At 48.8% G+C, this 112,405-nt stretch overlaps 5 protein-coding genes across 7 annotated transcripts; 2 read left to right on the top strand and 3 right to left on the bottom strand.

The window, feature by feature from the left end:
• Positions 1–14,835: 14,835 nt before the first annotated feature.
• On the bottom strand, positions 14,836–20,800 carry C25H12orf57 (chromosome 25 C12orf57 homolog). Its single transcript, XM_032960488.2, has 3 exons — positions 20,505–20,800; positions 17,209–17,385; positions 14,836–16,115 (listed from the first exon to the last, which is right to left on the bottom strand). Exons 1-3 carry the CDS (start codon positions 20,554–20,556, stop codon positions 15,976–15,978), a joined length of 369 nt encoding a protein of 122 aa, XP_032816379.1. The 5' UTR covers positions 20,557–20,800; the 3' UTR covers positions 14,836–15,975.
• Positions 20,801–30,950: 10,150 nt separating this feature from the next.
• Positions 30,951–39,143, bottom strand: LOC116945795 (paired mesoderm homeobox protein 2A-like). The gene is made up of 3 exons (XM_032960328.2): positions 38,086–39,143; positions 34,687–34,874; positions 30,951–32,015 (listed from the first exon to the last, which is right to left on the bottom strand). The coding sequence occupies exons 1-3, from the start codon at positions 38,294–38,296 to the stop codon at positions 31,617–31,619; spliced, it is 798 nt and encodes a 265-aa protein (XP_032816219.2). The 5' UTR covers positions 38,297–39,143; the 3' UTR covers positions 30,951–31,616.
• A 2,212-nt stretch (positions 39,144–41,355) lies between these two features.
• Positions 41,356–92,629, bottom strand: CLPB (ClpB family mitochondrial disaggregase). The gene is made up of 16 exons (XM_032960489.2): positions 92,077–92,629; positions 80,232–80,283; positions 78,287–78,373; positions 77,209–77,312; positions 75,000–75,128; positions 64,433–64,530; positions 61,851–61,965; positions 60,544–60,621; positions 58,899–58,954; positions 57,048–57,092; positions 54,648–54,809; positions 46,785–46,944; positions 46,420–46,493; positions 45,367–45,486; positions 44,786–44,890; positions 41,356–42,395 (listed from the first exon to the last, which is right to left on the bottom strand). Exons 1-16 carry the CDS (start codon positions 92,312–92,314, stop codon positions 42,162–42,164), a joined length of 1,857 nt encoding a protein of 618 aa, XP_032816380.2. The 5' UTR covers positions 92,315–92,629; the 3' UTR covers positions 41,356–42,161.
• A 3,237-nt stretch (positions 92,630–95,866) lies between these two features.
• On the top strand, positions 95,867–104,354 carry LOC116945871 (neuronal acetylcholine receptor subunit alpha-10-like). Of its 2 annotated transcripts, XM_032960490.2 has the most exons (7): positions 95,867–95,990; positions 98,519–98,664; positions 99,442–99,596; positions 101,115–101,295; positions 101,514–101,669; positions 101,779–101,974; positions 102,142–104,354. In XM_032960490.2, the coding sequence occupies exons 1-7, from the start codon at positions 95,921–95,923 to the stop codon at positions 102,654–102,656; spliced, it is 1,419 nt and encodes a 472-aa protein (XP_032816381.1). In that variant the 5' UTR covers positions 95,867–95,920; the 3' UTR covers positions 102,657–104,354. The 2 variants fall into 2 exon arrangements, with proteins under 2 accessions (XP_032816381.1, XP_032816382.1); XM_032960491.2 differs by lacking the exon at positions 98,519–98,664 and having other exon boundaries at positions 95,916–95,990; positions 102,142–104,353.
• Positions 104,355–105,729: 1,375 nt separating this feature from the next.
• LOC116945872 (biogenesis of lysosome-related organelles complex 1 subunit 4-like) lies at positions 105,730–111,475 on the top strand. Of its 2 annotated transcripts, none has more exons than XM_032960494.1 (5): positions 105,730–105,869; positions 108,100–108,171; positions 108,694–108,795; positions 109,341–109,475; positions 110,607–111,475. In XM_032960494.1, exons 1-5 carry the CDS (start codon positions 105,810–105,812, stop codon positions 110,751–110,753), a joined length of 516 nt encoding a protein of 171 aa, XP_032816385.1. In that variant the 5' UTR covers positions 105,730–105,809; the 3' UTR covers positions 110,754–111,475. The 2 variants fall into 2 exon arrangements, with proteins under 2 accessions (XP_032816385.1, XP_032816383.1); XM_032960492.1 differs by having other exon boundaries at positions 110,604–111,475.
• The last annotated feature ends 930 nt before the right edge of the window (positions 111,476–112,405 follow it).

Raw genomic sequence — 112,405 nt, 5'->3', positions numbered from 1 at the left:
GCCAAAAGGCGTACAACTCAAAAACAGCGCACTATCAGAGTATTGAGGGCTCGGGGTGAGCATTCACATTATGAGACCTCCTTTGCCAGTAACAAGATATAGGAATAGGTTTTACCCTTTTAACTGGCACAAAAACTGACACCTTTATTCAAGGCATCATGTTTGCAATAACCACAACACAAGCAGTCAAAATGCAAACAAAAAAGACGTGTCTTTTTTGTTTGCGGGGGTCACAAAAAAGATCTCCAAAATCCTGAACAAACACAAGATCCAGGTCTGATTCAACACAGTACATAAAATCCGTGATCTGGTTCCATCTGTAAAAGATGCTGTTCCAGACATACAGTACCCGGGCATTTACAAACTAAAGTGCCTCTGTGGTAGCAGCTACATTGGAGAAACCAAACGACATATCTCGGACCGCATCCACGAACATAAAGCAGACTTGAAACACGGTAGGACGAACTCCTCTGCCGTGGCAGATCACTGTTACAATTCAGTTGGCTCACATGACATTGACTTCTCCAAGACGGAGGTTTTTTGCAAGCCAACCGGCTGCCATGAGAGATTCGTTCATGAGGCCATCCACATATACAAGCACAGAGACAATTTCAACCGAGAAGATGGATTCTGGCTTAGTAACCATTGGAAAGATGTTTTAAACCATTTTGGTTCTTAATTAATTGTATTTTACGATGACCTTCAGACCGCAGCCCTTTCGCTGGCATTGCCTCTTAATACCTCTCACACCACGGTTAATGGTATAGTTTATAACATGGAGTATAATAGCACATCGTGGCTGTTTCTCCCCCCTCCTCCGTTCCGAGCATAGATGGAATCGTCCGTCTGAACAAAGCTCGTCGCTGTCTGTGGTGCTAACGTTGAAAAGAAAAAACCGCCACCCATTTTTTCGCCAAATGGAATTGTAATGTATAACGACTTATTGTTAGTAGCTCAGCTGATTGGAGAGTATATAGAGTTTATTGATAACATTGATGTAGTTTATATTTTAGTTTTGTATTAGTTTACTATATGGTATTCATTATATAGTGTAGTGTATACCCAGTTAGTTTATGTTTATAGCTCAACTTATTGAAGAATATATTGAGTATATTATATTGATGTAGTTTATACTTAGTTTTTTCACATCGGTTTATTGTATGATAGTTGGGTAGTTGCAGTCCTTTAGCGTCCATATACTAAATACCTCTGTTGAGATGTAAACTTTGACTTTAACATAGCTATTTCCGTGACCAGTCACATGCTAATCCCTCACATTAACATCATGCTAATCACCCAGTTACATGCTAATTTCTGACTTTAACACCCTGCTGATCCAACACTTTAACACAGCTATTTCAATGCTAAATTCTCCTGTTTGATATGTAAACTCATTTTTCAAGGCGCTTTACCTCTCCCACCTAGCCTAAAAGACGCTGCGAATCTCAGCAGCGTTCATTGAAGCGCTCAGCTAATTGGAGAGTATATAGAGTCTATTGATAACATTGATGTAGTTTATATTTTAGCTTTTTATTAGTTTACTATATGGTATTCATTATATAGTGTAGTGTATACCCAGTTAGTTTATGTTTATAGCTCAACTTATTGAAGAATATATTGAGTATATTTATTATATTGATGTAGTTTATGCTTAGTTTTTTCACATCGGTTTATTGTATGATAGTTGGGTAGTTGCAGTCCTTTAGCGTCCATATCCTAAATGCCTCTGTTGATATGTAAACTTTGACTTTAACAAAGCTATTTCCGTGACCAGTCACATGCTAATCCCTCACACTAACATCATGCTAATCTCCCAGTTATATGCTAATTTCTGACTTTAGCACCCTGCTGATCCAACACTTTAACACAGCTATTTCAATGCAAAATTTTCCTGTTTGATATGTAAACTCCTTTGTCAAGGCGCTTTACTTCTCCCACCTAGCTTAAAAGACGCTGCACATCTTAGCAGCGTTCATTAAAGCGTTGTCATCCCGACAGTTCTGTTCCTTCACCTGAAGAAGGCTACTTGTGTTGTGGCCAAAACGTCGTGAGAATTTTATTGTCTTATATTGTTTTATTCTCATTCTACGTGACTTTACCGAAAGAACCAAGAAGATGAATCCTTGCAGTCACGAAAGCTTTAAATCGAAAAAAAATTATGTTATAGTTTTAGGTTTAATTTGGAACATTCCAGGAATAAAATGTAATATAACATTTACTTATTTCCAAATATTTAAAATAAATTCCCTAAACCCATTGCTGAGTCCATCACCACACGGGTCTATCCAGCTCTCTCTGGGTTGGCGGCTATGAAAACAAAAGTAAAAGGTGCAGCCCTGCAGTTGCTTGCTCAAGGCACTGCTGACAGAAGGGGCCTCCACGAGAGGAAGCTCTGAAGAACCCTTGCCATACTCTTCAACGCTGGCCAGACACCTTGGAGGAAATAACCCCACCACACGCGATCTGATTGAATGTGGTATACCCATTTATGTAGACTGCTGAGTGAACAGGCAGGGGGATTTATTAAATTTGCCCATTGTTTCAACTGCTGAGCCAGGGATCAAACCAGCCGCCTCTCTTTTTGTAAGTCTATAATAAAACAATATAAGTCACTGAGCCGGTCTGGCCTGTCTGTGTTGTGCCGAGATCATCAGGCTGGCTAACTGCATCACAAAATAGACATGACGTTGATCACGGCGAGGTTAACTTTATTCACCTGAATTGGCATTGTGGACTGTGGTATGTGGATGGAGATGGTGCACATTTTCCCGCACATATTCTGTCAGAACATACTGGTCGTCATCGGCATGTCTAAATCCTGCATCGACGGTCGATTAATTTACATATCAATGAGAAAATGACATCACTGCTGTTCTTGAAGAACCCGTACCCATCGAAAAAGCACAGAGAAAACGGGCTAAGCACACGGTAACTGGCTGTCACCAGAGGCGATCGCTGTGAAGCAGACGTGGAGGAGGCTGGAGTATCTTTGAAAGAAAACTGGTTTGTCCAACTCGCTTACAGGGCCACCTGCAGATCTGCCAACCGGTTCATTATTGAGTGTCACATCATGCTATGCTCTGCGTGTCAATGAGTTGGCTCGTGACCCCTGTGTCTCTGCAGTGCATCGTGAAGGGTCTAAAACAGTGACGATCAGGACAGCCATTTATAAGTTGAAGGCAATGCATTCTCCCGGTCTGTCACCTGAGTTTGATAAACCTAGAACCAATGCAAAACTCGGGACCCTGGCACCAACGTCGGTGGGAGAGGTGTCAATGTTCATCGCAGGGCTGACAAATAAAACATCGCCGCTGGACTACATCCACATGTCGATTCTCAAATCATACCCAGACGTAATTGCGCCGCTGATTGTCCACCTTGCAAATCGTTCAGCGAGGACTGTCTCCCAGACTGGTTCAAAATGGCGCAGGTAACACTACTCCTGAAAAAAGTTGGCTTGAGCCTTAGTGAGCAAGCAAATGATCATCCGATCTCAAACCTGAGTACAATTTCAAATCTCATGGAGCGCCTTTGTCTGCAGTGGTTACTTCCCCACGTTGCTGCGATGGGCAGATTCAACCCGTCGCAGTTAGCATACCGGAAGTTCCACAGCACTGAGATGGCACTAATAAAGATAACTGATGACCTCAACAAGATCATGGATGACCGGTGCACCACAGTGTTGGTTGGCCCTCGATCTCACAGCTGCCTTCGACACCATCGACCATGAGATTCTCATCGGGTGGCTAAGGTCAAGGTTCGGTGTATCGGGTATGGCACTGGGGTGGATTGAGTCGTACCTACGTGCTAATCACAGTTTCTCAAGCTGGGTGACGAACAGTCATCGCCTATGCCATGTTTAGTTGGCGTACCAAAGGGGTCCATCCTTTTGCCTTTCCTATTTTCAATAGTCTCCGATCGCCAATGTCATTTCACCGCATGACATAAAGTTCCATAAATATGCTGATAATACACAATTGTACACCGCATCGAAGTTAAAATTAGATATGTAGAGCCTCGGGAACCTCGAATATTGCTCTCGAGCAGTGCACGTGTGATTTTCATAAAACGAAATGTGGCTTAATCGAGAAAAATCAGAGGTTCTGCTGCTTGGCATTCAGGCGAAAACATGTGGTGGGAGGTATCAGGTGTGGCAGTCGCAGACTCCAGGATTAAGTTTTCTACTCATCTAAAGAGCCTCCGCACCATACTCGGCCAGATTACGTCGTTTTAGCATTATGCAAAATATAGTCAGGTTGTGAAATCTTCATATTAGGGCTCTACGACACATTCGACCTCTATTGAGTCGTGACATAACAAACACGTTGACATGTAGCATAGTATCAACAAGGCTGAAATTATTGCAACTCACTACTCTATGTGATGTCTGGTATAAACATTCCCAAGCTGCAGCGTCTATAAAATTATTTGTCACGTGTTATGATGGGTACTGCAAGATTTGACGATGCCCGTCCAGTGCTCGCCGAGCTGCATTGGCTTCTGGTTGCTGAACGAATACAATATAAGGTCGCACTCATTTCACAAAGTGCTTGACACAAATGAACCACAATACCTTGCTGATCTCAAGAAGCATAAACTTTCACGCAAACTCCAGTCATCCTCGCAGTGGCTTTTGGTGAACCACCGAACAAAGATATTCAATGCATCTCGGATGTGCTTTTCGACCGTGTGGAAGGCTCTTCCTTCATATATAAGGAAGCCACTGGTGCTAAGCACTTTTAAATCTATATTGGAAACTAATTTATTTAGAACAACTTTTTTGTGTTTAGTTTTTTGTCTTTCCAGCACCTACGATTAGCGTGGTTGGTTACGTATGGTGCGAAAGAAGTCCAACATACATTCTGTTTGACCTCCTGGGGCAAGGTGCACACAATGGCAAGTTTGTTTTATTGAACAAAGTTAATATTTTAAATCTTTTAATAAAAATGTTAACATAACAGCAATAATATGTACAGGGATGAATGTCACGACCGCGGAGCAGCTCCGCAAGCGCCACGATTGTCCACTACCCCCCACCCTCAGCACACGCACACACACAGCACTTGCACCCACATAGTGTCCTGGCGGGGAATTGCCAGGCACATCGGGTTTTAATCCGAAAGGCCCCTAGAGGGAGAGTCCCGTGGAGGGCAGTGGCGAGCGGATTCCGTTCTTGGGATAGGAGTCGGGTCGCCCCCGCTTGGAGCCCGTGGCCACTATCGTGGCGTCAGCCGTCACCGTTGGTCCCCTCACGGAGATGCTGTTACCGGTAGCAATGACCCCCCACCGACCGCTCTCACTGACCATCGAGTGAGGTAATGTTGACTCCTCACGTGGAGTTGGCGGCACGGTACGGGGTTGTAGGGTCGGCCATGTTGGTAAATGCTGATGGGGGCCGGCTATTTCTGCGAGTTTTTAACCTCCACAGTACCCCAGCAACGCTGCGACGGCGCACCACAGTAGCCACAGTGTACCCCCTGCACACACGTCACTCTAGCAGCCCGGTGTTTTCCCTCTGGGCTGAGGACCCCTGCCACCCCGAGGACAACCAGGACCTGGCATGGCGAGTCGGTCCGACTCCCAGCGCAGAGGTCGTCCCCCTGCTTGATGCGCTACATGTACCCTGGGCAGATTTACCCAAGGGGGAGGCTGATCAGCTGCGAGGATTACCGCGGGAGTACGCCGATGTGTTTAGTGAGCACGAATCGGATGTGGGCCGGACAGACCTCGTTAAGTACCAAATTGACACAGGTGCCGCCTGACCCATTAAACTCCCCACGCACCTGAACGGGCCCAGATTAAAGAGGCGGTCGCGGATATGCTCTGCGATAACATACCATATTTTCCCGCATATAACCCGCGGGGTATACCACTTTTTACAAACAAAACAAGACCCTGCGGGGTTTATGGAGGTGTGGGCTATCCAAAAAATATTTTACACGTGTGACATGTCATAACTCGTTTATTTTTTTCATGGTAGGACTATCCACTATGCAACACTCACTTTTGACTAAAGCACTGCTGAATAAACCACTCACACTGAAATGTCACGTGTAATCACGTTAAATATTATTCAAATTGTTTGTACAATTAAACGACAATGTTTGAAGTAGGCGCACTTTGTTTACCGTAATACTTTCAGTGGCTGTAGGGGGGTGTGAAAGTTTCAGCTGAGGCTATGGATTGCACAATGGGAAGGGCCTTAACAAGCGTCAACTAGACGTGGAATCATAATTGCTCAGTCCCTTAGGCCGCTGCTAATGGCTGAGCACTATACAATCGCGACCATGAGCTTTTTGTCAAACTTCCAATGGCTTTGTAACCAGGAGGCAATGGCGTTACCGTAGTGCCGCTATTGGCTGCGCAGTGCGCAATCTACTAGTGCTAAAACTGTACAGGAATAACTACCGGTCCAGTAGTTGTAATATGATGAGGTCGAATGCTGGTAAGCCTAACAGTACGATTACTTACTTATCTACCAGTTATGTGTTACTTATTTATTGAATTTTGACTTTTGTCACTTATTTACTGTTTTAAATTCACTCGTTTCCGGTTAGTTTGTTTTCTTTGTGTACGTTATGATTTTAATGTTAACAATTGAAAGTGGAATGTATTACAAATGTAAACTTTGTATTAATAGGATGGAATTAAGCTGCGTGTTCTGCCTCACGGCAGGTGTTTTGCTCCACGGCAGGAGTGGAGGTGTGTGTATACAGGAATTTCCTGTATTGAGGTTGAGTTTGGTCATGTGACCAGGAAGTTACGATTTGAAAGTCTTTCAGCCACGAGGCTGGAGTCAGCCATTACACAGAGTTCAAAATGGTGGCACGAATCGCTTCCCAGTGAAGACAGCTGTAACTGTACATTGTGGGACTTTAAGAAGCATTGTAAGTTCGTTTATGTTCTTATAATACTGGGAATGCTGTTATAATGTTAGAATGACCGTTATAATGCTGTCAGCTGTAACTGTACATTGTGGGACTTTAAGAAGCATTGTAAGTTCGTTTATGTTCTTATAATACTGGGAATGCTGTTATAATATTAGAATGACCGTTATAATGCTGTAAATGTCTTTATAATGCTGTTAAATTGTTATGATAAATATGAGGCCTAGTTAACAACGAAGCCTGCAACTTGCCTTATTGTGAATGTTACTTGTCGAGTCAAACTTGTACCCAAGTAACTATTGCGATCTTGAGAGCAATGATGACGAAATATCTCATCTACAATTCAGTGTTATGTGTAGTGCTGTACTTCTGGGTTGCAGTGTATAGCTATTCAGTGCTAATGTAGGTGCCTGGTCGATCCATGATTATTGTTGAGTTCATGTTATCTAAGACAATGTTATGATGCTGTAGCGTTCATTCATTGTATTGATATTTCCAAGTATTAACAGATGCTGTATTTGTGCTGTGTTTTTCCATCGGTTTTACCTCGTTCAGTTCATTAAATACGTTTGTGGAGTCGGATGTTCACCCTGGCTCTGAAGGTTTATTGGATGCGAGGTTATCTACTCGGATAGTGGTGCAACGCAGCGCACAGCAAGGCCGAGACACTGCGATAAAGACGTTAAAGATATTCATGCATGCGGGGTATATGGAGGTGCGGGCTATCTGAAATTTGTTTTACACAAAGCGCATTTTTTGCGGGGTATATGCATCTGCGAGTTATATGCGTATGCGGGCTATATGCGGGGAAATACGGTAATCCAGCCCTCAGCGAGCCCCTGGTCTGCCCCGGTTGTGCTGGTGACGAAGAAGGATGGGTCGACTCGATTGTCGATTATCGAAAACTGAACGCGGTTACCCTCGGCGATGCTTTCCCCATCCTCTGCATCGATGACACCTTAGACAGCCTCACGGTGGCACGGTATTTTTCCACCCTGGATCTAGCGTCCGGGTATTGGCGGGTGGAGATGGCAGAGGAGGACCGCATTTACCACCCCAATGGGACTGTTCGAGTTCTGAGTACTTCCGTTCGGACTCGCTAACGCGCCTGCAACGTTCCAGCGGTTGATGGAGTTGGTGATGCGGGGCTTGCAATGGGAACAGTGCCTAATTTACCTGGATGACGTGATAGTGTTCAGTAGGTCCCTGTCTGAGCACTGGTCCAGGTTACGGGAGGTGTTCCAATGACTGCGAGCAGCCCATCTCAAGCTCAAGCTGCATAAGTGTCATATTGCGCAGCGGGAGGTTGGGGACCTCGGACACCGCGTCAGCGAGGCTGGGGTGCGCACCGACCCGGAAAAGGTACGCGCCGTAGTGGAATGTCCACGGCTGAGAAACCTGACGGAGATCGGGTCATTCTTGGGGCTAGCCTGTTATTATCGTCGCTTTGTGAAGGGATTCAGCGAGATTCCATGCCCCCCCACCCAACTCACTTCCCCTAAGAACCCCTACCATTGGATGCAGGCCTGCCAGACAGCCTTCACCACCCTCAAGTACCACCTCACCCATACCCCCACCCTGGCTTTCCTTGACTTTTCCACAGATTTTTATCCTGGACACCGATGCCTGCAGCAGTGGGCTGGGCTCTGTGTTGTCGCAGGTGCAGGCTGGGATGGAGCGGGTCATCACATACGCCAGCCGGACCCTGAGCGGGGCCGAACTTAATTATTGCATGACCTGTCAGGAACCATATGCCGTGATTTTCGCGTGTAAGCAGTTCTGGCCGTATCTGTACAGCAAGAAATATCGCATGCACACTGACCATTATGCTCTGCAGTTCCTCCTCACATTCAAGGAACCACGGGGGCAGATGGCCCGGTGGCTGACGCAGCTGCAGGAGTATAACCTGCAGATCGAATACAGGGCTGGACGGACGCATGCAAACGCGGACGCATTGTCGAGGTGACCAGGAGTGTGCGCCGAGACGTGGGCGGAGGAGGCCTGCCCGTGCTTCACGGGGGGATGCTGCCGACAGGCAACGCCCCCACTGGAACGCCCTGAGACTAACCCCCCTCTGTTGAAAGAGAGTGCCGTGTGTGCCACAGAGGTCCCTACAGAAGGAGCCGGGGACCAGGTGGGCTGCCCGGCAGGCATGGAACTCACCCAGGAGCCCAACGGGCCGCACGGCCCCACCCGGTCGGATCCAAGAGGACGTCGGCTGTGCGTTCCCGGGCCTTGACGACGAGCAGCTGCGACAGGCCCAGCAGCGGGACCCAGATCTAGCGGCGGTGGAGGCGGCCCTGCGGGAGGAGAAGGTCGCCATGCAGGGACCCTGGAGTAGTTTGTACGCCCGGTTGTGTGTAAAGAATGGGGTGGTGCGGGAACTAACTGAAGCCGGGCAGCCGGGGTGCATCTGTGTTCCTGCCCAGGTGCGGCCCCAGCTGCTACGGATGGTACACGACCACCCTCTCGGGGGCCATGATGGGGAACGGCGCACGTGGCCGCCTGGGTACAGGGCTGCAGCGCTTGTCAGCAGTGTGGGCAGAAACCGGCACGGTATCAGGTGCCCCTGAGGCCGTTCCGCGTCAGCTGGGCAAACCAGTTAGTTTTGGTCGACCTACAGGGGTCATTCCCGCGATCACACCGAGGCAACCGGTACATTTTCGTAGCGGTGCAGTATTTCACACGCTATCCAGTGGCAGTGACCGTCCCCAATAAGACGGCCGTTGTGGTCGTCCGGGCATTTGTGGGGCATTACTTGCTTAAACATGGGATCCCCGAACGAGTCATTACTGACCAAGGTAGTGAGTCCGAGGCAGAGCTATTTCAGACACTGCCGGGAGTTCGGAATCCAGAAGGACCGAACCACGGCATACCACCCCCAGGCAAATGGTATGGTGGAGCGGATGAACCAGACTCAAATGTATGGCGGCCACCAATCAGCAGGATTGGGACGAACACCTCCCCTACGCTCTACTCACACCACCACAGTGCACACCTCCACTGGGCAGACCCCCTTCCTATTGATGTTTGGTCGGGAGTCTCACCTACCAACAGATCTGTTGTTCGGTGTTCCCCCACCACAACCGGAGGAAGGGAGCCAACCCATAGAACACCTGATGGGGACCCTGCAAGGGGCCCGTGGCCGGGCCTACCAACAGGAGGAGGCTGCACATCAGCGGCAAGAGCAGGGCGCCTGCCCCCGTGTGGAGCCCTCTTTCTACTCGGCATGCTCTAAGGTATGGCTGCATACCCCGCACGTAGGGGCCGGACAGGTGGGGAAGCTGACCACCTACTGGCACAGATTCTGGACCGTGGTGTGGCAGATCTCTCCCTGGACGGAGCCACCACCCACGAAACTGGCAACAAGGGCCGGGCGAGTCCCACATACTCCGTGGCGCTACCTGATTAGAGCGGACCAGGCGAAGTGCTCCAGTCAGCCCGGGACGGGGACGGGCACCTTGGGGAGCTATGTGGTGCCACGACCGCGGAGCAGCTCCGCAAGCGCTGCGATTGTCCACTACCCCCCACCCTTAGCACACGCACACACGCAGCAGTTGCACCCACGTAGTGTCCTGGCGGGGGATTGCCTGGCACATTGGGTTTTAATCCAAAGGGCCCTGAGAGGGAGAGTCCCACGGTTTCCCCCTGCCAGGAGATTGGCCAACCCTCACAGGACAGGTTACATTGCGGTGCCCCTAAATTTGCTTAAAATTGTATGGGCGCAGAAGGAAAAAGGTTCACTGGGCCAACCGCAACAAGTTTTTCATGACATTGGGAGAGGCTGAGGGTGGAATATTAGGCAAGAAGGGCAGACCAGTAGGTTAGAATTAATGAGCATGGGAGAACAATGGGTGAACGGAGCAGCAGCACACTCCGTGGCACTCCATGTAGAGAAGCTCGAAAGGCACGACGGCGCAGGTAAGCGCACAATTGGCCGCGCAGTACAATGCCACCCTGGGCCTTTGAAGTGAGGGGATTAGGCCATGGTAGAGACGGTGGAGAGGGACGACGGCGCAGGTAAGCACATGATTGGCTGCGCGGTACAACGTCACCCTGGGCCTTTGAAGTTTATAGAATAAAAAGAGTTGCCCAGAACAATTTGAGCGCAGTTGTCTTCAACCTCCGGGCCGTCAAGACCCACTCCCTGCCACCCTGCCTCCTCGAGCCGCTCGCAGCATCTGTGTGATGCCAGCGAGTGCTGCTACGAGGCAGTGATAGGTGAAGTTTTCTCTCGTCCTCCTGCTGACTCTCACAGCGTCCGTGCGACGCCGTGAGTACAGCTACGAAGTACGTGGTAGGACGTTTGAGTGACTGGGTTCATAGGCAGAGTTAGGTTAAGCTCTTCTCGCAAAATATTCCCCCTCCAGGTAGTGTGTATTTGCGCCGTTAATAAACTTTAGTACAGAGTATCGGTGCAGTGTGATTTTTGTGTGTGGGTGGAACCTCGGCGTGGTGTTGGTAATTTGAGTGTGTGTGCGAGGCGCGCGCGTGTATTAAAACATAGACGGCCAAAGACGCGCCCACGTCCGAGCAGCCGTGCCGCGCGTGTAGTTCTGGGCTGATTCCTCACCGTTCTCATGATCATTGCAACTCCACGAGGTGAGATCTTGCATGGAGCCGCAGGCCGAGGGAGATTGACAGTTCTTTTGTGTTTCTTACATTTGCGAATAATCGCACCAACTGTTGTCACCTTCTCACTAAGCTGCTTGGCAATGGTCCTTGGAGAGCTCTTTGGTCTTGGCCATGGTGGAGAGTTTGGAATCTGATTGATTGCTTCTGTGGAGCACTCCCTTTAAGAGTGTGCTCCTAATCTCAGCTCGTTACCTGTATAAAAGACACCTGGGAGCCAGAAATCTTTCTGATTGAGAGGGGGTCAAATACTTATTTCCCTCATTAAAATGCAAATCAATTTATAACATTTTTGACATGCGTTTTTCTGAATTTTGCTATTGTTATTCTGTCTCTCACTGTTCAAATAAACCTACCATTAAAATTATAGACTGATCATTTCTTTGTCAGTGGGCAAACGTACAAAATCACCATGGGATCAAATACTTTTTCCCTCACTGTAGTTGTCCACAATATGGCTGAAACGTGACTGGTGGAGAATATAGAGTGCACGTATTGCCAGCTCAGCCCGATAGCCCTAACTTTAAACCAATTCTATTTCAGGAGTCCCAATTTCACAACGTTTATTTAATTTATTTTAACACTGACATTAAAAAATAAATTTCTTCAAGATATTTTATCTATTTTCATTCATTTCTATTTTCTACCTTTTTAGATGACATTTTAAAAAAGGAAATCATTTTGTACAAAAGATGCACGAGTTCATTTATTTTTTATGTACGCTCAAGAAAACTATCTTTAAAAAAACGTCCTCAATTTATTCTAGATTTGAAGCTTTCGTGACTGCAAGGATTCATACTCTTTGTTTTTTTCGGTAAAGTCACGTAGGTAAAATAAAAGAACTACATTAAATCACGACGTTTCGGAGGCAACACAAGCTTCCGTCTTCAGGTGGAACAGTCACAGCAGAATATCTCTTGTGTTGCCTCCGAAACGTCGTGATTTAATTTAGTTTTATTTTATTTTACCTACGTAACTTTACCGAAAAAACCAAAGAGTATGAATCCTCAATTTATTTCAAAGACAATTCATGGATGCATAAATGTTCATGGCAGTCAGTTTGAATATTTGTTAAAATAAATATCATCACAGAAAGATAAAGTTGCGTGCTTACCAACGTAATGGAACGTCTGTCCCTGCGACTTGTTGATTGCGACAGCGTATGCGGGTAGAATGAGAAATTATCGTCGTCGCAATACAAATGGCAAAGTTGTGTCGGTGGGGGCCAAGTCGATTCTGGGAATGAACACCGAATTGCCTCGTTCTCTCTCTCTCAAGTGGTCATCATATTCATCATCGACAGATAAAGTTGCTTATAAATATCATTTTACCATCTGGAAGACTCCATTGAAAACGACATTTCGTGTGAATTTTCTCTCGTCGTTAAGTAGATGATGGCCTTGCTGTGGGGGGGGGGGTTCGGTTCGATGCGGACTTTCACCCGTTTGGGATTGCGGGATCGAGAGAAGGCGACGCGGAGCTGTTGGCCGTGCGACAAGACCGCCGTCTGCTGATCCATTCCAACGTGATCGAACGTCTGTCCCTGCGCCTCCGTCGTTCATGCACGAGGCGCGTAGGTTTGCAGCGCCCCCTGCAGGAAAATAACGTGAAGTGCAGCGTTCATCATGTTCATCTGTGATAAAGTTGGGCGTTTCTATTAATATAGACCAGCTTTACTACCCGGCTTAGCCCGGGACTTGGATTCACCACGCCCGGCCGCCTTTGTCTCCCCAGTGGCGATGTTCACACACCACACCAACTACTCGTTTGAGGCTGAGTCGACCTAGGGGGGTGGCCCAGGAGCCGTTGAAGTAATCGTCACCGGTGGTGGCCGTGAGCGGGAATCGAACTCGGGTGGGCGGGTTCGTAGCGCAGCGAAGCGCTGACCACTACGCATGCGCGGGTCACATGACAGATGTGACGTCACAGCTAACGTGCCGTACACAAACTATGCATTATTGCGCCCCCCCCCCCAAAAATAAATAAATTCCAAAGTGTATTTTTTATAATTTTTGCATGGTGTACAGTCTGCAAAGTACCCACATGGAAAATTTCAAGTTTGTTGCATGTCGGGAAGTTCGCTAAACATTTTGAACACAACCACAAATTTCCCTTTTATATAGAGATTAATGAATGCATCTTAACTTTTGTGCCAATCTGTATATTTATTATAATCAGGATGGCTTGGTAGCATAGTTATTATCATATATTACACTTCTTTCGCACCATACGTAGCCAACCTTAGTTTAACTATGAAAATGGCGATCTTAGTTTAATTCCCAGCCTTAGCTCACGAGTGGTGACATCTGAACTGGTCCTAAATGCCCCTCCTCCCTTCACCAACCCACACGTACTCGTGTGAAGTATAGTAAAACACTCATGACCATACTCTTTGGTTCTTTCGGTAAAGTCACGTAGGTATAAAATAAAATAAATCACGTTTCGATCGTCTTCAGGCGGAAAAAATATAATCCAGCAGTGGAACTGCTGAACCAGCTAGAGAGCAGCTACAACAAGGAGGTTATATATGTGGCGATGGGCAAGCAAGCGTGGTCGGAGCTAGAAAGGAATTCCATTCACGGACGTAAGCACGTCAGTTGTGTTAATGGGGGAGATTAAGGAGAGAGGGATTAGGGAGATTAGCATGAGCTTACGTCACCACATAAGAGTATCATGCCTGCATATGCACACAACCGCAGTGTTAGCGGTTAATGAGATATTAGCACCATGAGAGTGCAATCCAAAGGTCATGTGAGCATGAGAGTGTAATCCAAAGGACATGTGAGAGATCTAAGAGAGAGGCATAGAGACACACAAAGTCGGAAATAACAGCTGACATAGGCAGGTAGGATGGAAACATCACAGTCAGTTAAGACTTTACCTGGTTAATAACGTCCTTCCAATGATTGCTCAGTTTGTACCCATCTTCTCGGTTTAAGTTGTCTGTGTTTATATATCTGGATGGCTTCATGAACAAATCTCTGAAGGTAGCCGGTAGGTTTGCAGAGTACCTCCGTCTTGGAAAAATCCATTTCAATGAAGGCCTTCCCAACAGTGTGGAAGGCTTTCATCAAGAAGTGCTGCCAAATACTGCATAGTAACCTCCTAAAATACATTTTACTCTGTGACAATATTATTGGAGCAATGAAAGATTGTGTGAAGGTGCTCAGTGGATTATAACATGAACCCAAACATTATCTCAAACGCTGACTATAGCTGTTCAAAAACACGTCGCCACGTAGCAAATCAGAAACCAATGAACGTTGCACAAAGCAGTGAATTTTTTTTTTAAAAAGCAGCACACAAGCACACCAGACCTGGGGTCAATTTTAATTACCATCATTACAGAAGCAACGTGTACTGAAGTTACATTGTGACTGTAATTAAGCATGGCCAATTACAATTGTACAGTTTGTCTCCTTGAAATCATGGAGGTGGGTATACTGTGGCCTGCATATAACAGGGGTTTTGTTAGGGGCAGGAGGTAAAAATGTAGGGAAAATTGGAAAGTTAAAATCGCAGTCCCAAAAATAAATAGAACACCATTCAAAGCAATGCCGAGTGGTTTTGAGTTGCAAACATACGCTATGTAGAAACATCAAGTGCTAGGCAGTCCCATTTTAGTACTGTAACAAATGATACCATAATTAGTTCCCGTATAGTAACAAAGTCTCTCACTACACTCCCACTTCTGCAGACCAAGTACTTTCTTATAATTGTTGTATTGTTTTAAGTTACTTTATACATGTATGCTGTATACTTTTTCATGTAATAGGAATTGTTTAGCACTCAAAAAATACAAGTTGTAAATGTGATCAATTTGACCTCAGAAATGTTAAAGAAAATGGAAATACTGGGCACCCCACCCAAGGGCAGTGTAAATTAAAGTTAACAAATATCTGAGGCTCAACCTGGACACATGATGGTGATCCGACTGCACATCCATCAGCCCTGCCCACTTTAACACAACCTTGCCCACACAGCCACTAGCCCCACCCACACAGCCACTTGCCCACCCACACAACCGCCATTACCCAGTAAATGGTGGTGATGTCACCGCAGCGCTTGTGCCAGGCTCGCCAGGCTCACTAGGCTCACCAAGCTCACCAGGCACAGAGCAAATAGCCCCACTTAGTGAGACCTCGACCACTCATTCATGGCGCCGCCTGCTGCTCATAGACCGTGCCCATTCCTCAGCCAATCTGACCCATGACTCAGGTATCCCTGTCCTTTGCCTGTATAAGATGAGCATGAGCCAGAACACTTTAAACCAGGACAAAATCTACATTTTCACAAAAGCTTTGGCAAAGAGGGAAGGGGGGGGGGGGCAACTTTTCTGTCACCAGCTCTGTGCCGGCCAAACCAGCATGTCTGGCAGCATTAATGTGAATGACCCCGGTCTGCTCAGCAGGCTACGGTGCACAATGGACGTAGGACCCAATCGGCGGCGTCGATGTCAGCTTGCAGTATGGTTCGTATGAGGCAGGGCCGCAGGCAGCGGGGGAATGAACATGGCCTTCAGCGAGGCAGCCATGCTGGCGATCTCGGGGTCCTGGGACTCGTAGCTGCGGATGAGGCGCGTGAACTTGAGCACACCTGCACACATTGCGTACAAGGGCGGCAGGGCGAGGTTCACAAAGTGAGATCGGAACACTCAGCGCTAAACTTCATAAACTATATTCTCTTGAATATGGATCATATGCATGGTAATTTACAACAAAATTAACTAAATATGTACAAAATATTTAGAAATGAAGGCTTAGAATTACGTTGAGAGAAAAATTAACACATGTAAGATAACATACAAAGGTGAAAGTCAATTAATACAGTTAAAAAGTGGATTTGGACAGGCCACATCACAAGGAATGATCGCCGATTTTCAAAATAGTGATAGTGGCAGCCAAGCAATGGAACGCGTCTGAGATTAGATCTATCGAGAAGATGGAGCCTTTAAATCATGTATGTGCAGGTGCGAGGGGGATTATTAAATTGCGGAACTGGGAGAGATGGCAATGCCTTCATCAAGAAGTGAATTAATTATGGCGGATTATAATGCTAGACGATGAGGGGCAGAGTCTGGTGACACAGTAGCTATTACACAAAGAACCTTGCGTATGCTATCCTGCCTATGTCAGCATTAAACCTTGCGGGTGTAAGGGTGCAGGAGATGCAGTGGCTAAGCCCACAAATCTATATGGCACCTGAAGCGTTGGTACAAAAAGCAAGCAGAGCCAGTGTCAAGATGTTCCTGGAATAGCTGGGTACTGCTGGGACCCTTCGTGCTCTTCTGGGCCAAAGACACCCTTGATTAAGCCAGGTTCTCACCTGTGGAGTTGATGGTTTCAGTCTGGACTAAAACACTGACCGACAGACGAATATAGAAACCTATGGTCTTTCATAAACTGGGTTGTGATTAAACCGGGTTCCAAGTGTAGAATTGATGATCTCAGCCCACATTCAATTTAGTTTTGCACTTAATTCACCAAAATGCTAGGCCTGAGAAATACAATTAACAGTTTCACTGCCATGAAAGAAACATTTATGAGTAGGCCTGTGGATAAGAGATCACTCAGCAGTTCTATGAGATTTCCTTCCAAGAAACATTCTCTAACACATGGATTGATGCAACTCGTTGGAAAGTTTTATCGAGAGACTCGCGGCCATGGTCACGCGGCGACTTGCTACGTACCCTCTCCGTCATTGGTGAAGCCGTACGTCTTGACCACATCCTGCTGGATCTGCGTGGCGAGCGGCAGCACGAGCTGCAGCGTGCGGCACATGTCGTTAGCGGCTCCATCGCGCGCCTCCTCCATGCGCGATGCATTCTCGGGCAGCGCAAACGCCGCCAGCACCTCCGCCAGGACAGCTGTGGGGGGGCGTGAGGGGCAGGGAGGAAAGGGAACACAGCTACATATAGTTTACTCATGTACAGTACAATACATGTACGATACAATATGGAATTATTGGGTGTAGAAGCACAATAGTTCGTCAAAAACCAGTTTAGAGTTTAGAGATACGTTTTTTGGTTCCGTTCGCCTCTCCGCTCGTATTGTACATTTATAATTTGTTCACAAGGATCATTGGGAACAGAAGAAAGGAAAATGTAGAGGCGAACCAACCACAAGCTTCTCCAAGTTTTGAAAATGTTTCTCTTCCATTTGAAATATCAAATAGCCAGAGACACCATCACGACAATAAGAAATCAGTTTAAATGCTCAGCGAGGCATAAGTATCAATTACTTGAGATTGCCAGGACAAGTGGCTCACATATGCAGACTTGCATACTTAGGGAGATTTGAGATTCAGTATAAATGGCAAATGTTGACAAGTAGACACATTCATACATAGGAATCGGGAGATCCATAATCATATGAATAGCGCTCTTTATTCAGTCCGGAAAGATTCACTCAGGAAAGACACACTCATCCTCGCAGGGGCTTTTGGCTAACAAATCGAAGAAATATGGTCACTACATCGCGCTCTTTCAGATGCACTTCTGCAACTGTCTGGAATGCCCTTCCTTCCGATATTAAGAAGCCACTGGAGCTATGCACTTTTAAATCTAGATTGAAAACTCACTTCTTTAGGACTGCTTTTCGGGTTTAGTTTGTTGTCCCCCCCCGCACCTCCAATTAGTACAGTTAGCTATGTATCGTGTGAAAGAAGTTCAACATACATACATGATTCTTTCAGGAGGGTCACATTATGCTTGTCCAATTACATTGACGAGTATATTATTCGGCTTCATGTGGGAGAAAACCATCATTCATATAAGATTGTATCAAAGCTCCACATATAAGTTGAAGAATCCATTCATGACCTGTACATTTCTCAGTAACCGTCTGACCCTCTCTTACTAGAAATCTGTGAAAAAGAGCTTCATAGCTCATTGGATTTCTCCAAGATAAATAAAGATTCTGATTCTAAAAAAATCTGCATTCCTATGCATTCTCCTAAGTACGCCTGATTGGCGTCCTCAATCTGATCAAATTCCATGCATTCAGAATCATATTCTATTCTTGCCCATGATGGCAATGTTTGAGAGCTAAATACCATAGTCGATGTCTGCTGGCAACGAGAGGGCTTCAAGAGAGAGTTGTAGGTTTGCTATTGCTCCATTGAATGAGCAGACTGCAGTGGCTTACTGTATGGTCCAGAATTAAGGTTGCAATGGCCAGTCGCACGACTGTGGCTTGCCTTTAATCTTTCATTCGTGAAGTTTATGTGCGCATCGGCCTGTGATGATACGTTTGCGCTAAACAGGTTTGAGCCTCTGAGAACGGCTGCACTGCAAGTGGAACCTACGGGACAAGCAGGGCCATATTATCCAAAAGCACTGTGCCTCTTAAATTTACCACTGTGCCTACTACGGCCTACGAAAACTGAAGGGCCAACGATTTTTTTAACCGTGTTTGGTTTGTTTGTACGATTTAAAAAAAAATGTAACCAAGATATCTTCTTGATTATATAGCTTGGATAGGCACAGTGTATATACACAAAGGCAGTCAAGTCAAATTTTTTTTTGTAAGGTGAGAGAAATTAACACCGGAGATGAACTTTTCGACATTTTTTGTTCATTAAAAAACTGGCAATAACATCTTCAAATAGTGTTTTTTTACGCATTCTCATTAGAGGGTGGTGCAAGGGTGGTAACAAGGGCAGCAGCACCAACTGGAAGTTACCACTGAAGGCCGACGGAAAATAAGTGCCTAGGGGCTACAAGAATAAAAAAAAATGGTAAAACCTATTCTTGTTTTTTAATACTTTGATACTGGCAAAAAAAATGTCCCAATTCGTGACCTACAAGAACCTTAATCCCGCTCTGGGGTTCAAGAGGTCAGAGCCAAGTGTTGCCATCCCCTCGCCTCGTAGCTTCTCTCTGGCTTCTCCCGTTTCCTCACCACACGAAGCCAACCCCGTGTTGTTACGAAGGATCGATTAAAGCTAAACGATGTCAGCATGGAACCCGTGAATGTAAAGATCTCGATGTTCACGGGTCGCATTTGTTGTTATTGTTGTTGTAATAATGGATTACGTGCAAGGTCAAACAATCGCTGGCGGAAGTGCCACTGACACTCATCGCAAAGCTAAAAACCAGCAGAATTTTAGGGTCTTGAATCGAAACGCAACTCTCGCCCATCGTCCCGGCAACGAAATCGCTGCGCGGTGGCGAGGAATGAATGAATGAATCGTTACCCAAACATCGCACGGAAGGAATTGGGACAAACGCCACCGCGCGTGAGCAGCACCCTCCTGAGATTTACGTCTTGAGACTCGGGCTCAACTCTCCTGGACGCAGCATTTAGACAGCTTCAGCGCGGTTATAAACGACCGTCCGGTCGAATCCCTTTCCCCCGCGACCCGCATGGCGTGGGGGGAGGCCCTCATCCAGCAGTGGATTGACAATGGTTGTGCGTGTAGAGGACCGTGGAGCAAGTGGTTGGCTCGGAGCACGATGCATCAACCCGCGTGCCAAGTTCGCGTCCCGGACACGGCCACAAAGAGGGGATCGAGCGATATGCGAAGCCGACCTGGGCCTTGCACGCGTGGACCTGCGCGGTGAGGTTTTGGTGAAGTGTTGGTGAGGTTTTGGTGAAGTGTTGGTGAAGTGTTGGTGAGGTTTTGGTGAAGTGTTGGTGAGGTTTTGGTGAAGTATTGGTGAAGTGTTGGTGAGGTTTTGGTGAAGTGTTGGTGAAGTGTTGGTGAGGTTTTGGTGAAGCAGCAGCACGCCTCCTCCCCACTGCCACGGCGTCCGCCAGACACGGCTGAACGCCGACTCCATCCACCGTCGCGGGGCTGTAAGGATGGCGCTCCCATGGCACAGACAGGCACGGCCACTGCGCCTCCTGCCCACCCACGCAGGCCTGCGGGCCCCGGGCGCAAGTCACGGCCACTGCTGCTTGTACGAGGTGGTGGTGATGGTGGTGATGGTGGTGGTTCCGCCCCGGAACGTCGCGACCAGCCACCCCCAACCGAACGTCTCACCTTTCGCCTGGTCCACGGACAGAGTGGGGGCCGCCTGCTGAGGCGAGGCCATGGCTGCGAGGGCCCACGCGAGTCTCTGCCACCGCCGCCACCACCGCCACCCAACCCCACGCCACTTGAACAGCGACCGCGGAGCGAGTGACGGAGAATCGACGACGACGAGCGGAGACGCGAGGAGGCACAGGAGGCAACCCTCCCCCACGCCACCACCACCACAAAGCCTCGAAACGCCGAGAACCGCAACAGACTCACGATGACCCAACAACAGCAGCAGCAGGAGCAGCAGCAATAACCGGCGGTCGCCGCTAAGTGGCGCTCGTGCCATGCTTCAATGCCGAGATTAAGCGCGGTTGGCTCCGTACCTGTCAACCCCATTGATTGACACAAAAAAAGTAATGGTGATTTTTTTTCTTTCTTTACCCGTCATCTCTCGGGCCGTTTATTAGCAGTGTGAGCAAGGAGGTGGACGATGCCGGTGCACCGCGTGCATACTTGTCAACCCCTTATCAGTGCCCCCTAACCTTATTGCAGATCAATTCAGACCTTTATTGGTCACACCATGCCCCTTTATAAATCTAAACGTTCATCCTACGAAGTCCCATCACAAAAACAAATAGACAAAAAAATGTGTTTGCCCGTATTGAAGCGGCTGTACGCCGTATGGATCTGAAAACTCTATTTCCCTTTATCAAAATACGGGGTAATCCATATGGGTTGACACGGTATGCCGGTACGGTGCGAAAGAAATTCAACATACCTACGAGGGCCCGCTGGCAGGCCACGGAACAGACCCAGGTCCTGCCATGGGTTGACTGACAGAGATGGCTGGCAGATGCAGCAGCTATGGCTCCCTGCTACGCCAGCTCTGCTTTTTAGCCACCCAGCCAATATACGGCCAGTCCTCGACTTAGGAATGGATAGCGTTCCTGAGACTCGTTCGTAAATCGATTTGTTCGTATCTCAGAACTCAACATGTTTTTTATTGTGCATACCGTCAGTGTTATAAAATGTGGTTTGGCTCAACAAAAAAGGGAAGCATTAAACTCAGAAAATAAAACAAATATATTGCACATTTACATGTAATACTGTAAACAGGTCCCTGCAGGGTGGGCTGGTAGGAACATTGGAATTTTTCACTTCGTTAAAGTATTGAAAGGGGACGGACGGACACATTAATCTATTGCAGGCTGGTACACTCAGTTTACAACTTCGTTCCTACCAGTATAAATGTGTAGTGTCGGTGTCAGGCATTGTATATAGCATTGTTATGCACACTTACCTGTAGTAGCACACATGTGTCCATAGGGGGTGGTAACCCGGGATAGGCAGGATGAGCCGGGCCGTTGGGATTCTAGGCTCTCCCAACCCCAAGAGAGGGGTTGGGGGGGATATTCCAGAGCCCCCTAGAGAGTTCCAGAAGGGGGGCGTGGCCAGGGGTGGAGAGTCCCGGCCACGGGTATAAAAGCCGGACCTCTGGACGAGTCCGGCAGTCTTCGTCAAGCCGAAGAAAGAAGACTAGCTAGGCTAGGACTCTGGGAACCCCCAGACCTGCCGTTCTTCTAAAGGCCGGGGCTGTAGTGGGCCAGTGGTCGACCCTGGGAACCCCTGGGACCCGACGTCCTTCTAAGGGCCGGGACCGAGTGGGCCAGTGGTTGGGACCTGAGGACCTTGGCTGGGTTGGGTCAGATAGCCTCCCCCTAGGACCCCTTAGCCGGAGGAACGTGAGCGTAGTCCGAGTGATTAGGACACGCTAGCCCGGAGGCTATACCTCCTTGGGTATCGGATAGAGGGGCCGCTACCCCTCTGTGTTAGGGACCCGTGTATCCCGCAGTTATATTGAATAAACGTGTGCCTCAAGCACTCCGTCTCCGGTCTCCCTGGAACCCACTACAAATGTATTGTAAATGCAACATAAAATAACATTAAAAAAAATGATGTTTTATTTTCACTTTGAGTCGAACGGTTCACTGTCGTTATGCATTATGGAGGATGCTGGGACTAATTACATCTCGCGGAGGATCGCTCCGCCGAGCAAAATAGTTCCGTGGTTCGGTTCGTAAGTACAACGGAATGTTTACAAGTCGGAGGCTTAAAAAAATTGTCTTACGGCAGTGGTTCGTTCGTAAGTGCGGATGTTCATAAGTTGTAAGTTTATATCTCGGGGACTGCCTTACACAGAGACCCATAGACTTCCAGAGACTCATAGACTTGCACAGAGCCCCATAGACTTACACAAAACCCCATAGACTCACGGAGACTCATACACTAAAACACAGACCCACAGACTCACACAGAGCCCCATAAACTCACACAAGAATCCACAGACTCATAGAAACTCACAGACTCACACAGAGCCCCATAGACTCACACAATAACCTATAGACTCATAGAAACTCACATAGAGACCCACAGACTCACACAGAGCCCAAAGGACTCACACAAGGGCCCATAGACTCACATTCACAAAGAAACTCACAAAATCCTAAAGACTCACAGATTCCCAAAGAGAGCTATAGACTCACACAGATACCTATTGACTTACATAATACCTTATATACGCACAGATGCCCATACTCACATAGACACCCATAGACTCACAGAGATCCACAGACTCACACAGAGACTTATAGACTAACAGAGACCCACAGACTCACACAGATCCACCGACTCATGCAGATATGTGTTGAATTTCTTTCCCCATAGACTTAAAGACCCATAGACTCACAGAGAGACCAGATACCCATTTCAGCACCATTGTAATGGTTTGCCATGTTACGATGCTATATAAATTATTAATTAACACATGTAAACATTTTACGCATTTTCCATTGGAAACAAACTATAATAAGGTCATTTCCAGGGTTGTGTATATTTGACAGTATATTGCATAACTACAATGTTAAAAAAACATCGGCACTGAATGAGTGGGGCGTGTGGGTCATTGTCTCTGGACATCTTTGAAAAAGAGCTTCATCACTCATCGGATTTCTCCAGTTTAAATAAAGATTTTGTTTCGCGGCGATCAGAGTCCACTTTTGCTCAACACTCTTTACACCACTTGTCATTGATGAGATACACCGTAGTAAATGTTGTACTGTATTGAACTCGTCACCTGTGATTTTTTTAATATATACAGTGAGGGAAAAAAGTATTTGATCCCCTGCTGATTTTGTACGTTTGCCCACTGACAAAGAAATGATCAGTCTATAATTTGAATGGTAGGTTTATTTGAACAGTGAGAGACAGAATAACAACAAAAAAATCCGGAAAAACGCATGTCAAAAATGTTATAAATTGATGTGCATTTTAATGAGGGAAATAAGTATTTGATCCCCTCTCAATCATAAAGATTTCTGGCTCCCAGGTGTCTTTTATACAGGTAACGAGCTGAGATTAGGAGACAACTCTTAAAGGGAGTGCTCCTAATCTCAGCTTGTTACCTGTATAAAAGACACCTGTCCATAGAAGCAATCAATAAATCAGATTCCAAACTCTCCACCATGGCCAAGACCAAAGAGCTCTCCAAGGATGTCAGGGACAAGATTGTAGACCTACACAAGGCTGGAATGAGCTACAAGACCATTGCTAAGCAGCTTGGTGAGAAGGTGACAACAGTTGGTGCGATTATTCGCAAATGGAAGAAACACAAAAGAACTGTCAATCTCCCTCGGCCTGGGGCTCCATGCAATATCTCACCTCGTGGAGTTGCAATGATCATGAGAACGGTGAGGAATCAGCCCAGAACTACACGGGAGGATCTTGTCAATGATCTCAAGGCAGCTGGGACCATAGTCACCAAGAAAACAATTGATAACACACTACGCCGTGAAGGACTGAAATCCTGCAGCGCCCGCAAGGTCCCCCTGCTCAAGAAAGCACATATACATGCCCGTCTGAAGTTTGCCAATGAACATCTGAATGATTCAGAGGACAACTGGGTGAAAGTGTTGTGGTCAGATGAGACCAAATTGGAGCTCTTTGGCATCAACTCAACTCGCCGTTTTTGGAGGAGGAATGCTGCCTATGACCCCAATAACACTATCCCCACCGTCAAACATGGAGGTGAAAACATTATGCTTTGGGGGTGTTTTTCTGCTAAGGGGACAGGACAACTTCACCGCATCAAAGGGACGATGGACGGGGCCATGTACCGTCAAATCTTGGGTGAGAACCTCCTTCCCTCAGCAAGGGCATTGAAAATGGGTCGTGGATGGGTATTCCAGCATGACAATGACCCAAAACAAACGGCCAAGGCAACAAAAGAGTGGCTCAAGAAGAAGCACATTAAGGTCCTGGAGTGGCCTAGCCAGTCTCCAGACCTTAGTCCGATATAAAATCTGTGGAGGGAGCTGAAGGTTCGAGTTGCTAAACGTCAGCCTCGAAACCTTAATGACTTGGAGAAGATCTGCAAAGGGGAGTGGGACAAAATCCCTCCTGAGATGTGTGCAAACCTGGTGGCCAACTACAAGAAACGTCTGACCTCTGTGATTGCCAACAAGGGTTTTGCCACCAAGTACTAAGTCATGTTTTGCAGATGGGTCAAATACTTATTTCCCTCATTAAAATGCAAATAAATTTATAACATTTTTGACATGCGTTTTTCTGGATTTTTTTGTTCTTATTCTGTCTCTCACTGTTCAAATAAACCTACCATTAAAATTATAGACTGATCATTTCTTTGTCAGTGGGCAAACGTACAAAATCAGCAGGGGATCAAATACTTTTTCCCTCACTGTATATACTTGGCCTGAAAATGATACATTTTCTTCTGTTTTCTGGAGGGTCGCAAACGCCATTAATGGCAAAATTCGACGAATTTTCTGTAAAATTTCCAATGAAATATATATATATCATGTACCTACAATTACATGTATTAAAACTCGAATCGCTTCAAAACATTGTTTCATCAACATTTAAGTTGGTTTCTGTGAACATCGCTCTTTGCAATTTGAAGCGAGCAGCAGCAGCAGCCCGCGCCCGCGTGGGGTGTGGCCCGAACCGTCGCGTCCTCGGGCCCCAGGGAGTGGCGACGGCTCTGGGATTCTAAACGTTCCGTTGTACGAATGGCGAGGAATTGTCCGTCTTGTGCGAATAACATTCACGACAATCACCACGGCAGAGACACTAAAAACAACAACACAGCATGCAGTTTAAAATTGTCACGTTATTCATAACAGATATACTGCGCTGGTCTCAGCAAATCGCCGCGCGAAATTACGACGTCGCCCAAACTTTCACGGAACCCCCATTCGCATTAAACTCGGTTCGATACCAATCGGTGGCGATTCTCGGCTCTGAAGAACGTTCCCCCGTTTGGACTCGCGATGCGGGGAGAAGGTGCGTGCGAGATTATTGAAGAGATTGCAGAAAAAAAAGCAAGCGAGGATTTCCCCCCCCCCCCTCCAATATATGTTTCTGAGCTGCATAAGCAAGGAGGTGGACGACGCCGATGAATGCATACCTGTCAACCCCTTATCAGTGCCCCCTACCTTATTAGAGATCAATTCAGACCTTATTGGTCACCCCCGTGCCCTGATAAATCTCAGCGTTCATCCTGCAAAGTCACATCACATGGGAGAAACGCAGACAAATAGACAAACACATTTGTTTTCCCGTATTATAACGTCTGTACACCGTAGGGAGCTGAAAACTCAATTTCCCCGTACAAGCATACGGATCAACTGTATGGGTTGACAGGCAATGGCAGAGCCAGGATTTTCAGGTAGGGGGGGGAAACCCCTCCAGCAATGAAAAATGATAGAGGAGTTGTTCGTAAGTAAGGACTTGTTAGTAAGTAAGGACTTGTCCCTTGCTTTTTATTCGACGCGTGTGCGGCGATGGTGCAGCCATCGATCGAGGGTTGAATTCGAGCCGCGTTGTGTGATCGGCATCGCGCTCGCTGAAGGTGTTTGCCTTCAGGGAAGTCGTGGACTATATACGCAACTGCGCACAATTCTAAGCCACTTATAACCGCTTTGCTGTTACTTGTTGCCAATTATGGACTCAGACTATTGTCCTATCATCTCATAGAGTCCCTAGCACATAATAATATGCTACACAGTGGCAGTGGGGGTCGCAAAATGCCGATTTATTACCAATAAACCCCAATGATCCGATCGAAATTAGGGATTTGGATCTGACCATTGGGGTGGGCACGTGCCACCCCACCCCCCACTGGCTCCACCAGTACTGACAGGTATGCGACTATACACGACACTACTATACACTACACTGCTATACACTACACTATACACCACTGCACTACTTTCCACTACACTACAATATACACTACTATACACTACTACACTACTATACACTACACTATACATTATACTATACACCACTACACTACTATACACTACACTACAATATACACTACTATACACTACACTATACACCACTACACTACACTATACACTACACTATACACCACTACACTACTATACACATTATACACTACTATGCACTACACTATACACCACTACACTGCTATACACTACACTATACACCACTACACTACTTTCCACTAAACTACAATATACACTACACTAAAATATACACTACACCACTATACACTACTATACACTACACTATACACCACTACACTACAATATACACTACACTACAATATACACTATACTACAATATACACTACACTACAATATACACTATACTACTATACACTACACTACAATATACACTACACCACTATACACTAATATACACTACACTATACACCACTACACTACTATACACTACCCTACAATATACACTACACTATACACCACTACACTACTATACACTACAATATACACTACACTATACACCACTACACTACTATACACTACACTACAATATACACTACACTACAATATGCACTACACCACTATACACTACTACAGTATACACTACACGACTACACGACTACACTACTATACACTACACTACAATATACACTACACTATACACCACTACACTACTATACACTACACTACAATATACACTACACTACAATATGCACTACACCACTATACACTACTACAGTATACACTACACTATACACGACTACACTACTATACACTACACTACAATATACACTACACTATACACCACTACACTACTATACACTACACTACAATATACACTACACTATACACCACTACACTACTATACACTACACTACTATGCACTACACTATACACCACTACACTACTATACACTACACTATACACCACTACACTGCTATACACTACACTATACACCACTACACTACTTTCCACTAAAATACAATATACACTACACTAAAATATACACTACACCACTATACACTACTATACACTACACTATACACCACTACACTACAATATACACTACACTACAATATACACTATACTACAATATACACTACACTACAATATACACTACACTACTATACACTACACTACAATATACACTACACCACTATACACTACTATACACTACACTACTATACACTACACTATACACCACTACACTACTATACACTACAATATACACTACACTATACACCACTACACTACTATACACTACACTACAATATGCACTACACCACTATACACTACTACAGTATACACTACACTATACACCACTACACTACTATACACTACACTACAATATACACTACACTATACACCACTACACTACTATACACTACACTATACACTACACTACTATACACTACCCTACAATATACACTACACTATACACCACTACACTACTATACACTACACTACTATACACTACACTATACACCACTACACTACTATACACTACAATATACACTACACTACAATATGCACTACACCACTATACACTACTACAGTATACACTACACTATACACCACTACACTACTATACACTACACTACAATATACACTACACTATACACCACTACACTACTATACACTACACTATACACTACACTATACACCACTACACTACTATACACGACACTACTATGCACTACACTATACACCACTACACTAATATACACTACACTATACACCACTACACTACTATACACTACACTACAATATACACTACTATACACTACACTATACACTACACTATACACCACTACAGTACTATACACTACACTACACACTACTATACACTACACTATACACTACACTATACACCACTACACTACTATACACTACACTATACACTACACTATACACCACTACACTACTATACACTACACTACAATATACACTACTATACACACTATACACTACACTATACACCACTACACTACTATACACTACACTATACACCACTACACTACTAAACACTACACTACAATATACCCTACTATACACTACACTATACACTACAATATACACCACTACTATACACTACACTATACACTACATTATACACCACTACACTACTATACACTACACTACAATATACACTACTATACACTACACTATACACCACTACTATACACTACACTATACTACTATACACTACACTACAATATACACTACTATATACTACACTATACACCACTACACTACTATACACTACACTATACACCACTACACTACTATACACTACACTATAAACTACACTATACACCACTACACTACTATACACTACACTACAATATGCACTACACTATACACCACTACACTGCTATACACTACACTATACACTACACCACTACACTACTATACACTACACTATACACCACTACACTACCATACACTACACTACAATATACACTACTATACACTACACTATACACCACTACACTACTATACACTACACTATACTATACACCACTATACACTACACTACAATATACACTACTATACACTACACTATACACTACACTATACACCACTACACTACTATACACGACACTACTATGCACTACACTATACACCACTACACTAATATACACTACACTATACACCACTACACTACTATACACTACACTACAATATACACTACTATACACTACACTATACACTACACTATACACCACTACAGTACTATACACTACACTACACACTACTATACACTACACTATACACTACACTATACACCAGTACACTACTATACACTACACTATACACTACACTATACACCACTACACTACTATACACTACACTACAATATACACTACTATACACACTATACACTACACTATACACCACTACACTACTATACACTACACTATACACCACTACACTACTAAACACTACACTACAATATACCCTACTATACACTACACTATACACTACAATATACACCACTACTATACACTACACTATACACTACATTATACACCACTACACTACTATACACTACACTACAATATACACTACTATACACTACACTATACACCACTACTATACACTATACTACTATACACTACACTACAATATACACTACTATATACTACACTATACACCACTACACTACTATACACTACACTATACACCACTACACTATTATACACTACACTATAAACTACACTATACACCACTACACTACTATACACTACACTACAATATGCACTACACTATACACCACTACACTGCTATACACTACACTATACACTACACCACTACACTACTATACACTACACTATACACCACTACACTACCATACACTACACTACAATATACACTACTATACACTACACTATACACCACTACACTACTATACACTATACTATACACCACTATACACTACACTACAATATACACTACTATACACTACACTATATACTACACTATACACCACTACACTACTCTACACTACACACCACTACACTACTATACACTACACTATAAACTACACTATACACCACTACACTACTATACACTACACTACAATATACACTACACTATACACCACTATACACTACACTATACACCACTACACTACTATACACTACACTATACACCACTACACTACTATACACTACACTATACACCACTACACTATTATACACTACACTATACACTACACTACTATACACTACACTATACACTACACTATACACTACACGACAATATACACTACGATACACTACACTATACACCACTACACTACTATACACTACACTATACACCACTACACTACTATACACTACACTTTACACCACTACACTACAATATACACTCCTATACACTACACACCACTACACTACTATACACTACACTATACACTACACTATACACTACTATACACACTATACACTACACTATACACCACTACACTATTATACATTGCTCGGCAGTGGTTTTGCCGTGCCTCGACCACCTTGGCGTTACCCAGCATCGCCCTTCGTGAGCCTCGCACTCACCGATGACCCGTTCAGTGAATCGCCTTTTGTTCACCCAACGGTATACAATCGTTGACAACAACAAAAATGTCAGGACGCAAACGTAATAACTTAACATTTAATTGTAACAACAACAATCACCCGAGTTACAGGGAGCGGGCACGACGCTGTGCGCCGACGAGGAGGATCCGCGCAGTCGCCGCTCCCGGGCAAAGCGATCGCAAGTTGGCCACACTAACAATGTCTATCGCCACGCATTACCATTGTTACCTTTCTAAAATCCGACATCGAAAATATCTGCCGTGGTGTGACGCACGGCTAGCGCACTGGACTTGCAATCCCGATGATCGGCGATCTGATTCCATCTCCAGGCGCGGCAGTTAAATCAATGGGGGGCACTTTTCTTAAAGCCCCCTCCCGTTTCTGTCCACCGAGTGGCCTGGATGGTTGACAGGGCGCGTGTGGTGGGGTAATGTGTGAGCGCGCCCACGTCTTCCAGCTAGAATTATAGTGGAAACCTCTGATGGCACTCCACAAAACACGCGGTTTTCAGCACCCTGGGTAGAACAATGACAGCGCAACGCAGCTCTCCTCTACCGCGGCCTGCATCGTCCCTCGGGCACGCTTGGCCCTCTAAGCCCCTGGCAGTTCTAGAGCTGCGATGCGAGACGAACCAAACGAGAACCGTCCCCTTTGTTTGTCGCGAAGAGTTATAAATAACCTCCCCTAGGCCAGCCACAGGGGATGAAGCGAGGGTGGGAACAGACCCCCTAGGGTCCCTGTTTGTGCGGCAAGTGTCGCTGCAGCGAGGACAAGACGCTGGCGAAGGGCCCTCCGAGGGGTTCCGGGACCCTCGGCGGGGGCCCTGCCCAGCCCAGTGACTGCGGCCTGGGGCTCCCAGCGGACGAGGTCGCCGGCGTGGGCACGATCCCTTGGCCGAGCTCGCACGCCGCGGGCCCCGTGCAGGGACCCGCGGCGGGCCCCGCGCCGGGCCCCGCGCCGGGCCCCGTGCTGTCTGGCACCGGCGCTTTGGCCTCCCTGATCCCCGCGCCGGACGCGTCGGGCTCCTCGCCTCCCGCTGCGCGCGCCCCGTGCTGCGCGCCGCCTTTGGCCGCCGCGGCTGCGCGCTCTTGCTTGCGGAACTTAGCGCGGCGGTTCTGGAACCAAACCTGGGACGACGGGAGGGAACGATGTGCAACAACTGAGTCACCAACGCGACGAGCTCGCACAAGCCGCACCGCACAAAAAACTAGCACACGACAGTCACAGTCGCCATTCGCCGCTAAGTGGCGGTGAAGTCACTTGGCGCCAGGCTAGGTGAACTTTGAGGTCACGTGAAGTGTCGAAGGCTCGCTGACACAAGGTCACGGGAGAGACACAGGTGTTATGGGTTGACTGATATGACTGGCAGATGCAACTCCTTGTGCTCCCCACAGCACCAAATCCCTGCGCTTTAGCCACCCGGACCTCCACCCGATATTTTGAGCATCGCTCCTCCGTTCTGCATTGTTGGAGGGTGACTGCCTCCAACCTTCTGTAACCGCATCACCCCATCTCTTCTCTAGCCCATGCCGCCACCCTTTCCGTGGGGGCAAACAATCTGATTAGGCATGTTGTGGCTGGGCCTGTGGGCTACATGACCCAGCCAACGCAGGCTCGCCTGCTGGAAGAGCTCACTGATGAATGAGTGTCCAGATCTTTTTAAGATCTTAGAGCTTCTCACACAATCTAGCCTGGTTAAAGCAAGGATGGATCGTATGGGCAGATCAGCCTAAATGTTTTAAACCAATGCAAATGACCCATCAAAGGGGTCCGCGTGTCGCAAGCATACAGAAGAGAAAGAGCTAATAACTGTGGCCGAGAAGACCAAAAGCTTCAAGCAGAGTGACAGGCCAGCAAGCTTCCACATCGTTACACAGCAAGAAATACAAATACAAAGAATCCCGTATAGCCTATGAAGGCCGGCACGGCACTGGTGTTGGCCGTGAGCGGGAATCGAACTAGAGCAGCCAGGTTTGCAGCGCAGCGCGTTTACCACGACGCCACTGCTCCCCACACGAACGGGTACAGATACATACACGCACAGGTACACACACAGGTACACAAGACAAAGATCCCCCGTATAGCCTGAACAGACTGTTGGGGCAAGTGCTGTTAGTGAGCACCTATGAAGGCCGGCACGGCACACGAGTAGGTGGGTGACCAACACCACTCCCAGCCGCTTTTGTCCTCCCCAGTGACGATGTTTACTACACACCGCATTAGGTACTCGTTTGAGGCTGAGTCGACCTAGGGGAGGCCCTGGACCGGTTCACATAATGGTCACCGGTGTTGGCCGTGAGCGGGATTCGAACTCGGGTGGCCGGGTTCGTAGCGCAGCGTAGCGCTAACCGCTACACCACCGCTCCCCACAGGTACAAACAAAGACATAGATCCCCGTATAGCCTGTAACAGACTGTTGGGGCAAGTGCTGTTAGCGAGCACCTCCCACAGGTATACACACACACACACATGAGCGAGTATGTTGTGTCAACCCAGCAGGACTCCACAACGGCACGACAACCCCAAGCTGGCGATTGATAGTAAAGGTGTTGTGCTGACGTTCCTGGTGGTCTTGAGATGGTGCTGGTGTTGAGTAGTGGTGGTGTTGGTGTTGAGGTGGTAGTGGTGGTGCTGGTGTTGAGGTGGTAGTGGTGATGGTGTTGAGGTGATAGTGGTGTTTGTGTTGAGGTGGTAGTGGTGCTGGTGTTGAGGTGATAGTGGTGGTGTTGAGGTGATACTGGTGGTATTGGTGTTGAGTATTGGTGGTGATGGTGGTGTTGAGGTGGTAGTGGTGGTGTTTGCGTTGAGGTGATAGTGGTGGTGTTGAGGTGATAGTGGTGATGGTGTTTAGGTGGTAGTGGTGTTGGGGTTTAGGTGGTGGTGTTGAGGTGGTAATGGTGGTGTAGGTGGTAGTGGTGGGGTGGTCTTGAGGTGGTAGTGGTGGTGGTATCGAGGTGGTAATGGTGGTTAGGTGGTAGTGGTGGTGCTGGTGTTGAGGTGGTAGTGGTGGTGTTTGTGTTGAGGTGATAGTGGTGGTGTTGAGGTGATAGTGGTGATGGTGTTTAGGTGGTAGTGGTGTTGGGGTTTAGGTGGTGGTGTTGAGGTGGCAATGATGGTGGAGGTGGTAGTGGTGTTGAGGCGGTAGTGGTGGGGTGGTCTTGAGGTGGTAGTGGTGGTAGTGTTGAGGTGGTAGTGGTGTTGAGGTGGTAGTGGTGGTAGTGTTGAGGTGGTAGTAGTGGTGGTGTTGAGGTGGTAATGGTGGTGTAGGTGGTAGTGGTGGTGCTGGTGTTGAGGTGGTAATGGTGGTGGTGGAGGTGGTAGTGGTCGTGGTGTTGAGGCGGTAGTGGTGATGTTGAGGTGGTAATGGTGGTGGAGGTGGTAGTCGTGTTTGTGTTGAGGTGGTAGTGTTGGTGGTGTTGGGGTGGTATTGATGGTGGTGTTGATGTGGTAGTTGTGTTGAGGTGGTAATGGTGGTGGTGGTGGTGGTGTAGGTAGTAGTAGTGTTTGTGTTGATGTAGTAGTGGTGTTAAGGTGGTAGTGGTGGGGTGGTCTTGAGGTGGTAGTGGTGGTAGTGGTGGTGGTGTCGAGGTGGTAATGGTGGTGGTGGAGGTGGTAGTGGTCGTGGTGTTGAGGCGGTAGTGGTGGTGTTGAGGTGGTAATGGTGGTGGTGGTGTTTGTGTTGAGGTGGTAGTGGTGTTGAGGTGGTGTTGAGGTGCTAATGGTGGTGGAGGTGTTGAGGTGGTAGTAGTAGTAATAGTTGTGGTGGTGGTGTTGGCGTGCCGACCACGCCTCCCCCACCTGCACGCGCGCCTCCGTGAGGTCGATGCTGAGCGCGAGCTCCTCCCGTGTGTAGATGTCGGGGTAGTGAGTCTCGGCGAACACGCGCTCCAGCTCGCGCAGCTGCGCGCTCGTGAACGTCGTGCGGATGCGGCGCTGTTTCCGCTTCTCGGCCAGAGAGCCCGGCTCTCCGAACAACTTGTAGGGGACTGGGGGGGGGGGGTGGCACGCGAGGCAATCCGTCAGCCTGGAGACAACGGGCAAGGAGAGCGCTTGTCGAGAGTGAACACGCGGGGAAGTCGTCAGAGACGTGGAATTGCATCAACTCCTGCGCAAGTGGAGGCTCGTGCATGGTGTACACGTGCCGGCCTGAGAGGCGTCACCATCAGGGTGGGGGGGGGGGGCAGAGCTACAACCGTGCCAAGCAAGGGTGGAAAAAAACCCGATTTTATCAGCAAATTTTATTGGGTTATTGGTTTTATTTAAAAACCCGATTTAGGTCGGAAAAAAAACTATGGTTTTAATCCGGCAGGTCAAGTTGTCGCCATCGGATTCGCTGTCCTCTTCAATCATCTCAACCGCGCCGTCGAAGAAGGCGTGTGAATGTTGCTCCAGATGAAGACGACGACGAGCTTCTCCACCGACTTCACGCTCGGGCTGTTCCTCAGCTTGGAGAGTGAACGAAGGCCGCCGTGGTGGTGGAGAAGAAGTTCCTCTCGGATGCGGCGCTGGACGTGGCGATGCTGGACACCTCTACGGCGACCTTTTGCAGCTCGGGGCCACTCGCTGCCATCGGACAGCCAAATACTCCATCGGCGTCTTGCGACCTTTGACCATCATCATCTTGTAGCGCAACGTGTTGTTGTTTGTCTTCTCTTTGGTGGGGGGGGGCTATAATTATAGGGATTAACAGGGAATAAATCCGAATAAAACCGGATTTTTGGCCATCTGAGATTATTGTTTTTTTAAACCATGAAAAACACGATGGAATAAAAACTCGATGCTGCCAGCCTTGGTCCGTGCTGATTCGGGGGTTCCCCCACCCGCCCAACACCCAAAGCCACCGAGAATAAAAAAAAACAGGTCCCTGCAGGGTGGGCTGGTAGGAACATTGAAATTTTGCGCAATTTTATTTTTACACCCCAACAGCACGAGATTTCACTTCGTTAAAGTATTGAAAGGGGACGGACGGACGGACACATTAATCTATTGCAGGCTGGTACACTCAGTTTACAACTTCGTTCCTACCAGTATGAGTCAAGCATCCCCATCACGAACTCTCTCATTGCAAACCTCTTGAGACTGCTCAGGCCTGGAGGTGTCAAGGGCAAGGAAAGAGCAGGAGGCGGCGCGGAGAATAGCGCGGCAGAGACAGAAAGAGAGGGGGGGGGGGGCGAGGTTTAGAGAGCGGCGCAGGTGGAGCTCACGGGGTTGTCTCGGTGAATGTCTCGTGCGGAGGCGTCCGTGAAGAGCGCGGTTGCCTGACCGATTTAATTAACCGTGCAACTATTAGATTCCTCGGTTTAATTTGGCGGTTAAGTGGCGGGATTAAGTGTGCCGTATATACAGTGTGCGCACCTCCGATCGTGCCATTCGCCAGCCGCGAAGCACGAAGGGTATAAGCTTGCTCTCGCTAACTCGATTTGCGGGCAGCGGCTTCGAGGCGATTGTTGCCGCGGTTGGGTGAAGCGCGGCGCTGGTGGGGGAGCGCACGGTGGCCTGGACTCCGCAATCTGGACGGATAAGGACCTGGTCTAGTGTCATAGCGAGTGGTGGAGTCAGTGTTAGTGGTGGGGTCAGTGTTAGTGGTGGGGTCAGTGTGAGTGGTGGGGTCAGTGTGAGTGGTGGGGTCAGTGTTAGTGGTGGGGTCAGTGTTAGTGGTGTGATCAGTGTTAGTGGTGGGGTCAGTATTAGTGGTGGGATCAGTGTTAGTGGTGGGGTCAGTGTTAGTGGTGGGGTCAGTGCTAGTGGTGGGGTCAGTGTTAGTGGTGGGGTCAGTGTTAGTGATGGGATCAGTGTTAGTGGTGGGGTCAGTGTGAGTGTTGGGGTCAGTGTTAGTGGTGGGGTCAGTGTTAGTGGTGGAGTCAGTGTTAGTGGTGGGGTCAGTGTTAGTGGTGGGGTCAGTATTAGTGGTGGGGTCAGTGTTAGTGGTGGGGTCAGTATTAGTGGTGGGGTCAGTGTTAGTGGTGGGGTCAGTGCTAGTGGTGGGGTCAGTGTTAGTGGTGGGGTCAGTGTTAGTGGTGGGGTCAGTGCTAGTGGTGGGGTCAGTGTTAGTGGTGGGGTCAGTGTTAGTGATGGGATCAGTGTTAGTGGTGGGGTCAGTGTGAGTGTTGGGGTCAGTGTTAGTGGTGGGGTCAGTGTTAGTGGTGGGGTCAGTGTGAGTGTTGGGGTCAGTGTTAGTGGTGGGGTCAGTGTTAGTGGTGGAGTCAGTGTTAGTGGTGGGGTCAGTGTTAGTGGTGGGGTCAGTATTAGTGGTGGGGTCAGTGTTAGTGGTGGGGTCAGTATTAGTGGTGGGGTCAGTGTTAGTGGTGGGGTCAGTGTTAGTGGTGGGGTCAGTGTTAGTGGTGGGGTCAGTGTTAGTGGTGGGGTCAGTGTTAGTGGTGGGGTTAGTGTTAGTGGTGGGGTTATTGCGAGTGGTGGTAGTGGTGGGGTCAGTGTGAGTGGTGGGGTCAGTGTAAGTGGTGGGGTTAGTGTGAGTGGTGGGGTCAGTGCGAGTGATGGGGTCAGTGTTAGTGGTGGGGTCAGTATTAGTGGTGGGGTCAGTGTTAGTGGTGGGGTCAGTGCTAGTGGTGGGGTCAGTGTGAGTGGTGGGGTTAGTGTGAGTGGTGGGGTCAGTGCGAGTGGTGGGGTTAGTGTTAGTGGTGGGGTCAGTGTGAGTGGTGGGGTCAGTGCGAGTGGTGGGGTTAGTGTTAGTGGTGGGGTTAGTGTTAGTGGTGGGGTCAGTGTTAGTGGTGGGGTCAGTGTATAGGTGGGGTCAGTGTGAGTGGTGGGGTTAGTGTTAGTGGTGGGGTCAGTGTGAGTGGTGGGGTTAGTGTTAGTGGTGGGGTCAGTGTGAGTGGTGGGGTCAGTGTTAGTGGTAGGGTCAGTAATAGTGGTGGGGTCAGTAATGGTGGTGGGGTCAGTGTTAGTGGTAGGGCCAGTGTTAGTGGTGGCATCAGAGTTAGTAGTGGCGTCATTGTTAGTGGTGAGGTCAGTGTGTGAGGTGGTGTTATTGGTGGGGTCAGTGCGAGTGGTGGGGTCAGTAATAGTGGTGGAATCAGTGTTAGTGGTAGGGTCAGTGTGAGTGGTGGTGTTAGTGCTGGGGTCAGAGTTAGTGGTGGGATCAGTCTTAGTGGTGAGGTCATTGTTAGTGGTGAGGTCAGTGCTAATGGTGGGGTCAGTGCTAGTGGTGGACATTAGCCAGGACGAGCGTGTTCTTACCCGAGCTGTAGGTGGGCGTGAGCGACTCACGCAGAGCGCCCACGCCTGGTCCCCACGCCGTCCTCAGCGGCGGGTACTGGAACCCGCCAGGCTGCGCGCACGGACTCAAGTCCACGTACGCGGACGGGAGCCCCGCGGAGTCCACGGCGCTGTGAATCGGCGCGTCGTAGCCGGCGCTGCTGTGGAGGAACGGGTAATCCATGGCGAACATGTGGCCACCCCTACCACCAGCAGCAGCAGCACGCCGGGAACGCGCGGTGCCGAGACGCGGAGCGCACGGCACCCGCTCGCGCCGCGCGCTTTAAATGGCCCGCGGTGGCGTGACGTCACCGCTCAGGGAGGCCCTCCTCCTGCTGATGTTCATGCCCCCTCCAACCTCTCCATCCTCAACTCTCCACCCTCAATTCACCACTCTCCACTCTCCCACCTTCGACTCGCCACTCTCCACCCGCACTACTCTCAATTCACCACCCTCCACCCTCAACTCACCACTCTCCACTCTCAACTCTTCACTCTCCACTCTCAACTCACCACTCTCAACTTACCACTCTCCACCTTCAACTCACCACCCTCAACGTACCACTCTCAACTCACCTCTCTCCACTCTCCACCTTCAACTCACCATTCTGCGCCCTCAACCCACCACCTCTCCACCTCTGGAACCTTTAAATCGCCGTCCTTCACTCAGCACAAAATCTTAACCACCATTCGTCTCCATTCTCAACTCAACCCCCCGTCCCCTTCCCATATCTACACGCCTCGTGCTGCCTGCGTGGCTGGGAAGCTTTGCGATGGAGGAGCTTGCTGGGAAGGTTGCGATGATAGGCCACAAGTGCAGAGTTTTTATTTTTCAAACGAGGATGGTTCTCTCTGTAAATTGTAAGTGGCTGGAAGGACGCCTCGCGACGGATTCGTTCATTCTCGCGCTTCGTTTTGCCCTTCAACCTCGATACAAATCAAACGCAGGACAAATGAAGAATGAGGATGCGGCGTAGGGGCTTTTACAATTCCACTGAAACCTAAACATTTGTAATGTCTTCACTTGGCTCTCCCATGAGCCTTGATTGAAACACACTTAAAACTTTATCATTCTTGATATGCCGTCGTTTCTGCGTTTTGAGTACGTTTCGCTTCAAGGCAAGAAAACAGACACACAGAATGACACGTGGAATGTATCAAAATTCATTGTGATTAAATGAAATTGTCACCATTGACAGTGTATTGAGAGTCTACCTCTGTCACCTGTTGTGGTTCCATCTTTCCCCCCCAGGGCTACATTTGTAAATTGTTTCCATGGTGTCATCACTTGTGGTGACACCTGCAATATTTTTTTGTCATTGTTCTCCGATATTTTTTCACCGTTTACCTGCTCGCTTACAGAATCTTGCATTTAAACTTTGGTTCAGCATCTCCATCTCTTTACCTATCTCCTCTTCCTCAACTTGCTGTATGCTTTCTAACCTTTCCTCCCACTTTAAACTCATTATCCATTCAAGATCAACGTGTCATCGTCGTGACCGAAAGCCGGCGATGTCATCACCACCACCACCACCACTCATCGCCAACGCATTCTCCCACTCCGCCAGATCGACACGCAGCTAAACAGGAGTCGCAGCGGCCTCCGAGATCTGCCCCTGACGGCCGCCCAGCGTCTGCTCTCCCTGACGGCCCCCCAGCATCTGCTCTCCCTGATGCCCCCCAGCATCTGCTCTCCCTGATGGCCCCCCAGCGTCTGCTCTCCCTGATGGCCCCCCAGCGTCTGGTCTGCTCTCCCTGACGGCCCCCCAGCGTCTGCTTTCCCTGATGGCCCCCCAGCATCTGCTCTCCCTGACGGCCCCCCAGCGTCTGCTTTCCCTGATGGCCCCCCAGCATCTGCTCTTCCTGACGGCCCCCCAGCGTCTGCTCTCCCTGACGGCCCCCCAGCGTCTGCTCTCAGGTCTGCGCTGCCCATGGTCGCCGCACTCATGGAGACCGCTCCGGTGCCGGCCTCGGTAACCGATCTCCCCCATCCCCCCACACGCGCCCTGCCCAGCGAAGCCGTTTTTGCCTAATGCCGTATTTCACGAAACTCATGTGTCCTGTTTTCGTCCAGACTTCTGTATGGCTTCTCCTGTCTTCCTACGAAATTCCCAACATTTGTGTCAGACACCTACATTTCAAATCCCAATAACTTCTCTTGGAGCTGCTAGGGTCCAATTCGGTGATCTGCAGTCATACAGATAGCATTCCACCTTATACACCCTTTAATTTACACGTTGACTCACCTCTCTTATCTTCCAAAGTGGTTTCCACAGTCCTATACCATCTCAGCCTTCGCTCCCCTTACCGGGAGCGAATGTTGCGAGGTACTACAAGAGCCCCGTTTCTACCAACACCAACTTTGCCTTGGGAACACCTCAGGCCCCAGTATCTGGACTGAGTTGCCGAAGACCTCCAACAGCTGCATGGCTCCAGCCAAGGTCCTAGCCAATAAACATGCATCCTCTGCACATTCACCTCGCCTGTGTGAAATCCCGGGCTTTCTACTCCATCAACCCAATTAATGCTATTAGCGAATACGGTCAAGGAACATTAAACATGGCAGACTATATACGTATGTTGAACTTCCTTCGCACCGTAGATAGCCAACCGTGCTCATCGGAGGCAGACATTGTCCTAACATCAAAACGTGCTGATGCCCTCACCTTGTGTATTTTTACGTGTGCGTGTGTTATCAATGTGCATGACTCCGTAGCCAAGGAGTTCTAGTCTGACGCTTGGTGGACAAGGTCAATGGACCAGAGAATCTAAATGGGAAAATGGAACAAAAAGAAAACCCATTCTGGCTGGATCATTGCCCATCATAAAAAGGACCGCATTTTCGATGGGAAGTTTGCAACTGCGTTTGGAGCAGTAGCAAGAGTTCTAAAATGAAATCTGGCTTCTATAGCCGTTTCACGGCACTGGCTGTGAGCTGATAAATCGCTTCAGTGCGACCGTTCGATGTATTCTAGATTTGAAGTTTTCGTGACTGCAATGATCCATACTCTTTGGTTCTTTCGGTAAAGTCACGTAAGTAAAAATAAAAAATAATTGATTTGATTAACTTTAGTTTTTATTTTTACTTACGTGACTTTACCGAAAGAACCAAAGAGTACGTTCGATGTAGGAAATTCTTTTGCACCCTACGTAGCCAACCGTGCTCATTGATGGCCTTTACGGGCAGGCAGCAGCTGACCACGTGCTCCGGTGTTCTGCCCCACAGTCGCAGATGTTAAAACAAAGACAGCATTTTTCACTGATGTCTATATTTTATTTTCGTAACAATATACAATGGCTGTGACGTAAATGAACAGTGTCAGTACATGGACACACGAACCAACAAACATTCCTGGTGGAGCAGAGGTCTCCGCATGGCCTCTGGCATCCAGGCCAATGGGCACCCATCACCACATTCGCAAATGTAGCCCTACAAACCGACCGGTGAAACAGCTGTTTATAAGACTTCAGTTGGACACATTGTTTGCGAGATACTCGCACTTCGCCCCAGAAAGTTCCTCGATGTTGTACTACTCCTGACGCAATCATCTGGCTCGACCAACTCAATATATATAAAAAAAAACAGTTGTTGTTCTACATCAACATCAGCCACACGAGGAGGTAATCACCAGCAAAATTTTACTTTCGTACAGAGCTCTCTCGCCCAATAAGCAAAGAGCACATGGCGAGTCGTATGATGTGATCACTCGGTGGATTTCCACTTGTGTGCCTGCTGCATAGCTGAGTAGAAGCTAAAGGGGTTCCGATTGGTCGAAAAAAGTCGAATGTGATTCCCTGCTCGATTGAGCATTGAGGTGGTCGCTCGTCTTCTCCTTACAGCACTAAGCCAATGGTGGAAATTCGATATTTCTATTTATCACTTCCCCACAAAGTAACTCATTTTATCGCCTCCAGAGGGAGGGATAATGTACCAAGTCGACCCCCCTCCAACGAGGATGTGAACTCGCAACCTCCCGATGCGAGCCACCCGCTCGCTCTGCCGTTGAGTGACGTGGCCGGCGTATCGGTGGTGCAGCCTCACAGCCACGACGGCGCTGTCACCAACAAGACACGTTCTCGGGCTCCAGGGGCACGTGGACATCGAGGAGCCGTGCGCCCTCCCCACCCTCCTCAAGCAACTCCAGGCGTAGGGTGCGCGCCGCCGTCGTCGCCGCCGCCGCCGCCGCGCCCGCCCGGCCACCGGACGCCGCTCGGACTCTCAGTGCGCAGCCCCGGGGAAGCAGCCCACGCTCGAATGCGGTGGCCAGCAGCGAGACGAGCCGACGCTCCACCTGCTCGCCACACGCACACGCGCCCCGCGGTCTCGTCACACGGCAGCGGTGGGGTCAACCGGCAGTGTGCGTGCGTGCGTGAGTGAGGGTGTGTGTGGGTGGGTTGTGGTAGTGTAGCAGTTAGCACGCTGCGCTTTGAACCCGGTGACCCAAATTCGATTCCCATTCATGGCCAACACCAGTGACGATTATCTGTACCTCATCTGTACCAGTCCTGAACTTTCCTAGGTCGACTCAGCCTCAAATGAGTACCTGGTGTGGTGCGTAAACATTGCCACTGGGGAGACAAAGGCGGCCGGGTGTGTTACTGGCCACCCACCCCCTTGTGTGCTGTTCCGGCCTTACCCCAACAGTCTGTTAAGGCTATACAGGGGATCTTTGTCTTTTATTAGGGTGTGCGAGAGGGTGTGTGAATGAATGAGAGAGGGTGTGTGGGCGAGTGTCAGTGTGGGAAGGTGTGCGAGTCACCCTGGTTTTCTTCGCTCAATAAAGCCTTTCCACCCACAACCACGACCGACATAACTTTGCTAGGTTGGACCCCCAATTTGGCGCCGTACACCCACGGCGAGGAGGACACGGGGTCTATGCCACGAGCGACCTGCTGCGTGCGCCTCACCCCCAGCCGCATCACGTATGCCATGGCGCGAGTGTCGATATGATGAGCCACTGCCCACCCCATTTCCCCGAGTATCCCCTTACAGGTGGAGGTGGGCTCAGGGTTGAGGGCGACTGCAGTCAGTGCACGAGCCTCCTTTCCTAAACTCGTGCTCATCTTGAGTTGCGTACGAGTGCCTGCGAAGGCCGGCAGGGCACGAGGGCGTGGGTGGCCAGCATCACGCCCGGGCCTTTTTGTATCCCGACTAGTGCAGTTTAGACACTGCACCAGGAGCTCATTTTATTCTGAGTCAACCTAGGGGAGGCCCAGGACCGGTTCAGATATTTGTCACTGACGTTGGCCGTGAGCGGGATTCAAAACTCGGTGTTCCGGGTTCGCAGCGCAGCGCGCTAACTGCCGCGCCACCGCTCGCCACAGCGAACACACGCGCCGACACGTGCAGCAGTGATAGCGAGGCAGCCGGTATGTCCCTGCCGGCGCGTCATTAAGACCCTGACTGTGTCGCTCACTTCCAGGCGGTGTCTGTGAGGGTGGCCTGGGGCTCATTGATCCATGCGCTCCCCATGCTTATAAAGGCAGGTTATTGCGACCACCCAATGTGTTATTTAGCCATGGCCTAGAGGCGTGCAACAAGCCCAATAGCCGCATCAATTAAAATATATTTATTAAAATTGGATTTTGCCTGAAACCAGAATATAATCAGGGAAGCCCCCGGGCTGCAACGAGGGTTGAGGTTAGCATTTTGGTTAGGGTTATAATTACGGCTAAGGTTAGCATTGTGGCTATGGTTAGGGTTACCACAATTGTTAGGGTTAGCTGTCCACTATTTACATTGCACTCAGAACTTTAGTGCCTACAGCTCGACCGTATGTAGTCCCCACAGCACGTGGCCTGCCGCAGCTCGGAGAACACGGCCTGCACGCACAGCGTGCTGCGCACTCCATCGCACATCGCAGGCTGCTGTCCACATTCAGCCGTGTACCCTCATCGGGCGTTCTCCGTTCCATAAAAGAAAACGCTGGCCCTGATAATTCTTTATTATGAATTCTACAGAAGCCCTAACCGCTAAACTGCACGGAAGCATCCATAGGGCTGTCATTCTGAATACCATCTTTACAATACAACAAATATGTTAACTCGTAGACATTACAAATGTGATGGTGCTCTTCGTTGCTGGCCGGTTGATATTTTGGGCTTTTGGACCTGTGCTCAGCATTTATGTAAAAAAAACAACTTAAAAATTAGATTAATTACATTTTTTGATCGCTCCCCCTCCCCACTCCCACCTTACTAAAGATTAATCAGCGTGCTTCAATATTTGTCCCGGTTTCAGAACCGATGGGTTATCTTTCACTGCACAAAATATTAATAAATATAAATCTTTAGTTGGGAATCTCCATTTATTTTTGCTCCAGTGGACGTGGAATGACCCGCAAATGAACAAAGTGGCCCTTGTCGCAGGTTGCGTGCTGAAGCCTCGCAGTCTATCCAAGGAGCTTTCAGACCAAATAATTACAACTCCTTCATCTGTGGTTCCCAACATTTCTGGACAGGCGGACCACGGTCAACCCTCAAAACATTTTCACAGACAACTACGCAGAAAAAAACATTAATAACAAAAATCACATCCGCAACGAGAACCGCAAACCGCCTCCGCAGGGCCTTGCGGACCACGGCTTGGGAAGCGCCGACATCTGTCAGAGAAGCCTCTGCTCTGCCACCCCCATGGCGCCGCGGCAACGACTCGGGTGGCAGCGTAGGAGCGCACGGTCACCTCGTGCTTGATGGAGCGAGCGCCGTAGTGCACGTTGTACCCCTCCGCCAGCACGTGCAGCACCTCCGCCTCCCACTGGAGATCCATGCCGTGGCGCTCGTGTGCCTGGCCCATCGCAGAGCATCGCCCGTGATGGAGACCACCGAGCACAGAGGTCACTCAACACAGAGGTCACTCAACACAGAGGTCACTCAACACGGAACGTCACTCATCACGGAGAACGTCACTCAACGCAAAACGTCACTCATCATTCTAAACAAGTGCCCATTGTGTGCCTGGGTCATGGTCCAATTTTTCTAAATTTAAACAATTACCTGCAAATTACTCAATGGGGATTACACGGAGCAATCATTGCCCCATACTGCATACTATTGCCCACTTGCACGCCAGGGGCAGCTGCCTCTGAGGGTGCCCTTGGAATGTGCCGAGATGACATGTGGTACGAGTCGCTTATCGCGTGTAAAGCGCACGGAGCCTCCACGCCGTGACGTGTATTGTATCACAAATCATCGTCAATGTCATTAATATCACGGAAAATGGGTTATATTGTTGGCCGTCAAGCTGTGGCGATGTTGCGTTACCTTGCGGGCCCACACTGTGAGCTCCCTCTCCACCAGCTGGAGCAGCTCGGCGTGCGAGAAGGGCAGGAAGTAAACGATCTCGTTAATCCGACCCAGGAACTCATCCCTTCCAAAGTGCTTCTGCACCCAAAGTAAGAGCCGGGCGCACGCACACACACACACTCGTGTTGGCATGTGGTGTTTGTCGGGCTCATGTCAAGCATTCTGATTGCAATTCCAATCGGTGTTTGATGGAGCACCCTGTATCCCGGTGCATCTCAGAGTGCTTGATACATGGCAATCGACTTACATTAAATGATCGCGACACACTTTAAAGGGCACTGTGAAGCAAACGGCGTATAATCTTAACGTGAATACATCCACAGTAATAACCAGGAAGGTCTGCCTAATTTGAACCACGAACCTCTGCAATGGGCGGTAATCGCTTACCACTGGCCATTTCACCAAGCATGGACACGTAATTTTTCAAGTTTTTCCAAAGAAAATATGATGCAAATGAACATCATCGGAACTCTGCAGAAAATGTTTCTCCATCTAGCCTTTCGAGACGACATGGGGTGTTCGTGAGCACCTATCAAAGCAGGCACACCACGCACGATGTCCAGCCTGTGTGGTACAGCATCGCTAATGTTGACCCACTCTGTACCCGAGTCAACCACAAGGTGATGGTTGTTTAACGGTAACCGGTATCTTAAAGCCAAGAGGCGGTGACCGTTTCCAGTGGAACTTTTTGATGAACGCACTCATTTTCATAAGTTTCAATCACTGCGACAGGAGACAGAATTGAACTGGCAACCTCTGGATGGCAGGTCCAATGTGCTGACAATTAGTCCTCAAATAAAAAGGTAAAAATGTTACGTTTGTTTCTGTATGTGTGGTAAAACCGGTAACCGTTGTTTTTTCATGGTTTCTTCCAAGCGGCCACTGGTAATGTAAAATAACAAATAGTATGCACAACTATAGCTTAGGCCGTGGTAACATAGAGCAGAGAGCACACCACTGAATTTCCAAAACACACTGCAATCAACCGGCACAGGTCAACACACACAGCACCTTAAGTATGGGCCGGATGACATCGTCCTTGAAACTTCTGGAAATGGTTACTTGATTTGAGGCCGGTGTCTCTTCTGCACACAACCACACGCGAACGCGCACACTCATGTCTTCTGTTTGAAGTGGCCCTTGTGCCCGTGATGCGTGGGCACAGCCCAATCCAGGAGATGGACATCGCTCAGTCTTTCACCACCCACTCACCACACTGCAGGTCACAACGCATCTCTTTCTGATTCTTTTCTCGCATTGCTCCACTTTGGAATTCACCCCTATTGTCTCTTTCCCCCCAAGCTCTCATAGTAACCTTGCTCAATTCAAGAAACGTGTTAAATATTACTCGTGCCAACCCTAACCATAAGTCTCACCGAGGCTGGAGTTGCTCTGCGCAACATGTGCCTGCTGTTCCGCCTCTCTGCGCAGCGCCAGCGCGTGCTGTGCGATCTCCTCATTTCCAAGGTTGGAGGTCATGATGAACACGGCATCTGGGCAGGCCACAGTGTGGCCTTTGCCGTCTGTCAGTCGTCCCTACAACAACACACGCAGCGCAGTCACCACTCACGCCCGAGAGCGGCATGCGCGAGACATTCGCAGCAGGCAACACGGCACGATGACGACCGTGCGCTCGGGGGCCAGGGTGGCGTCCGGTCGCTCGGCACCACCGCGGCATCACCTCTCCCACGCCACCGCGCTCCCTTCCCCCATCGCGCAGCTCGCACGCACACGGGGAAGACTTCGCCGCGATTGCTAAGGGACAGCACAGGGTGAAATTGTGAATAAATGAAAAGTGCGGATAATGAAATAAAGTTCGCTGTAATAAAATAATGGGATCTAAAAAAGCTCAAAAGATAGATATTTTGTGCAGGATCGCTGTGAGCGAGGTGGGGCCTCTGGCAGCTCGGCCCCCTCAGCCCTTGTACTTTCTCCCTCCAGCCCATCTGTCTCTGTCCATCGTAATCGAATCAACCAGGCGGACCAAGTGCAAGCACATCTTGGGATACCTCTATGATGCAGAGCAAGCGGAGAGGTGTGAGGCAGCGCGTGTGTGTGTGCATATGCGGTGTCGGCTGATAATGTATGGCTGCTGTCATAACCGCACGCGGGTAATCGCATTAAGCCATTGCAGATGGATGCCAGCATTCTAGGCGCGCCTCGTCTCTACGTCCCCGCCGCGCCCGCTAATTTGCCGTGATCGCTACCCTCCGACCCCCTTGTCTCTCTCTCCTCCCTGGTGCCCCCCCCCCCCCCCATAGAATAATCACACACCCCACCCCCTGAGTGTAAATGTTTTCTGAAGAGTGGCAGGGTTACATAGCCAAATAAAATTGCCACGTGTACAAACGTTTAACGTAGCAATTATTATGTCGTGCCTCCCTGGGAAGTTGAAGAATAATTCTCACAACCAAATACAGCAATTGATATACGTGAAGTTTCGCTTGAAACTGCGCGAACACCTTCAGGAAAATCCAGTAAGTCATAACTCTAACAATGAGGGTCTTTATGCACAAATTTGGCCAGATAAATTTGTGGCTTAACGCAAAAATCTATATAAAAAAAAGATAACATTGACTGCAAAAACCTCCACGTTGAGATTGTAAATTTAAACATCGGCAGGCACATCCACCTGAGAACATGTTCGCACACACGTGGGTGTATGTATATTCAACTTGAACACAAATGTGTCTGCACATAAACTATAAATACAAAGATTCCCCATATGCCCATAGCGACTGTTGGGGCAAGTGCTGTGAGCGAGCAGCACCTATGAAGACCAGCACTGCGCATGAGGGGGTGGTGCTATTATAACTTCGTCCGACCGCCTTTGTCTCCCCAGTGGTGATGTTTACACATCGCACCACTGATATTGGTTCAGGACTGGTTCAGATTTTTATCACTGATATTGGCCATGAGAGGGAATCAACCTCGGTTTTCTGGATATGTAGCGCAGTGCGCTAACCACTGCATCGCCGCTCCCCATAACCTACGCGCACATTTTATGCGTACGCTAACACATACAGCTGCAAAGACAAACACCCGCATGCTCAGATGCCAGCACACCTCTACGCATACACACCCGCGTAACACTGCGAGCTTGCTTCATGCACCTGACGGTCCATAATTGCTGTGCCCCAAATGAGATTAGCTAATGATCATTTCAGTGAGGCAATACATCATTCTGTTTGCTCAGCACCGGTCTGGGGACACTGCCTGAACATCATTCCTTTCCACTCATCCACAGAGCTCGCGCCGTGATTGTAGAGTAACCAATAACCATGCGTCTACACTTACAGATACTTCTCAGTTTGATGGAGGAACCACCTTTACAAAGATATTCATTCAACCATTCATAATGTGTTTTCAGTATTAATCCCAGCACATAAAACGCACATGAAACAGAATTACAATCCTAGTTTCCATTGATAATCGTCTCAGCGGAGAGGGAGGAGGCGAGGACTAATAACTTCAGCAAACAGGGCCCATCTGGCTGCTGGTCAATGGAGAGTCCAAAGACGATACAGACACGTTACATGTGGATGCACGAGTAAACAGAAACAGCTATAGGCGCGCACGCACACACGCACGCACGCACACACTCGGACACAGCCAAGCAAACACATGGACATTCGTAACTGTAAACACAAGGGCGCACCACACAGGCACCAGAAGGGCTCAAACCCGGGTGCGGATTCTGGGAAGCTTTCGAGCAAGTGCCATAACAACCGGCAACAAGCCAGCCTCCCCCAACGTACCTAGTGCCACCAGCGACACGGGCGTCAGTATGAAGAACACGTTCAATGTACCAGCTTTCATTGATACCAACTGTTCTTGGGGCACTGCTTCGACGCGGGGAGAAGCCTTGTAGACCTGAGTAGCTATGCTGGATAAGGGGCACCCATACCAGTCAGGTACTCAGCGATAGGTGAGACAAAATACGTTCCCGTCACCACCTCACACTGACCAGAGTAGTGAAGTATGGTTAACGGACTCTCAGATAAGAAGGTTTACAGATGTCAGACTGGTAGAAGTCAACTCTGCCTTTTACAGTGCTGAAAGTTGCTGGACCAGACGTAACAGCTGCCGACGTCATGGAAGTGCAAGAAAATGCTGAAACAAAGTTAGCCAACTTGTTCGTAAAATGTTTACTCGGTAATGAAATACAGCTAGCATGCAATGGTGCCTCATTTTTCTATTCCAAAATTATTAAACTGAACTACAAAACCATTAGCCTCTTATTGAACATATATATTGTAAAACATTTTTACGAACATCATTGGGAGCAGAATAATAAACAGATGAAAGGCGAGTCAGGCACAGGAGCATGTAGGGTTTCGGAAAGGTTTCTCTACCATTTATCACATACATATGAATACAATTTTGGAGAAGACCGATTAATTTAAATTACCATTCTGCTTCATCCCTGTAGACTATGACAAATCATTCGCCTCAGTAAACACTGATGAAGTCATCTACACTCTCATAAACCAAGGCCTAAAAACAAATATTTGTCAAAAATAAATATCCATTTACGAAAACAGAACATGCACACTGTTGAATACAAAACTACACATTACAAAGGGAGCCAGACAAGGTGACACCTTACACCAAACCTAGATCTTTTACAAAAATGGAATTAAATAAATACAGGTATAAATGCTAACAGCTCATGAACCATCTAGGATTGAATTACATTGGTATTATAATGAAGTTCAACAAACATGTCTGTATGTTGAACTTCTTTCGCACCGTACATGGCCAACCGTGCTCATCGGAGGTGCGGGGGATGGGCAACAAACTAAACACACAAAAGCAGTTCTGGAGAAATGTACAATAAGTTCACTCAACAGTCGGAGACGTCTGTCGGAGAGACACAACAGGAGGACAGCAAAATATGTGAGCCTGAGACAGCGACTAACAGCACCCGGGATCAAAAGCAAAAAAATAAAGAGGTGGACCGGTCCGGATTAGAGTGCTTTTGGAAACCTAAACTTGACAAAGCAAAGCAACGTACCAACGTGCCTACAGAAAAGAGTTTTCAATCAGTGCGTGCCACCTGCTATGGCATATCGATTAGAAATGTGGTTCGCAAAAAATATAGAACAAAAAACTGAAAGTGTGCAAACCAGCATGAAGAGAGACGTGCTTGGAATTACGATAAGAGAGAGAGAGAACAGGAAACATTGTTTCCCTTCTATTGTTTCCCTTCTACGTGACTTTACCGAAACAACCAAGAATAAGAAACACGTTGATTAGAGGAGAGAATATTGAGGTTAATGACTTAATCTAAACTATTACGAGGAGTGGGCTCGAGCAGGACACGTCGCTCTCAGCGACAATGGCTGAGGGTCGAGAACAATAACGGAGCAGCGGCCACGGAGGGCAGCAGATCCCAGAGGACATCCACCCCTTGGTGGACGTGCTCTGGGATCTGCTGCGATGAGGTCGGCTCGCGTGCAGGTGCTGGGCGGGGCATCACACCGCACGATTGTGAGAAGTGGCGGTGACTTGCGGAGGCCTTCATCCAGCAGTGGATTGAACATGGCTTACGATTATGATGAATCGGTAAGCATAAGGTACAACTGCAGGGTAATTACTTCATAACAGACATCGCAACAATATTGCAAACATCACACCTAACCTCCTTCTGAGAATAGCGCCAACGGTGCGACCATTAAGCGGTAGCCACACTGCGAAGGTCCCATCAGTTTGATGTTGCGAGTGGGTGTGCACATGTACATGCTGAAGAGTTTGTGTGCGGGGATTCCTGTCCCTAATGGGTGTCGCATCACGCTTTGATTAGGGTAACGACTGGCGACGTGCCGTTATTGGCGAGTGCTAATCCGGGCCACCACGTGGCCCCTCAGCACTGCTGGCAATATTGCCTCTTCCAACGATGCAATTACAACCGCTCTCTCTCCGCGGCCCATCCCCCTACATCTCTTCGTCTGCACCCTCAACAGGCCGGCAGCAATCACTTCACAACTGCCTTTTGCAGCGAGGTCAAGCCACGAACCGCACTGCGCTCAACAACGCAGAGCGACCCGACCATTACTGCGTCCTGGGATGACACGCTATATTACGCAACCCCACGCACACCAAAGCTGCACACCAAAGCTACACGTTACGCTAAGGTCGTGCTATGTACGTATGTTGAACTTCTTTTTCACCGTACGTAGCCAACAGTGCTAATCGGAGGTGCTGTGAAGAAGGGCCAGTGTTATAAATGAACGTGTTCAGTTTTTGTTGTTTGTGCCAACGCCGTACATTTTCACCAAATTGTCTATTTTCTATCACTTTACGAATATTGAAGTTGCTGGGATAATATTTACTTGACATACCAACCTTTTTCAGCTTGCACATACTGTACTGTAAGCAATGCGTACAGAAATTACCCCAAACCAACTTTTCGATGGCAGTGTATGCAATGTGAAAAGTGCACACAGCTCATGATCCATCCAATACAAAGATAACTTGTCTTATCATGTATTCCGATCACATTATACCCCAGCTGTAAAGTGGGAGTAATATCTGCAGATTACATTTTTAAGAAGTCATAGATTTGGCATAAAATCAAAAGTGTATAGCTCGGGGGAATCCCTTCTGTGACTTCCAATGATTGTGAGTGGGCACCATTGATGAAGACAAACTTTTTTCTGCCAGCAAGAGTTTAACTTGTATGCTTTAACCCAGCAAGGAAGGACTGTGACCCAGCAAGGACTGTAACCCATGACTTAAAGCTTTCGTGACTGCAGGAATTCATATTCTTTGGGCCTTTCGGTAAGGTCACGTAATTCTACGTAGTTCTACGTAACTTTACCGAAAGACCCAATGAATATGACTGTAACCCAGTAAGGGAGGACTAAGCCGGCAAGGGTGGACTAACACCGCAAGGGAGGACTGTAACCATTTTAACACATCAGGCCATAGTCCCAACGTTTGATTCAGGAGCAGAATGTGATGTACAGGTTATAAATGCTTAAGACAGATCTATAAAGATTGTTCCAGGTATCTGGGCACATTCCATAGTGCTACATATACATTAATAAATATATACAGTGAGGGAAATAAGTATTTGATCCCCTGCTGATTTTGTACGTTTGCCCACTGACAAAGAAATGATCAGTCTATAATTTTAATGATAGGTTCATTTGAACAGTGAGAGACAGAATAACAATAAAATAATTCAGAAAAACGCATGTCAAAAATGTTATAAATTGATTTGCATTTTAATGAGGGAAATAAGTATTTGACCCCCTCTCCATCAGAAAGATTTCTGGCTCCCAGGTGTCTTTTATACAGGTAACGAGCTGAGATTAGGAGCACACTCTTAAAGGGAGTGCTCCTAATTTCAGCTTGTTACCTGTATAGAAGACACCTGTCCACAGAAGCAATCAATCAATCAATCAGATTCCAAACTCTCCACCATGGCCAAGACCAAAGAGCTCTCTAAGGATGTCAGGGACAAGATTGTAGACCTACACAAGGCTGGAATGGGCTACAAGACCATTGCCAAGCAGCTTGGTGAGAAGGTGACAATAGTTGGTGCGATTATTCGCAAATGGAAAAAACACTAAATAACTGTCAATCTCCCTCGGCCTGAGGCTCCATGCAAGATCTCACCTCGTGGAGTTGCAATGCTCATGAGAACGGTGAGGAATCAGCCCAGAACTACACGGGAGGATATTGTCAATGATCTCAAGGCAGCTGGGACCATAGTCACCAAGAAAACAATTGGTAACACACTACGCCGTGAAGGACTGGAATCCTGCAGCGCCCGCAAGGTCCCCCTGCTCAAGAAAGCACATATACATGCCCGTCTGAAGTTTGCCAATGAACATCTGAATGATTCAGATCACAACTGGATGAAAGTGTTGTGGTCAGATGAGACCAAAATGGAGCTCTTTGGCATCAACTCAACTCGCCGTGTTTAGAGGAGGAGGAATGCTGCCTATGGCCCCAAGAACACCATCCCCACCGTCAAACATGGAGGTGGAAACATTATTCTTTGGGGGTGTTTTTCTGCTAAGGGGACAGGACAACTTCACCGCATCAAAGGGACGATGGACGGGGCCATGTACTGTCAAATCTTGGGTGAGAACCTTCTTCCCTCAGCCAGGGCATTGAAAATGGGTCGTGGATGGGTATTCCAGCATGACAATGACCCAAAACACACGGCCAAGGCAACAAAGGAGTGGCTCAAGAAGAGGCACATTAAGGTCCTGGAGTGGCCTAGCCAGTCTCCAGACCTTAATCCCATAGAAAATCTGTGGAGGGAGCTGAAGGTCCGAGTTGCCAAACGTCAGCCTCGAAACCTTAATGACTTGGAGAAGATCTGCAAAGAGGAGTGGGACAAAATCCCTCCTGAGATGTGTGCAAACCTGGTGGCCAACTACAAGAAACGTCTGATCTCTGTGATTGCCAACAAGGGATTTGCCACCAAGTACTAAGTCATGTTTTGCAGAGGGGTCAAATACTTATTTCCCTCATTAAAATGCAAATAAATTTATAACATTTTTGACATGCGTTTTTCTGGATTTTTTTGTTGTTATTCTGTCTCTCACTGTTCAAATAAACCTACCATTAAAATTATAGACTGATCATTTGTCAGTGGGCAAACGTACAAAATCAGCAGGGGATCAAATACTTTTTTCCCCTCACTGTACATCTGCTGTTACTTTCAAAAGGGTGATTATGTTAGTCTAATAATAGATGTAGATAATTAATTTGATTATATTCTTACGCATGGCAATAGGTTCATCCCATTGTCGAGATCCGCTGGCCAGGAGAGAGTGTAGTTTTTCTATTCCTCTGTTGCAGGAGACAGACTATAGTGATTTAAAATATGGTCCAGAGTTTGGGTTGCATGACCACAGTCGCACTGCTGTGGCTGTTTCTTTAATTTTACATGTATAACGGAGATGTGTGTATCGGCCTGTTAGTGTTCTGATGCGGTTGATGGTTTCACCAGCGTTTTGGAGAAAGGTCTAAGCCAGGAGGTGCAATGTTTGGGTCTCAAAAGAGATGCTTATTCTGGATGATTTCGTTATTCCACTCGGTTAAATTACTAAATGGCCCAAGACCGATTTAAATCAATCTGCTGGCAAATTAGAGACCAAAAATAAGCACACTTTCTAATAATAAGAACTCCTCCACCCTCTCTTATACTGAAACTGGTTTAGAAAGGAACATTTACATAGTGTGAAACACCTGTACCTTATTGGGACTACCCTCACCTCATCGAACAGTTGTAACATAGCTGTGAGCACGTCGGGGTGCGCCTTGTCCACCTCGTCAAACAGCACCACGGCATTGGGGCACTTCTTCAGACGGCTGGTCAGCTGGCCGCCCTCCTCATAGCCCACATAGCCGGGCGGCGAGCCGATCAGCTTGGACACCTGCACACCACTCCGGCGCATGCCATTACAAGCGCGCGGATGCTGGATGCATACTGTACACACTGTGACCATTGCGCCAGGCTAGGTGTGCTTGAGGCCATATGTAGTTGTGAAGGTTCCTGGTCATGGGCTAAACCCAAACGCCACAATCGGTAAACAAGAGTGAGCCGACTGAAAGATGCGCCACCCGCAATTCTCATTGTGTCAACTAGCTGTGGTCTACTTGGCCAACGCTCTGCTGGTTTTAACAGCCACTTCTCGGCTTCCCATTCGGCTTTCATCAGAATCTTTATTTAGACTGGAGGAATCCAGTCTGCAGCAAGCCACCCCATAGCACAATTCACGAGCCGTCAGCACGTCCACTCAGCTGCAAGTCCTACTGTGCCACAGTAACTGATCTCTTACTCATACTCTTTGGTTCTTTCGGTAAAGTCACGTAGGTAAAAAATAAAATAAAGTCAGTAAAATCAAGACGTTTCGGAAGTAACACAAGCCTCCGTCATCAGGTGGGATAGCCACCCTCCTTCTTGCTGTGACTATCCCACCTGATGACGGAGGCTTGTGTTGCTTCCGAAACGTCGTGAATTGATTAACTTTATTTTATTTTTTACCTACGTGACTTTACCGAAAGAACCAAAAAGTATGGATCATTGCAGTCACGAAAACTTCAAATTTAGAATTAAATGATCTCTTCCCCAAATTGTACCATCCCTGCTCAGCATCCTCTATGCAGCCAACATCAAGTGGCTCAGGGGTACAGCCAAGTTGCTGACAACCGTAAACTTGCAAGTTCGAATCCTGGTTAACAGTTGACTCAGCCCACCATCCCTCTCATGGGTCAATATGTATGTATGTTGAACTTCTTTTGCACCGTACGTAGACAACCGTGCAAATCGGAGGTTTTCCCACCAGTGTCCCATTATGCACGGTGTACGACCGAGTCTTCCTCCGCTGTTTCAGAATGGCTTTCTACGTTTAAGGCGCACTACTTTGTGGACAAGTCGACAGTGCTTTTCCTTTGGACTCACCCTGCCATATGAATGCAGAATTTCCACCACTGCCTCAGGCGTGAGATTGGCACCACCTCAATGCTCAATTGAGCAGGACATTGCTTTGACTCGACTATTCAGCTAAACAAAAGATGTTTGTATGTATGTTGAACTTCTTTCGCACCATACAAAGCCAACCGTGCTAATAGGAGGTGTGGGGGAAGGACAACTAAACACAAAAATCAATCTAGATTTTAAAGTGCATAGCCCCATGGCTCCGTAATATCGGAAGGAAGAGCGTTCCAGACAGCCACAGAAGCGCATCTGAAAGCGCGCGATGCAGTGACCATCTTTTGTCGAGTTTTCGGCAAAAGTCACTGTGAGGATGACTGGAGTTTGCATGATGGTTTATCGTCCTTGACGAGATCAGCAAGGTATTGTGGTTCATTTGCGGAAAGCACTTTGTGTGTAATGAATGCGATCTTATAATGTATTCGTTCGGGAACCAGAAGCCAATGTAGCTCAGCGAGCACTGGATAGACATGGCCGCATTTTGCAGTACCCTTCATGACACGTGCCATGCACATGCTGCAGCTTGGTAATGTTTTTGCCAGATGTACCGTACAGTAGGGAGTTGCAATATTCGAGCCTTGTCGCTACTATGCTACACGCCGCTGTGTTGGCTATGTCACGTACGTATGCATGTCACGACTGAATAGTGGTCGAATGTGTCGTAGAGTCGTGATATGAAAATTTCAGGACTATATTTTGCACGTGATGAGCAAACAACGTATTTTGGTCGAGTATGGTGCCGAGGCTCTTTAGGCGAGTAGAATCCAGCAGTCTACGACCGCCACACCTGATCCTCCCACAAATGTTTTCACCTGAGCCCAAGTGGCAACCAGCAAAACGAGCAGAACCTCCGATTTTCTTGAATGAAGCAACATCTTGTTTCGTACAAACCACACGTGCACCGCTACCGTGCAATCATGGAGGCTACCGAGGCTCTCCATATCTAACTTTGACTTCAATGCAGTGTAGAATTGTGTATGTTTAGGCACACATGGCTGGGCTTCCTTGATACATGACTCTGCCAATACAGCATATCCTTGTCTGCCAGAGGAGTTCACTAATAGAGGAGATTGTGAAAGATTTCTCAAGTGTCAATGAGGAATACTCTACAGGGAAAGGACAGAGCATGCATACGGTAACACACCCCCATCCATACCCAAAGGCAAGATCTGCTTACCTCGTGTTTCCCTTGAAACTCCGACATGTCCAAACGTATGAATCCCTGTGCAAACAGAGAAAAGTCTTCCCTTTAGCCTTAACACGTGCGATTATAAAGGACTAATGAAGGCCAATACAGCATGGTGTGGCTAGCACAGCAGGAGTTAACTGCTTTATGAACTATCAATTAACTTTTATTACAGTAAGGTATAGTAACTATAGGTAATTGTTAGTTGAAACTATATTCAAGTAAACTATATTAAAGAATAGATACATTTATATATGTATTGTATAGGCTTGATTATATTACCCACTCATCCATTTCAAATTCATTGTGGCATTTTTTCCATGTAATATAACTGAAGCCAATGGAACTAGCACTAAAAGAAATGCAGTTCCCGTTAGCACAAGTATAGTGACATTGTGGATGTCACTGTGTAGTGCCGGCCCTAGAGAGGCACGGCGTGCGATGTATTCACATCGCGGACATCACGTATGTAGCGACATCGAAGATGTCACTGGGTAATGCCGGCTCTAACGAGGCACGGCGTGCCATGTACTCACATCACGGACATCACATATGTAGCGACATCGTGAATGTCACTGGGTAATGCTAGCTCTAGCGAGACATGGCGTGCGATGTACTCACATCGTGGACATCACGTGTGTAGTGACATCGTAGTGACATCGTGGATGTCACTGGGTAATGCCGGCTCTAACGAGGCACGGCGTGCCATGTATTGTCATCGTGGACACCCCGTAGGTGGGTGTAGTACGAGCCCCAGAGGGGGCTCGGAGAGTGCTGAGTCAGCACTAAGTGGCACCACGCGTGGCGTGCAGTGCCGACCTCTACAGGATGGGGTGTGAGAGTGTCAGCCATGGAATGAGGTAACCACAGACCATGGCACTCTGGTTAACCCGGGAAGGCACGTGACCAGTGAGATCTACACATGGGCCCCATGTGGGGGCTGGGGGTGGTCACGTGCCGGGGCGAGATCCTGCTCGAGGGTTCGAGAAGGTGGTCGTGGCCAAGGGCGGAGCCAGCCACGGCCAGCGAGCATATAAACCGGGTCCCCGAGAGGGACTGGGCTTCAGCGTTGTTGTTGTTGTCATTTAAGATCTACGTTCTGCGTTCTACGTCCAAGAAGAAATCACCAACACGTGACCTGGACCCAAGCCGGGGTCCTGTCCATTGTAGCTACTCCCAGTGTAACTAGTGTAGTTAGCCTGGTGGTCCACCACCATTGGGTGTAGTTAACCTGGTGGTCCACCACCATGGGGTGTAATCTGGTAAAGGGGCAGTTACCCCTTTGTGTTAAGTATGTTGGTATTAATAAATGTGTTGCTTCCAAAGAGTACGTCTGCGACTCCGTTGAATCCACTGCACATGTGCTATCTTTGTTTTTGTTATGTATAACATAGTATTGCATAAAACTAAGAACCATATCTATGCTCAAATGAGCACTTGAAGCACATCTCCTTTATACAGCCCCCAGCCAGTTGTGTATTTTCCTCATTCCTATGGCTGGGAGTGAGTGAAATCCATCGGAAAACCACTGTTGACTTCTAAACAAAGTAGTACTAACTTTATCGATCCCCGAGGGATAATGGGCTGAGTCAAACCCCAGCCAGCATTTAAACGCGCAACCAATTGTGAACAAACTGCTCGCTCCACCGATGACCCACCTGGCCAGATTATGTGAAGGCAAAGATATGCGAAGAAGGCGTATTGTACCAACTGATTATTTATGTTGTTGCTTATACTAATGTAATCTTTGATTTGCTTTTTTTGCCAGAACAAAACGGCCTATTCCCATTTGCACCCGAAGTGGTACATGAGGCCCTATGATGAGATTGACGAATCACACACCTTTTTCAGGTCCTTGTGCATGTACTTGGCAATCTGTTTGGCGAGTTCTGTCTTACCTGTCCACACACAGCCAAGGAACCAAATGTAATCATTCCACGTAAGACAAGAGAAGTGTCAATCTCTCCGTTTCCTCATTAAATGTATCCGGCAGGCCACCATGGTTATTACTTTGGGCGTATTAACCCAATGCCATATTACTGTTTTGTTTTTTAAGATGTTTTCAGCCAATCAATGATGAGTGTTCATTATACGAGTGGGAGGAAACCGGAGCACCCGGAGAAAACCCGCAAGCGCGAAGGGCAATACTTCATACAGATGGAAACAGATCGCGATTAGTACACTTGCTGTACTGCCTTCTCCGGGCAAGCCAGGGTATGGCACTTTCTCGACGCCCACGAGAAGTGAGTGTCACAACATGTGTGCGATGATCCACCGACCCTCGCTGCTGTCTCCACACTGCTGGGTTACAGCAGGCAGCCACGTGCGTAGCCACCACCGCCCAGTATCATCGCCCCCTGCAGGCAGACTCATGCCGACTTGCAGGCCAGTTCCGAGTCAGCTTGTGCCACAAAAGGACAGCTGCCACTGGGGGTGCCCTCCAAAAGTTTAATATGAAATGTGATGTATTGCGGGTAACACGCCTGAGAAAGGCTGGCGTGAAGGGCGCTCTTTGGAAAAGAATCATTCTCATTATCACTTGTGATCTTGGAATGAAATGTCACATTCCTTGAGTTAGGACAGTGCTTAATGCAGCTAAGGGCATAGCTGTGCTCAACAGATGCTTCAGCTGGGCGGTGGTAGCTTTGCACGTAGCGGCCTGTCACCCATCACTGTGGAGGCAGCGAGGGTTGGAGGATCAACGCACAAATGTTAGGAAATTCCCTTCCCAGAGGCGTTGAGGTGTCATACTCTGGCTCTCCAGGAGAAAGCGGTACAGCAAATGTTGAGTCCACCTGTTCCATCTGTATGGGATAGAGTTTTTCACACCTCGCATGCGTGGGTTTCTCCGGGTGCTCTGGTTTCCTCCCACATGCAAATATTGAAGAATTGGCTGATAACACCTTAATATATAGAGGACCGCAGAGCTTAAAACCCATTACCAATTCATCAGGATGAAGTGATATGACAAACAAGATACCAAATTCTCTATATTACACCGTGAAGAAACTGTACTGAGAATCACACCAGGAGAACTAGTTATTGAACTATGTGCAGCCACACCATCAATAATGACAATCTTTGCCTGTACATGGCACTTGCATGCCTCAGCAACTCACAGTGCCTTACATCACATCTCATCTCAAACATCTAAAGGGTACCCCTAGTGGCAGCTGTCCATGTGAGGCACAAGGTGACCCAGCACCAGCCTACAAATGAGCATTAGTCTGTCTGGAGGGGGCAACGGTATCTGTGTAATTTCCATTGAGTAATTTGGAGAATGTAGACAATATATCTGTACTTTGCTAATGATTCGGTGAATTTTAAGAGAACAATAATCAGAAAAAAACTCAAATACAGATACGCCTGCTACATACTGGGTCCAATCCCGTATCAGCATTTCAACTGGAAGATGATGTTAACAGAGCACCGCAACAAGCTCCACATCTTTCTGTGTTTGTGATTATTATGCATGTGTCATACAAACCAATTCCGGAAGAGCCCAGAAAAAGGAAGACAAGGGGATGTTCCTCATCATACCAACCGTTCTCCTTCCGACGTATAGCTACACACACACATGCGCAAACAAAAGTGTTCCTGCACAGATACATCACATGTATGTATGAACAGTGGTTGAAATGGAAGCTGAGAAATATGAAACCTATTTATCCTGCAATCCATGACCACTGATCCTCACACACAGGAACAACAACAACCGCCGTTCACCACTAAGTGACGGTGATGTTACCACGGCGCTTGTGTCATGCGAGGTGCACTTTGAGGCCATGTGAAATGTCAAAGGCCCGTTTGCAGGATGTCACAGAACAGACCCAAAGTGCCATGGGTTGACTGACTGAGATGACTGTCAGATGCAGGGACAGTCACCCACACACTCATGTAATCACACACCTTGCGTGTTTTCATTCTACCTTCCTTCTGTCGGTCTCGCCTCCATATCCTTTTTGCTCTCCCATTCCTTCCCTCCCCCTCTATTTTCATAGGGCTTGTGTTTTATAAGCGATGCACCAATTATAGCAATATTAGCAGGCCAACCACAGGAGGAGCAAGCCAGCTTCAGATCAAGTGCTTTACCACATTGTCTTACTTTAGGATTATTTGACATTCATATTTCTTTAAAGAAGTTGTTGGCATATGAGTACAGGTGTCTTGAGAATGATGCAAGGCATTTCATGGCAAGACAAGATAAGCAATGCGGAAGTCCAGAAGACAACATAGCAGTTAAGTATATTAGATTTGATTAGAAATAAATGGCTGCACTCGGTGGAATATGTGCAGGATGGAGGATGACTACGGTAGTTGAGTCTGGCAACCAAGAGGAAGATGTAAGGCCAGATGGTGGGAGACTTTTCGGGCATATCTTGGAGTTTTGCATGTTCACTGTGCAGTAGCTGCAGGATCTGGCAGAGGGTAGAAATCGTCCATAGCGAGGTGTGGTGGCACCAATGTCAATGGCCATGATGACATCTTGATCCGAGTACTTATTTTGGGCATTTAGTGCACAACGACATTAAGGACCAGCCAACACAGAGACCCTTTTAGTATGAATGGCTTTCCAGAGACACGCATGCCCTAACAACACCAGCAGCACGGCCAACCCAACAAATCGGTCCTGAGCAGCTGTGCACATAAGTGCATCGCTTAGCAAACGGACATTAATACGCAGCATCAGCACGCTGGCTAGCAACCAGAGTTCGTGTCTGAGGAATACAAGCAGGCAGCCAGTCTCCTGCATGTTGGAGGTAGTGACAGGCCACGTCTGTGATTGACTCTCACCGGAAGCCACAGTAGCGATGGCACCCTCCTGTCCCACCAGGTACTCCGTGAACCTCTTCTCCAGCGGGTAGCGCACTCTCTCAGCTGCATCCTGGCTGTCCTTTAGCTCCTTGCTCTAGCGTCCACACAACACACACACGGCATCCACGTGGCATACAGAGCGCCAATCTGAACACCGCCCTTTCTCAGCTCTTATTTGCTCAATGAGAATAAACTAGGGGTGTTAAAATATTTTTTTTGTATTACCGGTTACACGAAAAAAAATGTAAAAAACTGGTGAATACCGGTTTGCCGCACGTGTAGAAAGTTCTAGGGCAATAGATGTAGAGTGTAGGTACGCCCGCCTGCTCAGCGTGGAAGTAGACGAAATACCCCAAACTCGATCCCTCAGCCTACCCTCTAGAGTTCAATCCATTGGAGACCCTTACGCCAGCAGTGGTGTGAGCAAACCATTGCAGGGCTCCACACGGCGACTTTGGCCAGTGACCTTTGTACGTTGGCGCATACCAATCAGTGCATTTATATACGTGAAATAATTCCGCTGTCTCGGGGTATGTATGCGCGCACTTTGAACAAATTTTATACAAATCCACATTGTTCAAGCTACGTGTGCAGATTTGGTGTCGGTCGAAGTCTGTCGTCTGTACATGTTCAAGCAAAAAAACGTCCTTCATGATCTTTTCATGCCAAGTTTAGGGGCGCAAAACAAAAAGCACGCGTATGTAGGCTACTAAATTCCATAACCACGGAACACTAACGTGCTTATGTGCGCTACAGAAATAGATGGTTCTCTGCTGGCCTCAGGGACCGTGAGCCTAGCAACACGCATCTCTATCAACGGTTGGTCCTTGCAGGAGTCAAAGCAAAGCATCAGGGGGCTTGGTGGGGGGTGCAGGATGGAATGGTTAAATGACCGATACAAGAATGAGAATGAATGATGAATGAGTTTTGGAGAAATTAGAGGAATTTTTACCTCAAAATATATATTTTAAATGTCTTCACATTTATAGCTTATGTGGACTGTGAAATTCAACACCGACTATCGAAAGCACTTATGTACATTATAAAAGTTTTACTACTGGTCGTCAGAACACAGCGTGTGTGCAAATTAGAAAGTGAGCAAATGAGCGAAGAATGAGAGTGAAAATATTGAGTGCATAAATGAATGAGAGGCAAGATTAATTTAATTAGGGAGGAATTTGTGAATGAAGCAGGAGAGAATGAGAAAATAATTCATAAATGAGAATGAGTACATGGGGAATAAATGTATAAAATCAATGAGAGGATTGAGTCAATCAATGAGTGGAATGATTGATTAAATTAGTTCAGAATTATGATTTAGAGGAATGAGTGACTGCATGAGAGAGGAATAAGAGAAATTGTTTAGCTCAAAAACATAACCAAAACATCTTTCACAAATCTGCTTACATGTATTGTGAAAATAACTTATTTTCTAAAGCGCTTACGTACTTTTCAAAATGAAATGTTTCACTGAGTAAATGAGGTAATTAATTTGGTATACTTGTCGTTGAGGGTGTAGTTTAGCAGTGTCATGAAGTTGTGTGGTCTTGTGTAAAGTAGTGTAGTGTAATGGTGAAGTCGTGTACACAATTTCTGTAGTGTGTACTATAGTGGTGCGGTGTATTCATGTAGTGTTGTGGTGCAGTGTTGTAGTGTTGGAGTACAAATTGTGGATGTCATAGGTGTGTGGTTGTGGTGAGTGTATGGACAATTAGTCTGGTAACTGGTGTCCTGTGAGTAGTGGGTGATGTCTGCTAAGTTTCAGGACAGCAGTGCGTCTGATAAGTGTCAGCAGAGTAGTGCCTGGTGTGTGTCTACCAAGTGGTGTGGTGTCTGGTGAGGGTTAGGTGGATGACTGGTAAGTGGTGTCGTGGGAGTGGTGAGGTGTCTGGAGAAGGTCACATGTCAGGTGTCTGGTGGGCGACTGGCAGTAGTGTCAGGTGGTCAGTGGCAGCTGTCTGGTGAGTTCCGAGTGGTCAACAGAGTAGGGGTGGAGTCCATGGCAGAGAAACCGGTATGGGGAGAATAGTTGAGAGAGGGCGACTGAGCCGATGGGGAGGATAGCCCCATCCTGTAGGACAGGCTGCCCTCGAGGTCATTCGTAAAATTCCCCTTGAAACAGGTACGGCAAGTCCTCGCCTAACGCGTGTTCGCACTATAACGCGTTTTCGCTATAACGCGGTTCTTCATTAGGGAACGCTTTTCGCACAACGCGAAACGCGCGGTTGACAAACTACTTTCTTGGAGCTGCATGGCTGAGCAAGTATGATACAGTACACGGAATGATACAGTAATGTGGTGGGCAAACCCTCAGTTATTTGTTTTGCCATCTTCCTGTGTGTACGTGTCGTATCTTGCCAAACTTTATCGTTATATTTGAGGAGTAATTGTTTTTGCTTAATGCGTTTTTAGCTTAACGTGGAAGTTTTCAGGAACGCATCTACCGGATCAAACGACGACTTACTGGTCCCTGTATTTTGGAACCAGTAATTGGTTCTGAAGATTGTTACCAGTTTACCGGTAACCTTTAAACAACCCTTATGCAAACACTGCAACCGTACCTTAACCTTGTGCTTGGAAAGCATTTTCTTGACATCACCTTCGCGAGCATAGTCCAGCGCTGCGTGGCCTGCAACGTCCACTTGTGTGGAGTCTGCACCTGTAAGGCAGTCCCCGGATTACGAAAGGGTTAGGTTTCCGAGAATGATTCGTAACCCGAATTCTACGTATGCCGGAAACTGAACAATTTCCCCCCAAAATGAAGATAAAGTCCCATAGCCAGAAATAGTCATGCCTCCCCTACGACCCGATTACTAGTTTGTTTTCTCTCAGCACCGTATTGCGCTGTCGTCCATTTTCTATCTTTGCTGTTTTTTCCTGGATTTTTCGGTTTGCGTGTAGTCACTTTCAGATGTTTCTTGTTCATGTTTTTGTTTTGTTGCGGTTGCACCCGAGTCAAGAGCCGCATGGCTCACAGGGTTATACCTAATAAATGAAACTAACGCTACCTGTATCATATCGCTGTACATACCCTCCGCACTTCCAATGATTCTTTCATTTCATCAAAAATCGACCCTAACACTACCCATAAATAAACAAATGGAACATATACTGTATCCAATTGTTTATAAATACCACGAAACATTTTAATATTAATTATTAACATCCGTCTCTTCCAAATGTTCGTTTACCGTGCATTAGGATAGGCCTAGAGCACAAGCAATGGAAGTGTAATTCTGTTAAATAACGGACATATGGGAAATTATTCATGAAATAAATTAAAAATAAAGAAAACTAGCGATAGAAACGTGGGAAACAAGACGTAGTTCTAAAATAAACAATTACGTAATGCTATGAAATGAGCGAGGTGTCAGGCTGCCCGTCTTACGCGGTATTCATCTGCAACCTCACCACGCTGCACTGCTTTGCGCTTGCATAACTAACGCAAACATTTCCGCATATTGAATTTTTTAACATTATTTACGGGAGCATTTCTGTAAGGTCGGATCTCCGTAAGTCAGTTCTTCCGCAACCCGGTGACTTACTGTATAGACTTAACGGACTTTTGGCGCAAGTGGTGTTAGTGAGCACCTACAGAGGCCAGCACGGCCTTCACCTCCACCTACCCTGTAAATGGCTTTGCTTAACGTCATTTCTATATTTGCATCTATAAAGGAACGCATCCCCAAAGTAAACCGGGGTATCACTGTATCTTACATCTCTCCACATCTCAAGTGTACATCTCGCATTTCACTGCATCTCTTTCATTTGTGTACCTTGAATTTAGTGTTTCTCCAAGATTTTACTCGCCCGGCTTCAAGTTAAAATCAATCTGATTTAGTATGGCCGATGAAGAGCAACTCCTAGAGATTCGGTTTCAAGTGATTTTGTGAAACGGGATTTTCCCTGTAAGAAATAAACATTGAATGTACTTGTTTGTATATGTGCTTGCTTTGTGTGTGGGGAATGGTGGCAAAGTGGTTAGCACACTGCACTACAAACCCGGTGACCCGAGGCCTCTTCCAGCTCATGGCCAACACCAATGACGATTATCTTAAACGGTCCTGGGCCTCCCCAAGATCGACTCAGCCTCAAACGAATACCTGGTATAAAATGTAAACATCCCCACTTGGGAGATAAAGATAGCCGGCCATGGTGCTGGCCACCCACCCCCTCGTGTGCCATGTCGGCCTTCATAGGTGCTAGCTAGCAGCACTTGCTCCAAAAGCCCATTAAGGCTGTACAGGGGAGCTTAGTATTTTGTGTATATTGTGTGCGCATGTATGTGTAGGTTAACGAGTTTGTGATGTATCAATTGACACCCTGGACACGCTGGCAAATGAGATGTTTACTCTCAAAGGGTATTTCAGGTTCAATATTTTAGAAAGTAAAATTCGACATAAGCGAAGCAGACAGTTTAAAACTTGTGAAAGAGGACCGAGGTTTACACAGTTAGGGGTTTGATTTGTCACCCACGTAATTAATGTATTCGATGGCCGTGCGCTCTGAAACCACGGGGACAGCAGCAGTGCGGAGGTGGGACCTCCAGTAATGGCAATGATGACCCTTTGAACCTTATTGATTTATTACGTGGAAGGACGGACGCGTGAAAGTGGAAAATTGTCTGCTTATTTATTTCATTACTTATATTCTCATTTTGTGTCGAACTAGGACCCATATCTAAAATGCGTGGTTCTTGCCCATAAAAATATAGCAGTTCACCAGCATTGGTTCAAGCAATCCTGTTGAGTCAGTGCAGCCAATAGTCTGCACTCTGAGGCCACGTGGCTGATGGGATGTGTATAAAATACGTTTTTTTAAAGGATGGCCAAATATGTGAAGGGTGTATTGTCGGCCTCTTTATTGCATTCCTCATTGCGTTATTATTTTATTGGTAGCGTTAGTCCACGCGAGCTGAAAGTTAAAAACATGCCTGTTGTGCACTTCTGATCCCCTTTGTCTGAGTGAAGTAATTGTGACTTACAATGTGCAAGTGTGTTTTAGGGAAATAAATAGTTATGCAAAATGTAAGCATGAAAAAGTAACATGAACCAATTATCGACAAACGTGTCTTGTAATACCAGTAGAAAGGTCACATACGTTTTAAAGACATAAATCTCAAAATCTATTACGATCGTAAATATGCTTTTCAGGTTTTAAGGCCGATGGCCCAATGCAGCTGTGAGTAGCACAAATGGAATTAGGAATAATGGATGCAGGGTTGCTGGGTTGTGGCCAACTCTGACCACAGAGGATAAGGGTCATGCATGAGGGGGTTCTCGCTGGTCGCCAGAGACACACAGAGGGGGCACAGAAGGGAATGGGGGTGCTCGGGAGTCAGAGTTTAACAGACTCAGCCTTGGGGGGGTTCCGCACGAGTGACCCTGAGTGGTTAAGTACGGCTTGACTCCCTCCGCTAACATAAGCCAAGGATGCGCTCTTATTGGTGAAGACACTGGGGCACATACGCACGCGTATACAATCGAGGAATTTTGCATGCACACATGCAAAGGCACAGGCGAGTGAACAAATGTACACATAAAAGCAGAGGGAATGCGCACACAGATGAATTAATGTGCATGCATACTGAAACGTGCACTGGCAGAGAGGCAAATCCGAGCGCAACACACAAATCACACCTCTGATTAGCACGGTTGGGTACGTACGGTGCGAAAGACGTTCGACATACATACATATCATTATTTGCGACTGCTGCTGGCTATAAGTTCAGCAGCAATGCATTGCAATGCTGCAAGGATTATAGTTTACAAAACATACAATGCTCAGTCGTTCATATTTTGACAAATACACAACTAAAACAGCAGATGTTACTGCAGCACCTGAGATATGTGCAAATGAGTGTTTCTCTTTCACCCGTGATTATCTGGCCAGTGGTACAAGCGAGCGGTTCGCAATCGGAAGGTTTGCGAGTTGAAATCCTGGTTGGAGAGTGACTCGACCCATCATCCCTCTAGGCCAATAAAACGAGTACCACTTTGTGCGGAAGCCAACAGTGTTTGTCCCATGGGAAGACTCACTCTTGCTACGGTAATGTAGAACTTCCACCACTGGCTCAGGACAGTGAACAGGAGATGACCACTACCTCAACGCTCATTTGAGCAATTAATCCCTTTTGACATTTTTTTTTTTTACACGTGAAAACCCACCCAGCAACAAAACACACATCAGCCAAGACATGCACAGGAAGCGTGTTTGACAGATACGTAGCTGGCTGCACGTCTGCTGTTTTCAAGGGCGACCACTTTGCCAGATGACAAGAAGACCCAAAACAGTAAACACAAACCGATTGTACTCCACCGCAGGCCCACCTCCCCAGGCTTCTTCACAAGCGCTCCATCTGTCCCTGTCCCATCAACCCACAACCCCCACGGCTGCAGGGGGGGGGGGGGTATTTGCAAAGCGGTAAACCATAGCAGACGCAGCGCACACCACTGAGGAACCCTTGTCTAGTCCAGCCGCTCCTCAAACAAGGCCTTTGTGTGAATTTTACCCAAGCACAGACAGAGATAATTTTCTCCGTGTGATATTGGCCTACAAAAACCTATCTTTTAAATTAACGACCTTAAATAAATACATACATGAGCTATTAAATACGTGAAAATTATCATAACACAAAAATAAATTAGTTGCAATAAACAAAGTGAATATAAATACATATGAAAGTATTAAATAATAGTTTATCAATGAATTTACCTTCAATTATGATGATGCTGCGCAGTAGAAAGATGCAGTAATGATGATGCTGAAGACGATGACGATGATGGTGGTGAAGATGATCATTGTGATGTAATTACTGCTCCTACATAGACAATCTCCAACATACACATCTCACCACTTTCTTGCATCACATTCTCTCTCATCATTTGATCTCATCACTTTCTCGCATAGCATTCTCTCATCACTTTATCTCGTTATGATATCTCGTCACTTTCTTTCTCTTTCTCTCTCGATGCAGTCGTGTAGAGTTCCAGATGTCATTCGCGGACAGCCAAAATCCCGGATAACAAGTTCGTAATGAAAAAGGGAATAGTGTATAGTTAATGGGATGAGGGAAAAGGAAACTAAAAACAATACTGAGTTAACACCTATTGTGTCGACATGCAACGAGACTGTCGCAGGATGGCTGGAAATATGAAGCTTAAATTTTTACTTAAAACTTTCGTGACTGCAGGAATGCATATTCTTTTGTTCTTTCGGTAAAGTCACGTAGATATAAAAAATAATAATCAAATGAATAATAAAAATAACAAAAATAAAATAATAAACAAAAGAACACACTAATGTAGACTGTAACCTGGTTCTAAATCGGAGTGAGTGCACTAGCAGTCTATAATGTAGAATGTAGCAATGGTTATTAAGCTGGGTGAGTGTACTGGCAGTCTATAATGTAGACTGTAGCCTGGTTCTTAACCTCGGTGAGTGTACTGGCAGTCTATAATGTAGACTGTAGCCTGGTTATTTAAGCTTGGTTAGCGTATTGGCAGTCTATGATGTAGACTGTAGCAATGGTTATTAAACTGAGTGAGCATACTGAGTAGCTGCCCTGCCCATGTTGCTGACACACTTGGGCTACGCTCATCTCTAAACCTTTATAAACAGTTTGCCTTTAGAGGCTAACCCCCCTTTTTGTGATGACAACCACTTGTGTTGCGATCGAAACGTCATGGTTTTTGTTTTTATTTTAATTCCTATTTTATTTTATTCAGGTTAAGAACCAGGCTACAGTCTACATCATAGACTGCCAATACATTCACCAGCTTAAAAACCAGGCTACAGTCTACATTATAGACTGCCAGTACACTCACCAAACTTAATAACCAGGCTACAGTCTACATTATAGACTGCCAGTACACTCACTCCAATTTAGAACTAGGCTACAGTCTACATTAGTGGTTTATTATTATTATTTATATTTTATTTGTATTCATCTTCTTTGGTTCTTTCGGTAAAGTCACGTAGAATGATAATAAAATAATAAATTGATCAAATAAAATAACACAATAATATTCTCACGACGTTTCGGCCACAACACAAGCGGCCTTCATCAGGTGAAGGGGGTGAGACTGTCTGGTAGGACAGCGCTGGAGTGAAAGAGCCACGTTCAGATACGGCCTTTAAGCTGTGTGAGAAGAACAAAGCGCCTTGACAAAGGAATTAGCATATAATTTAGCATTGAAATGGCTGAATGATTAGCTTGTGACTGGTCACAGAAATAGCTATGTTAAAAGTTAAAGCATACACACCCGCAGAGGCACCCATTGTTAAAGGAATTAGCATAGAATTTAGCATTGAAATAGCTAAGTTAAGGCATACACATCCGCAGAGGCACCCCTTGACAATGGAATTAGCATAGAATTTAGCATTGAGATAGCTGAGTGATTAGCTTGTACCTGCTGCAGAAATAGAGCTTGTACCTGCTGCAGAAATAGCTACGTTAAAGTCAGAGCATACACATTCACCGAGGCCCTTAGTACAAATCAAACAGGAGAATTTAGCATTGAAATAACTAGGCGAATCCAGCATTGAAACAACTGAGTGATTAGCTAGTGACTGGTCACAGAAATGACTACACATCTGAGCTATTCACAGTACTATATAGTGAACCAATAAAAACTAAAATATAAATTACCTTCATGTTATCAATAAACTCTATATTCTCCAATGAGCTAAGCTACCAACAATAAGTCGTTATATATCACAATGCTATATGGCGAAAAAATGGGTGGATTCTTACCCTCAAATTTCAGCACCACGGATAGCTACGGGCCCCGTTCAGACGGACGAGTTCGTCCATGGTCGGAACAGAGGAGGGGGAGAGAGACAGCTGCGAGGCCCTAGTATGCTCCATGTTGTAAAACTATACCATTAACCGTGGTGTGAGAGGTATTAAGAGGCAATGCTGGCGAAAGAGCTGCGGTCTGAAGGTCATCGTAAAAATACAATTAATTAAGAACAGAAATTATTTAAAACATCTTTCCAGTGGTTACTAAGCCTGAATCAATCTTCTCGGTTGAAATTGTCTCTGTGCTTGTATATGTGAATGGCCTCATGAACGAATCTCTCATGGTAGCCGGTTGGTTTGCAAAGAACCTCCGTCTTGGAGAAGTCAATGTCATGTGAGCCCACCTGCTTGTCAGTTTTGATGTGGTGTCCTTGTTCACCAAAGTCCCGGTACCTGACACCATCGCTATCATTGAAGACCTGGTTCATCAAGGACTGCATACTGATGTACCCCCCCTGGTGAGACATTGCTTAACCAACACTTACTTCACCTGGAATGGAACTTTCTACAAACAAACTGAGGGCACCCCAATGGGCTCCCCCCTATCTCCGGTTGTAGCCAACGTATTCATGGAAAAATTTGAAACTGACGCCATCCAGACTGCCACTTTACGCCCGACCTTATGGAAGAGGTACGTTGATGACACCTTTGTCATCTGGCCACATGGCCAGCCTGCTCTAGACCAATTCCGCGACCACATCAATTCCATACACCCAGCCATCAGATTTACCATGGAGGTCGAAAAAGATGGCAAACTACCCTTTTTGGATGTCTTAATTAAAAGAAGACATGATGGTTCAATGAGCCACTCTGTCTACAGGAAAGCTACCCATACAGATGCTTACTTGAAACCGGATTCCCACCACCATCCATCCCAGAAGAACTCCCTCATCAAGACTCTATACCATAGAGCCCAATGCATTTCCGACCAGGAACACATTACCAGTGAACTCAAGCACGTACACCAGGCTCTCAGGGCTAATGGCTACTCCGACTACACAATCTGCAAAGCCATCACTCCAGTCATGAAGAAGGATCCTCTTGTGGAGCCACTCAAAACCATCACCTTACCCTACATTGCAGGGGTCACTAAAAAGATCTCCAAAATCCTGAACAAACACAAGATCCAGGTCAGATTCAACACAGTACATAAAATCCGTGATTTAGTTCCATCTGTAAAAGATGCAGTTCCAGACATACAGTACCCGGGCATTTACAAACTAAAGTGCCTCTGTGGTAGTAGCTACATTGGAGAAACCAAAAGACATATCTCGGACCGCATCCGCGAACACAAAGCAGACTTGAAACACGGTAGGACGAACTCCTCTGCCGTGGCAGATCATTGTTATAATTCAGTGGGCTCACATGACATTGACTTCTCCAAGACGGAGGTTCTTTGCAAACCAACCGGCTACCATGAGAGATTCGTTCATGAGGCCATTCACATATACAAGCACAGAGACAATTTCAACCGAGAAGATTGATTCAGGCTTAGTAACCACTGGAAAGATGTTTTAAATAATTTCTGTTCTTAATTAATTGTATTTTTACGATGACCTTCAGACCGCAGCTCTTTCGCCAGCATTGCCTCTTAATACCTCTCACACCACGGTTAATGGTATAGTTTTACAACATGGAGCATACTAGGGCCTCGCAGCTGTCTCTCTCCCCCTCCTCTGTTCCGACCATGGACGAACTCGTCCGTCTGAACGGGGCCCGTAGCTATCCGTGGTGCTGAAATTTGAGGGTAAGAATCCACCCATTTTTTCGCCATATAGCATTGTGATATATAACGACTTATTGTTGGTAGCTTAGCTCATTGGAGAATATAGAGTTTATTGATAACATGAAGGTAATTTAAATTTTAGTTTTTATTGGTTCACTATATAGTACTGTGAATAGCTCAGATGTGTAGTCATTTCTGTGACCAGTCACTAGCTAATCACTCAGTTGTTTCAATGCTGGATTCGCCTAGTTATTTCAATGCTAAATTCTCCTGTTTGATTTGTACTAAGGGCCTCGGTGAATGTGTATGCTCTGACTTTAACGTAGCTATTTCTGCAGCAGGTACAAGCTCTATTTCTGCAGCAGGTACAAGCTAATCACTCAGCTATCTCAATGCTAAATTCTATGCTAATTCCATTGTCAAGGGGTGCCTCTGCGGATGTGTATGCCTTAACTTAGCTATTTCAATGCTAAATTCTATGCTAATTCCTTTAACAATGGGTGCCTCTGCGGGTGTGTATGCTTTAACTTTTAACATAGCTATTTCTGTGACCAGTCACAAGCTAATCATTCAGCCATTTCAATGCTAAATTATATGCTAATTCCTTTGTCAAGGCGCTTTGTTCCTCTCACACAGCTTAAAGGCCGTATCTGAACGTGGCTCTTTCACTCCAGCGCTGTCCTACCAGACAGTCTCACCCCCTTCACCTGATGAAGGCCGCTTGTGTTGTGGCCGAAACGTCGTGAGAATATTATTGTTATTTTATTTGATCAATTTATTATTTTATTATCATTCTACGTGACTTTACCGAAAGAACCAAAGAAGATGAATCATTGCAGTCACGAAAGCTTTAAATCGAAAAATATTTTTAGTCACTTTATTTTTATTTTATATTTCTATCTACATGACTTTACCAAAAGACTCAAAAAATAATATGGAGCTTATTAAATAAAAATACCATAGTACTCTTGTGATATCGGAGTAGACACGAATTAGCTTTTTTATTTATCACTTTTGCGGAGCACAGGCCCAATGGCCCAACATGCTGAGCTGTGCGTGTGATCGGGAGCTTGTGTGATCCGGAGCTGTGTGTGACCCAAAGCTGTGTGTGATCCGGAGCTGTGCATGTGATGCGGAGCTGTGTGTGACCCAGAGCTGTGTCTGTGACCCAAAGCTGTGTGTGATCCGAAGCTGTGTGTGATCCAAAGCTGTGTGTGATCCGAAGCTGTGTGTGATCTGGAGCTGTGTGTGATCCGGAGCTGTGTGTGATCTGGAGCTGTGTGATCTGGAGCTGTGTATGTGACCTAAAGCTGTGTGTGATCTGGACTTGTGTATGATCTGAAGCTGTGTGTGATCTGAAGCTGTGTGTGACCTGGAGCTGTGTGTGACCTGGAGCTGTGTGTGATATGGAGCTGTGTGTGTGACCTGGAGCTGTGTGTGATATGGAGCTGTGTGTGTGTGATATGGAGCTGTGTGTGATCTGAAGCTGTGTGTGATCTGAAGCTGTGTGACCCAAAGCTGTGTATGATCTGGAGCTGTGTGTGTGACCTGGAGCTGTGTGTGATCTGAAGCTGTGTGTGATATGGAGCTGTGTGTGTGACCTGGAGCTGTGTGTGATATGGAGCTGTGTGTGTGTGTGATATGGAGCTGTGTGTGATCTGAAGCTGTGTGTGATATGGAGCTGTGTGTGTGTGATCTGAAGCTGTGTGTGACCTGGAGCTGTGTGTGATTTGAAGCTGTGTGACCCAAAGCTGTGTATGATCTGGAGCTGTGTGTGTGACCTGGAGCTGTGTGTGATCTGAAGCTGTGTGTGATATGGAGCTGTGTGTGTGACCTGGAGCTGTGTGTGACCTGGAGCTGTGTGTGATATGGAGCTGTGTGTGTGACCTGGAGCTGTGTGTGACCCCCCTAATGGAACATCTTCGCCGGTTAGAAACATTTAGGCTGGCCTGCCTACGATCCATCCTGGGTTTAACCAGACTGGATTGTATGAAGAGCTCACAAATCTTTGAAAGATCTGGGCAAGGTCCCATCGGTGAGCTCCTCTGGCGGGCAAGGCTGCGATGGCTGGGTCATGTAGCCCGCATGCCCAGCCACCGCATGCCGAAATAGCTTTTGTTCGGCCGGATTGAGGGGGCTAAACGGGCGCGGCACGGGCTAGAGAAGAGATGGAGTGATGTGGTACAGGAGGACGTGGAGCTGAGTGGACTTGCCGATGACTGGTACCAGCGGTGTCAAGATCGGCCTCTGTGGAGGAGGCTCGTGAAGGACGCTACTGGGCAGTTGGAGGTAGTCGCCCTCCAACAACAACGGACGGCGGAGGAGCGACGCTCACAACAACGAGCGGAGCGCCGGGTGGCTAAAGCACAGCAGGTTGGCACAGTAGGGGGCACAGGTGGTGCATCAGCCAGTCATCTCAGTCAGTCGACCCGTGGCACCTGAGTCTGCCCCGTGACCTCCTGCCAGCGGGCGTTCGACACTTCACGTGGCCTCAGGGTGCACCTAGCCTGGCACAAGCGTCGTGGTGACATCACCGCCACTTAGTGGTGAATGGCGGTTGTTGTTGTTGTTGTGTGTGATATGGAGCTGTGTGTATGACCTGCATCCAGCAGCAACTTGACCATGCGTGCATCATCGATGAGAGTTGCGTAGTGCAGCGCCGTCACTCCCTGGAAACTGGCGCGTGTGTTGAGGCGGTCGCTAAACTCATCCTCACGAACCACCAGCACTGGGCAAACACACGACATCACATTACCACCAACAAGTCATTCAAAATGATTAGGCCATTGTGTGCCAGCGTCATTGTCCAAATTTGATCAATTCCAAAAATTACCAGTAAATTACTAAACTGGCTTACACATGGCAGCATTCATTGCTTCGTAATGGCAGACTAATGCCCACTTGCAGGCCACTGCTGAGTCACCTTGTGCTGCACAGGGATAGCTGCCACTGGGGGTGACCTTTATATGTTTGCCATGAGATGTTATGTAATGCGCTTTGAATTCCTGAGGCATTTAAGAAAGTACCGTATGCATTCAGAGATTATGATTTTTATGGCATTTTTATTTCTTAAAATATTCCATTTGCAAGGGTGTCTATGGTGGTGATTGACATGTACATAGCAAACACGCACTGACACATATATGAGCAATGAAATGCATAAGTACAGCAAGCCCTTCCCTCTCGTGGTGATTAGCGATCGCGGTTTTGTGCCAAATTTATTAAGGTACAGTTCGCCAATCCGCGCCCCTGCGTCTCGACCATTCTTAGCCGACCGCGAGATTCCTGTTAGCAATCCGTAGCTGCATTGCTCACGATGATGCTGCCACAGAAGAACACACGGCGTCGTCTTGTCCCAGGTCACATGGTGTTCTCAGCCTCCAGTGAAGAGCCAATGAGGTTCAGATGCACAATCTTTCTTACTGTATTGTTCAGTACTGTACATAGATACGTGTACAGTATTGTACACTACATTGCTTTTTGCATTTCAGACATTCACTGTACAAGTTATATTTAACACTAGAACATATTATGCATATTTTACATTCAAAATACTCCCCGTTTAATTTTTTTCGTTGATGTAGGATTGTAGGGTAACGTAAACAAAAGGAGGGGGTTGTCATATTATTAACTGTGAACCAAATCATAGTTTCCCATTTGCCTTGAAGTTAACAAATCGCAGATTTGCCGATTGCGGCTATTTTCAAGAACGTAACCCCCGCGATGGGCAAGGGTTTGCTGTACACATATAAATGACCATGACATAGGAAACCAATTAATTTCAAAACTACTACAGCATCTCCAGCCTTGCTCAATCCACAGCTGGATGAAGGCCTTCTCAACTCGCCACCAGCTCTCAAAATCCAGCGATGTGACAATCCATCCAGCAGCTGGCCACGGACTGATCTCATGGCTCCATCTCCTCGATGGGCATCCTCTCGGACACCTTCCATTCCTTAGGCTACCGCTCCATTCTGATTCTTGATCATCGTCCGTCCTCCCTTCGATCGACGTGTCCCGGCCAAGCCCGCTCGCATTTCTTAATACCCACAGAGGCTCTCTGATCCACGTGTTTCTCCGTCTCTCAATGTAATTCTGAGCAGGCATCGCTCAACGCTTCTTTGCACCCTGTTCCTCCGATTATCACGGTTGGCTAAGTACGGTGTGAAAGAAATGAGTTTCGGTGTTTGTTAAAAAAGAAAAATTCGCTAATGTCCATGTTTCTAATCCATATGTCATAGCAGGTGGTACGCACCAATTCAAAACTATCTTCTTGAGAAACATTGCGAGACTCTCATCCATAACACAACAAATATTAAATCATCCAACGACGGAACCTGTGCAGCTCCTCACTGAACCCTGTGCTGGAGGCTGTGTTGCGTCTTCACATTGTAACAATACATTCAGAAATAAATGCTACACATGTATACATATAAACAACAAAGTTGCTTCAATACAACATAATCATAACATTGGCACAGCAGCACGAGCAGCAAGGGTATTGGTTGCTCCAGCAGCTGCTAGGAACACAACCCAGCCACAGTCAAACACATCTCACTCACACACACAGAGCCCCTTGTATAGCCATACAGACTATTATAGCACGTGGTGTTACAGAGCACCTATTAAGGCTGACATGGCACACAAGGAGGTGGTATGGCCAAATAACATGCCCAGCTGCCTTCGACTCCCTCAAACACTACTTGTACCCAATGTTATCCATTGCCACGAATCCGCCTCTCTCGAGTGTGAGCCTGCTCATGCTCGTGTGTGTGTGTGTGTGTGGTTCATGGTGTGTGCACACTCACCCTCAAGGGAGTGCATCCCCAGCGAGCGCGCCGTGCTGTAGACGTTTACAAAGTCGTCGCCAACATCAGGATTTGCTCCAGCAGCAAGGAGCACCTCAACCACACTGGAAATCACACGACAGCTACCATTCACCCTTCTCGATCGTATGGACACGAGTTGAGTAGTAACAGTAAATCCATGTCTAAGTTGTAAATCCTGCTGCTGGCTTCAGAGGACAACCAGGAAATACCAATCAGGCCCCCGGAGAAAGCTCGCAGTGGACGTAAAGTTCACACAAGGACCCAGAGACTCACAAAGAGACCCATAAACTCACAATTTTGTTAGTTGTGGTGGGCTGCAATCGCATGGGAAAATCATCTTTAAATTTTCCCTTGTATAGGAAAAGCTGATTGCAGCTGCCTTCACCAGTCTGCATACAATGTAAGGCAACCTGCTGTTTGTGGGGCAGTGAGCTTCCTGATGGCTGGGCAGTGGTGGTGGGATCCTCCATGAGCTGTTTCGTTGGGATGATATTTTGCGTCCTATGTAAGTTTAATTTCTTCCGCACCGTACGTAGCCAACCGTGCTCATCGGAGGTTCTCCCACTCGTTCCTCCACCAGTGTCCCATGATGCATGGCGGGCGGCCGAGTCTTCCTCTGGTGTTTCAAAATAGCTTTCTCCATTCAAGGCACATTACCGAGAGGGTATTGATGTATGTGTGCCTGGACAGGTCATTTTCTGGTCGTGGGTGCATTCCCGCAGTGTTGCTGCTAAACTGACGTGCGATATGGGACAGTACGGGCAACCAAGATGTGGGGCTGAATTTTCACCAGTAATTAGCGACAATGACATTATTGCCGCATGCGTGTCAGGCCAGGTGCACATTGACACGGAGTGGTGAAGGTGCCAATAACAGGTCATGGAAGAGACGGGGACTGTTGCTGATTAGTAGTTTCATAGTTGAGTTTCATATATTTGGTACAGCCCTGTGAGCCATTCGGCACTTGACTTGTGCGTCATGGTCACCCAACACAATCCTCAGTGTGTGCCTATGGGAAGTGCAAGTTCCACAGCTCAGAGTTGTTCCTTTCACGCACCTGTGGTGACAGTTGATGGCCGCCACCATAAGGGCCGTCCAGCCAAGCTCATGGCGAGAATCTGGATCCACCCCTTCAGCTAGCAGTCTGCGAGGAACCCAAAGCACACAGCACACATCTATGCATCAATAGGTATAGGAGGGAGTGTATCTGAACCTGGGCCTCACATGCGTACCCAAACATCAAATAGGAAATGTATATACTGTGACATAAGCAATGAATGCTGTGCTATCTATACCAGCATCTCCTTATACACCATTCTGGCCTTAACAGGTGCTAGGATTGTTAAAAACTGGTAAACCAGTGACCGTTTTCTGATAGATTACTGGTTCCAATAGTCAGAAGCCGGTAATCGTTTCCAGTGGAAATGTAGTCATTAATGCGTGTACTGAATGGAACGTGACACCTTATACAGAGGCCTAACTCCTGCGTGGTACATTTGCCCTCGACCGGCTGACTGCCTGTGACAATATACCGTACATTTATACTGCTGCGTGGGCAAAGGTGTTGATATTTAAGAAACTTTCCCCATTTGTTTCAACTACCATGCCGGGAGATTGAATTGAACGAGTGACTTCCGGATTGCAAGTTAAGTGCGCTCACCATTAACCCACAGCATCTCCCTTCGTGTCTCAGGGTAAATTTGTCAAAATGTAACATTTTCTACATGTGCCGAAAAATTGGGAACCGGATTTTTATTGGCTTTTCATGCGACTATCAGTAACGCAAACATGTTTTCAACAACCCTAATTAGGGGGCTTCCTAACAGCCCTTGCAATAATTGCCTTCTTGGTTAAGTAGCTGGTTGTTTGTCTTCGTGAATGGAGTGCATGAGCGCGTGTACATGCAGAGTTTTTGCGTGGGTAAGCACTTGGAAGTCATCCCAGCCATTGCTTATTCAAACACTGCCTCTAAACTGTCATTGTTACGTGGCACCTGCAGCCTCCAATCTGTTTATGGGTAAACAGTGCACGCCACTCATGGCCATGCCCCGTCACTGATATGCAGTTAAATAAGCCACAACGCATTCGACAATTTGCTTCAGAACACAGTTCTCTGGCAAATTGGCAGGTGTCCATCATGACCCACAAAAGCCTGACTTAACTCCAATCTGAAAACTGCTAGCACATGCTTGCCAAGACTAGGGTTGGAAAACGGTAACTCTTAAAAGAATCGATTACCATATCAGAAAGTCATAAAATGGTCATCATTTTCAGTGAAAATGTTGTAGGAATAATAATGCAATTCATAACACATGCAAGGTTGCGGACCGAAAACGCAATAGGTGGGCATACCCACACTTTACCCCACATACACGAGCTGGTGATCAACTAACTGGTGAATCCATTTATATGGCTGGGTGGACAGAAGCGGTGGGGAATATTTAGGAAATTTGCCCCATTGTTTCAACTGCTGTGCCAGGAGATGGAATTGAACCGACAATTTCTGGATCGCGAGTCCAGTGCGCTGCTCATAACACCGTGGCAGCTTCCGCATCCATGTAGTGAAGACATGTTAGCGGGAGGGGGAAGTGAGTGACGTGGCCCAGCCGCAGCGACATTACTGCTTGTTTCAGAGGTGCACAGTTCGATATCGGCAGTCCGCCCTGGTTATTACTAGAGGTGTATTAAACCATACAAATACATGCTGTCCGCTTCATGGCAGACGATAAAAATCAAATGGTATCATTCGAAACGAGTAGGCAGGCCACTGTGTGCGAGCGTCATAGTTAAAATTCCAAATAAAAAAAATACCTGTGAATCACTAAATTGTTATTACACGTAACAACATCGCCCAACCACTGTGAAACTATTGCAGACTGTGTTAAATATAGCGCCTCCGTGGTGATGAGAATACTGTAGCGCGAATACCAAATGTAACAACTTTCATGATTACTCAGCAGAGCTTAAATTTTGCCTCGTTGTCCGCTTGACGCTGCCCTCACCTGTTGACCTCCACTGTGTCACCTGTCCGGGCAGCCCGCAGCAGACGCTCACCTGTAGAAACACCAAGAACAAGCAAACCAGGCTCACCCACCCTGGTTATTACCACTACACAGCCACACACAAAACCACCATGCACACACAGGGGGTAGGTGGCCAGCGCCATGCCAGGCCACCTTTGCCTTCCCAGTGGCGATGTTTACACACCGCACCAGGTACTCATTCGAGGCTGAGTCGACCGAGGGGAAGCCCACGACCGGTTCAGATAATCGTCATTGGTGTTGGCCGTGAGCGGGAATCAAACTCTGTTCGCCGGGTACGTAGCACAGTGCACTACCGCTCCCTGTCACACACAAACACTGTCACACACATACGCTGTCACACGCACATACGCTGTCACACCAACACCCGCCATTCGCCACGAAGTAACGGTGACATCACCACGGCGCCTGTGCCAGGCTAGGTGCACTTTGAGGCTATCACGTGAAGTGTCGAAGGCCCGCTGGCAGGAGGTCACGGAACAGACCCAGGTGGTGCCATGGGTTGGCCGACTGGGATGACTGGCAGATGCGCCAGCTGTATCCACTACTGTGCCAATTGTTGTATTTTAGCCGCCCAGCGCTCCGCTCGTTGTTGTGAGCGTCGCTCCTCTGCCCTTCGTTATTGGAGGGCGACTGCCTCCAACTGCCGAGTCGCGTCCTTCACGAGCCTCCTCCTCCACAGAGGCCGATCTGGCACCGCTGGTACCGGTGTTTGGCAGTCACATGCTGTCACACACACACACACGCTGTCACACACACACACGCTGTCACACACACACACATGCTGTCACACACACGCTGTCACACACACACACGCTGTCACACACACACACGCGCTGTCACACACACACGCTGTCACACACACACACACGCTGTCACACGCACACATGCTGTCACACACACATGCTGTCACACACACACACGCTGTCACACACACACACGCTGTCACAAACACACACACTCTGTCACACACACGCGCTGTCACACACACGCGCTGTCACACACACACACGCGCTGTCACACACACACACGCGCTGTCACACACACACACAAACGCGCTGTCACACACACACGCTGTCACACACACACACACGCTGTCACACACACACACGCGCTGTCACACACACACACGCTGTCACACACACACGCTGTCACACACACATGCTGTCACACACACACACGTTGTCACACACACACACGCGCTGTCACACACACACACACAAACGCGCTGTCACACACACACGCTGTCACACACACACACACGCTGTCACACACACACATGCTGTCACACACACACGCGCTGTCACACACACACATGCTGTCACACACACACACGCTGTCACACACACACACACACGCTGTCACACACACACACACACACGCTGTCACACACACGCTGTCACACACACTGTCACACACACACACGCGCTGTCACACACACACACGCTGTCACAAAGACACACACTCTGTCACACACACGCGCTGTCACACACACACAAGCGCTGTCACACACACACGCGCTGTCACACACACACACTCTGTCACACACACGCGCTGTCACACACACACACGCGCGCTGTCACACACACACACACGCGCTGTCACACACACACACAAACGCGCTGTCACACACACACGCTGTCACACACACACACACGCTGTCACACACACACACGCTGTCACACACACACACACGCGCTGTCACACACACACATGCTGTCACACACACACGCTCTCACACACACACACACACACGCTGTCACACACATACACACACTCGTTGTCACACACATGTGTCACACACACACACGCTGTCACACACACACGCGCTGTCACACACACACGCTGTCACACACACACTGTCACACACACACACACTTTCATACACACACACACGCGCTGTCACACACACACGCTGTCACACACACACACACGCTGTCACACACACACACGCTGTCACACACACGCGCTGTCACACACAACAACAACCGCCATTCGCCACTAAGTGGCGGTGACGTCACCACGATGCTTGTGCCAGGACATGTGCACCTTGAGGTCACGTGGAGTGTCGAACGCCCGCTGGCAGGAGGTCACGGGGCAGACCCAGGTGCCACGGGTCGACTGACTGAGATGACTGGCTGATGCACCACCTGTGCCCCCTACTGTGCCAACCTGCTGTGCTTTAGCCACCCGGCGCTCCGCTCGTTGTTGTGAGCGTCGCTCCTCCGCCCTCCGTTGTTGTTGGAGGGCGACTACCTCCAACTGCCCAGTAGCATCCTTCACGAGCCTCCTCCACAGAGGCCGATCTTGACACCGCTGGTACCAGTCATCGGCAAGTCCACTCAGCTCCACGTCCTCCTGTACCACATCACTCCATCTCTTCTCTAGCCCGTGCCGCGCCCGCTCAGCCCCCTCAATCCGGCCGAACAAAAGCTGTTTCGGCATGCGGTGGCTGGGCATGCGGGCTACATGACCCAGCCATCGCAGCCTTGCCCGCCGGAGGAGCTCACCAATGGGACCTTGCCCAGATCTTTCAAGGATTTGTGAGCTCCTCACACAATCCAGTCTGGTTAAACCCAGGATGGATCGTAGGCAGGCCAGCCTAAATGTTTCTAACCGGCGAAGATGTTCTATTAGGTGGGTCCACGTTTCGCAAGCGTAGAGAAGGGAGAGAATGACCGTGGCCGAGAAGACCTGAGGCTTAGTGCGGAGCGACAGACCAGGTAGCTTCCACACAGCGTTACGCAACCGATGAAAAGATATTGCCGCTCGACTGATTCGGAGTGAGACCTCTGCTGTTAAACTGGAGCCGGTCATAAGCACACTTCCCAGGTATGGGAAACTCTCCACTCTCTCCACAACTGCCCCATGACCGATTGGGAGTTGTGGGGGTGGAGTGTCCGATGGTGCAAAATACCCAGGCAGGTGCTTAGTTTTGGTGGGGCTGATGGTAAGGCCCCATCTCTTAGTGGCACGCTCCAGTCTCAGCAGCAGCGTCTCCAACTCCTCCTCTCAATTATCAGCTATTACCAAATCATCGGCATACATAACGTGGTTGAGCAATAGGGAACCATCCCTTGACCGCACCGAGGCATCGATCAGCCTCCCATTATATCTGTACCATATGGAGATTCCCCCGGTACAGCTATTGAAGGCTTCGAAGTACGTGGTCGAAATAGATGTTAAATAATGTGGGAGCCAGAGGACATCCCTGTCGCACCCGAAGGTGTACAGGGAAAGGCTCGGACTCCCGGCCACGTAGTTTTACCCGGGCCCGCTCACCATCATGAAGGTCCTTAATGATCGTGAGCAGAGGGTCAGGTACTTCAAAAGCACGAAGAACAATCCAGAGCCCAGGCCTATTGATGGTATCATAGACCTTGACCATGTCAATAAAGCAGAGATGTAGGTCTTGCTGGAATTCCCTACACCTCTGCTGTAGCAGACGGACAGAAAATATGGCATCTGTGCAGGACCGCCCTTTCCTGAAACTGCATTGGGGCTCCGCAAGCCTCTCCTCAGCGTGCCTGGCAAGGCGATGTTGAATAATCCTTTCCAGGACCTTTCCCGGCACACTGAGGAGTGAGATGCCCCTGTAGTTGTTACAGTCTGTGCGGTCCCCCTTCTTAAAGAGGGGGACCACCAGTGCATCCTTCCAATCCTGCGGAAACCGTCCAGTGGTCCAGACTGTTGTTATGAAGTCATTTAGGGCAGTCTGTGCACAAACTCCACCCTCCCTCAGCATTTCGCTTGGGAGATCATCTGTGCCCGCTGCCTTTCCTGGTCTCAGACTCCGGATCGCCCTCAGTACTTCCTCAACAGATGGCACTTCAGCCAGCCACTCACAGGGGGTGACTTCTTCCAATATTTGAGGCACCGCAGCCTCAGCAGGGTCATCCTCACTTTGTGCCACGATGTTTTCCTGGCTGAGGGATTTTCCCTCCCCCAGGACCTCACAGAAATGCTCAGCAAATCTGCAAACCTGTTCCTGGGGGTCGGAGATTGGGTCACCGTTTTTTCCCCTAATGATGGTAATAGGTGTGGCACTGCAGGTTACTTTTTTGATGGAGTTAAATAGAGATTTGTGATCACGGGCCACTGAGGCAGACTCCATCTCCTCAGCAACCCGCGACCACCAACCATCCTTGCAGCGCCTCACGGCTCTCCGAACCTCCGAGCGAAGGTTGCGGTAAGCCTCCTCATTCTCTGACGTGGGATTCTGTAGCCGATGACAGTGGGCCTGTCGCTTTTTCTCAACCATCCTGAACACCTCCTCTGTCAGCCAGGGTCTCTGGGGAGGTCCTGACCACGTACCCAAAGCAGACATTGCAGCCGCATGAGTCACAGTTCTAAACCTCGCCCATTTACCCTCGACATCAGGAAGAGTGGGGGACGATGCCAACCCCAGCCGCAGGCGATGATGAAATTCTTACTTGCAACTTTCATCAGATAACCGAGACTAGGCCACGTTTTGGCTGGAATGGGGTCCTGGGTGTACACCCACCACCGAAGCGGAAGAATGGGCGGCGCATCTTACAGATGACAAGTCGATGGTCAGAGGGCAGATCAGCTCCACGGTAGGTCCTGGTGTCAAGGACATGGGCTCGCATCCGCTGGTCCGTCACTATGTAGTCCAGCAGATGTTCTTGCTTGGACCCGGCATGCATCCATGATGTTGTGTGGATGCGCCGATGCCGGAACAGCGTGTTGGTAATTACAAGTCCATGGGCTGCACAAAAATCTAGCAGCCTCCTACCGTTGTTATTAAGCTGATCCGGCCCATGCCTTCCAATCACTCCAGGCCAGGTGCCAGCATCATGACCAACTCGGGCATTGAAGTCACCCAACAAGATGACTCTATCCCGAGGGGCCATTTTAGCCAGTACCTGTGACAGGAGGTCATAGAAGGCATCTGACTCATCGGCTTTGCCTGCATCCCTTCACGGATGTTCGTCTTCGGTGGGGGCATAAGTAACCGCGACCACCAATCCTCGCCTCCGATTGATGGGAAGGCGAGCCCAAAGTAGCCTGGGGCTTACAGCTTCCCACACCTCACCGCCACGCTCCCACGCCCCCTTCATTCTTTTGTTCAAAAGAAGAGCCACACCCTGTTGTTTGGCAGTCTCCTGCCCCGAGTAGAGAACTGTCCACCCCTCATGGTGGCAGGAGCCAGAACGGGTCCACCGGACCTCCTGAATGCCACAAAGATCCAGGCGGTACCGATCCAGCTCCCGACAGAGGAGTGGTAGCCTCTCCTCCGCAGTGAGCATTCGAACATTCCACGTGGCCAAACGAAGTGGCTTTTCGTTGTTTCTGGAGGAGCCCCGAGGGTTGAGATTCAATCTCCTGGCTCCGCCAATTGGGGTTTGGCGAGGAGACGTCATAGACGCCTGGTCCCCCGGGGCCTCCGGCACAAGCTTATTTGTTACATATTTAAGTTTAAGTTGTAGTTTCGTGGTAATTTTTTTAAGGTGGAGGGGTTACCAGCCCCTCGCACCCGTCACACACACACACGCTGTCACACACACACAACAAAGACAAAGATCCCCCATATAGCCTTAACAGACTGTAGGGGCAAGTGCTGTTAGCGAGCACCTATGAAGGCCGGAACGGTACACGAGGGGGTGGGTGGCCAGCACCACGCCCGACCGCCTTTGTCTCCCTAGTGGCAATGTTTACACACCGCACCAGGTACTCATTTGAGGCTGAGTCGACCTAGGGGAGGCCCGGTACCGGTTCAGATAATCGTCACTGGTGTTGGCCGTGAGCGGGAATCGAACCCGGGTCGCCAGGTTCATAGCGCAGCGCGCTAACCGCTACACTATCGCTCCCCACACACACACGCTCACACACACACACACGCGCTGTCACACACACACGCGCTGTCACACACACACATGCTGTCACACACACACACTCTGTCACACACACGCGCTGTCACACACACACACGCGCTGTCACACACACACACAAACGCGCCGTCACACACACACGCTGTCACACACACATGCTGTCACACACACACACGCTGTCACACACACACACATGCGCTGTCACACACACACACACACGCGCTGTCACACACACGCTGTCACACACACACGCTGTCACACACACACGCTGTCACACACACACACGCTGTCACACACACACACACACACGCTGTCACACACACACGCGCTGTCACACACACACGCGCTGTCACACACACACACACACGCTGTCACACACACACACGCTGTCACACACAACAACAACTGCCATTCGCCACTAAGTGGCGGTGACGTCACCATGACGCTTGTGCCAGGACATGTGCACCTTGAGGCCACGTGGTGTGTCGAACGCCCGCTGGCAGGAGGTCACGGGGCAGACCCAGGTGCCACGGGTCGACTGACTGAGATGACTGGCTGATGCACCACCTGTGCCCCCTACTGTGCCAACCTGCTGTGCTTTAGCCACCCGGCGCTCCGCTCGTTGTTGTGAGCGTCGCTCCTCCGCCCTCCGTTGTTGTTGGAGGGCGACTACCTCCAACTGCCCAGTAGCATCCTTCACGAGCCTCCTCCACAGAGGCCGATCTTGACACCGCTGGTACCAGTCATCGGCAAGTCCACTCAGCTCCACGTCCTCCTGTACCACATCACTCCATCTCTTCTCTAGCCCGTGCCGCGCCCGCTCAGCCCCCTCAATCCGGCCGAACAAAAGCTGTTTCGGTATGCGGTGGCTGGGCATGCGGGCTACATGACCCAGCCATCGCAGCCTTCCCTGCCGGAGGAGCTCACCGATGGGACCTTGCCCAGATCTTTCAAGGATTTGTGAGCTCCTCACACAATCCAGTCTGGTTAAACCCAGGATGGATCGTAGGCAGGCCAGCCTAAATGTTTCTAACCGGCGAAGATGTTCCATTAGGGGGGTCCACGTTTCGCAAGCGTAGAGAAGGGAGGGAATGACCGTGGCCGAGAAGACCTGAAGCTTAGTGCGGAGCGACAGACCAGGTAGCTTCCACACAGCGTTACGCAACCGATGAAAAGATATTGCCGCTCGACTGATTCGGAGTGAGACCTCTGCTGTTAAACTGGAGCCAGTCATAAGCACACTGCCCTGGTATGGGAAACTCTCCACTCTCTCCACAACTGCCCCATCACCGATCGGGAGTTGTGGGGGTGGAGTGTCCGATGGTACAAAATACACAGGCAGGTGCTTAGTTTTGGTGGGGCTGATGGTAAGGCCCCACCTCTTAGTGGCACGCTCCAGTCTCAGCAGCAGCGTCTTCAACTCCTCCTCTGACTGAGCAGCTATTACCAAATCATCAGCATACATAACGTGGTTGAGCAATAGGGAGCCATCCCTTGACCGCACCCGGGCATCGATCAGCCTCCCATTATATCTGTACCAAATGGAGATTCCCCCGGTACAGCTATTGAAGGTTTCACGAACTACGTGGTCAAAATAGATGTTAAATAATGTGGGAGCCAGAGGACATCCCTGTCGCACCCCAAGGTGTACAGGGAATGGCTCTGACTCCCGGCCACGTAGTTTTACCCGGGCCCGCTCACCATCATGAAGGTCCTTAATGATCGTGAGCAGAGGGTCACACTGTCACACACACTCTGTCACACACACACACGCTGTCACACACACGCTGTCACTCACACACACGCTGTCACACACACACACTGTCACACACACACACGCTGTCACACACACACTGTCACATACACACACACGCTGTCACACACACTGTCACACACACGCTGTCACACACACACACAACAACAACAACAACCGCCATTCGCCACTAAGTGGCGGTGACGTCACCACGACGCTTGTGCCAGGCTATGTGCACCCTGAGGCCACGTGAAGTGTCGAACGCCCGCTGGCAGGAGGTCACGGGGTAGACCCAGGTGCCACGGGTCGACTCACTGAGATGACTGGCTGATGCACCACCTGTGCCCCCTACTGTGCCAACCTGCTGTGCTTTAGCCACCCGGCGCTCCGCCCGTTGTTGTGAGCGTCGCTCCTCCGCCCTCCGTTGTTGTTGGAGGGCGACTACCTCCAACTGCCCAGTAGCGTCCTTCACGAGCCTCCTCCACAGAGGCCGATCTTGACACCGCTGGTACCAGTCATCGGCAAGTCCACTCAGCTCCACGTCCTCCTGTACCACATCACTCCATCTCTTCTCTAGCCCGTGCCGCGCCCGCTCAGCCCCCTCAATCCGGCCGAACAAAAGCTGTTTCGGTATGCGGTGGCTGGGCATGCGGGCTACATGACCCAGCCATCGCAGCCTTCCCTGCCGGAGGAGCTCACCGATGGGACCTTGCCCAGATCTTTCAAGGATTTGTGAGCTCCTCACACAATCCAGTCTGGTTAAACCCAGGATGGATCGTAGGCAGGCCAGCCTAAATGTTTCTAACCGGCGAAGATGTTCCATTAGGGGGGTCCACGTTTCGCAAGCGTAGAGAAGGGAGGGAATGACCGTGGCCGAGAAGACCTGAAGCTTAGTGCGGAGCGACAGACCAGGTAGCTTCCACACAGCGTTACGCAACCGATGAAAAGATATTGCCGCTCGACTGATTCGGAGTGAGACCTCTGCTGTTAAACTGGAGCCAGTCATAAGCACACTGCCCTGGTATGGGAAACTCTCCACTCTCTCCACAACTGCCCCATCACCGATCGGGAGTTGTGGGGGTGGAGTGTCCGATGGTACAAAATACACAGGCAGGTGCTTAGTTTTGGTGGGGCTGATGGTAAGGCCCCACCTCTTAGTGGCACGCTCCAGTCTCAGCAGCAGCGTCTTCAACTCCTCCTCTGACTGAGCAGCTATTACCAAATCATCAGCATACATAACGTGGTTGAGCAATAGGGAGCCATCCCTTGACCGCACCCGGGCATCGATCAGCCTCCCATTATATCTGTACCAAATGGAGATTCCCCCGGTACAGCTATTGAAGGTTTCACGAACTACGTGGTCAAAATAGATGTTAAATAATGTGGGAGCCAGAGGACATCCCTGTCGCACCCCAAGGTGTACAGGGAATGGCTCTGACTCCCGGCCACGTAGTTTTACCCGGGCCCGCTCACCATCATGAAGGTCCTTAATGATCGTGAGCAGAGGGTCACACTGTCACACACACTCTGTCACACACACACACGCTGTCACACACACGCTGTCACTCACACACACGCTGTCACACACACACACTGTCACACACACACACGCTGTCACACACACACTGTCACATACACACACACGCTGTCACACACACTGTCACACACACGCTGTCACACACACACACAACAACAACAACAACCGCCATTCGCCACTAAGTGGCGGTGACGTCACCACGACGCTTGTGCCAGGCTATGTGCACCCTGAGGCCACGTGAAGTGTCGAACGCCCGCTGGCAGGAGGTCACGGGGTAGACCCAGGTGCCACGGGTCGACTCACTGAGATGACTGGCTGATGCACCACCTGTGCCCCCTACTGTGCCAACCTGCTGTGCTTTAGCCACCCGGCGCTCCGCCCGTTGTTGTGAGCGTCGCTCCTCCGCCCTCCGTTGTTGTTGGAGGGCGACTACCTCCAACTGCCCAGTAGCGTCCTTCACGAGCCTCCTCCACAGAGGCCGATCTTGACACTGCTGGTACCAGTCATCGGCAAGTCCACTCAGCTCCACGTCCTCCTGTACCACATCACTCCATCTCTTCTCTAGCCCGTGCCGCGCCCGCTCAGCCCCCTCAATCCGGCCGAACAAAAGCTGTTTTGGTATGCGGTGGCTGGGCATGCGGGCTACATGACCCAGCCATCGCAGCCTTCCCCGCCGGAGGAGCTCACCGATGGGACCTTGCCCAGATCTTTCAAGGATTTGTGAGCTCCTCACACAATCCAGTCTGGTTAAACCCAGGATGGATCGTAGGCAGGCCAGCCTAAATGTTTCTAACCGGCGAAGATGTTCCATTAGGGGGGTCCACGTTTCGCAAGCGTAGAGAAGGGAGGGAATGACCGTGGCCGAGAAGACCTGAAGCTTAGTGCGGAGCGACAGACCAGGTAGCTTCCACACAGCGTTACGCAACCGATGAAAAGATATTGCCGCTCGACTGATTCGGAGTGAGACCTCTGCTGTTAAACTGGAGCCAGTCATAAGCACACTGCCCTGGTATGGGAAACTCTCCACTCTCTCCACAACTGCCCCATCACCGATCGGGAGTTGTGGGGGTGGAGTGTCCGATGGTACAAAATACCCAGGCAGGTGCTTAGTTTTGGTGGGGCTGATGGTAAGGCCCCACCTCTTAGTGGCACGCTCCAGTCTCAGCAGCAGCGTCTCCAACTCCTCCTCTGACTGAGCAGCTATTACCAAATCACAAAGATAAAGACAAAGATCCCCCGTATAGCCTTAACAGACTGTAGGGGCAAGTGCTGTTAGCGAGCACCTATGAAGGCCGGTAACGGTACACGAGGGGGTGGGTGGCCAGCACCACGCCCGACCGCCTTTGTCTCCCTAGTGACGATGTTTACACACCGCACAAGGTACTCATTTGAGGCTGAGTCGACCTAGGGGAGGCCCGGGACCGGTTCAGATAATCGTCACTGGTGTTGGCCGTGAGCGGGAATAGAACCCGGGTCGCCAGGTTCATAGTGCAGCGCGCTAACCGCTACACTATCGCTCCCCACACACACTGTCACACACACACACTGTCACACACACACACACTGTCACACACACACACACTGTCACACACACTGTCACACTGTCACACACACTGTCACACTGTCACACACGCTGTCACACTGTCACACACGCTGTCACACACACACACACTGTCACACACACACACTGTCACACACACACACTGTCACACACACTGTCACACTGTCACACACACTGTCACACTGTGACACACACTGTCACACTGTCACACACACTGTCACACTGTCACACACACTGTCACACTGTCACACACACTGTCACATTGTCACACACACTGTCACACTGTCACACACACTGTCACACTGTCACACACACTGTCACACTGTCACACATACTGTCATGCTGTCACACTGTCACACTGTCACACACACTGTCACACACACTGTCACACTGTCACACACACTGTTACACTGTCACACACACTGTCATACTGTCACACTGTCACACACACTGTCACACTGTCACACACACTGTCACACTGTCACACACACTGTCACACTGTCACACACACTGTCACACTGTCACACACACTGTCACACACACTGTCACACACACTGTCACACTGTCACACACGCTTTCACACTGTCACACACGCTGTCACACACACACTGTCACACACACACACTGTCACACACACTGTCACACACACTGTCACACTGTCACACACACTGTCACACTGTCACACACACTGTCACACTGTCACACACACTGTCACACACACTGTCACACTGTCACACACACTGTCACACTGTCACACACACTGTCACATTGTCACACACACTGTCACACTGTCACACTGTCACACATACTGTCATGCTGTCACACTGTCACACACACTGTCACATTGTCACACACACTGTCACACTGTCACACACACTGTCACACTGTCACACACACTGTCACACATACTGTCATGCTGTCACACTGTCACACACAGTCACACACACTGTCACACTGTCACATTGTCACACACACTGTCACACTGTCACACACACTGTCATACTGTCACACTGTCACACACACTGTCACACTGTCACACGCACTGTCACACTGTCACACACACTGTCACACTGTCACACACACACTGTCACACACACACAAACCTCTGTCTCCGCCGCTCGCCGCGTGGATGGACCCGATGGCGATTCCCGCGGCCACGACCCAGGCCGGGCCCCAACGCGTCCTCCCCCGCGGCGTGAAGCCTCCTCCTCCTCCCCCTCTCCCCGCGACCCCCGCGGCCTGCAGGGCGGCCCAGCCGTGTCGCTTCCCCGGCCCGGTCTCGGGGAGCAACCGAGAGACCAAAGCCCCACGCAACGGCCTCAGCGCGGCGCGTACAGCCATGCCGCCAACGCAATTGTATTCCCTACACTAGACACGCATACACCTTTATATATCTTACACTAGACGCGCATAGCCATTTATATATCCTACACTAGACGTGCATATTACATAATATATCCTACACTAGACACGCATACACCTTTATATACTCTACACTAGACGCGCATACACCTTTATATAGCCTACACTAGACGCGCATTGAACTTTATATCCTACACTAGACGTGCATATACCTTTATATATCCTACACTAGACGCGCATATACCTTTATATATCCTACACAAGACTCTACACACTCTATGGTTTTATTCGGTAAAATAAAATAAAACAATTAAATCACGACGTTTCGGAGGCAACACAAGCTTCCGAAACGTCGTGATTTAATTGTTTTATTTTATTTTACCTACGTGACTTTACGGAATAAAACCAAAGAGTATGAATCTTTGCAGTCACGAAAGCTTCAAATCTAGAAGACTCTACACATTCGTCAATCGCACTGTGGCGTGAACAGGCGACGTTTCAAGCAATGGTCCCTTCACAGCGAGAGGCCAGTTGAATACTACCCTTCACACAACGGGGTCTGCTGAGAATGTAATCTTCGAAAAATAATTCGCCCTGTTTGTAAACAAGTAGGAGTTACCTAATTGTAGATGTTGAGCAACTGTGCTTGTTAAATGAACTCATTGCGAGTAAAATGATGAGGTGTCGTTGTGCGAAAGTGTTCCCACATACCCCAGGATTCTGAGACATTAAATGCCAGGCGCAATCATAGGAAACCATTATAAAAATAACACGAAACTGAAAATAATATATCCATACATGTCAACCCCTTATCAGTGCCCTACCATATTAGAGACCAATTGATATCTTATTGGTAGTCACCCCGTGCCTTTATAAATCTCAACGTTCATCCTACAAAGTCCCACCACAAGGGAGATACACACACACATTGATACATTTTGATTTAAAGCTTTCGTAACTGCAGTGATTCATATTCTTGGTTCTCTCGGTAAAGTCACGTTGAAGGGAAACAATAAGATAATAAAATATATATAAAACAATAAAATTGTCACGACGTTTCGACTGCAACACAAGCAGTCATCATCAGGTGTGAAAACCAACGGCAAGAAACATTTGTTTAATATATATTTTATTATTTTATTGTTTCCCTTCAACGTGACTTTACCGAAAGAACCAAGAATAATACGTAGATACATATTTAGTTTTGTCTGTATTGAAACGGCTGTACGCCGCATGGACCTGAAAACTCAATTTCCCTGTAACAAGTATACGGGGTTAAAGGGCCGTCCATAAATGACGTCACGCACCTAGAGGGGGGGGGGTCAGACATTTGTGACGATGTGTGACGAGGGGGGAGGGGGGGGTGAGAAATGTGACGTCACATAAAAATGCGCAACTTTATATAAATATAGACAACACGTTATACTTAATAAAAAAAAAATTAATAAATGTTTTCTCCTACGACATCAGAGTGCAGCGCCACATTTAATACGCACTACAATGACAATAGTTCAAAGCGATTTGAAGCATGTTTTATTTTTTTTGGGGGGGGGGGGCAGAGCTTTGTGACGTCATATTTGATGGGGGGGGGGGTCTGACTTTTTGTGACGCCGTGTGACGAGAGGGCGGAGGGTCAAAAATCGTCCAAAATCGCGTGACGTCATTTATGGACGGCCCCTAAACCGTATGGGTCGACAGGGATGCACGCGGCTGATGGCATCAAATGGCGTCATAGGAAACGAGCAGGCAGGCCATTGCGTGGCAGCGTCACGGTCAAAATGTTGAAAATTTACCCATAAATCACTCAATTGGGAATGCGCGTAGCAACTTCGCCCGTTCCTGTGCAACTATCGCAGACTGTGTTAACACATAGCGCTGTGAGAGTAACTATAGCGCGAATACCAAATGTAAACAATTATCATGATCACTCAGCAGAGCTTCAAGTTGGCCTCCTCGGTCCGCTTGACGCTGCCCTCAACTATTCACCTCCACTGGGTCACCTGTCCGGCCTCTGGCCGCCCAACCTAAACGGAATACAGGAATACCATCCAATCTAGATTTAAAGTTTTCGTGACTGCAGGGATCCATACTCTTTGACCCCCCCCCGCTCTCTCTATCTCTCCTCCCTGGCTCCCCCCCACTCTCTAACCTATAAAGCCTCTTGTTACAGCAGCCCCTTTTGGCCACTTCAGCAATTGTTTCTTGCTGTGGTTGTCCCACCTGATGACGGACGCGTGTGTTGCGCCCGAAACGTCGTGATTTAATTTATTTTATTTTATACCTTACGTGACTTTACCGAAAGAACCAAAGAGTAGGAATACCATCCACCTAAAAATAAGTTGTTGTTGTTGTTGTTTTACACGTGCGCATTATACCCGTGTGCTGTCAACAACGGTTTTCGCGGACGCTGCATCTGGGGCAATGTTTGACGATCGAGAGGGCGAGACCCCCAGGTGAACGCATCGAGGCTGTCTGTACCCCGGGCCGGATTCCCCGCGTGCCGGCCAGTGTGAGGGCAACCACCGGCCAAGGGGCCGTCCATAAATGACGTCACGCACCTAGGTGGGGGGGGGGGTCAGACATTTGTGACGATGTGTGACGAAGGGGGTAGGGGGGGTTGAGAAATGTGACGTCACATCAACATGCGCAACTTTAAAGAAATGTAGACAACACGTTTTACTTAATTAAATAGACTTTTTAATAAATGTTTTCTCCTACAACATCAGAGTGCAGCGCCACATTAAATACGCACTACAATGACAATAGTTTAAAGCGATTTGAAGCATGTTTTATTTTTGGGGGGGGGGGGCAGAGCTTTGTGACGTCATATTTGAGGGGGGTCTGACTTTTTGTGACGTCGTGTGACGAAGGGGGGGGTCAAAAAATCGTCCAAAATAGCGTGACGTCATTTATGGACGGCCCCAAAGTGGTGGTGGGTTTGGGCAGTGGGAGTTTTAGGAGAGGGCACAAGCGTTGGGTGGTTGGGAAAGGGAAGCAGACTGAGAAGTCTGCCTTCGAAGTCCTCGATGAAAGAGTGTTAGGGACTTATCTCAGCGAAATGATTCGTTTTGTATGCAGCATCATTCGTGGTACACAATGGCTGATGAACCACAGACAAGCTTGGAAGGCTGCCAACATTCGCTCTGCACTTATATACGTACTGTATTAATACGTTTTCGGCCAATGAGTGTTTTATACGTGGGAGAAAACCGGAGCACCCGGGGAAAAATCACACGTGCGAGGGGGAAACGCTCAATCCCGTACAACAGGGACAGACACTGCACTGCATTCTGCCGGCAAGCCAGGGTTATGGCACCTTGATGCCTACGGTAAGAGAGTCTCGCAAACATTTCTCTCTCCAATCCACCAACCCTCGCCTCCAGTGCTGCCTTACAAGCGTGCGTCACCAGCTCCCTGGACCCCCTCCCCTCTGCATCCCCCAAGACCCCCCTCCGCATCGCCCGAGACCTCCTTCATACCCCCAGACCCCCCCTCCGCATCCCCCCAGAACCCCCTCCGCACCCCCCTCGCCTCCGCACTACCCCCTCCCCTCTGCCGCCGCGCGACTCGCTGAAGCTCGCCTCGATGGAGCCGCAGCCGCCTCTCGCCGCTCTGCTCGCCACGTGCCTCCTCCTCGTGTCCGCTCTCCCGTTGGGTACATCGCGCTGTGTGCGGCGGCACCACACGACCCGACCGCGTCGGTACAAACTCGTGTAATGTCCGTGCAGGTGCGTGCAGGTGCGTGCAGGTGCGTGCAGGTGCGTGCAGGTGCGTGCAGGTGCGTGCAGGTGCGTGCAGGTGCGTGCAGGTGCGTGCAGGTGCGTGCAGGTGCGTGCAGGTGCGTGCAGGTGCGTGCAGGTGCGTGCAGGTGCGGGTATGCGGAGCGGTGGTGTAGCGGTTAGTGCGCTGCGCTACTGAAGCTGGCGACCCGGGTTCGATTCCCGCTCACGGCCAACACCAGTTACGATTATTTGAACCGGTCCTGGGCCTCCCCTAGGTCGACTCAGCTTAAAATTATTACCTAGTGCCGATGTGTAAACATCGCCACGAGGGAGACAAAGGCAGCCGGGCGTGGTGCTGTGCCGACCTTCAGCACTTGCCCCAACAGTCTGTTTAGGCTATACGGGGGATCTTTCTCGTGTGCAGGTGTGCAGGTGTGCAGGTGTGCAGGTGTGCAGGTGTGCAGGTGTGCAGGTGTGCAGGTGTGCAGGTGTGCACGTGTGCAGGTGTGCACGTGTGCACGTGTGCATATGTGTATACATATGCACACATATCCCCCCCAATATTCAAATATGCTAAAAATGTCCCCCCCAATATATTTCTATGCTATGTAAATAAAAACAACACTTTGCTTAAACCTTGGCCACAATATCTGGACTTGTCTTCATATAAATCATAGATTTCTGTTGATATGATTGTGGTTATGGTTGTACGTAATTAATCCCTAATCTCTGCCATTACATACAATGAAACAAGAAATGGTAAAAAAAAAAGAAAAAAACAGAGCATTGTAATACAATACACTATTAGACATTATTGTAAAAAATAAATAATTAAACCAATCCCATGTGTTAGTGAATTTTATAATATTTTAGGCAGGAAATGAGTTTTCAAATTTAGATATTTTTTTGGGTTGGGACCCCCAGACACCCTAGAAGATTTGGTCCCCCCAATGTTGACTCCATGGCTACGGCCTTGTGTTATACTCGAGTATACAGGTGTATACAGGTGTGTGCAGGGAATGCGTGCAGGTGTGTATGCGGACATGCGGTGGCTGGGCATGTGGGCTACATGACCCAGCCAACGCAGCCTCGCCTGCTGGAAGAGCCCACTAATGGGACCATGTCCAGATCTTTCAAGGATCTGTGAGCTCCTCACTCAATCCAGCCCGGTTGAACCAGGAATGACTCGTAGGCAGGTCAGCCTTAACATGTCAAACCGGCGAAGATGTTCTATTAGAGGGGTCCACGCTTCGCAAGAATAGAGAAGAGAGAGCATAACTGTGACCGCGAACACCTGGAGCTTCGTATGGATCGACAGACCAGGTAGCTTTCGCATAGCGTTACGCAGCTGATGAAAAGATAATGCCGCTCGACTGAGACTTCAACTGCCAAGCCGGAACTAGTCAAAAGCAGACTACCTAGGTATGGGAGCTTCTCCACTCTCTGCACAACTGCCCCAATCATTCATTGGGAGTTGAGGGGGTGGAGTGTTTGATGATACAAAATAACCATACAGGTGCTTTATTTTTATAGGGCTGATGATAAGGCCCCACCTTTTTGTGGCACGTTTCAGGTACAGCAGTGGAGTCTTAAACTCCTTCTCAGAGTAGCAATTACCAGGTCATTGGCATACTTAACATGATTTACTGGGCATCGATCAGTCTCTTATTGTCGCGGTATCAAATATAAATTCCATTTTTACAGCCATGGAAATGTTATTTAACTACGTGGTCATAAATATGTAAAAAGTAGGAACCAGAGGATATCCCTGTTGCATCCCAAGAACAACAGAAAATAGTTATGACTCCCAACCACACAGCTTTACCTGGGCCCGCCCACCATCATCAAGGTCAAGGATTCTGAGCTTAGGGTCAACGACCCTGAAAGCACGAAGAATAGACGTTGACCAGGTCAATAAGCAGAGCTATAGGTCCTGTTGAATTTCCCTACACCTTTGCTGTAGCAAATGGACACAATATGGCATATATAGAGGACCACCTCGTTCTGAAACACCATGGGGGCACCGCATGCCCAATCACCTTGTTTGGCCGAATAGATGGGGCTAAACAGGTGGGGCATGGGATAGAGAAGAGATCGGCTGATGTGGTACCGAGAGGGTGTAGAGCTGAACGGACTAGCCCATAAGAGTATGGACTTGCCCATACTGTAATTGATAAGAGCGGTGTCAAGATCGGCCTTTATGGAGGCTCGTGAAAGACGCTACTGGGCAGTTAGAAGCAGTCGCCCTCCAAAAACAGAGAAGCGAAACTCACAACAATGTGTGTGATGGTGCGTATGGGGGTGCGTGCACGCCACGGCACCTGGGTCTGTCCCGTGATCTGCCAGCGAGCCTTCACGCGGCCTCAAAGTGCACCTAGCCTGGCACAAGCGCCGTGGTAACGTCACCGCCATTTAGTGGGGAATGTTGGTGTGTGCACGCCGCCCCGTGTCCCCCGTGCAGGAGCTCGCGGTGCCGATGGGCGCTTCGCTCACGCTTTGCTCCGCGCGCTCTTTGAGAATTACTCGAGCGCCGTGCGGCCCGTGAGCGACACCAACAGCGCGCTCAACGTGACGCTTCAGATTACGCTCTCCCAGATCATCGACATGGTGAGCGAGTGTGTGGGCAGGCGGGCGAGTGAGGAGTGGGTGTGTGGGCGGGTGGATGAGTGAGGAGTGGGTGGGCGGGTGGGTGAGTGGGCGAGTGAGAAGTGGGTGGGTGAGCAGGTGAGCGAGTGGGTGGGTGGACAGGTGAGCGAGTGAGGAGTGGGCAGGTGGGCGGGTGGGTGAGTGGGCAAGTGGGGAGTGGGTGGGCGAATAAAGAGCTCCCTCTAGTGGAGGCTCTTCCCCCAGCAGTGGCGTGCGCACGGAATTGCAGGACTTCACCTTTACCTTTTGAGAAACGAAGGCAAGTGTACTTAGGTCGCCGTGCGATTCCTGACTTTCAGACCTGTAATCGATTCTGGAAACGGTTACCGGTTTGCCGGTTGTCATTTGACCATCCTAGTTTTTTTGCGTGTAGTCAAAGCCAAAGATCCGCAGTATAGCCGAAGCAGACTGGTGGGACAAGTGCTGTGAGCGAGCACTTTGAAGGCCGGCACGGCACACGTGGGGGTTGGTAGCCAGCACCACGCCCGATTCAAGCCTGTCTCCCCAGTGGCGACGTTTACACATCGCACCAGGTATTCACATGAGGCTGAGTGGACCTACAAGTACAGGAAGTCCCAGTAATGGTTCAGATTTTGGTACGGGAGGTGGACGTGAGTGGGAATCCTACTCAGGTTGCCGGGTTCATATAGGGCAGCGCGCAAACTGCTATGCTACTGCTCCCCATTAGACATCCTTCACCTATACACGTAACCCTGCCGCCACTCCGCTGCGCGACAGGACGAACGCAACCAGATCCTGGCCGCGTACCTCTGGGTGCGACAGATGTGGAGAGATGCCTACTTGAGCTGGGACCGGGAGCAGTACGATGGTCTCGACACGCTGAGGATCCCCAGCAGCCTCGTGTGGAAACCAGACATCGTGCTCTACAACAAGTACCCACCATGCATGCACCAGCAGCAGCAGCAACTACGCAGCAACCACTCCACCGACGAGCACTGGCACCCCACGCGCACATCACCCCGCGCTCACCCCACCCAGGTGCAGCACGCGTGCCCTCGTGCACAACGCACGCCGCTGGGGCGCAGCCAATCGCTCCAGTGACGATCGAGTGAGCGGAACCGACCCACGCAACAACTGGGTCGAGTCCCCCCGCACCACCCGATGCGGTCCGCTCACTCCCGAGGCTCAACTCACGCCATTCACTCGCCATCCGGAGGCAATGAGGAGGCATCCATTATTCACGTGGCGCGCTAGAGTTGCTCGGCACCAGGCACGCTGGTGGCACTCGAGTTACTCTTGAATATTCCCAATTGTTTAAACCCAGTTGCCGACCACGTGCCCTCAGGTCCGAAAGGCAGCCAGCACCAAGCAGCGCGATTAAAAGTTGTGATCGTTTTGTTAAGAGTTAACACTTTTTTGAACTGAGGATGCTTATGACTAGAGCTTGAGAGGAAATACCAAGGTTGCGCATTGATAGGAATTAAGCATAAAGTGAATGAGTGGATGAGTTATTGGTTTAGGGTGATTCGGTGTATTGTTCTATTATGGGAAACGGTGATGCAGTGGTTAGCGCAGTGCGCTACCGACGCAGCAACCCGAGTTCAATTCCCGCTCACGGTTAACACCAGTGACGATTATCTGAACCGATCCTGGGCCTCAATTGAGTACCTGGTGCTGTGTGTAAACATCGCCACTCAGAATTCAAAGGCAGCCGGGTGTTGTGCTGGCTATCCACCCCCAGGTGTGCTATGCCAGTCTTTAGTGGTGCTACTCGCAAATAGCACTTGCCCCAACTCTGTTATTGGGTACGTAGGGGATAATTTTCTGCTTTAGTAGAAATGTCTTTTGTTGGGTTTCATCTCACGAGCAATAATACATCTTGGAAGCAAACGGGCCTTTGTATCACCATCATATTATAATTCACGCGCCAATACTTCACCTCTTTATACGCTGAGTCTAATGTATCATATTTATTATGCTTGTTTACCCAAGAAAGCCTCACTGATTCTCAACACTCGTTTTTAGGAGGGTCCTGCCAAGTTCCCACAGTAGGGGACGTTGCCTCGTGTAATCACAATTGAGTAACTTTAAAGTGCATTTTTAGCATTGGGATGTTTGGACAGTACGTTACATTGGGTGTGTTCTTTTTAGCTATGCCAGGGAACTGGAGGACCCAGAGCAAACCCACGCAGAAAATGGTTGAGAAAAAAAACTCCACATCAGAGATGTGCCCGATCGGGTATTGAACCCATGGTCTTCTCGCCATAAGGCACGAGTGTCACCACTGCGCTGCCACCCTGCTGTTAAAACGGCCAACTGCGCCGTCAGGCACGTTCCACAGAGATGACTCTCTCCGCATCGCCGATCGCGACCAGGAGCAGCCTTCCGCCAAACGAGGAGGCGGAGGTTGAGCGACTCCCCACCCGCCCACACTCTCCACCCCCCTGCAGTGCCGACGATGAGTTCACGCGCTCCATGGAGACCAACGTGGTCCTGCGGCACACGGGCGACATCACGTGGGATCAGCCGTCCATCACCAGGAGCTCGTGCGGCGTGGACGTCTCCTATTTCCCGTTCGATGCGCAGCAGTGCCACCTGACGTTCGGCTCGTGGACCTACAATGGGCACCAGGTGAGCGCACGGAGGACATGCGACGCCGCCGTCGTCTCTTGTTCTGCATTACGGCCCATCCCCCGAAGGAACTGGTAAATCGATCCTAAATTCACGGTCGCGAATCGTCGTTTCCTGGTCACGGGCGATCTGGTTGAGCACCCCCCCGCCACCGCAGCCGCGTGATAGCAGTTGGGTCACAATACGAGGGCGGCTTCTTCCCACGGCCGCGCGTGCAGGTGGACATCTTCCCAGGCCCAGACAACGCCGAGCTGAAGGACTTTGTCGCAAACGTCGAATGGGAGATCCTGGGCATGGCTGCACGGCGCAACGTCATCGTGTACGGATGTTGCTCGGAGCCGTACCCCGACATCACCTACACCATCACACTCAAGGTGTCCATCACCCACACTATCATGTCCTGCAACGCTTCCACCGGTATATCCACTGCCCCCTGCTGCCACTCGTTTCAAGAGACTGAACTCGTGCGCTTCTCTCTTCTAGCGACGTTCTTCATTCTACATCTTCAACCTCCTCCTCCCGTGCCTCATGATCTCCTTCCTGGCACCCTTGGGTTTCTACCTACCCGCCGACTCAGGCGAGAAGGTGTCGCTGGGTGTCACTGTGCTGCTGGCGCTCACCGTCTTCCAGCTGCTGGTGGCCGAGAGCATGCCACCGTCTGAGAACATGCCGCTCATCGGTAAGGACGAGCCGCGATCAGCCTGCACCTCGCGAGACGTGCCAAGAGCGCATGGGTGTTAGACGGAGGAGCGGCGGGTGTGTCGCTTTGCCATGTGACGGCGCTCACGCCGCTGCCGCCGCCGCTGCTGACGGCTCGGTCGCGTGCGCCTCTCCTATTCCTCGCAGGCAAATACTACATCGCCACTATGAGCATGATCACGGCCTCCACGGCGCTCACCATCTTCGTGATGAACATGCACCACTGCGGGCCCGAGGCGCGGCCCGTGCCCGCGTGGGCACGCGTGCTTGTGCTGCACTACCTGGCGCGAGCCTTCTTCGTCTACGAGGTCGGGGAGAACTGCCGCACGGCGCGGCTGCGCGCCGCCACCCCGGCCACCGCCGCGACACCGCTCGACACCAAGGAGTGGGAGGACGAGGCGCCGGGACCCCTCGACGCCGCCACCACCGCCGCCGGCCGCTGCCGCCGTTGCTGCTGCTGCTGTTGCTGCGCGGGCCCGCGGGGGGGACGCGTGGCCAGGGACGTGGCCTCTATCGCGGCGTTCGTGCGCGAGGCGCGCGCCGCGCACGAGCTGAGCAGCGAGTGGAAGAAGGTGGCCAAGGTGATGGACCGCGTGTTCATGTGGATCTTCTTCCTGCTCGTCTTCTGTATGAGCCTGCTCATCGCTGGCAAGGCCATGTGAGGCGGTCACAGGAACGGGGTTAGGGGCAGGGGGAGTAATCTGGTCCAGGATTCCTCGTCTCGAGTTCTACGCCGCAATCACGATGCCCAGGCAATGTGCCACGGAAATGGCGACGTGGTGATTTGCATCACGGTGGACGTCACAGATGCTGTGACGTAATTCGAAAAAGAGTAGGCCATGTGTGCCGGCATCATCGTGAAATTTACCAATATTGCTAAATTATTTTAAAATAAAACTTAATTGGAATAACAGCGAGCAACTGCTTTACCTTGTACCACACAGACAGCTGTCATCAAGGGTCCCCTATGCCAATGCTTCGCAACCGGTATGCTGCAGAACAATCCCAGATGTGCCACGGTATTTAGAATTGATCGGCAGGCACAGACAATGAAACAAACACTACAGACATGAACGTAAAACAATGAAACGGAGGCACGTTGAAATTAAAAAAATTAAGACAGTTAAATTATCCATAAGAGGTTTCTTTTTTTGGATCTACCCTAAAAAACACTCTATTATGGATGATATTGGTCGCGAAAGCCTACGTGTTAAACATTTTAATTAAACAATTATCAGACACATAGACACAGATCTATACAATTAGACAGACACACAGCCACTGAAATGAAACCGTGAATAGACGGCCATCCTAACAACCACCAATTAAACAAAGACACACACGCGCACAGACTGACAGACACACACACACTGAACACACGACTCCACTCCGCGAGTTGTCTGAGCTGGGTGCCCCCCCCCCCAGACCCCCCACCCCGGGTGCGAGATTAAACCCGGGAGTCGCGTGTCTGGGAACATGCGGTGATCGAGGGGAGATCCACACACACATGACGCGACATTCCACATTTCCATGACGGCACAAAGTCCGTCCGAAGCGGCGTGTCACTTGAGAAAGAAACGTCCGCACACACACACACACCATCATTATCAGCTGTAATCAATCCACTGATGGATACAGGGCCCACAGTGGTGCGTTTGTTGGTTCGGCGTTCCACAACGAGAAATCAGTCTTGACGGTGAGCGTGAGTGGCGGGGAGTGAACAAGGTTTAGAAGCAATGCCCTAGGCTACACAAAGAAGAGAGCTGGGACATTGGAATGATCGAGATGAGATGCGATGTAACGCGCCTTGAGACGCTGGGTCATTTTAAGCGAGCGCCCAATAAATGCAAATCATTTCCCTCGTGTCATGGATCATCCTCCGGGCGAGGGTTGAGCGACCTCGTGGAAGCTGGAACCGCTGCACTGAGGCCCTCACCCCCGTACCCTGCCTGCCCCATCGCGCCGCTCTGCCCCCTCCAAACATTGTCAAGGAGCCGCCACTGCAACGAACGCGTTTGCACCTGAAGCCATTGCAACAGCACTGGCACGGACAGCCAGCACCAAACATTATCGAGGGAATCGCTTTTATCAGATCGGTGACCCCAGGTCCCTCTTGCAAATGAGACTCCCATCCTGGGGCCCAAGATACCAAACGGCTTACGGCAACGAAGTTTCTAATTTCCCACTCAATGTAATGCCAAGTGTGCGTGCATCTATCCATGCTTCTTTTGCACACCTTTCTTCCACGTTCTAGGACGACCGTGTTTTTGATCCACGTGTCGCCATAGCAGTTAAAATTGCGCTCCGATTGAATATTTCTTGTTAGGGACATTGTGCGTCATTTTTCATCACGAAGTTCAGTTTCCCAAAAAGCATTCCGCGATTTAAATGACGATCCCAGGTATAGAGGCACAGTGCAGCGAGAGCTACTGCGCCGATGTGCAGTGGTGTAGAGTGAAGAGGTGCAGTGGTGAAGAGGTGCAGTGAAGAGTGATGAGGTGCAGTGGTGAATAGTGAAGAGGTGCAGTGGTGTAGAGTGAAGAGGTGCAGTGGTGTAGAGTGGGGAGGTGCAGTGGTGTAGAGTGAAGAGGTGCAGTGGTGTAGAGTGAAGAGGTGCAGTGTAGAGTGAAGAGGTGCAGTGGTGTAGAGTGAAGAGGTGCAGTGGTGAAGAGGTGCAGTGGTGAAGAGTGAAGAGGTGCAGTGCTGTAGAGTGAAGAGGTGCAGTGGTGTAGAGTGAAGAGGTGCAGTGGTGAAGAGTGAAGAGGTGCAATGGTGTAGAGTGAAGAGTTGCAGTGGTGAAGAGTGAAGAGGTGCAATGGTGTAGAGTGAAGAGGTGCAGTGGTGTAGAGTGAAGAGGTGCAGTGGTGTAGAGTGAAGAGGTGCAGTGGGGTAGAGTGAAGAGGTGCAGTGGTGTAGAGTGAAGAGGTGCAGTGGTGCAGAGTGAAGAGGTGCGGTGGTGTAGAGTGAAGAGGTGCAGTGGTGTAGAGTGAAGAGGTGCAGTGGTGTAGAGTGAAGAGGTGCAGTGGTGTAGAGTGAAGAGTTGCAGTGGTGTAGAGTGAAGAGGTGCAATGGTGTAGAGTGAAGAGGTGCAGTGGTGTAGAGTGAAGAGGTGCAGTGGTGTAGAGTGAAGAGGTGCAGTGGTGTAGAGTGAAGAGGTGCAGTGGTGTAGAGTGAAGAGGTGCAGTGGTGTAGAGTGAAGAGGTGCAGTGGTGAGGAGTGAAGAGGTGCAGTGGTGTAGAGTGAAGAGGTGCAGTGGTGTAGAGTGAAGAGGTGCAGTGGTGTAGAGTGAAGAGGTGCAGTGGTGTAGAGTGAAGAGGTGCAGTGGTGTAGAGTGAAGAGGTGCAGTGGTGTAGAGTGAAGAGGTGCAGTGGTGTAGAGTGAAGAGGTGCAGTGGTGAGGAGTGAAGAGGTGTAGTGGTGTAGAGTGAAGAAGTGCAGTGGTGTAGAGTGAAGAGGTGCAGTGGTGTAGAGTGAAGAGGTGCAGTGGTGTAGAGTGAAGAGGTGCAGTGGTTTAGAGTGAAGATGTGCAGTGGTGAGGAGTGAAGAGGTGTAGTGGTGTAGAGTGAAGAGGTGCAGTGGTGTAGAGTGCAGAGGTGCAGTTGTGTAGAGTGAAGAGGTGTCCGGGTCACGTGCGCTTCCGGCGCCACTCGTTACGTCGTCGCGACTCTCGCGCGCACGTGACCACGTCTCCAGCGTCCCGCCCGTGACCGCGCCCTCACCGGAGCCACCGCGATTTCTGATTGGGCGGCGGAGACGTGACGCGCCGCGTGGTGGGGTGGGGGGTGCTGGCGTGCCGGGTCACGTGAGCCGCTCGCCATGGCGGAGCGCGCCGCGCGGGGATTCGGAGAGGCGCTTGCGGTGGAGACGCACGGAGAGGCGAGGAGGGGGGGGGGTGATTGATGGGGGGGGGAGGCGAGAGGGCAGGGGGGGGGGGCGAGGGGGGCCGGGTGGGGGGGGGCGAGGGGGGCCGGGTGGGGGGGGGCGAGGGGGGCCGGGTGGGGGGGGGCGAGGGGGGCCGGGTGGGGGGGGGGCGAGGGGGGCCGGGTGGGGGGCGAGGGGGGCCGGGTGGGGGGGTGAGGGTGGCAGGGGAGGTAAATAAACTGACCACCAACAACATTTTTGGTTGTCCGATGTATAGACTCGCCTCCCCCCCCGTACCATAGCAATGTGGAATTTCCATCTGCGCGTGAGGATTGTCAACATGAAAAGAGCACCGCCTGGGATGCTCGCAGGGACGGGTGGCTTTTGACTCCGAGCTCGTTCTGGGCGGCAGGCAACGAGAGGAGGCGATCCCCCGCCACCCCCCTGGATGTCTTTCTCAGCCGCCGCACCACCACCACCTGCACCAGCACCACCAACAGTAGCACCAGCAGCAGCACCACCAGCACCACCACAAGCACCAGCACCACCACCACCTGCACCACCAACAGTACCACCACCAACAGTACCACCAGCAGCAGCACCACCAGCACCAGCAGCACCACCACAAGTAGCACCAGCAGCAGCACCACCACCACCTGCACCACTACCAGCACCACCAACAGTACCACCAGCAGCAGCACCACCACCAGCAGCACCACCAGCACCACCACCAGCAGCAGCACCACCACCAGCAGCACCACCAGCAGCACCACCAGCACCACCACAAGTAGCACCACCAGCAGCACCACCAGCAGCAGCACCACCACCAGCAGCACCACCACCAGCAGCACCACCAGCAGCAGCACCACCACCAGCAGCACCACCAGCACCACCACCAGCAGCAGCACCACCAGCACCACCACCAGCAGCACCACCAGCAGCACCACCACCAGCAGCAGCAGCAGCACCACCACCAGCAGCACCACCAGCAGCACCACCACCAGCAGCAGCAGCAGCACCACCACCAGCAGCAGCACCACCAGCACCACCACCAGCAGCACCACCAGCAGCACCACCACCAGCAGCAGCAGCAGCACCACCACCAGCAGCAGCAGAAGCCAGGGCGCTTCGCAGCACGTTTCGATTTGAAAACGTTTGCTGAACACAGGGGCCCAAATGCTAAAAAGCGAGCAGCAACAGACAGCGCTAGCACAGTCGTTTATAAATGTGTTAAAGCGTCTCTTGAATTGAGCAAGCGCTTGAGGAATGGAGACGATGGGAGGGAAGAAGCAAGAGTGTTGGTGGCTGAGTGAGTAGCTTAGCAAGTACACTGTAATGACCTGCAGTGTGGTGAGTGGGTAAGTTGTGACCTGCAGTTTGGTGAGTGGGTAAGTTGTAATGACCTGCCGTGTGGTTAGTGGGTGAGTAAGTTGTGACCTGCAGTGTGGTGAGTAGGTAACTTGTCGTGACCTGCAGTGTGGTGAGTGGGTGAGTAAGTTGTGACCTGCAGTGTGGTGAGTGGGTGAGTGAGTTGTAATGACCTGCAGTGTTGTGAGTGGGTGAGTAAGTTGTGACCTGCAGTGTGGTGAGTAGGTAACTTGTCGTGACCTGCAGTGTGGTGAGTGGGTGAGTAAGTTGTGACCTGCAGTGTGGTGAGTGGGTGAGTAAGTTGTTGTGACCTGCAGTGTGGTGAGTGGGTGAGTTATAACCTGCAGTGTGGTGAGTGGGTGTGTTGTTGTGACCTGCAGTGTGGTGAGTGGGTGAGTAAGTTGTGACCTGCAGTGTGGTGAGTGGGTGAGTAAGTTATGACCTGCAGTGTGGTGAGTGGGTGTGTTGTTGTGACCTGCAGTGTGGTAAGTGGGTGAGTTGTGACCTGCAGTGTGGTGGTTGAACACAATGTGGATGAGACTAAATACCCTGTAAGACCTCGTCCGCAACATCGGTGGAGGAACCAACTATTGATGTTCACGGGAACCGTCACCATGGTAGAGTAACAATAAAATAATATTATTTTATTGTTTCCCTTCTACGTGACTTTACCGAAAAAAACAAGAATATGAATCCCTGCAGTCACGAAAGCTTTAAATCAAAATTTCATGGTAGAGTAGCTATAGAAGTGACATTAGGATGTGACTGACTGCCGGTGAGCGAGTGACTGGCTGGAGTCTTTCAGAGTACTCGGGTCACTAACCCTACTGCTTTACATCGTATTCCGTGGAGTAATAGAATGCGTTGTGCCGTGCAGGCTGCTCACCTGCACCACTCGATTGACACCATGCTGACACGCCTCGAGGAGTTTTGCAGCATGCTGGACATGGTGAGTTTTGGTTACCACTGCAACATTCATGCCCGACCCCCAAGGTCAAGACCAGGGACGTGCGGACAGGGGAGGCAGGGGAGGCAGAGCCTCACCTGTCATACTCCAATGAAAATATCTGTTACGAATTTTTTAAAAAATATATTTTTTCCACTGATCTGTGTTATAAATGTCATTTCTGTATGATTCCAATCATTACAGAAAGATAGTAACAGGCACGCGCTTATTGCCCGCGCTCCATCCAGTTTCTGAAGGGTTGCACAATCAGTGGGGAAGCTGAGCTCGTCGCTGCCTCACCTCTCGTCTCCCTGTATTTGCATCGGAGCTCCGCAAATTTGGCGATTTTGACTATAAAAAGGATTGGAATCATACAGAGTTGATATAACAGATCAGTGGAAAAATCTTCATTTTGTATTCATTGGCGTATGCCAGGTGAGGCTGTGCTTCCCCTGCCTCCCCTGACCGCACGTCCCTGGTCAAGACCTCACAGTGGAATATTCGTGGGTGTGCTGCACCGTACAGATGCGCAGAGATTCATCTCAGGTTGTGTCTACGAGCCTGCCCGAGATCCTGGAGCAAGCAGCTGCCATGACCACCATTTTCCACCGGGTTGATCAACTGGAGGTGAGCACGGGGACATGTCCCTCACGGGCGCAACTCTGGGTAACCACCGCACCCTACTGTGCAGTCCTCTCGCCGCTTAGCGTAACGGTCCACTGGCAACTATCTAAACCTGGTTCGGACAACCGCCATGCACTCAGAACATATTGAGTTTACTTTAAAAAAAGTGCTGTAATCTGTTGCTTACAAAGCCATAAAAAAACATTCACTTCCTATTGACCAGATAGTTGTGCCATTGACAATAAAGGACTATTTGACAACAGCCAGAATGCTGAAGTGGTGCTCAACAATCGGTGATTTTTAATCTTCCCAGGGAGTAGGTGGGGGGAGTGGCCCTGAAAATGTGAGGAATTTTAAGCAGGGCCATAGATTAATAAAAACAACATTCATTGTATTCTCCCTGTTAAATATATTTTTTAAAAATACCAAAACCAATCACACTCCCATAGCCCCCCCTTCCCGTGGATCTGCGCCTGGCTTGGATATCGAGATCTTTGTAAGCAAATGCAGCGAGAGGCAGAAGCAGAGCTGCGTTGGATCTGCTGCAGGCATTTGTGCGACTCGTGGGGAGGGACGTGCAGGCCATGGAGGACGCTGTCGTCGCGGCCGAGCGGGAGCAAGGCTCCCTCCCGCACTCCATGACCAAGTTCTTCCGCTCCATCAGCATGCCCTCCTTCCTCAGCGTGCGTCTCCTCGACGAACAGAATCAGAATCTCCCAGTGCCCACCTCGCACCTTCCACACGCACGTACGGCCATAGAGGTGTAATTGACATTGCCCGTACTCGGGGAGGGACTGTCAAGGTCTTCCCACACATCTCCACAATCCCAGGGTCCCTCTGCTGGTAACCTCATCCGATCCTGAGTCAACTACAAGGTCCCTCTCACCGTCCCGATGGTCCTTCATTGACTCTGCCCTGCCTAACTCTCCCCTCTCATCTCACTCCACTCCCATCCACTCCATGGGCTCTTAACTTTTCCTTCTGCACCTCCGATTAGCACGGTTGGCTATGTACGGTGCGAAATAATTTCAACATTCTAATCTCACTCTACTCCCTTCCATCCATTCTAACTCTCAACTCAATTCTCCCCTCCACACTCTCCTACCTCTCCCCTTTCATTTCACTCTACCCCCTTCACATGCTGTACGCTCCAGAATCTATTAGCTTTCTCTGATTTCTAATTTGTTGATATTGTGCTGATTTCTATTTGCATCATTGTTGTACTTGTTTTTATATTGTTGCTTTTATTATTGTGGTGACCTAGAACACTTTTGCAAAGTTCTGGTTTCTTGAGTTTACACCTGGTTAAACAAAATAAACCTGAATCTTGAATGCAACTAACTGGAGGCCCTAATAGTAGTTGGAGAAACGTCCCAACTAACCATTTGTCTGTTTTGCAATATCTTGAGATAGTCACATTCAGATGTGAAATACAAATTCCGTTATGTTTGGCTTTTTTGTGACAATTTATATGATTACACGTAGGTTTTCACGGCCAATATGATTTACAAGTGACTGAATGGATGCATCCCTACAGTTGATTGGCTAAAGTCGTATGTAATGTCTACGTTTGGATGTGAGAATTGTTCAACTCACCGGTGAGATGAAACAAACTGACGTGTTGAACCCTTGTTCGCCACGTGACATTTTAATTCGTTGGCTGTGTCGGGTGGTGGAAGATCTTGCAACAAGTTTTTCCAGATCATCACGAGGCCTAACCCAAAAATCTATAAAATTCATGCTTTAATTTAACAAGTGCAGCTGTCGGACATAGGTTTGTCTACCAAATGCATTGCGTTTTTCTATACCAGCAGAAATCGTCCGGTCCTGACGAGGCCTCAGCTCCAACTTCCTCGCCCAGCATCCCTGCTGTGTTCCACACAGAAGACTTCATCAAGTCCCAGGAGGCTGCTTGTTGGCCAGAGGATCTGGGACTCAACGACATGCGGGATTCTAACTGAAGTTTTAGAGAAATCAGTCAACCACTCTTCCGCATCTGCACATAAATGATTTTTTTATCGACCTCTGGGCTTTCCAGACCAATATTTATCCAGCGGTATTTCTTTAAACAAGGAAATTCTAAACTGGCTTTAATTTTTTTGGATCTTGCCAGTGTGTGAGAAAAAATATATTGCTGGGTCACTTTAGATTTTTGGCAAGAGCACTTTGACAAAGTAGAGGGGCAGTGACATGGCCAAAGCAGCAGCAAGTTCACCGTTTTTTCAGGGGTTCGTGGTTTTTATCCGGCAGGCTGCTCCGTGTATTAATAAAATAAGTGCCATCTGCTTCTCTCACAGTGGGCGTGAAGAGATCCCGTGACATTCAAAACGAGTAGAAATTACCTGTAAATAACTCAATTGGCAATACACGCAGCAATCGTCGGCCCCTAATGGCAGACTAAGTGCTGAGGCACCTTGTGATGCACAGGGACAGCTGTCACTGGGGGTGCCCTTTTAATGTTGAGATGAGACGTGGTGTAAGGCAATGTGAGATAGAGGCATTTTCGTGCCATATACTGTACATGCAAATATTAGTAAAGCACGAGCCCCAAGCCAATACAAATAGTAAAAAAATAACACATTGATGAGGGGTTATGGGGATTACTGTTGGGCTGACAGAAAACCCTGCTGCTGTTGCCTGGATGATGGCATGACCGGGAATAAACATTCAATGAATACACAAACTTGTAACGCGCAGTTTTTGATATAATTCATAGGCGCAGGGAAAACACTGACCAATGCTAAAGTATCCAGAACCAGCACCAAATATTGCCCAAGGTCTTTGGCCCTATATTGAGACGTTTGGCAAACTCCTGCAATGTGTACATGTGAGATTGACAATCCACGTAGTGTACTGCCATACCCTGTCAAGCCAGGCGATTGGCAAATTTGTTTAATCCACCATCCCTTGCCTCCGTCGTGCTGCACGCTAGGTGTGTACCACCAGTGTGTGGTTCACGAATTTTGAGGAATGTGCTGCCGATTGAGCACTTGCTAATTTGCTTAAGGTGGTCACATCCTTATCACGATCAGTACGACCATGGTTACTGTTAACTTCACCCATTAATTCCTCCATTTTATACGTAGGCTTTCACGACCAATATCCATAATACGGGTTTTTTTGGTTAGATCGCGTAAATGTGTGTCGTTAAACCCGCCACCATCCGACAGCCAATTAGTAAGGTTTGTCACGTAAACAGAACAAGCCAATTCGTTAAGAGTACAGCACAGCGGTGTTGGAAAGCAAATCCACAACATTTACAATCAAGAGTACGACGTTTCACCAGTAATTGCAACTAGCTTCAACAGGTGACAGCCAGATTTGTGAAGAAATCCTGTTTCATTCCTTAAATAGAGGGGTAGATGTGATGACAACACCTGTGAGCTCTTGCGCGAAGTCGGGGGGGCGGGGGGGATTAATGATTACATATCAAGGACTGGGTATCCATTGTCGTTCGGGTTATTTATATGGCAATCAACGTAGATGATCTTGATTTGAAGCTTTCGTGACTGCCGGAATCCACACTCTTTGGTTCTTTCGGTAAAGTCACGTGGGTAGAAAATGAATAGATCACAACGTTTCGTCAGCAGCTGTTCTCCTGCTGTGGTTGTCC

Source organism: Petromyzon marinus, chromosome 25 (genome assembly GCF_048934315.1).
Source record: "Petromyzon marinus isolate PM22_M1 ecotype Great Lakes invasive population chromosome 25, UKy_Petmar_22M1.pri1.0, whole genome shotgun sequence".
Taxonomy (NCBI): domain Eukaryota; kingdom Metazoa; phylum Chordata; class Hyperoartia; order Petromyzontiformes; family Petromyzontidae; genus Petromyzon; species Petromyzon marinus.
Note: the sequence above shows the minus strand (reverse complement) of the source record. Positions and strands in the feature narration are given on the sequence as shown.

Coding starts and splice junctions, on each gene's coding strand:
- C25H12orf57 (XM_032960488.2), bottom strand. CDS start 20,556: ATGGCCTCGCCTCAGCAGGCGGCCCCCACTCTGTCCGTGGACCAGGCG. Junction 17,386..20,504: donor GTCCGTGGACCAGGCGAAAG/GTGAGACGTTCG, acceptor GCCCCCCCACAG/CTGTCCTGGCGGAGGTGCTG. Junction 16,116..17,208: donor CTTCACCAATGACGGAGAGG/GTACGTAGCAAG, acceptor CAATGTGTGCAG/GTGTGCTCAAGTTCACGCGC.
- LOC116945795 (XM_032960328.2), bottom strand. CDS start 38,296: ATGTTCGCCATGGATTACCCGTTCCTCCACAGCAGCGCCGGCTACGAC. Junction 34,875..38,085: donor CACGCCCACCTACAGCTCGG/GTAAGAACACGC, acceptor CCCCCCCCCCAG/TCCCCTACAAGTTGTTCGGA. Junction 32,016..34,686: donor TCACGGAGGCGCGCGTGCAG/GTGGGGGAGGCG, acceptor CCGTCGTCCCAG/GTTTGGTTCCAGAACCGCCG.
- CLPB (XM_032960489.2), bottom strand. CDS start 92,314: ATGGCTGTACGCGCCGCGCTGAGGCCGTTGCGTGGGGCTTTGGTCTCT. Junction 64,531..74,999: donor CAAGTTGCTGCTGGATGCAG/GTCATACACACA, acceptor ACTGCCTTACAG/GTGCAGACTCCACACAAGTG. Junction 46,494..46,784: donor GCAGAGCAACTCCAGCCTCG/GTGAGACTTATG, acceptor GGTTGTGTGCAG/AAGAGACACCGGCCTCAAAT.
- LOC116945871 (XM_032960490.2), top strand. CDS start 95,921: ATGGAGCCGCAGCCGCCTCTCGCCGCTCTGCTCGCCACGTGCCTCCTC. Junction 99,597..101,114: donor GACATCGTGCTCTACAACAA/GTACCCACCATG, acceptor ACCCCCCTGCAG/TGCCGACGATGAGTTCACGC. Junction 101,975..102,141: donor TGAGAACATGCCGCTCATCG/GTAAGGACGAGC, acceptor TATTCCTCGCAG/GCAAATACTACATCGCCACT.
- LOC116945872 (XM_032960492.1), top strand. CDS start 105,810: ATGGCGGAGCGCGCCGCGCGGGGATTCGGAGAGGCGCTTGCGGTGGAG. Junction 108,796..109,340: donor ACCGGGTTGATCAACTGGAG/GTGAGCACGGGG, acceptor GATCTGCTGCAG/GCATTTGTGCGACTCGTGGG. Junction 109,476..110,603: donor GCATGCCCTCCTTCCTCAGC/GTGCGTCTCCTC, acceptor TTTCTATACCAG/CAGAAATCGTCCGGTCCTGA.